We start from the raw sequence: 144,179 nt of genomic DNA, 5'->3' as shown, positions 1-144,179 counted from the left end.
ATTACATCCCATCTGGGAGCCCTTGTAGCTTAGAGATGGATTTGTGGCTACAATGCTGGACCTGGACATCAGGTAATTTAGGTATTAATTCAAGCTCTACAGCTGTCCAACACTGTAACGACAGTAACCCTCTATCCCCTTAGAGCTACTCTGTGAGCATCACCTAGTCATTAGTCCATTCCTTCTCACAGATAGGCTTTTCAATAGATGGGTCCATGTAGCAGCCCAGTCTTGTCTAGTTTTATATATATATACATATATATATAACCTCTTTGAGATAAGGATTACACGTTTGATAAGCATCTACTACAGTTGTGCCCAGATGTTTCATGTATACTCACCAACAAACCCAACTTGAATTACCTGTTCCTGGGAGGTTTCCCAGATCTGACACGCTCTGAAAGGATTACACCATTTGTGGACCAAATTGTGAATACCAAGATTTTTTTTTTGAGGAGGAGAGGAGGTTGGTGAGCTGCTTTTTATGAGGAAATACATTTATATGATGCTGAACTAGCTAAAGCGCTGCTTTCTATTTATCTTAGTTTACTTTATATCCAGGGCCTATTGTCAGACTTGACTGATACAGAAGTCTTCTATGCTTAAGACATGAAAAGAAGAAAATAGCATACCTAGTGTATTCTTCCTGCCTGATCACTACGTACGTAGATAAAATCTGGCTACAAGTGCTCGTATGAGGAGCTTCCAGGAGAGGCAGAAGTTCAGCATAAAAATAGGTAGCTAAGTACGTGAGGGAAGTTAATCTTTTGAAGAAAAGTCAATACATTATGCTTCAACTGGCTGCATACTGTGCTGAGCAGGTAAATTGTAAGAGCTTTACAGGGCACTCGTTTCTAACTAAAATAGCTTTTTGGTTTTAAAATCTGTTCCCTGTTTTCACCGGTTTTCTAAAGTTATACCCCGCCTCTCTCAGCCGGCTGGTCCCACTCTCCTCACCTTTGCTGTTTGCAAAATGAATTGCCTTTCTGGAGGCTGGCTTACCAAAATGCAGGGTCACATCTGCAGTCCTTACTCAAGCAAAACTCATATTGACTCAGCCACACTTTTATAGAAATAAGGACTGCAGAATCTGGCCTTCCCTCACAGCCAGAGTGATATGTCTGATTAAAAGGGGAATCATCGAAGGAGCAGCTCCAAAGAATAAAACAAGCCAACAGTGAGAACTTCCATCCCTGCACCCTCTGTCTTTATAGTGAGCGAAACCCTGCCCCCTTCAAAGTCAGGGACATAATTGACTTTGACTTACAGAACCAGAAATTTCACATTTTAAATAGATTTGATATGATCTCTGCAGATGCCTGGAAGAGCTGCAAGACCATCACAAATCATTTCCCTCTCCGAATATGATATATTCAGCTGACTCATGCCACTCACATTAGCTGTGTTGCTTTACAAATCCAGTCTTTCCATCTAGTCTAGTCCCTAGCATGTATATCAGACCTGAATGGGTCTGGATTTTATTTTCTGTTCCTCCTCATTTTATCCTTGCATTTAGCAATAGAAACTGATAACTCCTAGAGCAAAGGATGACTTTGCTGCAATGCTTCCATACTTAAAGTTGGTGGCTCTGATGAAGCATCATCTACATTTTTCTCAGCTAAGTTCTCCCACATAATATTTTGCTTTAATTTTAGATTTTGTGTTGGCAATGGATGGGATGCATAGCACCACAAGCTGGCTAGAGAGTCCCCTACAGAGACAAAGTGTCCTTGGAACAGCAGGTAAAGACATTCTCTCCCAAAGCCGTAGAGCCACCTGAGGCGCCAGCAAGCCCCCTACAAACTAGGGAAGAGCAAGGAAGGAAGGAGAGGTGTGGGGCAGACCAGGCAGCTCGCTGGTAGGGCACATCTGGGGTCCTGCTCTGCATGCACTGAATGGTATTTCCCTTGCATGGCATTCCTGGGTGAGGGTGATACCGGCCTCCTCCAAAGACGAATGCTCTTCTGTGGATGAATTTTACAGTCCCTGAAATAAAAGAAGACCCCTAAGTTATGTGAGACTTAAATAAGGACTAACGACTAAGTACTCTGAGACCTATATTTTAGGAATGTAGGAAATGGGACATTCTGTTCGGTAGCAAGACAGCTGCCCGGACCCTGCGTTTAACCCCCCTGTCAGCGTGCTGGTGCTGGCAGTGCATTGAGACAGCCTGCCAAGGTAAGCCTATAAAATCACTGGAGCTTGACTTTCATAGCCATTATGTTTCAGATAGTGATTTGTAGTTCCAGAATTGCTCTAAATATTCTTTATTATTGTCCTACCGCTCCAAAATCTGGAGCAATCCAAAGTATTGCGGGTAGCTGGTGCTCCCAGTTTTCTTCCTTACGATTGCACTGACCCAATGAGATGTTATTGCACCATGTGTAACAGTAATAGTGAACACTAAATCCCTTGCTACGTGCAGTCTCTGGAGTGACATTCATGCAAGACTTTCACCTAACCATTCTGAAGAGCAGACCAATTTGGGGGGGGAAAAAAAAAAGCAAATTCTTTCTCTCAGACATCCAAGAAAAGAAAAAGAGATAAAGTCCTCGAATATATTACTGGCTATAAACCGTCCCAGCCTTCATAACCATGCACAGAGACAGAGCAGAGAGGGTTAAATACAAATGATATATGTCTCTGTTTGCAGAAAACTAACCTGGGGGAGTACCAGAAAAACAACTGGGAAAAAATCCATTATGAAAATATTTTACATTCTGTCAGCTTTTGCCTTTGTCAGACAAGAAGTAAAAAGGCAGGAGAGCATGATATTAAGATGCCACTACCTAATAATTTCTTGATAATTGCCCTTCAAGAGCAAATGACAATGAAATGAGTAAGGTAGAGCTTTCACCCACTCTATCCTGATTTAGGCAGTATGCTTTGGTACACACTTCCTTTGAGTAAACAGTACCTATAGTTATACAGGATCTATTCTCCCATTGATGTACCAGGGATTTATGTAGGTGAGTCCCATTAATGCTAATGGAAGTTATGTGTGTAATTCCTCTTTTTCAGCAATGAGAGAATAGACCTTTATGTTTCTAAAGTAATTACAGCCTTAGCTCTGGCTAGGCTGTTCTCCCCACCCTCCCCCCTTTGATAACTTCTTTGCTTCCCTCCCCAGCATTGACTCTGGGAGAAAAAAAAGGGATAAATTCCTCCATTCAGAAAGGAAAATTGGAGAAATAGCTGAAAGGTGAAACAAATGTAACTAGATCCACTCATTGTGTGGAGGAAATGCAAATACAGGAAGCCAATCTACATCCGCTACCTTTGCTGTGCTTTTGGGGACAGATGTAGATTCATTTTCCTTAAATTGTGTATTCACTGGGTATTCACTGTTTTCTGGGCATGTAGGTTATTTAGAGAGAAGCAGGGGGGTTTTTTGGCACTTCATTCTTAATCCGTTTTAGAAAAACTATAGGTTTTGATACTGCCAGTCTTTTGCAGAAAAAGGCCAAGAGAAAAGTGAATGGAGATTTTGGAGAATGAATGAATTGATTCACAGAAACCACTGTTATCATCTGAGTCGGAGCTGGGCGATAGTGTACCCCATGTGAGAGCTTAAACACTCTGGAGTTTCATAACATCTCCTTTAACGGGGTTTCTTAGCCCTGGGTTCAATGCCAGCAGGTTTCGGAGGGCATGCTGTACGTAGTGTCAAGCCCCCAGGTTTTAAACATTATGTTTATGTTCTGTTCCTGATTTTGTGACAGATTCTCTCTGAAAGTCATGTGCCAGGTCTTTTATTAAGCCTCCCCATTTCTAAAACGCAGATATTAATATTTTCCTTTTAGAGTAGGATGATGGGAAATCCATCGCATTGATGTACCTGGGGTGTGCAGAGAACACCCGTATTATTTACCTCTTTGATCATTCTAGGTATTTCTGTCGATAAAATCATGGCAGTAATACTCTGCATCCTTCAGAAGAGATCAGGTTAGTTTTGCCGTGCTGCCGACTCCGTTTCGATCCCTGCCGTTGCTCTCCAGAGCTGACCCAAGGCCCCTCACGAGGGACGGGGTGCAGCGGGGGTCCCTGCCTACCTGGCCTAGGATGGAGGAGGACCCTCGAAGAGCTGCGCTTGCTGCTCCTGTGGCTGTTGGTCGTGGCGTGTCTTTCTTCCCTCCACCACAGCAGCTGGCACGGCGCACACCACGACCCCTCCTTCCCAGGCGCCTGCTTTTGCCGGTTGCTGACATATATAAAAAAGGGGCTGAGGACATTTTTTACATCCTGGAAATGTGCTGCCCTCCGCAACTCTGTGCTGTCCCTGCCTTCAGCCAGCCCCGCTGCCACAGGTGCATTCAGAGCGAGTAGCGCTCTTCGAGAGCTGATTTAAGCAGGTGTGAGCGTGGTTGCAGTTTTCACCAATGTCCCTGAAAAGCCACAAATGTAAATTCACATGCAAAAAATACAACTTTAGAAATTCCCAGAGGCCATGCTGCACGCAGCTCAGAGCTTCGTGGGGGCAACAAGAGGGGCGATGAATCCCACTGCACGCTCTGCCTCCTTTTTTTTCCCTTTCATTTAAATTCTTCACTTCATCTTTTTTTTTGCAGTTGCTGCTGAAATCAAGGGGGACAGACGGTACCCAGCAGGATCAGGCCTTCATTTAGGAATCCTTCTATTTTACTAATCTCCTGCAAAAAGGAGTTGTATACTCTTGTGGTTCTTTGCCACCTGGCAGGGATAACAGAAAATACCCAACAGTTTCTTATAGGCTCACCCAGAGTTTAATACCCCTCCTGCCACGTCAAGAGAAGAAAGGAAGAGTGGGTGGAAACTTTTTTTAAGTATCAAATCAGTCAAAATGCTGATTTATTTTCTTAAAAGCTTGGTGGAGATTAACCCCTGTGACATTTACAACACACATACATTAACTGGATTGAAATACCACTAGAGCTGTAAATGTGAGGGGGAGTGGAGGGAAATGATTGGAATGGGGAGAAAAAAAAGTTCGACATATTCACTATACACTCACCTCCCCAAAGAGGCTGGAGTGGTTTTCAGAGGCTACTTCTCTTGCTGTGATTTTTTTTCTTTTAGTGCAGCAATACTGAGCGGAAAGCACAGATTCACACACACCAGCGGCAGTCCATAAGCATGGCTTCATCTGAAAGCTCTTTCTCTGAGCAGTCCAGTGAAAAACAAGAACCATTTGGTGCTCTGGAGCAGTTACTTTTCACTCACTTTGAAAATAAATACTATTTTTGCTTTTCCTAATGATCTGCTGTGGTTCTCAGGGAAAGCCCTTGCTTTGAGGTAAACTTTGTCTTCTGCTCTGATCCTGCGCAGCTCCAGAGAAGCTTGCAGAGTTTGGGGGAGACATGGAGGGATTTGCAGCAGGATTTCTTGGGTTAGTTCGTTCAGTCTCTTCTGCTGCCTCGTGCGACGTCAGGCCTGTTTTATAATGAGCACTGTACGTGGATGGCCCTGGGACAAGCCCTGCTCACCTTACTCATGTGAAAAATCAGTTCAGTTCAGGAGACAGAGCACGATTCACCTGCAGACGACTCAGAGATCGAGGTCTAGGTCTGCAGAACTGATTCTTTTTTTTTTTTTTGGTTGAAACTCCTCTAATATGCCACTTTTTCCACCGGCAGATGCTCTGCCTTTGCTGAGCAGCTCCTCCAGCACATCACAGGGGGGGCACGTGGAAGCACCCTGACACTTACCCAAACCCTGGCTCCCCGAGTCACTTTGAATTCCTTTGTCTTGCCTTTGCTTTTATTGCTAAGAAGTAAATTGAAACAGAAATAAACCCACAAAATATCCCAAATCATTAAAATCCATCTGTATGCTTTAAAATGACAAATACATTGTGGGAAAATGAATGTTATCGGCCATTTTATCCATGCATTGAAGTTTTGACATTTCCATGAATTTAATTTTTCAGCTTCCGAGGGAATTTTTTTTTCCAGCTTGATCATCTGCTTTTCCATCCATGTCTTAAGGTGCTTTTGTGGTCCTGCCTTGTTTCTGAGATATACCTTACCTTAACATTTTTAAGCATTGACCCAGAAAGAGCCAAGCTAGAGAAAGAGTTACTTTTATCATGATGAGAGCAGTGAATCAGTCAATCATATCGAAAACGCACCTTGAGATAACTGAACAAGATTAACTCCTGGTAGCTATCCTTTCTTTATTTGACATTAAAAAAATACTCATTTTTTTAATACGAGTACAGAAAATGCTGACAATCTCATTTGCAACCCTTCCATCACCAGAAGTGCTTTAGGAGATCGACAGGAGAATGCACCACTTTGTGCTGTTCTCTCCAAACGGATACTCTGCATTTCTTTGGCATTTTGTATTCGGAGGGTTGGTTTGTTTGTTTTACGGTAATTGTGCAAGTGCCGTGTCTTTGTCCTACCTTCCATCTCTAACGATGGGTCCTTGTCCTTTGAGCAGCAAGTCTCTGCTGGTTAAGGCATCTATCGTTTTATATGCCTTATTTTTTCTTCTTGTATTGCAAACGCTCATGAAAAAGTACATCTGAGTAGTTGTTCTTTGGTGAAAGAACTGCTACTGTAGTTTCCTTTCTGCGTACATTGACGTGCTATGGAATCTTTTATTATTGGGTTTTTACATTCGACACCTTGAAATACTTCCATGAAAAGAGTCTCCTAAGTGTTTTGCCCTTGCCTAGCGCAGTGTCTAATGAAAAATATTCATTATGAGCAAACGTGGGGATGAAAATATACCAAATGTATTCTATCTAAAAACTTGCATTCAGCAAGATTATAAAAATACACACATACTTTATATCTTTCTACGTTATCAGGCTGTGGGAGGCAAACTCCTTTGACCTATGAAGTTGATCTGTGAACTGTGTCAAAAAATTCAAAACCTCACGGTTGAGGTTTGTGCATTCTATTAGCATAATTTACCACCCAAGCTGTAAATGTACACTTTGTACAATGGCGTGCTGAACAGATAGCATTTTACAACTTCCTAAGGGAGAGTGTTTATATCTAACATTTCTTGTGCACATTTGATTATAAGTTTGCCATAATAGCTGCCTTTTTTCCCTTTTTCTGTCCTTTTTTTTCCCTCCAGCTGCTCTGGAAGTGCCTAATAAAAATGTCTTCTCTACTTCAGATCCTGGATTTGTTTGTGCCACATAATGGACCAGCAGAATACGCAGGGAAACGGACTTCGGCCTGGACTTACCCACCTCCTCCCGAGAAGGACGGGAGAAGGGATGTCAGAGCCTTGGGTTGCATTTGGGTTTCTCCAGCCCTCCGAAACACAGTTGGTGCATTAGAAATAACAAAATGGAAGAAGAATCCAAACCTGAAGCTGAAACATAAGCAGCCCTCGCCTTTATTTTGTGTGTGTGGAAAGGGGTGTTTGTAGAGCTTTACTTCACGGTTACTAAAGCTTTGTACGACCGATTCAGAATCAGCAAGATGATGTGTGCCGTCCCCCCCTCCGCCGTAACCCCTCGGGCTACACCCTCCCTTCTTTTTTTTTTTTTTTTAATTCCTGAAATTAAAATGTGTTGGAATGCTCAGTGCTGCTTTTCACTCTCTTTTCAATGGGCCCTTTAGTTTTTCACACCAAGGTGTCCTTTGGGGTGCCAGGTCAGGCTACCAAAACAGCTTCTAGGAGGGGATTAGGACCAATTAACATCTTTGTACACAAAAGCCACTGGCAGCTGAACAGGCGGCCTGGTGGCCTGCTCGGGAGCTGCATTTTAAATAGGGGCCTTCTGTACTTGAGCTCAAGTGGGAAGAGGCGGAGAAAGTTTTTATTTATAATTGAAAATGCTGCTCCTGGATAAAGTCTAATGAAAGGCAGAGTGGTGTTCAAAAGTATCTAACAAATACCATTTGAATATTGGCCTTTATTGTATGATTTCCATCAAGGATAGCATAACAATATAGTCATTTCTCCTACATATTGAGATGAAGTGATTTTTCTTGTAGAGGAAAACAGCTTCATCCACACATCGCATCGGCCCTTCTGGTTTTCATTTCTTGTTTTAAATTCAGCTATATATTAAAGATGCCCGGTAGGACGGCTGCTCAGGAGTGATACACATCCATAAACCTCTTTTTGAAGGGAATTCTGCCATTCATCTACCTGATCCACCAAAGCCTACGGATAAAAAATAAGAGAGAATTTAAGTTTATGCATCAGGCTGCAGGGGGAGGGAGTCCTACAAGGGAATTGCTGTGTTTCATATGAGTAAATTTGCATTTATACCCCTTGGGTTTGAGCAAAGAGGGAAAAAACTAAAGAGCTCCAAGTCTGAAGTGTTGAATTCAGCCGAGCCAGATCCTCAGCGGAGGTAATGGCCTTAGCAGCTTGGCCCTGGGTACTTTGCCCCTGACTTAATATCTTTACTTCTGCTCTGCTTTGTTTTCAGCGCGTATCACTTCTAAATCATCACTCTTGCAATCTGATCAGGCATTAAAGCAAAGGGAAAGGGAAAGAAATATATGGTGTGCGAATTACTATTGTACGAAACCTAGCAATTTACAAAGGCTTGTAAGTGGGAGCTGTGTGAATTCGCAGCGATGCTGTGTTATAACGGTTGTAATGAAACTGATTTCTGTATTTTGAGGATGAGCCCTTTTCAAACACAATATTTGTAATCACTGCATAAGCATTCCTCCTCCCCCTTTCATAATAGTAATAACAGGGCAGTTTTGTATATTTTTATCACTCGGACTGAAAAGTCATTTCTAGAAGTTTTCTAACCACGCGTTTGATAGGGAAAAGAGTCATGATAGGAAATAATAGCACAAATGTAGTAAGTCCACCAGGCAAGCTGGTACTGACATGCTGATTGATATGATGTTAAATGAAGGAACTATAAGGTGGAAGGATGGCACACAAAAGTTTCCGAGAGGTTTGCAAGCCACTGGCTGAAAGTAAGTAAGAGGGAGATCAGAAGTTCGGTCAGTCTGTGTTGGCTTAGCTGCACCGTGAAGGCTGTGATCTGCTAGAAGAGCACTGGATGTCATCTGCTACGGTGTTTACTCATGTATTTTTGGTAAGCAACTAAAATATGGATTTCTCTCCAGGTCGAGGTGAATAGAAAAACCCTAATCATGATCATTTTCAACCTCCTGGTTTATACAAATAAGGAGAGATTCCACTTAGTGCGACGTTCTGCAGCAAACATTAATACACTCGCTATGTGTGGCTTTGCCCCTTCCTACCCCCTCTTTAGTTTCAGATACTGTATTGTATTTCTTCCGACATGTTGATTCTACCTAATGTTAAATGGTAATTGGCAGTAGTATAGGTGGGGAGAGAAACATTGTTATATTTTGTTCATTTTTCACACTTCAGCAGTTATCCCTTTCTCTCCCTGGCTGTACGCTTATTAGTGTATGAAATGCAGGTGTGTGGGAAATGGCAAGCACACATTGACAGGTTATTTTGTTGGCCACTGCCTAATTAGTAGCATAGTGGATGCACCCTGCTAAGCTTTAGTGTGGTGCAGTAGAGCTGGTCTGTTCTAATTTCCTCACAGCTTTGATATTCAGCAAGAGATTGACGGTTCGCACAAAGAGCCAAAGCGCGACGGAGGCCTGCAGAAACAATGGCCCTTCTTGCTTGTAGACACCACAGATGTGAGAGAAAGCTGACTAAAAACAATTGGCCGACACTGTCTAATTGTCTCCAATGTCAGCATCATTAATGTTTTCCCATGTAAAAAGTAAAAGGCCAAGGTTGTATCCTCCCTTTATTTTGAGTCACATGATTATGTAACTTACTGAGATTCAGATTAAGTGTTAATTGTATTTGTGCAATAAAGAAACTGAAGCTACCTTGAATTTAATGAATATGTACTTAATTAATTTTGACAGCCTTTATCTTTATTACCTATTGAATAATCACAATCAGAATTAATAACATTTATAGGCAATTAAAATTACAGCCTATTTAATGATAATATATGTTTACATCTTTTGCTGAGATACAAATTATGAATACTTATTAGCAAAGAAGTTGTTTCCCTGCCAGGAGGGTTTCTTGTCTGTGTTAACAGCAACAAACAACAATAATCAGTTCAATGTGTAATAGTGCCTTTCACATCAGACAATCTCCCAAGGCGCTGCACAAGGGCACATGAGAAAAGGCTTCACAGAATTTAAAGGTAATCACTACATGGCAAAAATTGTAGTGTGCCTGGAACAAATGCTTCAAAATTACACACGATAAGACAAGTCCGACAATATTTGAGCAGTTTCAAAGCTTTATTTTCTCGCAGAAAAAAATAATAAGAATAAAAAGGGTCCATTGAGGGTGCAACATCAAACTCCTTGCTGACCCAGTAATACCAGACCAGAGCTTCAGCAGCAACAAGCCAGAATATTTCCACTGATACCAGCATGGCTACAAGTCTTTTGGCCCCGAGACCTTATGTAGAAATCCTAATTCCCTGGTACTACGGAGGGAGAACAGCCACGGCTCTGATTCTACCAGTGCCCACAAGAGTGGACAGCTTGATGTGAAATACGGTAAATCGTACAAATAAAGATGCTTTGGAAAGGTGAATCCTCTCTGCCACCATCCAAGAGCAGTAGGGTTGTTGCAAATTAAAAGAAAAAGGACACGGGCTGTTCAAAGGAGGAAGAAGGATCAGGCCTGGGGTTTGGCAGATATAACTGAAACCATCAAACGCATCAGAGAGAACCAACGGGTGCATATGCCCACAGTGGGTGCATATGCCCGCAGCTGCTGCATACATCTGCACGCAGACACGCACTGTATTAGCCTGCACAAGTCATTTCACTCTTCGAATGTTTATTTTCTTAACATCCCTCCCATTCAGAGGATGGCAAGTCTTTGTCCCACCACACAGCCACTGTCCTCAGAGAGATGCACAACTTCCACTAAATAATGGGACTTTGCATAACCCAGTTCAGGAAAGAACTGGGTCTGATACGCGCGCGACCTATGAGAAATAACCAACTATCTCATTAGACCTGAACACGTGGCCATTTGGTAAGTCCCCCTGAAGCCAGGATTCCAAACATGCATGTCCAGACTCCCATGCTCAGCATCAGCTTTGCTTTCCCTTCCCAATCCTTCGTCCCCCCAGCGCCCTTCTTGGCTTTGCAGGGCAATGCTGCTTTCTCTCTCACTCCTGGCCCCAAATCATCAGGCACAGGCCCTTGGAAAACCCACGTCAGCAAGGGGACAGCGAGTGCCTAAAATCTCAGTGCAGGAGAGAGGCAGGGGGGCTGGGTGATAGCTGGGGGAACAGGGCCATCTTTCTTTATATATTCAAAGGTGTTTCAGGTACCCCACCACATGGCTCCTTGTGGGAATTTCCTAAATGGAGAGGTCTCCTAAAACTAATTAAAAAAGAAGAGCGGTAGGGGTGTGCAGCTCCTTCCCTCCTATTTCTAACAAGGAAGACTTTTTCCCCCCTTCTAACCATATAGTAGTATAATCATTAAAAATTGCCTGTGATGAAAGCACAATGCCAGACCCTCCGTGATGTGTGTGTTTGTCCAGTCACTGGGAGGTCAAGATGTCTCTAACGACTCAGGACGGCCACCACGGGTGAAAGAGGTATGGAAAAGGAGCTAGTGGGCTTCCAGGTGAATTTGCTGCTGCTGTGTGGACTTGGACAGCCTCACAAGGTGACGGGCAACAGAAAGCAGAGGAGATGCTCCTTGTTTGCTGAGGAGAGGGGAACTGGCATTTTTGGGTACGTCTACACAGTTAAATAAAAGAAGGGAAGGAGCAGGCTGGACACCTGGGTCTTCCATTGACCACATTGCTTAGATCACTTCCCAGCTTGCTGTCAAGGCTCTAGCTAAGTATCCAAGGTAACATTAAGGACAGGTTGTTGCAGGGATTGCTCCCATGATACCTTGTCTTGTGATACCATGCAGTTTGGCTCCTCTGGCATTATCCCAACAGGCTTTGCAGTGCCAAACATTCTCACAGACCCCCATGTCTCAACCCCAGTGCACAACACATAGTCTTGGTTTATGCTAATTAAAAAAAAAAAAAATCTAGTGAGCTGCAACACAGCCCTTGTGTTGTTTCAGGTATTTTGAAAGTTAAAAAGAAACCCTAAAAATACAATTTTTTTCTAAGGTCACAGTGTGCCTAGGAAATACTGAGAGCCACCTCCAGTGTAGTGTAAACATGGTCCATCAAGAGGAACTAGCCCTGAGCAGCAAGGATACAAGGCAGGCTGAGCCTGTTGACCTTGGGGACAGTGATTTCTCCTTGGACTTCTTTTGTTTATCAATATAGATATAGCTTTGTAACACCTTCTGAATGGGCAACCACTAGAAACCATCAACAGGTGACTAACATGGCTTAGAAAAACAGGTCACTGTATCCCAAATAATCTCATCCCTGTCCACTTTGTGAAAAGAATGGAAAAATTCTGAAAAAGGGAAAAAAGAAAAAGAGTGGGTAGTGTGAGAGAGAGAAGCTGAGGGAAAAGGCAAAGAGGGAGATCTGGAAGTGGGGCAGAGCCACGCTGCTCTCCTCTGGTTGTGTTCCTCAACTGACAAGCATCAGGCTCCTGGGCTGGGATCTGAGCTGTCCCAGCTGAGGCCACCAAGCAATTACTGGCTCCTATCTACACCTGTGGTCACCCTGCTGAGAGCCGTAACTCTATTTAAAGCAGCTCCACAGAGGGGAAGTGCTTTTGTGCAGTTCATCTCAGTTTGAGATGGTTTGTATCCTGTGTGCTTGGCTATAGGCTGCTTTCTGCCCAACCTTGCGTCACTGGTGTGTGTACGCCTTGATCTAGGTTTTGATGTTAACTATTGGGCTGGCTTGTTGCACCTTAGTTTTTTTATACTCTGTCTTATCTCAAATAAGCAGGCTTTGTCTAAAACATCCTTAGGAAATTTCTGCCATTGACTTCTGTGAATCCTTGTAGAAGTAAACTGCAGGGTACCTGGAGAGTGAGCGCTGGAAAGGATTGCTTAAATCATGAGGTTCCCCTTGGTCCTGGGTTTGGAGAATTGGAGGGACTCTCTCATCTGAGCAGAGGTCCTAAGCAAGCAGTGCGTTTCTGGAAACCAAGCATGAAGACAAAAGACGGAGCCCGTACTTCGTGCCATAGCGATCCTAATAAAACACAGGCATTTAAGTCTGAGCATTTAAGTCAAGCTTTGAGCACCTCCTGCTCAAAACTTACTAGCCATGGCAGTCACCATGCCTGTGTAGAGTTAATGGAACAAGTTGCACTTGAGTTATATTTGACTGCTAAGAAAGCAACTAATTGTGTAGTGTTATGGAGGAGGGGAGGGGGGCGAGCGAGCAAAGGGCTAGAAGCTTGGGAAATGGAGAGCCTTTGATTCAGAGAGACTAACAGAGCTTTGCTTGCTCTTCCTATCAAAATGAGCATGAAAAAGGGGAAATTATTACTCTTTACAAGTATGTAGGGAAAAGAGTCCTGAGGGAGAAAAGCTATAAGGCAAGGCTGGTGCTATGAATAGGTAGTTAGATATTCCCTAACCTCTAGTTTAGCATCTGAGTAGCCTTGCAATCAGAGTAAGTGTGAGTGGTGTCTACCTGGTCCTAAAAGGGAGCTTGATAAGTGTATGAGAGGTATTGTGTGAGATGATGCACGGGGCTGAACAGCAGGTCCTGGATGTTCTCTGAGCAGCAAAAGGTGCCAGCGGTGGCTGTGTACAAAGAGCTTTGCTGCGTGAGAAAAAGGAGCCGTCCTCCCGCCCTGACTTCAGAATCTGGATTGTAAAGGTAAACTGAGGCTTGGAGAGATAAAAACTAACTGCACTAATTCAGATCTCTGAAGAAATGTGTACTGACATTCACAAGGCTTAAGTAAAGCAGCACATTTGAGGGCCTCTTACCAACCATTTAAAAATGAGTGTTATGACTGACTTCAAGGTAAGACTCCTGCCAACTCCGCTCTTGTGCAGGGAGACAGCAAATAACCAGTTACTGCTGGGCACTGACAGAAAAAACAAACAATATATTGCTTTATAATAGCTACTGTGTATGAAATCATTATGTTAAGTTGTAAAATCAATGTCTGTATATTGTTACGCTATTCATTAAGTTGTGGAGTGCATAAAGAGCAGTTTCACAACCCTGAATGCCTGCTGCATTCTCTTTTATTCAAATGCAAGATCCACCTCTTTAATCCCATAATTCATCAACCTTCTTACACTTAAGACATTGATTTTTTTTTTTTCCATCAGGCATAAGGAAGCGAATCCCTCATCCTTTATGCAGCTATGTGCTCTTACATCAGCTTCTCTCACCTTAGAAAAGTGTACTTGGTTGTATTTAAGATAATTGAGAGCTCAAAGCCAGGTTGCTTCAACCTAGGGTTGAACATTAACCTTTTCTGCACTGCAAAGCAGGTGCAAGGAGGCTGTCCTACTTGCATACCTACTAAAAAAGTCCAAAACAGGAGCAGATGCTGCCTGTAGCAGAAAGCAACCCAGGAGTCCAGGGGTATGTCGGACTTCTGATGGAATGATGGCCAAAGCTGAGACCTTGGGGACTGTTTTGCAACTGATTATTTTCAGGGATTTTTTTCCCGTTATAAAGATGCTGGAGTTCAGTCCTAGCCAAGCAGTTAATTTTCAGTTATTGGTATGACTGCTTTCCTCTACATGTCCAACAGTGTAATGGATTGCAGGCTGAGCACGCCTGCAAACAAAAATACAATATCCAGAGGAGCTGAGACAGTGCCCTTGCATCAGTGAGTAAATGATGACACAAGACTAAATAGATACATTTCTTGTACAGGCCAGTGATGAGAGATGGAACTTGCCACATGCCAGAAATACTTGCCCATGTGGAGGGCCGTGCCTTGCTGCCTGGCCATGGGACATCCCCACCCTTGTCAGCACACCTCCCAGCACATGAAGTGTGGATTAAGCACCTGCAGCACAAATGCACTGATTCAAGCGCAGCAGTGGGAGATAGCTTATTGAGCAGAGCCACACAGCATTACTAGCCCAGGCACGACATTTGTTCTTGCTGCAGAAGACACTCCAAATATGAAAGCAAAGGATGCAGACTTAAAAATATCCTTTTCTCAGATGCTACCTATTTTGGAAGCCATTCTTCCTTTAATCATGGTTTGCATTAACAAATATGAGGTATCAGCTTGGTTTTCCTCACTTCATTTCTTGGCAAAGGGTAAACTACAGGGCTTTGCAACTTCCAGTGCATTTTCTCTTCCTTGATATGGCAGAATAAGCAATATGCTACTGAATGAGTTGTTTGAGGGGAAGTTCTGCCCTTATCAACTGCCCTTGCATTCCTCAAAGACATTCAGTGGCTGCACAACACACCCTCTTATAACCACACCTGACAACAAAACGATGGAAGGTGAGCGCTTGTCAAAAAAAACATGTGGTCATATAAAAAAAAAAATCACAGGTTTTGTCTGAAGTATGCACCTCTGGGAAAAAGCTCCTTTTTGGTGCAAGACATTTTGAAGAAGTCTTTAAGTAGCAGTGGCTTCACCATCTGCATTGGGAGGCTCTGAACTCCTAACTTTCTCTTTAAAAACAGTGGGGAGTTTTGCAATGTACAGATTACATTGCATTTCCTGCCAAATATACAGACTTTAAGCTAGGTTTCAAAAGCCAATTCTCTGCAAGTACTCTCCTTACCTTTTTTCAGTGCCTATTTTATCTTTTCTTAGTGTTCTGAGTTTTCACCTGAATGCATTTTGTTTATCTTAATAAAAGGCAGTTTAGATAAATGGTCCTGTTTCATCCATTGCTATGGTACTCATCAGGGAGATCAATAAATGAAGCAAATCTTACTAGAAATAAGGAGGCGAAGGAAAAAAATGTGAGTGAGTTTTGTAGTATCATTCACTCAGATAATGGTACTCTGCAGTAATGTAGGCAAGAGCAACAGTATCGACTTGTAATCCATTATGAACCAAGGTGTTAGCTTTGTTCCATGGTCTTGTTTTCATTTTTTAAGACTTCCCGGTGGCTTTTAGTACTTTACATCTTCATTAAGGATTTTAAAAGCAAAGATCTTTGCTTACATTTAAAATACTTTCCCAGTGCTGTCATGAAGCACAGCCACTTGCTAATGGATTTCTGAATGCCATTTTCATTATTATATTTTTATAAGACCCCTCTCTTCCTCTATTATTACATTTGCTTTTGTAAAATGGTTGAGACTGCTCTTCATGTACCACAACAGTCCTTTAAATATTGTTCCTGTTTACCATTATGGGAGAGAATTGGTGTTTTATTTATATAAGAATAAAGCCATAATCCAGTTTGCATTTGGCAGCTAAGTGCGTTTATGCAGCACCTACATTTATTCCCAGGATGGATAATAGGCCATCCTCCTTCAGTACGAATCAGTCACGCAGTTAACTTTGACCTATACACACGTAATATTGGCTGACACACTAGTCAATGCAGTCTTTATATCCGTAAGTGTCCAGGGATTCCATAATGCCATAAAAGTAAATTTGGCTGCATAGGATAAGTGGTGTTATTTAGGGGAGATGAAGTATCAACAGCTTGACCATCTCAAGCACGACTGTGTAGTCTGTCTCTGAGCAAAGGGAGGATGAAGTGCTGCAGTGTCCCTGCCCACGCAGAGACACCTGCTAAGAGATGGCTCCTGTTTGGAGCAGCCGCCGATGGCTAAGCAGCCGCTAAGACGCAGTTGTCTTAGTTAAGGCAGTTTTGGGTCACTCCCTGTCCCCAGGTGGGAAGGTCTCACACACAGACCTCCCTGCCGGTCTGGAGGCCTTGGTATAGAAACTGCCCTTTATTTAATAAATCAGACCATAGGCCTGACTTCAGTCCGGCAAGGCTCCACCAGCCCAAAAGCCTTTCCTGGGGCTGCTTTGCTCCAGCCTCTTTAGGCAGCCCTGCAGCTCACGGGACGGGGCTGAGAGCTCAAACCTCCCTGATCCACGCAACGGCCAGGAGGTGGGACCAACTCCTCCACCACTGCTGGCGACTTGGCAAGGAGATGTTTGACTTCTTCTTGGTAGCTCCTCCAAGGTGTCCACTATCCCTCTCTTCACTTGAAAATACAGCGTTAGATTCTCTCCTATCTATAGCAAAACAAAAAGTGGGAAGGCAATCGTTCTGGTTATAACACTAATATTTCAACAGCAGGCTCTCTGTCACCGCCCTCTATTGCAGTCATCTTTCTTGATTTAATTTCGTGGAAGGCAGAGCTGGCTTTTGCTCCCTGGATAGTTCTCCAAGTTTATGTCAATAGAGATGCACTTGTACCTTAAGTAAGAATGATCTAAAATGAATGTGGTTCCTGGCTGCCCAGAATACTGAGCAACCCTATGAAGAATGATTGTTGTAAATATCAGTAATGTTGAGTTAAGATACAGAGTGTTATTACAGAACTTTTGCAATGTATTTTTACTAGTGTTTTTCGGTTATTCCTGCCCTAGTATGTCAACAAGCTGACTTAGTGGCTCAGGATTTGCTCCAATGGGTAGAATTCAAGGAAAGAAAAGCAATTCTTGAGCTTGATGAGCGTTATAACCTGCCTTAATGCACCTTTTAACTGATCTGTCAGAAATATTTCAGATCTATTAATCCTGAAATTCTTCTTTCAGTTCTTCTGTATGATTTGTGCTGATAGCTCTCCTCTCTCAAAGCAATGATAACAATGCTTTATAGAATTCCTGCACAGTTAAAAGCAGATGTTACCCTTATGAGGGTGATGAATCCCACATGTTGAATGTGCCAAAGCAAGGACAAAAGGCCCAAGGGTTGCTGATAGGCAAAAGGAGACGGAAAAACAGCAACAGAGGCTGTGTAATGACAGCACTGGTAGCGCTTCCTTTCCACCAGTCTCTGTTTGCATTATCTATTGAAGCCAAATCTTTGTTTTTGGGGAAATGGAGATGGAGAGGTTTAACTGGTACACTGTCTCCAGGAGTTTTTATGGCAGCTGGGATGATGAGCACAGGGTTCAGCTAGAGCTGGTTAGGTGCCATTGCAATGCAAACAAACCAAATACAACCCCAAGAAATTCCACATGGGGAATCCCTGTCCCAGCTCCAAAGGGTGGGTGGTGGGCATCATGAGCAGAGTGAACCTGGAGCCTGAAGGGACCTGGAAAATACCTGATCAGTGCAATGTTTTCAATCTGCTGAGCAGGTGAAAGAAATGAAGAGGGCAGAAAGGCAGGGGGAGACAGAGTACGCACTAGAAGGCTGATTCTTCCGATGCTAAATATGGCCCACCTAGTTGAACTCTCATTCCTACTGTGATCTGATCTGGTCTTTTGTTTGTTTGATATTCCTCCCCCTTCCTTTCTTCATACACTTCTGTCCAACTTGTACTACTTTACCATTTGTAGAAACCTTGAACTTGATGTAGTCCCACTGAGGCAGTTGGCTTCATCCTAGACATCAGTGAACTGGAAAGCGCTGGGTGTTTTGAAGATATTTTCCTCCTGTGTTCTTGACGGGAGGATGATTTTCTGATGTTTGACAAAAGCCAGTTCGTTCTTAACCTGGAACTCAAGGCTAAGACACGTTTCAAAAGCATTACAGAGATATTAACTGTCCAGACCAGAGACAAAGACAGTAGAGCATTAGAAGCAGCAGAGCTAGAAAATTTATATTTACTGAACATGTGGCTGGCTTTTAGTAGTTCTGGATGTGCAGGAATGTGTTCTGGTGAGACAGCATAAGAGAGGAGATTGAAATTCAAACTGTTCATCTTTAGGTTGCCAGCTCAGACTGGGTCAAGATTTATTTGCTGAGGTAAATAGCTTCTAGAAAGAGACAGAAAGGTATTAGCAGCTGTCAGCACTGGTAAATTGTATAAATGAGTTGTGGGTGGAACAATTTACAGTGTTTTTTGACTGCAGTCTATTGTTCTTCAGCAGAAAGAGTAAAAATAGAGACTAAATCACCATCGGTGCATGCCAAGGACTTTATCAGACCCGGATGGGCTTGAGACTCATTACTAACTCTGATGCTTACGCCAGAGCCAGAACTGGAGGACATCTCATAGACTTGCAGTGCCAGCTCTCCCCAGACAGGCAGCGATCCTCACCTCTGCAAGCCGCCTTCATTTCCAGACTCTTCCTGCCAACGGATTTGGTTGGAGGATCTGCCCTTACTTCCATAAAATATAGCTGGTTCCTTTATAAAATGTCATTTATGCCAGGGCAGAACAGGCTGTTCAGACGAGCTGGACCGTGTCCCACACAAATACACAATTGCCTGTGTTTTTTTACTAACCACACCAGAATGCCTTCTTTACCAGTTTAATAAGCACATGCTAGTTAAACAGACATAATTCTTGAGGCACTGCAGGAAGTAAAAATGTAAAAGTATTTTTTTGCCAAGCATTTGTTCCAAGGAAATCTGCTGTTCAATAAAGACTGCCTGTTCTTGGCTCTTCTGCTGCCTCCAGACCAGCTCAGAGGTGTGCGTATGTGTTTGGTGGAGGGGAGAGCGGTTTCTTCAAAAGCCGGTGTGGCCGCAGGTCAGCTCATTCGGTGTGGGGACCCAGAGCCAGGATGGAAGTGTTGGTGTGACATTTTTGCTACAAAGCCATGCTACACCTATTTCAACAGCTAGTCTGTAAACATCTTGGAGCTGGTGATATTGCAGGAACCATAGGGATGACTCTCCTGCCTCAGTAGTCTCACGCGAGCAGTGCCATAGGCATGGGCGACCTGATTTCAGCAGAGAACGAAGCAGCTCGGTATCTTCCCCTCTCTGGAGGGGATGGAGCTGCTCAGACTTGCAGCTGTAATCCTGTTGTGAGGCAGGAATGCGTGTTACAGCAGCCTGGGCTAATAGCAGGGTTAATGCCCCCTTCGCGGCGTTCCCTTTTCCCTTCCTTCCTCCCGCACCTGCCGCTGTAAATTCCTGCTCCAGCGAAGAATTGTCAAGATTAGAGCCTTTGTTTAGAGCACTCAGACTCAAATCTTTTCTTTGCGAAGTTGAGCGCCTAACTTGCCATCCTCAAAAGGGTAGTTATTTTGTGTTTGTCTTATAATACCACCTAGAGGCCTTAGCTGACTTTGGGTTGGTAAACGCTCAGCTTTTTTCTGCAAATCGCAGTCTTTAAGGCTTTTCTTTAACTGGATGCTCCAGAAATGAAAGCCCCAGGAAGACGAGTCACACAGGAGTTGTCCTGTTTCCTTCCCGGCAGACGTCAGAGCAGTTTCACCAGTACTACTGGGCTGTGCAAACTTCTCAGAACAGGGGTTACATTTTCTGCAGGGATTGCTTTTTCTGCAGTGGCAGCTTTGCAAATGTTCCAGTCCAGAGGTGAGTTACTTCAAAAATAAGAGGGGACATGGCCATTGCACCGCTCTGGCTACCCTTCCTGTATGGTTCAGAGTCAAAGACTTTGAGAAGGCAATCTACCTGAGTATTAAGGTTGAGGGCTTCTCATGTAAGTATTGGAAAACCTAAATGGAGAATGAAAATGTGCTGAAGCAGTGGATCAAGATGTATAGAAGAGTATGGAGCACTCTTCTAGAGAGTACTCTTGCAGGGCAACCAGCAGCAGTACGTTTCCTCCCGTACCCCGGGGGACTCGCCTGCTCAGCTGAGGTCTCAGCGCTCAAATGTGGCTCTTTCACATCAGGGCATCGTGGTGCCACGCTCAGGCTCAAGCGGCTTTTGTAGACATGAGCTCCCTTCTGGTACATCTTCTTAATGTGTTAGGAAGCAGGACAGGTTTTCTGTAAGCAGCGAGGAATGGTGCTCTCTTATTCTACCTGTGATTTCTCGAGCTGGCATGCTTTGTTTTGAAAAGTGTGAGAAGAACTGTAACACCTGATTTACTCAACGGTCTTGTTTTTAATCCAACACACAACTGCTTACCACCAAGAGGAAAGAAGTTTTTACCTTGTGCCATAAACCCAGGCCTAAAATTAGACCTTAAGTCCCCGTATTCCAGAAAAAAAAATTTCTACATCTAGTGTAGAAAAATGGAATTAAATTGTTAACAAACAATATAAAGGCTCTTAGATAATACAAACAGTAATCCTAACTTTAAAAAAAATAAATACTGTCTTATCATAATGTTGCCTTAACTACCTCTAACAGGCTGTGGCGTTTAGTTGTACATCTTCCAGCTCCTGCAACAAGATGGGCAGGGCTACCATTAATAATGGCAGTGGAAGGAATAAGAGGGGTCCCACAGGGAAAACGATTATGTGACCACATACCGAAGGCTGCATCCTCCAGCGTACAGATGAGGTAAGACAAGCCAGGCTTGCTGTGGGAAGGAACTTACAAGGGCCTCACAGTTGGGTGATGCTTCATGTTATATTTCTGGATGCTATTTCCTAAATTTTAGCATATAAAAACCTAGGGGGAGGAGGGACAGGAGGCAGGTAGGAATAGTCTTGAGCTTCCCCCAAAATGCGTGATCACCAAGGATGAATTTTTCAGAATTGCTGTCTGGAAGGGTTGGTAGTCAGAGGAGGGGGCTCACGGACACCCCACCGGAGGTGATGGAGACGCTTTGCCAGTGGGCTCCATCATCAGCTGTGGGGCCAGAGAGGAATCTGATGCTTAGAAATAATGGGATCCACTCCAGCTGGGCAATGGAGCCCACTGATCCTCTTTGACCCCAGGTCACCTGTTTTCCCAGCTGCTCTCCCCTCCTCTTTCCATACTCTCCTCTGTAAGTGACTCCCAATCCCAGCCACTTCATCTCCTCCTTCTTATCACAGCCTCAGCATACACCATCTCCTCTCGCCATGTCCCCCCTCATCCTCCTGAGGCAAAAAGGCAGTCGCTGCCCACCTCCAGGTTGCTCCAGCTCAGGTGGTGCGGAGGCCACCTTCTCCAGGATGCCCCTGCCCCGTCTCTCCCAGCCTTCTGCTTTGGCAAAACCAAACTGTGCGGCCAAGAGGTCTCCTGGCCACCGCAGGGATCCCTGACTAGTTTTTTAGAGCTGCCACAAGGTGGTGAGGTGCTACAGCTTCCCAACCAAGTGGCAACAAGCTCTTTTGGTTTGTTTTTTTTTTTCCCTTAAGGTACCCAAAATCAGTGGCAGCATAACCGCTGAAACAATCCCCAAATTTGGCTTTAGCCAGAAACTTGCCACTGAATTCTTCAGTCCATATCATTATATTTTTTGCAAAGCTATAAAGAAAAGCAAACCAGTCCTTATAATGACACGTACATGACACTAGACCTGCTTTACAAATAGTCTGAAACCTTTTACAGTAGGTACAGAAGTGTTTTGATTCCCATGCATTTGTATACAAATACATAGTGCTGTATCTTTGTAGAGAGTATCCAAAAATTAGTCCATTATAGTTTTTTTTTAAATTGTTCTACGGCCTCTAATTGAGGACAGGCTTCTTTAAAGACATGTTCACATACACCACCCACCAACCAAACCTTTTTCAGTGCCTGTAGCCGTTGGCTTTACATGTGAGATCATTCACTGAATGGTTTAAAGACTGGGTTTTGTCCATTTTCAACTTAGCATCAGCACAGCCCATCGCTGTCAACACCTTGGGATTGAGGCCTTAAATGAAAACAACCAAGGAAAGAAACATTGCTTCTTCAGTTTGTTTATTTGAAGTGTAACATTTTTAAGATCATAGCTAACCATAGAATTTCAGCTCAGGAATGCAAAAGCAGGATTATTATTTTATTTTTTTAAGTATCTCAGCTGGATTCCTGCACATCTTCTTTAGGTGGCTTATACTGCAGAACAGTCTGATCTCCTGCTCCTTTTCTCTAATCTTTTGTTGAGCGCTGCTGTACGCAGCCTGGGATGATTCAGGGTTTAATAACTGGCCCTTTGCCTACGGAGGTGCGGGAGCGGTGGAAAAGGCATCCTCAGGGATCCATGGTGTCCGCAGTGCGGTGGGCAGTGCCTGCAATCCCCAGCCGTTCCGGTGGGCTGCGTGACGCCAAATGCGCAGTGACACGCACAAGGGACGTTGGTTGAACGTCTGATCCCCAGGGTGTGCTCACTCGCTCTTCCCAGAGCTGAAATAGGGGCTCAGAAATACTGCTTGGGCCACACTTTGCATATGCATTTTCCCTAAGTGTTTTCATCTTATCGAGAGATGCTTTGTATAGCCAATGCAAACTACATATCCACCTTCCTCCAGGAACAGAAGGAGAAAATAATGGAATAAGGGATTGGGTGTTTGCTTTGGCTTCCAGCGCAAAGTGTAAGTGGCTATCATAGCACTGTGAAGCAGATTTTGATATTTCCTGTTCTTTAGCAGAAAATTAACAGTGGCAAATGTTGCTGTTTCACGTAGAAGGCAGTGTGGGGAGCTGATAAAAGTAGGAAATGGAGGCATCTTCGACGATGGCAGTGGAAAGTTCCGCTGTAAACATTGAGCTACATGCTCAAAGTAGCTTCAACCTTACTTAGGTAACAGCTTTGCAGTCCCTGCAGAGCAGGGATGCAGCTCACAGGCCACAGCTGCAAGTCTGAATGAGAGAAGTCAAAAGTACCCAGCACAAATCAGATCACAAGCATCTCCTTTGGAGTTTCTCGGCTGAATGCGTTTGGGGGGGAATAACACAAGATGGCTACGCTGAAGGCTGTGGTGGCACCGCTACGTTATTCAGCTGAGCATCTTGCAGAATTTCTTGGCTCCTTTCTACCTTTTATCCTTGGGAATAGTGTTCTCGATGAACCTTTTGGTTTATTAATGCTCATCATTATCTAAATTGCTTTTTGTCTTTCAGTTACTGCTGCCTCTTCTTGTAGGCGGTGTTCATAGGAACTTCTTCCAGGGAGAGAAAAATGATGATTAACCCTTTGATTGCCTTTCTGTCTTCTCTTGATTTTAATAAGACATGAAAGGCAAAAATCTGAGACATCTGTTGTTTCTTTCAGCCATTTCCACAGAGACATTAGATAGCACTTCAAGCACTCAACTGACAAAACAACTCACCTTGTGAGAACACACTGATTTATTAGATTGTTGCATTGCACTAGTTTTGTACAATGTAGTGAATATTTTTTTCTCCGAGACTCCCTCCATTTTTTCCATTAAAGCAGTATTTCCACATATGAAAACATGAATTTCACATATGAATATTTCACACATATCATATTTGAATAAACATATATATGAGTAAACATATTTGGAACATGAAGGAAGTTAGTTAAAATGAATGCAGTTAATCCCCAAAATAATCTTCTAATCAGACCCAGAGATGTGGTTAATGCATGATTTGCCATCTACTTTAACTAACAAGCATTAACGTAGAATATAAAGTAAAAGCACTGGCAGAGTGAGAAGATGATATACATTACCTCTGGCAATAGAAATAGTATATATTCTCATCCAAGGAACAGAGCAAACTTCACTTTTCTAAAATGGGGTGAACCGAGAATAATTTTTAAGTCAAGATGGATACTGAAAACTAATCCTAGTGCGGCCAGCTGGATTTTTATCCCCAATGTTCACTCTAAGGAGTTATTATATGGCCTGTTTCGTTAGGTAGGACGCAGTGGAGTGGTCTGTTGGCTAAAACACTCCGTGGGGGGCCGGCTGGGCAATCACTGGTGGGTGTGCTGCCCCGCAAGGTCCTTCTCTGTTTTCACTGTCTGCGATTCCAGGCTTCAGACTCTAGTGGGAACTCACAACAACCTCGTGCTGTATATTTTAAATGCCTATGAAACACTGAGGATGTACAGGGCGAACCCTGGCTCCAGCCGACCCATGCAGCGAGCTCATTTGTGTGGCCGAGGGCTAGCAGGAAGGAGTTGCTCTGCGTAGGCTCCAAGAGCAGGGAGTCCTCTTAAATGTTAACAAACGCTTTGGGCCAAGTTTAGTCCCAGTAAAACTCCACTGCAAACAGTTTTTTCTCTCTCCTGAACAGCCCTTTATGAACTTCTTGGAATTTCTAGTGCAAGATTCATTACACAATTTCTTTATCTCCGTTTATAGTATGGCCAGTCACAGCGCTTGAGTGAGCTGCAGGAGCTGCCCTGTGGTACAGCAGGTCAGCAAAAGGAAGAGTGTTGCAAAGGATATATTTCTTTGGTACCTGATGATGAACAGTTGGGCAAGTGGGAGAAAGTTTGTCGGATATTTTTATGGAAGTAAATTTGCTTACCCCTTAGCTTCTGCCTTGTCAAAGGACTTGCAGAAATGCTGGTTAACCTGGTGAGAATCCTTATGGCAACTTTGAGCTTTGTCTCTGTCCCTAAATTTTTACAAAGAGCCCAATTTTCTACTGGCATGAATTGATAGAGCTCCACAGCATACAATAATGCCATGGTGATTTTTATCAGCAAAATACCTGGCATAATTATCTTAGTGCAGCAAGTGTGATCAAGTGGTGTAATGTAATCCAACACCATCTAAAGAATGCATGTGACAGCTTTGTTTTGCAAGAAGGGTGTAGAAGGGCTTGTTGGAAGGAGAGCCCAAATGCCCTTTAATTCAAGGAACTAGCATCTGACCCTAATTATGTAGTGAAAATGGAGGTAGTGCAAGCACCAGAAAATGGGCAAGTCTGCAACAGGAACAAAAGCATCAACTGCTGTTGAGCTGTATGCAAAGTGAGAGAGAGAGACAGACAGACAAAGTGGCTCCAGTTGCACATAAATACTTGACGGAAAATGTGTTGAGGAAGCAGGGCAATGGGTTATTTCTCATAAGCTGCAAAATTGCTTAATATAAGTGAAATGAATTGCCCTTCCTGTAGAAATTCATTATGAAGGCAACTTTACAGAGCAGCGTAATAAAGATGTGGGCAAAATAACAGTGGCATTGAATTCAAAAGCTATGTGTAATGAATGGTCTATTAACATGCCTATGATCAGTACCAAGAGACCTTGACTGTTGTATAGTAACATACTTAAGTTTCTAACTAATTGATTTTATTATTTAGTTTGAAATGAGGTTAGTTGTTTATCAGAGAACAAGGTCTAAAATGGCACTGTGAGCTCCAGGAATAACTTACCAAGGATTAACTTCTTGTATTCAGTGACACTTCATTAGATTTCAGTGTGCTCTCTCCCTAAGATTTCTCCCACCTGTCCACACCATGGATAATAAACATCTGTCCACACCAAAATCTGACTATGTCTGTGTTTCATTATGAGCACAGAGATACTTGATCCTACATGGCTAAGATGTATTTTTTTCACCCAATCTGATAGATCATCCCTTCCTCCTAGGAAAAAAAAAAAGGCTTCTTTGCTATAGTCATTTATCATCACGTAACACTTTGTAATTGTTTAAAGATATCGGAATAGGGATTATTGGGAGTAGAGGCTGTTAAAGTATTTGCAGATGAGCAATACACATACCAGATACCTGTTAATAGGCAATTTATGAAATTTCCATAGTGCTGGTAAGAGTGCGTGGAGTAACTTCTTTTGTAGTGGGGAACATGTGATTCTCTTCCAGCAGATACATTCATGTGCAGTCTTACCAGCTCATCTCACCTCTTTGCAGAATACCGTAGAAGAGAGAGCATCCGACCAGAGGTATCAGTGGCAGGAGAGTTTCTTTCACGGAATGGTTAAAGTTGGAAGGAAAATCTGGGGGTCATCTTGTCCAACCTCCCTGCTCAAGCAGGGCCACCTAAAGTTGGTTGCCCATGACCATGTCCAGATGGCTTCTGAATATCTCCAAGGATGGAGACTCCACAACCTCTCTGAGCAACCTGTGCCAATGCTCAGCCACCCTCGCAGTGAAAAAGTGTTTCCTGAGGTTCAGAGGGAACCTCCTGTGTTTTAGTTTGTGTCCGTTGCCTCTTGTCCTGTCACTGGGCACCACTGGAAAGAGCTTGGCTCTGTCCCATCAGGTATTTATATACATTGATGAGATCCCCCCCGAGCCTTCTCTTCTCCAGGCTGAACAGTCCCAGCTCTCTCAGCCTTCCCTCATACGTGAGGTGCTCTTAATCATCTTAGAGGTCCTTTGCTGAACACTCTTTTATATGTAAAAAAAAGACTTTAACACTTAACAATCAATATTTGGTGCAAAATTTTCCATCTGAAATCAAGGGAATTGATTTGGGAACTGTAAGAGGAACTACCAGCTCTTCGGCTGCAGAGCTGTTACTGGCAGAGCTACTGGAGAGTGAGATTGTTTTTAATGACTCAGGTCACCAGTTTAACATACACAGCAAAAAACCATGTTACAATTGCTTTAAAGAAGTGATGTGCTGCCCCAGCCGGCAGCCCATTCCTTCCCTCAAACTGGACAAAACAACTTTCAGATACTCTGAGTGAACACAGTAATGTAGTTTCTAAGGAGAAACAGGACACTTGAAAATGTTTCTTGCAAGGACATTCCCATACATACCTTCTTCTTCTCTGCTCTGGCAGCCCATTTTATCCAAAGAGCTACAGAATAAACCAGAGCAGAACCCCAGAGGAGCACGTACGAGCCACTAGAACAGCTGGTGAAGCACAGCCTCCCCAGTGTGATACTGGTGAAATGGGGTCCCCCACCTCAGGAAAGAGGTCTGGAGAGTGACTCAGTTTCTAGCTTTCCAAGAGCGTGATGTTTGTCCCTGCCAGGCTGGAAGCAAAGGAGATTTCGTATTTTGCTGGCAGGAACATAGTGAGTCACTCCTGAGCTATCTGTTACCTCTAAATATGTGTCCTTGCACGTGTTGGCGGGTGTTCATCTCAGTGGGTGAAACCCACCACCTGCCTGTGCTTGCAGACAGTTGGAATTTCAACCAAATTATATGAGGTGATCATCCACGAAGTATGGTGTGCTGCTGTGAAGGGTGGGTAGATATAATTTGCCTAGTTATATTTCATAGTTGCAAATTTAATATGCAGGGTTGTTAATTACGGTATAATTAGAGCATTTTAAAATGCCATGCTAAATACTTAATCTTCTTTTGATTTATCCTCCAATCAGTTTGTCCCTTTTTTTTGTGCAGATAGACATGTTTGCCGTCCTAGACAGGGACAACTGGCAAAGATCATGCCAGTGTCTCTAATCAAATGGTTAAGTTTTTCATATTATCTGGGTATTTTATTTTTAATCATACTTATACTCCACTTTGAATGTGTGTTGATTAGTTAGCTGTCATCTTAGGGAAACAAGAAGTGCTTATATTTACCCAGATATATTATGCTAGTCATTATTCAGTACTGATTGGGTTGATGGAAAAATATACATTACCTCAGCAGATAAGCTGCTTAGTCTTATTCATCGTGTTAATTATATACTCAAACAGCTATTGCCATTTCATTTTTTATGGAGTTTATTAACAGTTGTTTATCTGTGCAGTGATTATATAGTTTATTCTTCCTTGTCCTCCTTTCCCCCCCCTCAAAATATGTCTGCTCTGAAAGTGGTAAACATTTGGCTGTAGTCATGCCCTGAGGGTAACTTCAGCCTGTAGTCACAGTTGTTTCCACAAGGTAGCTCTGCTCAGCAGGAGGACGAATCCTCAAGAGTTAATTTAGGCTTGGCAGGGACTGACGGATGCCACTGCTTCAGAAAAGAATGTCCTTCTCTCCCAGCCAGAGTAGATCCACTGCTCCCTTCTTTGCCTTTGTTGTTGGAGATGTTGGGGATTTATTTACATATGAGAAGTAAGATTGTCTTTGTGTCCATTCAAAGGGCTGAGTAACTTTTAGCCCAAATGAGGAATAGGAGTATGCGCATTCTAGCACAGATAACAACTATATCAAATTTCTGATTGTAGTAACCATTTGATAATGTACCACACTCCTCAATTCTGCATGTACAATTATGTGCAGTGTTCTGTTAAATAGCTAATTTATGAGAAAAAAAAAATTATATTCTATAAGGATGAATAGATAAGGTTCACAATCTACTGTCTCTAGATGATTCCAGGCCAAAATCACTAATTCACAAGATAATTGTTTCCAATTCCTAGCTCTTCACTCTAAATTCTATACATTTAGGAGTTATGTGAATAATCACTAGCATTTGCTTCAGTTTGTCATTCTGTGATATTTTCAAGTTTCAGAGTCCATCTGTGTGAATACTCATCAAAGTCCTATCCAAGAGGAGAACAGCCATAAAGCATGTTCTTAACCATGAAAAAAAAATTGCAAAAATGATATGCAAGCTAATTATTAATAAGATTCTGCACAGGTACAACAGTCTGAGTTACACATGTGTTGGGAACTGTTCATTTTCATCAGCTTCAAGCATTAGAGAAAACAACAGGAGGTGTCCAACATCTCACTAAGATCGATCCCAAGGGAAGACAAAGAAAGTTAAACCTCTCAGTATTTTTCTTTATCTTCCATTTTCTATATAATTATCCTATTGTATACGGTTGTTGGCTACTGTGAAATTGAGAATACCAGCCAGATTCTCATCCATTGCAGTTACTTTGTTACTTGTTTTTCTCTTACTTTTTGATATGGCACCAACTTGCATGGTCCCCTTCATGCTGTCTGCTGTGAATGTCTTCTCTTACTCACCTCAGCATCTATTCCTGTCGGTATTACAACGGAATGTCTCCAGAGCAGAGGATACAATGAAAACAATGATTCCTTTAATTTTTGGCTATTTCAGTAGCTCCTTAAAACTATGAACATTATTCTTGTTCCACCCTGTGCACTGGTTATTTGACTACAGATAGATGTGATGTTTATAAAGATCTCTCATAAGACTGAAGCCATTTTAATACTGAATATTGATCTTAGGCAAATTCTGAATGCTTTATGTGCTTTTTTCCCCTTTAGCTTTTGTTCACCGTTATTGTGTTTGTTTGTGAGGATACTGGAAACCTCTGATCATAAAAAGTGCAGGAATGCTATATAAGTTTTAACAAGCAATATAAGCAATTAACAAGTGAACAAACATTTGTATTGTTTATCTGCACACAGCTTAAACAGACGGGCAGCAGCCCTGGTGAAAAGACATACATGTACATATATTAAATACGTCATGAGTAGGAACAAGTCAGTAAAAAGCTGCAGTCGGCAAAATGAAAATTTGGAAAAATTCTAAAAGGTGGTGAGGAAATGCCTCCTGAAATATTATAAAAAACGGATAGTAGCGGGAGGAAATGATGAGCAATGAAGGTCCCAAACTACCTTGTGATTAGGAGAGTTCATGTACGGCCACAAAAGAAACTGCCTTTCTGGGAACGGCATCATCGTTTCAAAAGTACCCAGCTCTTCGGCACTGTCTCTCCTGTTCTCTCTGGGTGCAAACATAAGACCTGTTCTTAAATCAGCAGGCTCAGGGACAGGCTTGTGACTCGTCTGTTTGCAAGAGTTTGAGGCTATCTTGCTTATCCCCTGCTCTTTCACCTGCATATTGGCACCAACTCTCCTTCTGGAAATCCTGCGGAAGAAATGACCGGCTGCCAGCAGGTGAGAGGCGGTGCACGGAGCCGGACAGGCAAACGGAAGGGCGGCAGCCATGTTTTGTTTTGAAGATAACGCCTGGAGCTGCTGCCCTCCACCACTGTTGCTCAGGGATGCTGCCCTGGACGACGCGCCTAGGTTGCGACCCTTCGTTTGTCGGTGCCTCTCTCCATTCATTCCAGGAATTGCAGAGCCGTGGCCATATCCCATTTCCAGGGTGAGCCTACACAGGCCTGTCCACGGCTCAGGGAGCAGCAGATGCAAAGAATAAATTTGTCCTGCTGCAAGGAGAATAACAACAACAAAGGGGTTTGAACAAATGTGCCAGAGTGTTATTTCCAATAAGGCTTATAAACATAATCATCTGTGAACAACAGGGAGTGGGAGCAGAGATACGGAAAGACTGAATCATCCCTCAAAACACAGGGCTCTGCAAACCCTTCCAAGTATCTGGTTTGGATTACTATGCCGAGAGATTCAGCGGGGAAGAGGTATCGCCACTCAGCTCTAGTTTTCTCTCCTATCCTTCTTAGAGCCTAGTCAGAGTCCATCACCAGCTCCTGGGTATATGTGGACCTGCCTGGAGGTATAAAATTGCCCACAAAGAGTTGGAAAGGTTGCAGGGGAGGGCTCTTGTGAAGTTAGCCTTGGTGTGCATGATGGGAACTGGAGGCCGAGAGGAGTGGCCGTGGTGCATTTGCTCTCAGTCACGTCCACCTCGACGGATTATCAGAAGGGCAGACTCTCACAGGTCACCTAGACCTGTCAGAAACTTCTGAAGATTTCACTTTCTCTCTTCTCTGTAGCCAGTGCTTCCACTGATAAAACCTTTTTTAATACCTAACCTGTCTCCCCTCTTACAGTCTAAACCCTGCGCTAATTCTCCAACGCAATGGTTACTGAAGACAGCTTATTAACAACTTTGTGATAGTCCTTAACTGATATCAAGACCATTATTCTTTCCCTGGGTTTTCTCTACAGGAAACGATCCCCCAAACACATCCTTTATTTCTTCTCGCAGGCCCAGGTTACGTTTAGACCCGATCACTCTCGTCGCAGGCTCTCTGCAGACTCTCCCCGACAGCTCTGTGTTTCTATTCGATGCGTGGTAGTAGGAGCTGGCATGCTATTCTGTCTGATGTCCTACCAGAACCAAGCACAGCAGGAAGAAACCGCAGTGTGTCCTGGTTTCGGCTGGGATAGAGTTAATTTTCTTCCTAGTAGCTGGCATAGTGCCGTGTTTTGGATTTAGTATGAGAAGAATGTTGGTAACACACTGACGTTTTAGTTGTTGCTAAGCAGTGCTTACATAGTCAAGGACTTTTCAGCTTCCCATGCTCTGCCAGGTGCACAAGAAGCTGGGAGGGAGCACAGCTGGGACAGCTGACCCAACTGGCCAACATTCCATACCATATGATGTCATGCTCAGTATATAAACTGGGGGAGGGGGCTGGGGGGCAGCGATTGCTGCTCGGGGACTGGCTGGGCATCAGTCGGCGGGTGGTGAGCATCGTGCATCACTTGCTTTGTATATTCTATTATTACTATTACTACTACTATTTTACTTTATTTTATTTCAATTATTAAACTGTCTTTATCTTAACCCATGAGTTTTCTCACTTTTACCCTCCCGATTCTCTCCCCCATCCCACTGGAAGGGGGGAGTGAGCGAGCGGCTGTGTAGTGTTCAGTTGCTGGCTTGGTGTTAAACCACAACACATACTTATTTAAACTCCAGATTTTGTCTTTTTTCACAGCCACATTTACTCAAACTTCCAGAAATGATGCACTTATTGTACTGATGCATTTTATTATCACTTTTTATGTGTAGCATAATAGAGCGTTGTGTAGAATGATACCCAGCTGAAATCACGGCTCCACTTGGGCAAGAGCTGAATTTCAGTCCCACTTTCTACAGTGCTTCTAGCCTTCCCCATGTCTGTCTTCAATTTTCCTACCAAGTATCATTTGTGATTCTCAAAACTTTGCACAGTCTGTGACAAAGCTGTCCCAGGTCTTGGAAGAACAGGCACATATGGGTGAAACCTAAAGATATGGTGAATCCATCTGAATTTTCCTCTCTAAAAGGACATGGATTATCCATGACGTGCCATCCACTGACATGGATTATCCACTAGAAAGTGACTCAGTCCTTGATTTTTTTTCCCAACACTGGTACCGACTGCATACTGGACAAGTTTTCAGACACCTTTAGTCTTAGCCTTCCCATTTAACAAAGATAAAACAGTATTCTTGACATGCTATCACTAGAAACTGGTTATGTATGTTCAAAGTACAACGTTGCTTTTCTTTGATAGAGGAAGTAATTGCCACCCAATGCCTATTTAAATATTGTGAGATCCCATGTTGGATGCTTGTATTGCCTGCTCAGGCCTTTTATGGTCTTAATGGTTTACAGCATCAGCTATCAAATCACAATGTAGACACTATATTATATAGAAATGGGCATTACAGACTAACTCTTATTTAAAATAAGGCTGAAACAATGAACTGAATTAATGATCCAGGAAAACATTTCTGGAGATGCTAAATCCTTAGAGCATAGGGGAATCCATTAGCAAATTTAGCAATGGAGTTAATTTTTCTATTGTCTGCTAACTTAGAAAAATAAAAGCAACACTTGATTAACAATTGATTAATATCTTTGAGGAACAATGTTGCAGTGGCACCCATCCAACAATTGCAACAAAAGGGTCTGCAGGAAGGACATCCTTGTTTTAACTGTTTGCTTTTCAAGGTATGGTAACTTGATGTAGGTCTAAGTGAATAATAACAATAAGAACAACGATGAAGTCACAATATAGAAAGTATGGAAGGGAATTCTTTTGACAGAGCCATAATACTTTAATTTGAATAAATAAATAAAATAATGGAAGAATCGGCTTACTGTCTCTGCAGATATCAAAGAGATTTTATGCCCTGTTCTGGCTGCGTACAACAGACAGAACATTGTTGCAAGACGAAGATGTCCGGTGTCTTGGCACGGTGCAGGGATAAGCAACCCTACAATGACTCTTTTGCAAATCCTGTTATTGCGCTGCATGAAAGAAATTCGTTTGGAAACGGAGCGGGGTGGTATCAGCAATGGGAAAAGGGGCTTGGAATGAGACCTGTGGCTGAAGGGAAGCCAACAGGCAGCCCAAGAAAGGACGCTAAAAAGTAAAACACTGACAAAACTCCCTGACTTGAAGTGGGGGCTATTCAAAACCAAGGTCAGCCCAGAACTCTAAGGACCTAAATAGGAACTCTGTGTTCCTTCAAATGGAGGCATTTATTGATGTATGACTTCATTTGTAGTTTTTACGTTCAGCTTCTGGTTACAGACACAGATTCTGGTTGACTGTTTTCCACGAGGCTGAAAAGCCCTCAAGTATTGAGGATTTTCTCCTGTGAAATTAACATAATCAAATAATTTGTTTCCTTTTTGCTCAATTAAAAAGATCAAGAGGTCTCTCATTGCAAAGCACTCTCCCCAAACCTTAGGTCATTTTTTTTCTCTTGTGCTTTCTCCATAAATGTCCCTGTACCATCTTTTGAAGAACTGGATACAGTAACTTTTTTTGGTCTTGTCAATGCCATAAAAGAAATTTTTTCCTTGCTGTCAGCGTACATCCCATTCTTTTGCTGCAGTACCTTACTGGCAGCACATATGTAATTACTTTGCCTCCCACTTCCTCTACAGAGCCTTCGTTTTCCAAGATAATTTCCCATTCTTTGCATATGACTCTACTTCTAAAAGCATGAATTTATAACTTTACATTTAGTACAGCTAAATGCGTTTTGTGCTGACTAGTTCAAAATAAGCTGAGTAGCTTATGAACTTCCCTGCGTGGCCTCCTTTGCCTTACATGAGCATACCACACTTATGAGACACCCATATAGCTCACATGGATCTCCTGGCTTTTTTCCAGGATGCTACACGTGTTATTAACTACCTCTAGGACAGATAATGCTGTAAAGCATCAATATGGAGTCTCTTCACATTTTAAAGGTTTACTAGGTCAAGATAAGAAGACTAGAGGATGTAGTCTGGGAGGAAGGAGGCAGGAGGACTGAGTAACTCTTTGTAGTGAGGTTTTCTTCCTTTCCTTCCCAGATATTTCTGATTAATGTTGCCATGTCTGTGGCAACGCTGTGTTTTCTGACCTGCCTGCCACAGCGAACGATGGGTGTTTGCCAAAGACGGAGGAGGGAGGTGTATGAATTGTACCTTTGCTCATGCAAATCTGAAAATAGTTGCCACTCAGCTGACCGCTACTGAAGCTCAGCAGAAAGCAGAGGCAGAAACAAATTCTGCAGTGCACTCAGTGTCAGCCTTGCGATAAGCCGGGTAAGGTAACCATTTCAATAGAGAGATCATCACTGGATCCTCTTCTGTTTCACACAAGAATCATCAGAGAATAGCAGAGAGAACTGCGTTCTTCTGAGATGAACACAGCGGGGTCCCTGTCAAAGCCCTCCGCCCTCATGTTGTTCCAAAGTTGCGATTAAGTGCTGGACACCAGAACTGGCACGCAGTTGTTTCCCTCGGGTCCTCACAAACAGTAATGCAACCCTCCGATTCTTTTTTTTTTTAAAAACCTTTTAGCTTTCTTCATACCACGGTACGCAAATAACCGTTTTATGTCCTCCCACCACTCCCCTGGGCACTGCACGGATCCTACATGGAAAGCTGCCCTATGCACATCGTGCGAAAAGGCTTATTAACAACGCAGGCACCCGCAGCCGTGCGGGGAGCGGTGCGGGAGGGCTTCTTGCCGGCTGACGGGGGTCCCCGTGGGAGACCCCTGCCCGGGCGGCCGGAGGGCGTTCGCGGCCTGTGCCTGCGTGAGGGCGGCTGGCGCACTGACCGCGCCAACGGGGTTACGAGGACCTACGTCTCCTCTGGCCGGTGGCCTGTTGGTGGGGGTTTTTTTTCCCTCCTACCCCCTCGTTAACAACCGGAGCTGCCCTCCGAGGCCCTGCCCGGCCCGGGGAGCGGGCGGGTGGGACAGGAGCCCTGAGCCCGCGTGTGTGCGGGCCGGGCGGGAGCCTGCCAGCCGGTGCCTGCCCGCGGGCTGAGGTGCCGCCGTGCCCGCACCCTCGCACATGCTCACTGGGGCGCCGCGGGAGTCTGGGCATGTGCAGAGCGGGCCGGGCCGCTCGCCGCGCCCGCCGCGCCCCGGGGCTCCGGCCGCCGCCGCCCGCCCGCTGCCAGGTGAAGCCGCGCTAGGTGGGGCGGAGCGGGGCAGCCGCTGGCCGGTGGCGGCGAGGCAGGATGAACAGCTCCGACGAGGAGAAGCAGCTGGAGCTCCTCGCCAGCCTGAAGGACCAAGGTAGGGGCGGGCGGTGCCGTCGCCGCCTCCGGCGCTGGAGAGAGCGGCTCCCCCTCCGCCGCCGCGGGCCTGGGCTCGGCCGGCGGGAGCGCGGCCGCCGCGGGGCGGCGTGAGGCGGCGTGAGGCGAGGGCTCCGCGCCCGGCGGCGCGGGGGGACGGGGCGCGTCAGGACGGGCGCGGCCTGCGCCGGGAGGGGCGGCTGCGGCCTGGGCGTCCCCCAGCCCCGCGATCAGATCCCCTCTCGTTCCCAGGCCCCTTTCTCTGACCACGCAGAGAGGGGAAGAAAAAAGCCATAACAAAATAAATCGGGGGAGTGAAACGTTTGGGCTGTTCCCCTTGTCGGTGCCCGTCCCCGCTGCCTCGCCTCCACACAGGTGCTCTCGGCTGAAGCTGGGTGAGCGCGGGCGTCGCGGTGGCCGACGGTGGGTTGGGGTGAGGGCCGGAGGCTGAGGTGCCGTAGCGCACGGGCTGTCACCGCTGTCAACCCGGGCCTTCCTGCCCGGCGTTGAGTCTAGCCCGCCTGCTGGTAACGGGTGCACGGCTAAGGGCTGGCGTTGATCCCCCGGCCCCGGCGGTACCGGTGAGCCCGGGTGTCTGGCTGACTCCAGGAGGTGAAAGTCCGTCTGCCTCGCTGTCTCTCTGCGGAGCTGAGCTTCCCGTGGAGTGCCTGGCTGCGCCTGACCTGGCGTCGTGTCCTGTCTCCCGCTCCGCGTTGCCGAATCCGATACTAACCCAACCCAGCAAACGCCCCCCGTCCCCTCAGTGTGCAAACTTCCCGCCAGTAGCTCAGGGCTCGCCCTGATAAGGCATAGGTTTCTGTAGAGCCTTTGTATTTGCAGTGTCAATGAAAGGAAGCACTTGTCCTGGGCTGGTCTGGTTCCCTGTGTGAGTCACTCTCGGTGCTTTTGTAGAAAAGTCCAGTACTTCAGCTCTGTAGATGTCCAGCTTCATGAGTGCGTACTTTGGCTCGGAAACTAAAACATTGTAATATTTCATCTTTTTTAAGAAGGGGCATGGAAAAGAGCTTGGATGCTCAAAAGGCAGCCCATTTTTTAACTTCCCTGGTCAGTCTGTCCCCAAACTAGGTTGGTCCAGCAAAGTTTCTGCCTTGGTTAAGTAGGTAGAAGAACCAGCATTACCAGCCGTTTGAATTGTGGACATCTGCCTCTGAGCACGCATCAAGTGATCGGTGTGCCTCCTGCCTCACAGCTTCTTGTGCAGTAGGTGCAGAGTAGCAACGCTGTAATTAGCAGCTGGTAATTCCCACAGCTGCGTTCTCCTGGTCTCCTGCGAGCCTGGGAGGAGCTGTTTGGAAAGGACCTGTTGGACAAAGTTGTGTAAAAGAGTGAAATTATGGGGGTGTGATCGGCGCCCCTTTTTCTGTCATTCATTCTGACCATAAATGTGCTCGGCCACCTTTGCTGTATAGCAGAAGCTTTTCTTAAACAAATTTCAGCTGGGTATTTATGAACTATTTATGACTTGCTTTGGCACTTCTTTTTTTGGTTGTTCCTGTACACTCAACATTGTACATTCATGATTACTAGCTGCGCTGGGTAGATTCTGACTTACGAGGATTTCAATGGGTGTAAAATTCATTATAATCTTATAGCTGTGTGTTTTGATAATACGGGTCCAAAAAATAAGGCTAAAAATCTGTTTTTTTTACTGACTGACTGCTTCCCTCCAGTACTGTTGGCTCCAGAGGAGTTGTTTGTGCCAAAAGGACAGTTGCTAAAATGACAATCATCAGTTGCAAAAAAGGCAAGTTTGGGTTATTCTTTAGAGAAATCCTAGCCTCTTGAAATTGGTTAGATTGGGGCTTCAGTTCCGATGTCTGAAAGTCTTCTGGTCCAGTAGACTGAGTATCCTTTAATGTCTAATGAAATTTTACGGGACTGCAGGAATTAGTTCAAGGGAAAGTTGCTGTAACTTGAGGACTGGCTGTCCCAGATCCACTCAAGCTGTTGAAATAGAAACTGTACTCGGCAGAACCTGTCCTGTAAGGCACTGTTCTTGGTAGATGTTTGTCCCCAAACCTAGGAGTTGTAGTATGTTGTTGTGAGGCTAACGAACGTTTTTGTAATTGTATGGCTGGTGAGAAAGTTGTTTTATATGGGCGAAAAGTTACCCAGTGGAAAACTTTTGAAAATACTCTTTTATATGCTGTTTTGCATCTAAAACAATGCCAAATTATGGTAGCACACTGTAATTAAATTAGTAGTTAAATTATGTTAACTGACAAGTCTGAGGTGCCCAAAGTGAAGAGTCTGAGTGATGAAAAGGTAATGAGATGCATAAAATTATTGTAACAGTAATGACCTAAATATTGTTACCATAGGTAAGTAAATTTGCTTCCTCTATATACCGTAAATTTGAATATATAGTTTCCCCTCCATTCTTATTGATAACAAAACAAGGCTATTTTAGATACTAACAACTTTCCGCAAGTAATTTTAGGATGCTCTGTTAAACAGAGGCAGCATGAAAAGAGGAGGAAAAAAAGTCTTTTATTTTTCCTCTCTACTGCTTCCAGGTGTAGATAACAGTATTACTTCAGAAATAAATGCAGTTGGTGGAAGGATCTGCTGTCTCTGAATATTTGGGGTGCCGGGTGTACGTACTTTTTAGGAGTCCTATCTTTATTGCATTCAAAGTGGCATATGGCCTCAGATCACTGTAACATTATGATCTGTAGTCAGGTTTCTGAAAAACACCTTTTGATTTGAAGGGGTTTCAGAGAACATTCGTTCAGTAGCCCTTGTTTGGTTTCTCTTTCAGCATGTGTTTTTCTAGTCTTGAGAAACTTGCCTGACACCAGGTAACTAAACTGTCTGAGAAGTGATGCGGCAGGTGGAGGGGCAGGCGGACAGCGGCGTACGTGGCTGATTGCTGTCACGTTTCAAGTACTGCTTACACTTTCCCTAAACAAGGTCAGTAGATTGATCCTGAGGCAGGTGTTTCGTAGCTGCCCGCTCAATTCTCAGCGGCAGCTGTGATGCTGACTGGTGTCTGGGCAAATTCACTTGGCTGTTTGGCAGAGCTCTGAACGGCAACAAAGACGCTGAAGCTGTCTGTGTGCAAGATATGCTTATCTTTCACCCGTGCTGAATTTTCCAAGTCCTGTGTGTTAGACTCAGATACCTGATACCGATCACTCTTCGGCTTGCTCCATTACCAAGTTTAAGGTGAGCATCATGAAGAAACACGATCTCTGTATTAATGATATTTAGGACTTAAAAGTATTGTTTGAGTTTTAATGCTGTGAATAGCTTTCTGAGATAGCTTGGTTAGATAAAGCAAATACGCTATGAATATTAGTATTACCTAACTGTACTCTAAGTGATATTTCCAGCAGTGCACATTTCTGTTCAACTGGCCCATGTTCCTATGGTGAGACTTAAAATTGAAACAAAAACAAATCAAGTGGGCAAAATCTTGCATTATTAATGGTTGGTTGTAGAACCTGAGGAACAGTAGCAAACTGACTAACAGCTGCATTGTAACAGCAGTTGGTTACCTGCCTGGACGGTTGCCTTGTTTGTCTTTGGTTTTATTGGCACTGCTGGTACTTTGCCCTTAAAGACAGAGTCATCTTCCTCAGTGGTCACTTTTTTGTTCGGCTGAAAACAGGAGTCAGCAACTGGACTTCTGGAGTTATAAACTAGGTAAAATTACACTTCAGCTGCCACTGTCATAGTCACACTTTTGGTCACTTTGCTAAATTACAGTGGTTAACAACTACTCTTAACTACACATATACTAAACATGTTTATGTAGCCTGGATTTTCTTCATCGGTTTTAAAGGTCTTATCTTTTTCTGTGTTTGTTTTTTCTGTGTTTGTTGGCTGGATTTAATGAAGTGTAATGATTTTCAATCTCTAGTCCCAAGCACTATGGCTCTGTATGATTTTTTTTTTTTTAAAAGATCTCTTTGATCTCTTAAAAAAAAAAAATAGTGCCAGAAACTTTGAACAAGGGAATACCGTGTATCTTCTAAAGAACAGACTGTCAGTCTGGCATAAATATCTGAGAGTAGTACTTTTTAAGTATATGCTATTGACAAGCTCTTAATGTGATTTGACAAATTTATTCTTCTTTGTGGCACAGGGGTAATTTTTATGGCCAGAGGAATTCCTTTGTTTAGGGTGGGATATCTTGTTGGCTGCTGCATTCCCCTCTGTAGTCATCTGCTCTATAGGTTATTTTTTTCCCCCATGTACCTGTGTATGGGTGTTCATACACAGCAGTCATCATTCCCCAACAAAACCCATCCTGCTTGAATGTTTTCTTCATTTATTAGAGTTTAAAAGTGTTTCCCACTTCCGTTTCTTGTGTTGAACCATACCTGTTTTTCAGAAACTTGTGAAGGCAAATCTTTTGCTGTGAGCTTAGTGGTTGGGCTTTATCAGGCAGTGGTGTGTTTAATTTCCCTGTCCAGTTTCCAGGAAGCTGTAAGATTGCAGGATGCAAATTCGGGGGCTCATTAAAAAAAATTATTTGTACACACTTTTTACAGATTTGAATGAAATCAAAGCATGTGGGAACACAGATGCAGGATCTGGCTTACAGTATTTGTACTTAACACTTACCTCTGTATACTTAGATGCATGATTTTTATTTGTTTATTTTTTTAAGAACTGTTTGGTAACTGAATCTTATAGGTATCAGCTAGTGCAACTGATACGTGACCAAAAGCTTGGTTTGGCCATGTAAGCTTTAGGCCTCATAATAGGTTTGTATGTTCTGACTCAAGATTTGGAGGGATTGTAAAGTAATGGGTATAATGCCATCACATACATTCACCTTTACACAAGCCCATATGCGCTTGTTCCTCAGCTCCAGCTCTCTTTCGTGGGGGCCCAGGAGATGTTAAAAATGCTGCCCAGGCATCACTTAGAAGTAGTTTGCACATGGCTAGTGCTGCTGATGCCACACCGTGTCCAGCTGAAACAGAGATCATCTGGCTTTAGCAGAAGAGATCTTTGAGCCTAAAACTGGGAACAAGAGAAAAATTGAGCCCTTTTGACTTTTCTTTATGCTCTTGACAGCAATTCACGGGTCATGTGCATCCTTTGCTTGTAGGGAGACCATTGCTATTTGAGAGGTGGTTTGTACAACAGGCTTGGCCCGACTCTTCCTATTCCAGGTGCGCTGGGATGAGGAGGGTGGTGGCAGCAGTCCCATTAAAGCTTTTGGTGCAGTGTTGCTGTCAGGGGTAATTCTCTCTTTAATGATATATCCAAACCTGCAAAAAGCCAGATGTTAGTTTACTGCTACCAACAAAAAATGACTTCATTAGGATAGCTTGTTTCATCTGGAGCGAAGGACTTCTTGCACTGTAAGCTCTTTCTCTTGCCTGTACCGGCAAAGACATGGTTGGTCCGTAGTCTGGAAGAATAAATACTGGAATGACACTTGCTTTCTTTGACAGGTCTACTTACTTTTTGATTAAATAAGTAGGTTTGAAATGCTGAAGTGGTATTACTTGTTGCTTTGGCATGGAAGGGCTCTCAATCTACTTGAAGGCCACCCTGGTTTGCAATGTAAATGCTAAATTATATGCATGTAGCATTTCAGGTTGTTTTTTTAATTTGTATCTTTTTAATGCACAGCTTTAGAAAAGAGGTTGATGAATTTTTTAGAGTAGGAAGAGTCTTGCCACCTGACTCTGTGTAAATGAAGATGTCTTTTCTGTTGTTCACTGGGAATTATAGTCATTACATACTTTTACCCTTATGACCTTGTTTTACTAATAAGTGCTTTTTAGCCATAATAAGTATCTAATATATAAACCACCTAATTTAGATAATACATATCTTCTGTTAGCAAATCCAGATTCAGGAGACACAGGTTCACAACTAAAAATAAAAAGACTAAGATATAATTAAAGGAGCTTCTGTATACAAAGTTACCTGCTTAATTTAATACAGATAAAATGCATTGATGCATGTTGACAGGACAGTCTCTTTTGGCCAGCTGAGCTGAGGAGTGAGTAGTTGGTGAATGAGCATGGTCATGTTATGAAGGAGCATGCTGTGTTCACTCATGTTGGCTATTTTGTGGTTTGACTCTTTTACAGTAAGAGCAGGGTGGGCTGGGAATGTATTTTGGGTGGGTTAAGAGCTATAGCCCAAAATATTCTGTTCTTTTCTCCTTTTTCCAGCCTTTTTCTTTCCTTAGTCTTGAAATTAAGTTGTAGTGTTGAGCTGTATGAAGGTAGCCTGAAGCAAAGATATGTGATTTGGATCCTGATAAATTGTTTATATAATACTGCTGTACATCAGGAATAATTCTATTAAGGACAAGCTTGAGTTAGTATCAGACAGTGACAATATCTCAGGAGGTCTCTGATACATATTTATTACAGTTCTTCAGGATTCACTGGAGGCTAATGAGTACAATGTGGGCATTTTACTATCAATATATGTGACAATATTGATTCTTTGAGAAAATTATGTTTAATTCTGGCATTCTAGTAGCATCTAGATGCTTTAGTAAAGCATCTTGTTTGTTTCATTCACCACTAATTTATTGGAAAGCGATATCTTTATTCTAGGGTAATTTATATATCGCATAATCTGATTGAGTCAGGATGAGATGTAACAAGTTTTGAGATGCTTAGGTACTGTTGTCGTGTATATTGTGTGAGAGCCTTCAGAGGTCAAGGAGAAAAAATAGTCCTGTCTCTCAGAGAAGGTTTAGGGAAGTCCTCATATAGCAGGATTTATGGCTTGTCAATCTATAGATGAGTGATCAATCTATAAATGAGTGATAATGGTACCTCCTAATATATCAAAGAGGTTTTAAGGCTCAATAATCTATATGAGATTTGGAACACGTAAATTGTTGCTTAGTGCTGCTGGTATTAATTGTTCTAGGGTAGTTCTAGAGCAGAGATAATTGTCACCTTTATGCCATTTAGTGCTTCAGTGAGGGTTATGTAGACTCTTGGGGTTTTTTGAGATGGCCTCAAAACTTCCTTGTACATAAAACACTTGAAAAACTTTGTATAAGAACTTCCCAATAACACCCCCCTCTAATGTTCAAAAAAAGAAAAAAATCCACCAGCTTTCCAGTCACACTTCATAACTTCTATGTCATTTTCTGCCTTTGCAGAGAATCTGGTATCTTCTTTTGTTTGAGAGCCCTGGAAATTTTTCAACACTTGCTGGTAACAGCAGAGCTGAGATTCTGGCTAAGAGATTTCTAGTATTCCTCAGTTTCCCTTTCCAGTTAATATAGTCTGCAGGGTCTTGCCATTTCCCCGTTGCTGGTCGGGGCACATGAGGAGCAGAGTCCTGTGTTTTGAGTTCCTAGCCCAGGAGCTAATACTGCTGTCTGTATCCAGACTTCATGTACCTCAGTCCTGCATCTCTAAAATGAAATGATCTTGGAGAAAAGAGGAATTAGGATAATTTCAGTTTTTTACATCTGAGGTACTTCTGTGCAGCTGCTGAGAGTAATGGGCATGCTGAAGGCAAGCAGAACAGTGGTGCTGTGGACCTAGCTTTCAGGAGTGAGTTGAATTAGTTTTATTTCAACAGATTTTGAAACACTGGGGAGGGGAGAGAAGAGGGACGTCACAAGAGTGTAAAGTGTAACTTGACTTGTAAAAGCTTCCTGTTTGAAACAGTTTAACTATCTAAAGCTAGAAAGGGCTAGTAGGTTTTCACGTGGCTAATCTACCAGACTTTACAGAAGAAGAAACTCCAACATCTCTGCTATCATCAGCTGAAAACTCTATATTCATACCCTTTATCCAGTTTTAATTAAGTTGGCTTGGAATAACACCTGTACACTAGTGTAGCTTCTGTTAGGTACAAGAGAAAATTTGAGGAGATACCGAGGGGCTGCAATAAGATGTAGAGTAATGTCAACAGCCCTCTCATTTTATTCTTGCAGTGTGCATCTTAAAGACTGAAAAATGTTCCTTTCTAGCAAGATTTGTTTCTCTAAGGTTTGAAGGCGTATTCAGCTTCTAGTGACAATAAAATTTCTATGGTCTTGAAGGCCAAACAGCCATATGGGACACACTGAAAGAACAATAGAATTGGGAAGTTAGGGCAACGATGGCACGTCCCTAAGGTAGTAAAATAAAAAGTTAAAAAGGGCACACAAAAATACACAGTAAACTGGAAGCCTAATTGGTAGCTGATCGATTGTTTCTGCATATTATTTACTGGTTTGAAACAATGGACCTCCAGCATCCTGGAGGTTGATCCCTTCCCTGCTGATCCCTGCAGCTGAGTTCTTGTGTGATCTTGGGCAAATCATACAATCTTTTCATGTCTCCACTGTGGAGGTTACAGAAGAAAAATCTCTCATAGGACTCTTGTTGAAAGAAAATGTTAATAAATAAATAAAGCGCTCAGCTACTCTGGAGGTACATATGTGTAACATTATTGCATTAACCGTGCTTTCTAGCATGGATCTGTAACCTGAGCCAGTGTGGGTTTAAAATGGTGACTGCAAGCCAGTACATTCACCTTGTAATTTTTGAACTCAGTCAATAAGGTTGTTTAACTCTCCATTGATCAAAAATTGATTGTTTTGGGAGCCACCATCTTTTTCAGACACTTTCCAATTACTTCAATTCTAAAAGGATATCCAGTTCATCCATAGGCTATTAATGAAGTTTACGACCCATGTTATTTAAGAAGTCTATGTAGATAGCCAGAAGAGCTTTAAAATGAATGAAATGGAGAACTAATTTGGATAAAGTAGGTGCTGCAATATTAACTTTTTTCTTTTTTTCTTTTTCCTTGTATAGCTATTGGTGAATATGAAGAGCTTAGAGCGGAGAATAAGAAAACGAAAGAGGAGGTTTGTATCTATTGATTATTTCTTTAATACTAAAATGCTAAATATCGGAACCTCTGGGAGGTTCTTGTCTGCTTTTGTGAGCTCAGCTGATTACAACACTTGTCACTCGTAAGTACTACTTGTATACCTATATGTATTAAGGAGCAATGAATGCAACTCCCAGCAGCTATTCTAGCTGTCCCACTCCAGAAATGTTGCTATAAATATACATACATATTTTAAATGATTGCTGCTATAGCCAGTTTGCATATGGTTACAATGTGAGCACAGACCAACTCAAGTGTTTAGATATTCTAAGGAAAACTTGTTTTTCTTGGGTCTAAACCTTGTTTTGTTACAACTTGATTTGCACAGTGGAACTTACAGAAGAGAAAACAGAACAACTCCTCCCCTCACCCAGCCCTTCTGAAAATTCAGAATGTAGGAATATGATTTCTGAAGGTATTTGAAGTCTTTCTGCCTGCCCCACCCCCCAAAAAAACCCCAACTTTTAATAGGAGAGCAAGATGTCTTATCTCAACTTGCAGAATGGTACTGCAGCGTAGAACAGATTTGCAGCGTATCACATATCCTTCTGTGAAATCTGTGTGCCTGTCCAACTTGAAAAGAGGCTTTGAATGTATGGGCTGAACTTCATATATTACTGCAGGCTTCATTTTTTTAATGTTCAGAGATACTGGAGTATCTTTCTAGATTGTTCATTGTAATTATGATACACTGTCTTCCTAGTAGTAAAATTAAGCACGTTTGGCAAGGTAGCTCTTCCCACCCAGGAACTCTTGTTCATTCAACACACCTGCTGTCTGCGAGGAGGCCAACAGGAGCAGAGAACTCTGAGAGGTTTGGTGGCAGTGTTGTGTTGCATAAATCCATGTCAATGTGCAAAAGTTTTTTAGCAGATACCAGCCAAAAGAAACTGTGGCCAGTAAAAGCCTCTTATCAGTTCTAGATAGTGAGGAAGGCAGAGGAGTCAGTGCTACACCGTACTGTAAACAGAAAATTCTCCTTTCTCCAGTATTAGTGAGCTGAAGATGCAAGAAACATTTTAGTTTTCAAATCCCTGTTAGCTGCCGAGGCATGTAGGTTTAATTTAGCTTTTTCTGAAGTCATTTCTGAAGGGTCACGTTTAGTTCAGTTGTTATAAACGTTGCAATTCAAGGCTGTATTGGGAAGACCTTGTCCTTAACTACTTTCTTATTATTAAAGAAAACTTGAAGCTTATCTTCACATTACACTTCAGCAATGATTATGTGTATTTCCACTGAGCTCAGCATATTGTGCTTCACTCCCTCCTACCGTGACCTTCTTGTCTTTTTTACTGTGCTTGTTACTGCATTCCTGTTCTGCTGTCCTACACCAGCGCCTCAGATACCCCAGGAAACCTGTCCTCTATTTTCGCTGTTTGGAAGACTGTGGCAATTCATCTCCTAGAGCTCAGAAGAAAAGGAGAGTGAAACTAAATTAGACTAAGAGTCCATCTAGCCCAGTATCCTGTCCCTGACAGCAACAGAGAGGGAGGAGTGCAAGAGCATGTATAACACCTCCACAGAGTACTCTTCTAGTCTCCAAACCACTTGTCTGGGGACTTCCTCAGCTGCATGTGGTTTCCGTGTGTTCTGCTCTCCACAGCGCTCTTCCTTGAATTTGTCCTGTCCCCCCACAAGCCCGTGCTGGTTGTTGGCTTCCATCACATGTGAGAAGTTCCACACCAGGACTGTCGACTGCATGAAAAACAGGCTTCCAGCTTTGCCCTGAACCCAAGCCCTGCTAGCTTTGGTGTTTCTTCCACAAAGTTTGTTTAGGTTGGGGGGCGAGTGGAATGAGGAGGCTTTCCTTGAGCTGTATTTTTATTTAGAAAATTTTTTTCTTCAAAGGCAATTCTGATGAAAAATTTTGTCACCAAAATTGAGATGAATTGAGATGTTCCGAGGTTGTTTCTTGCATTCTGCTCTTCTTCCGTCCTTGCTCCTCTCTCTCACAAGACTTCTTTCCTATAGCTGCATATCTCTACCCACTCCTGTGTGTTTTTTCTGAAGGTTGGTATGATGTTTTTCAGAATAGTTGCATAACAACTGAAAATCCTCCAACCCTGAGCACATGGGGATTACATCCCCAGTCGGGCAAATTAGTTAAGCACGTGCTCAGGGTTGGAGGATTTTCAGTTGTTATGCAAGTATTCTCCATCCAAGAACCTCCATCCTGCAAATTGGTGTGCTTGTGTAAGCAGTCCTGCTTAATTGTTTAAGTGCTTGGACTCAAGTGGTTAAGTGTGAGGCCCTAAGTGCATTTCTTTTACAAAAAAAAGAATCTACTGATACAGAGTTCATGGTTATGTTTGCTTACAGTGCCAATACTGGAAGAAACTATTCCTCCTGTTATTGCAGGGCTGGATAATCCTGAAAGCTCGTTAGCGTTTCTCTAACTTCGTATCTTAGTTTATGCTTTGCAGGATCAAAACTGATATTGGAGGAAGTATAGCACAGGCTGTCTCTGCCTGTGGGTCTGGGAGGCTGTGGGTGACTTCTGTTCCAGTTTCTGACACTGTCTGTCAGCGTGAGTGTAAGCAAATGGCTTCCTCTGTATCAATTGTGGTCACATAATTGTATCGATAGGAGGAAGAGAAGAGAGAATTATTTTTTTAGAAAAAGATTTGCAGATTATTTGTGGAAAGTACCACACAGGAGTTAGACAGCAGTCTGTATGTATGTGCTTTTGACACACTCAGTGGAATTTTTTCCTAAGTCACCAGTACACTTGTACGGCTCTGAAAGATGAGCTGTGTCATGGAGAAATGATCCTAGTTTATATTAGAAACATGGAACTTGGTGCATAATGGGCAACTAACTTAAAATAAGATGTAATTTTAATTTTTGAAAATTTATGCTCTTTGTTCCGTATTTTTTCTTAAGATTAGAAAGTAAATTGGCTTTGACGTAGGTTGCTTTGTTCAAAGCACTGTTGCTTAAAAGGATGCTAATAACCATGAAAATTCAGTAGCAAAATATAAGATCTTTGATTCGCAGTGTCTCTTCCTCATTACTTTGCTAAACTGCCAATTTGGAGACCTCTGGTGGGGTCTCTGACAAAATTGGTGCAGGCATATTTTTTATTAATATTTTAAAACACTTTCAAAAACTGGAGCAAAAATGACATTGGCAGATTACTTCTCGTAGGTCATCCTTTTAATTGAAGTAGCCGACTACACATGCATACCAGTTCCGAAAAAATAGATAACTAATGTTCAGTTGCACACAAATGGAGATAACTTAATATGCAGTTCTGACGTATTCAGAGTCAGATCATGAATAAATATTTGACTACTTGCTAATCAGACAGAAATGAGACTGAACACTGGTTTTGACAGTGTTTTGTCATGCTGCCAGTAGGGGAAAAAAAAAAACAGGCAAGACAGCTTTCCAAAACAGTAGGTGTAATACTTTATCTCTGATACATCATTCATGGTGTTTGTTCTGTTAAAGCACATGTATAGAGTGGATTATATGTTTTGTCACCAAATGGGAACGGAGAAGGTATTCTGCCTTGACGGCATGCTCATTCTTTCTGTAAGTAGAGTATAGCAAATGTCATAGGATACTTTTGAGCACTGTACCAAACTCATAATTTTAGAACAAGCATTAAATCTGCATAAATTTCACAATCTGTGTAAATGGGAAAGAATGTATCTTGTGTTGCTTAGCAATGGCTTAATAGACTATATGGCTACTACATGAACTTCTTGCATCTTAATATCTGGACTGAACAATCTCCTTCTTGTTTTTGCCCTTTGGAGGCCCTTTACTGAAGTCAGTAGGAGCGTATGTGCAAAATAGTTGGCAAAAAAGAAGCCTGTTAGAAGAGAATAGACAAGAAACCCAGGCCTCCCCGGAATTAGTGGCAAAGAGTCATTAGGCTGGTGGGAGCGGGTGTGCGGAGACCTGTGTAGCCACAGGCTTCCAGGTGGTTGTGTGCATCGACTTCCCAGCATCACGTTGTAGTGTCAGGTTCCTGTGATGGCATGGTACTATCCTGGTGTTGTGCTAACTCCGAGTACGGGCCAAGTTCATGTGCTGCCATTCACCTCGCTATATATGCAGTATTTGCGTATCAGTTCTGTGTGCTAGAAATAAAAGTATTGCCTCGTATCTTGTGTACCTAGAAGGCAAAACTCTGAAACTGAGTGGGATTGGCAAAGCTGCTGAACTTGTTTCTGCAAAGATGAAAAATCGTAAGGAGTTATTCACAGAATGAATTTTGGAAACTGGACTGTTATTTGTTTCTAAAAATACAGATGCAATGTCTTTTTATTGCCAAGAAATTATCGTTGACTCCTATAGTTAGTTCAGGACTGGAATGAGAATATTGTCTATTACCGTTGGTTTTTATTAGGATAATGGTGCTATAAACACTCGATTAAAAATATAGTAAATAAAATTGTATAAATGCTTATTTTCCTCTGCAGAGAAGCTGAAACTTAACAAAATATAAACAGAAAAATGACCAACAGGCCAGGAGTTAGCAACTTCTTTTTTTTCTTCATTTGAAGGTACTCTTGAGTACGGAGCTATCTGTTAATACTGACAAGGGGAAACCTAGTAAATACTTGAAAACCGTTTCTCCTCAACAGTTGCATGCGCTTCAATGTGAAAAGTGAACAGTAGATTTTATAGTAATGTTATGCTATTTGCCTTTTAACATTTAGGATTAGCGATATTCTTGTCAATTAACAAATCTACTGTATATGCCTGAAATTGCTTTTTTGAAAAGTGGGGTGGTTGTGAATTTTGAAGGCTTCTGCGCGGCTTTTTGAGAGCAGCTAACACTTCTAAATTTTGATATTTTAAAACTTCCCTGTTTTAAGGGTAAGGTCAATTTATTTTAAGGGGTGACAATGTTGTTTATTATGAAACTTAATTGCTTTATATGAATATTCTGTCTGCATAACTTTCCAGTTTGAAATAGTACAAGTAGTTAAAGATAATCTCAACTTTTTCTAATTCGTAGCTAAATTGGAGATAAACTAGGTTTTTTTGGTAGGACTTGTAACAGCTCTGCTTGCACGGGTTTGATTGCAAGACAAAAGGCAAAGCGCTTTCCATTGATCATTTCAGCAAGGGCAACAATCTGCCACTCTCCTTTTCTTCCTGCTCTTTCATTCTGAAGCACAGTAGCAGCAAAAGGAAAATATTCAGAAAGCTGCAACTGGGCGCAGGAATTGCTCTGCAGAGACCCAAACCTACAGACCCTGATTGTGCAGAGAGACGTGCGTAGCTATCAGGAGAATAGTCAGCTTGCCGTGGTCCAAATGGAGCTCTCTCTGCAAATAGCACTCAAGGTGAAGTGGAATAGGTCATTTTACTTCCCCTTTCGCTGCACAGGGAAAGCTGTTAGGCCTTACAGCATGTCGCTGGAGGATTTCAAAAGGAGTTTTTCCTGCCATTGGGATAGGGAGTGTACTGCATCCTCTACATCAAGGTTTCCATCAGTAGGAAAGCGTCTTGTTGACTTCCACAGGCAACAGTTTTAAGAAACGCTAATCTTCCTGTTTTTTAAACTGAGCATTAAAAGCGCTTGCTCACTTAATGTGCAGTGGGCTGAAAGCTTGCAGCATGCAGAAGAATCCGTGGGTGAAGTATGCCAGTGTGGTTACAGTGTCTCTCTTGTAAAATACGAAGAGGCAGCAGCTCACACTGATCCCCCTTTTGCAGCGGAGCTGTGCTCTGCAGGAACAATCAGAAATTCTTTCGGTGTCTTTTACTGCCTTCTGTTCTTGGACTGCACTTCTGCCAGTAAGGTAAGGCAAATTTGTGCTGAGGAAACTGAGAGGGAGGGCAGCAAGCAGCAAGATTCACGCACAGATTTCCTTTCCCCACCTCTCCTGTGCAAGATGCTTTAAACAGATTCTTTGTTAATAGGGCCAGATGAAACGGTGAGTCCTCGTCCGGCGCCGCTTGCTCAGCATGTCTTGCTCCTTCTGCAGCTCTTCCTTGCTTCACAGACTTTTGCAGCAGCTGGTGACTGACCTGTCCCCCCTTCTCAGCAGCTGTCCCTTGCCTCATCACCCCAGTGCCATGAGAGGAGAGATTGCTAGTTGAGTGCAGCTCCTTTTGCTCCCACAGATAGCCATCGACAGCTGCTTCCAAAGCCTGCGAGGAGGCTGCCCCTGAGGTGACACCAATGGCATCCTCTCCTTGCCCAAGAGCAGATCCTTCTCTGGGCCTCATCCAAGGTCCTCCGGAGCTGATAGAAGGGTTCTCTTGAATTTGGCTGCATTTGAATCGAGCTTTTCCCCTTCTTGTTACTTAACAGCAGGCTCCTTTCCCAGCTAACTCAAAGTGGGTCCTCATGTGGAAAAACTGAAAATCGAGCAAAATCATTTCAGGTTTTTTTTCCCAGTTCTGTTCCAGTGACCGGTATCCTTGTAATTGCAGTTACACTGTAAGCAACTCAGACACACAGATCTCTTCCAGAAGTTAACTCATGGTCTTGCGTTGATTTATTACTGTGAACATACACAGCCGCATGTGAGGAAGGATGTCTGGTATGCTGTATGTGTAAGACACGTTGTGTGCCGGTCATACTTCCCCCCGGGTCATGTGTTTTTCACAGTGTGGTTAATTGCTGACTGTGTCTCTTGTGAAGTTTACTAATTTCTTTGAGTTCTTTCATTTGCTTATAGAAGGGGTTTTCTTAGAGAAGCCTATTTAATGTCTATTTTATTCTTTCTCTTTGAAGAAACCTTTCCATCATAAGATCAGTGATTGCAGCCCTGTGTAGTATTAGCATTAACCCCAAAATTAATAAAACTGGAGTGATGGGAAATCCTCAAAGTATGAAAATGTGCCCTCCCCTCTTCAAGGCTGAAGCTTTGCTCATGATGTTATGAAACTGAAGAGCATGTCCCTGTTTATTGGCTTTGAGGTTTTCCTTCCACATGGTAGGTATAGAAATGTAGGCCTCTCTTGCAAGTCTATTTGTGTTAAAGAAACTAGACTTAAAGCATATTCTTGACATGCAAAGTATTGCTTTTACTGTTGTGTGGAACACGGATGACTGTTTATATCAGTTTTGCATAATGTGGCTCTGCTAAAATATTTTCAGAGTAGCTCTGAATTGGAACCTAAAATGAGGTACAACTTGCCAGTCTGCTTAGGAAATACTCTGGGTAATGAATTTTTTATGCATAGTTTCTATCTATCTTACATGACTGAGAGCAAAAAGAAATGATGCTTCGATAGGCTTCTGTATGTTATTGTGCCGGCAGTTGATCTTTGTTGATTTTGCATGTTGTGACTGAGTGGGATCAGTGTTTAATTTCAATTTTCTCTTCTCCTACAGTGTGACAAAATCAAGCAAGAACGAGATGAGGCTGTCAAAAAACTGGAGGAGTTTCAGAAAAGTAAGTTGATAATGTTAGTGGGAATTTTTTGGTATAGAGAGTTACGAACATCACTCTGCATACTCTTCTACAGCAGTGTTAAGAATGCTGAGATTCAGGTCCACTTGCTGTTTCTCCTGCAAAGCCTTGTTTTAAGGAGTTAATCCAGTGAGACTTTGACCATTGTCAGACTAACTGCTGTCAAAGCATTTATACGCTCTGACACAGGTAGCCATTCTTAAGATGCAAAGTGGTGAAAGTAAAGTGGTATACAAATGCGGCTTTAGCTCACCTGGATTCTGCAAGTGACTTTTAGAATGATATATGCTTGGATTGAGTGGGATTTGACCCACTTATGCTGAGATTGCTAATAATAATAATAATAATAATGGTAATTTTTTCGTGAAGAAGGAGTAAAATTACTTTAAGGATAGACACACCAAAAAAGGTTTTTAGGATGAGTTGCTGTCTCTTGATAATTTTTAGAGCAAGTTCTGTCTTGTCTGGGCTGTGAGAATGTCAATATTCAGTTTTACACTTTTATGGTAATGGTTCTATTCAAACTGTATGGTGCCTGGAAGCAACAAAGCACATCTAATGGGAGTGGAAGTATCCTAGTGGAATAGCTCCTTAGAAGAGACAATTACAATAGGATTGTGGTCTGTTATGTCTGGTTTGTGCCAGTATGGTGAACTGCACGAGGAAGCATCAGAAATGTGGATGAAGTTAATGCAGGAGAGGAAATCACATGGTTTATACTTTTGTGTGACTGTGTTAACAGAGGAGTTTGCTCATTTCTATTTTATAATTGTTCATGTGATACAATTATGGAAAATAATCTAAAATCAATAGGAATCATCTACTGCCTTAAATGATCTTAGATATCTGTTCTGTGAGGCAAGAATGTTCTCTAAGAAGTCTAATTCCTCTGGAAAAAATTGCAGCTTGTTTTGTTTCTATTATGATACAAGGAATACCAGAGTGTGGCAGAAAATGTCAAGTAGTTAAGACTTAAAATTTGAAGTAATATTTGATGTTGTAAAATTTTATAGGTTTCTTTTATCTTCCTTTCACATTTTTAAAGGACATACCTTGTAAACATAGTGATAAAATGCCAGGAATATTAGGATTTTAAGGCAATAATAGAGCCCATTATTTAAACGACAATATAAAAGGCAATTATATTGATGAAGAGCTACATCGGCTTTGTGTCTGTGAATAAACTTGGCCTGTACTCAGCTTCTATTTGTTCTCCTGGCATAAACACATATTGTGTGTGATTCCAGTTTAATGGGGCCCCGTTTGTATGCCAAGCAGCTGCATTTTAGGCCCTATTGCGTGATTTCATAGCTCTCTGAAAATTGGTTCTATTGAGCACAAGAGATAGAAGGTGGTGGTGGGGGGGAAAGCTTCAACACACAATCATTTCTTTTCAATTGGAGCCAGCAAGGTTGATGACAACATGACCATTGTGTTATAATGATAAGACCACTAAGGATCTGTACCTCTCATCAAGGCTTTCACACAACAGCAGATACAATTTAATTCACTGCTCTGTCAGCAGTGCTGATACCATTATGCCGTCTGTCTCCACAGTTATAATCACTGTCCTCCGAGAAATGCAGTTGAAATGATCTTGAGCAGTCAAAGAAACTCTCAATTAAGGCTGCCACTTCCAATGTGTCAGATTGTGTCTTATGCACTTGGTACAATTTTCACTTCCAATCCTGTTTATTTACAATGTCTACCAGTAATTACGCTTAACATGTCATTTAGTGAGGGTGCCCCTGCCAAGGAGATTGTTGGGTGCTGCAGTACCATTGAGTGGGAGTTTCTCGCAGTCAATGCCATCAGCGGCTTTTAGTCCCTGATGGGATGCAGTAGTAATGTTGATAATGCAAGTATCGTGCTCATCAAGTCATAATTAGATGCCACTCAAATGTGCCACTTGTAATAACAGTGTTGATTCATGTTTTCTCGGTGACTGCAACTACTAATTAGTTAAGTGGTTTTTGGTTGGCCTGCATTTGCTGCGGATTATTATTACCCCTGAAAAAAACTGTCAAGGTTAGAGATGTTTCAGGCCACTTAGTGCTGCTTTATGAATTTTAATATTGACATAATAAGAACTTTGGACAGACTTAGGAAATAATACATTTTTGTATTTAATTTGGAAAGATTTTTTTCCCCTGAGTTAATCATAATTGCAGGTTAATTAAGTTTAAATGAACCAAGAGTAATCCCTAGTTCTGCCATGTAAGCCCAATCCTTGTTTCCTAACTTTAGCCTTGCTTGAGGCCGTTAGATTCCTGTCTGTGAAATGGGAGCAGCTTTGTATTTCCACTGCTCCCTCATCCTGCCCAAAGCATTTCATTACTCCAAGTAGGTAGAATAAAAACTTAAGAGATATGGACATGTACTACCTGAAGCATTTCTCTCTCAAATTAAATGTAGCAGCTGGTACATCACGCTTGGAGCAGATAATTTCTCCAAAGCCAGAAAAAATGGAAATAAAAAGACAATAAAAGAAAGAGGTGTGGTTGCTCTGCTGTGAGAAGACTTCACGTGAATATAGTTTTTGGACCAAGATTTCCCAATACTCTGCCCTGCTCTTTTTTTTGGTTGCTCATATTTTGTAGAACTTGTTTCTTGTTGACAGCAAACTGCCGTGTATTGCTGGTTTCCTATGTTATTAATGAAAAGTTAATATTGACTAAGTATCAATAAAGCTGCATAAATAACACTTGTTAACAACCTGCTTTTTCCTATCCTAAAGTCCTGTTTTGTAGTCATTAAGATGACCTCTGGATATGACAGAGAACTTAAGTGTCTCTCCTCAGTTTTTAGGCAAAAGTTTTGGAAGCGGGCAAGCAGGACTTTCTACCCAGTGGTATGAAATCACTAGTTTTTTAAACTTGTCTTCATGAAAATGAAAGGAGATACTAGAAAAAGTCCTCCATATTAATTCCTCCAGCCTTGTTCCTGCTCCAAAGAATTGTTCAGCTGTGAATAGTCCTTTCTGCACATTGAAAGCCTGACGCTGAGCTGAAAAGGAATCTGTGCCATGAAATGACTTGCAGAATTAGGGTCCAGGCTGCTGCCTAGATTGAATAAGGGTGCCAGGAGCCAAGGAGGAGTTGCGTCAATGAGCAAGGTGCTAGCCTGAGAGATGGGAAACTATTGTTGGGTTTCCTGCTTTGCCCCAGATGCCCTGCGCAACTTGAAGCTTGTCACTTAGAAGATTACTTTCAACACTAGTTAAGTACCTATGTACTGCTGGAAGTTGACAGGAATTGCAAGCCAAAATGCATCTGTGCTTTTAAATGTCCTCTAACTCACATTGGTATCCTATGTTACAAGATAAGATGTGTTCCATAACTTTTTGGTCGCTCTAGGAATATTGCATATCTTCAATACAGTGATGTATACCCACTGCGGTAATAGGGATCCTGTAAGTGCAAAGGACAGATGTGTCTCTTGCTCTTGCAGCTGTGACATCAAATACAGTAGCACAGACATGTATGTCAGATGCCGTCAGGCAGCTCATTCTCGACCCTGGTCTCACGGAAGATTGTGTGTGTCCATGTGTGTGCGCTGGTGCCTGAATCTGTGTAGGACTGTGAAGGCTGGCTGTCAGACCTGCTTATTTTAGGGCATGCTCAAGCACAGAGAGACTTCAAATAAGAACCAGTTTGGAATTTACAGCCATATAGTAATACAGAATTTGGTTGTTCAGCTGAGGTTGTCAAAAATCGGGCAGTGCAAGCAGTGTTGAGTTTCCATCAGGATTGCTTCCATCAGGGTGTATCCCAGCTGCTGCAGCTACCGTCGAAGCTGATGGGGCAGAACCAGAAGAAGGAACTGTGCCGTGCTAATGATTTGACTTTAGTGGAGTATGTGCTGTAGGAGGCACTACAAATATGGAGGCTTTGGTCACTTAACTCCTTTCTCCATTTCCTAGTAAACGTGCCCCAGGCCTGTGCTATACGTCCATCCTGCAGCTCTTCTTGTACAGTGTGTTTAGCAAGTGTGATGATACTTAAAATAGCACGTAAACCTGAAGACCGGAAGGTGAAAATAATCTTTGTAAGACACCTGAGTTAATCGTGCTGTTTAAAAATATCGAGGTTCCAATCTTCTGAAAACGGCATCCATACCAAATTTTCAAGAGGATTATGATGGCAATCTGAAGGGACAGTCCTAGTGGTCTGACTCTGATGCCTCAAGTGTTAATGAAATGAAGATGGTGAATGACGATGGTCAGGGAGGCTCCCTCTGGCTGTCTACTTCCATAAGTTTATGCTTGGTTCTCTTCCCCTTCTAATGCTGCAGACATGGCTTGAGAGAGTTGCGTAAAGCAATGAACCAGATATTCAATGTTTGAAACAGTTCCTATCCATGGAGACTATCTAAGTACATACTTCCCTGTATTTGAAATGCTTACATAGAAAGTTAACAGAAAAAGATGTAATATTTCTGATCACGGGATGAATGTGTCAAATGCATGTGTCAAATGCAGGAAAATATTGACTAATTTTTAAACTCTTCCCCTAGTTTCTCACATGGTTATTGAGGAAGTAAACTGTATTCAGAACCATCTTGAAATTGAGAAGACGTGCCGTGAAAGTGCTGAGGCTTTGGCTTCTAAGGTGAGAAGAATTATGGTAATTCTGTTTCATCCGATTTCTTTTTTATTTTATTTTTTTTTTAACTTGAAATTGTGTACATGTGCCATATATGTTTTCGTATAATCTTGCGGATCTGTGAAATTGTTTTGAAGTGGCAAAAACTATAAGCCGTATGCGAGATGCAAAATACAATTCCTTCCTTTAAAGAAAAAAATACCCATTTTAATTTAGTTTCTATTTTGGAACAGTAAGTCATGGACCAGCATCTTGATATCTAGTTTTTATATGCATTTAGGTTAAATGGAAAACAAGTTTTAGAGCTGTCCTGTGTGAGATATAAAACAATAATGAACATTTCAGTGTCTAAATCAAATGGAAAAAGTCAACTACTGCATTACATTTCAGGTGATTGTTTATGAAAGCAAAGCGAGGGCAGGGGAAAGGTGACCTCCGCTGCTCTGTTGATTGCGTCTAGTCTGATGAATTTAGCAAGTGTGTAATTTTCTATATTCCATCTCATCAGAAGTGCATTATTATTAAAGAATGTTTTTATCTCTCTGTTATATATTTTTGGTTGTGTAAAATGCATCTGAGCCACTTCATCAGAAAATGGATTACAGCAATTTTGAACCAAATTTCATTAGCAATGCTGACTGCCTTTTTTTTCTTCTTTTTTTTTTTTTTTCCCCTCCCCATCCCCTGCCCAAAGTACATCCTTAGATATGGTAAAAATCACACCAGCAAGAAATCACTTTAATTTAATGCATTAGCAATGTACTTTCTGGAGGTATTTACGTAATTGTTTGCATAATGACACTATATTAGAATTCATAAGATAGACAATCAGCATATAAGTAAGAAAATGAACGTATTTATGCAACTTTTCTTCTTCTCTGCACTTTTCTTGTAATGCGTGTACAGGGGCAGTTCAAAGACCAGCTTAACCCCATGGGGCTGCTTTGCCAAAGCTGATTTGTTTGTTTCTGTGAGCTGACTAAATAAGGTTCCTTACACCACCCATCCCGCTCGCTCAGTTTCATTCTTTGGGAATGAGATGAAGAAGCTCTTGAGTAAATCTCCTGTAGTTGGGGGGCTGAGGAAAGGTGGGATCAAAGATGATTGCTTAGGTAAAACTTCAGGGTCAGCCTAACTGTTCAGCATACATTTTATTTCAAGGTAAATACTGAACTTCTGAAGTGCATGTTGACTTCAGAAGTTGTAGGTCATTAGTAGAAAATTGAGCCTCGTTCTTAGACCTGAATGCAGGCAATGCTTTGCTGGTGAGTGGGCAGTCACGCCAACATATGCCTGAACACCCCGAGACTGTGCTGAGCTTGCTGAGAGCTGCTGGCATGGGGTGTCCAGAGGCAGGACAGCGAAAGAAATGGTGAGAGTGAAACATCTGCAGCAATTCCTGTTGTTCAGTTTCTCCTGGCACCTTGGTCAAGACAGAGGTGCATTACAGAATCTCTTCTGTATCAGCTACCAACCAGGCATGTGTTTAAGCATCCAGCCCAGAGTGGTTTCTGACTTGTGGTTTGACCCATAAAGAATTGGTTTATGATACGGCTTTCATCTTACGTATATTGACCCTACAGTAGTAATTCCTGAGAACTGAAAATAATTCAAAAGAATTTTGAAGTAATTCTGCTGTGATTGGGAGTATAGTAGTTGTGGTGTTTGTAGTTTATAAGCAAAATAAGGGCATAGAAGGAGGTAAGAGTTTTTCTTTGACCAATTGATATAGCTGGCAAAACCAGACAAGCCTTCCGGAGCACAGGCCCTTCTTCAGGTCATTCAGTTAGGGCTCCTCTTGATACTGGTACATGCTTAAGGGTAAGGAGCTGAAGCAGCTATCGCAAAGATCGTGTAGCATTAAGTAAGCTTGATAGATGATGATTTGATTTGAACCTACCCAGGGTATTTATTAGTCAAAAGTACCAGAGAGGAAAGAAGGGCATGGATGAAGCATCATGTTGAATTCAAGCCTCCTCAGGAGAAAGAGGACAAGCTTCCCATCTTCAGCCATTTTAATGTTGAATGGAGAATTTAATCTAACATCACTTTGTCTTCTTTATTTGATAGATCTTTTTGTGATAAGGGAGAAAAAAAAATACAGTTTACTTTTTTTTTCTTGCACAGCAGCTTAAAGACAGACTAATTAGCTTCTTACTGTTTGTGCTTCTCAACTTTCAGCTGAACAAAGAAAATAAGACGTTGAAAAGAATCAGTATGCTTTATATGGCAAAACTGGGCCCAGAAATTATCACTGAAGAGATTAACATTGATGAAGATGATTCATCCACAGATACAGAAGCTAACTCTGGATCATGCAATTCTGTGCATTGTCAGCAGCAAATAAAAGGTAAGCATTGTTGCTGAGCCTACACCACCATACCAGGCAAAAGTTGTCTAAAGACTGGCAGTATTGGTTTGGACCAGAGATCCGACTGGCCCCGAGTCATGCTTCTGAGAGTGGTCATCAAAGGATTTCCAGGAAAGACTGCAAGAACATGGTAGGCTTGTAGTGGTGCTGTGTAATGTATATGGTGTATATACAGCCTGCTGAGTAAGTTACAATGCAATAGGAAAATGAGATCTACACAGCTAAGAGTGTTCAATGTTACTGAGTCAGTAAAAGAAATATTTCTTCAGATCCTTAACAAAGTAAAAGTTAAGCAGAAGGACAAGGTCACCTTGGTATTGCTTCAACTACAATGTCACTATTTCAAAGCTTGTAAGACAGGACTCTCCATTTCTGTTTCCATTGTGTACCTTTGTATGCACAAACTTCATTCATATTCCAGAGCTATTACCAAACAAGCAACCTAAAAAGGGACTGTTGTACTGGGTGAAGCAGCAAAGCTCGGGAACATGGAAATAAGAGAAATCTGTGCTTTATTAAGGAATTTCTGGTTCTTTTTTGAAAAGCAGTTCATATTTCTATAATCCCAAGATCTGCCTTCCTTTCTCATCTAACTTTGTGATGAAGTCATTGTGATTCTGTATGCATTCCAAAATGCCCACATTCTGCATTTGGTGACAGAGAGAGAGATTAAGTGGTTCACTTTTTAAAAAAAAAGCTTTCACTTTTTTCTGGTAGTAAGTTACAATAGCAAATGATGTCTAAGTACAACTGTCCTGAACTTTCAGCCTGACCTTGTTAATTGTTTTCTGTTTGAATGCAGCAGCCTCAATGAAGTGGTACAAAGTATCACTAATATAAAAGAATGAATGTTGTAAAAATGCTTTAAAAAAATCCCACCCAAGAAACAAGATGTCATAGTACCCTTCTATAATAAGCAGTTTTCCATCCTATAGATGTAGGAAAAGAGGCAGAGAACGGTGTGATCCACACCATGCAACCCATCTGAATTGGAAGTAAAACTCTGGAGTTCCTCCTGACTTCTATTGGATAAAGATGCAAGGATACATTTAAAAAGAGCAAAGACTCTGGCTGCAGATCAGAGGAGAATGTGGTTAGGAGGGTAGCAGGGTCAAATTAGAGAAATATTTCAGAAAGGCTCTGATGCATATGCTTTCTGTCTAATGAAGAATTCATTAAAGAACGAAATGTGGCATGTTGTAAAGGATTTAGAACTCCTGGCTTCTGCTCCTCTCTCTGGCCTTATTATTAAATGTTAATGACCTTACTTTTATAAGTGCTTAATATTTTTAAAACCATTGGCATCCCATTTGCTATAGGAGAAGGTATTCCATCCCTGTGCCTGGAGATGTGTGTGTATAGTAGCAGAGTGATCTGACAACATGTACCAAAAGGCAGAAATCAGGGCTGTGTCCCTAGCGTAAGCCAAGCTGCATGGCGTTTGTCTTCAGGGAAAAATCTGAAGTTACATCGTGGATTACCTGCTAAGTGAAAGACCATATGTAATGAAAGAGGTGTTTTCAAAACTCCCCTTAATCCTTTGTGGTGTTGTCCAAGGTGAAATCTGCTCTTCTGTGTGTGTTTATGATTCCAAACATTTGTGTTTTGTGTTGGCGATCTGGGAAGTCTTTTAGCCTTCTCACCATTCAACAAAATACTGAATGTTTCTTGGAATGATTCCTTCCCTCCCACCACTTCTCTGTAAGGATATACAAATAAGGTAGTACAGTCTGAGGCTCTTTGATTAATACCCTCTCATTTATTAAAGGGATAAAATTTTGTCTCTCAGTTAGCAAAAGAAGAGGAAGGTATCTCATACATTAGGGAAAGGTGATACTAAGGCTGTAGTTCCTAATGGAAGTGTAGAGTGGTCTCAGAGCAGTACCTGAAACTCATTTATAGGTTTTGAGTTTTCTTTTTAGCTGTCCTTTTAGATATAACAAGAACTGAAAACTCAGCTGTGTTGGTCAAGCAGTTCAGTGCACGCCCTGTGTCTGAAAAGAAACATTTCTTGTATGCATTTATAAAGATTTAGGTATATGGATATGCTTTCTTCTCTGGATAATGAGGTTGATACATGTATTGTAAGACCTGATTTAGACAAGTTACCATAAATTTCAGTGAGACTTTTTTCCCGATTAATTTCACGGGAAAGCACAAATCCATAAAACAGATGATTTGGTTCAAGAATCTTCTGGGAAAACAGGTCTTTTTATTTACTTTAGAATGTGTGTGCCTTTAACTTGGAGGAAAATAAATCTGAGGCTCCTGAATTGCGGGGGGAGGCAGGGGCTGGGGTAGAATCAACATTTTCAAGATGTGAGACCAAACAGAATGACATCCGGCATGTCATCGTCATCTGCAATTGATTTTTAGCAACAATTTTCTCAAATCGAGGCTGGTATTCCATGAACGGCAGTGCTATGAGATACTGGAAGCAGGTAGGGAATGAGAGCAGTTACTGAAAACTAATATATGTCAATAAACTTATATTTTTGTGGTGTTATGTTAACCTAAACCTTGATATATTATGTATGCAAACTGATCTCCTGTTAAGAAGTGATTATAATCAAATGTTTTATTCCATTGTGAATTTAATTTATTTCATATTTTTATAATTAAGGAACAAAAATTCCGAGGGGAAAATTACAAGCATTAGCTCTTCCATCAGTAAAGGTTATATTCTGACTCTGTTCACATAATGTTACAAAGACTATAAATTGGCAGTTGTTCAGGACAATTTCTTCAGTGAAAACCTCCCAGGTATTAACTGCCTGTTGTTTTGTTTATTTCCCTTGTGACGAGAACTCATGATCCAGAAAGAATGGAAGTGCATTAATTTGTTTTAAAGGACACCTATTAAAAATTGCTTTCTGCTACCTCCGTACTAGAGTCTGTGATGTGACAGTCTCCTGAGTAGGACTGAGGATACTCTGTGGTGGCAGGATTGGCCTCGCTATAGCAGGAAATGAGTCATTCAGAATGCAAATAAAGACAGAACTGAACAAGGCAGCTTACCTCAATAGAGTAAATCTGAAACGGTGGCCCAGTTATAGATCCATTACTTGACACTTATGTGAAGTTCCTAAATTATTGAGGATGTACCTTGAATACAACTGGTGCTTTGTATGCCGTTAAGGTGTTTCATATGCAATTGTACTTGCATTGCTATGACATTTCCTTTGTTGTTTTCTTCCAAGAATAAAATATATTTTTCATTTCCTTCCTCAAACTGTAGAGCTGCGAGATCAAATCATATCTGTTCATGAGGAAAAGAAGACCTTAACCATTGAACTGGAAAACCTGAGGTGCAAACTTGTAGAAGTAATTGAAGAAGTATGTATTGTACCATGGAAGGCGAGACCACGTTAGCGTGTAGTCAGTACTTTTTGTATCTAATTTTGCTAAAAACACTCAGTTGTGAGGTTAATTGAATACTATCTAATCGCAAGTCCTGCCAGTCTGTGCATATGATGGCGCACTTAAGGCATACGCCTAGAAGGGGCCTTCAACGTCAGAGTCCAGTCTGCTGCTGTTGCTGGCACGTGACTTTTCATGATCTGTTCTAATGCTCATATTATTACTCTCATCTCCCCTTCCTGGCAGCCCCTCACCCATCACAGCCTGTGGAGTTTTTTTGAATTTCCTTAAACCCGTGGATGTGCAAGAAATACTTTTGGAGAATGTCCAGTTTAATCACTGGTGCTACTTCATTGAGCATATCCTTGAGTTTAGCCATTGGCAGTGCTCTGACATGGTAATTAGACCAGCAAATTGGCTTTTTGAGCCAGCAGAGTTTCATTCCTGCTTGAAAACTGGATAAGCCATGTACTGATGCAAATCAGGACTTAGTGGCTCTTCCTGTCTATGCAACACTTGGATTCAGAAAGACACAGCTGACAGCTCTTGGACAATAAACAGAGGCCAGGGAAAAAACCAAAACAGCAGCCTGACTATATTAAAACGCGAACAGTCAAGGGCAAGCTAGTAACTTTTCAACCAAGTGCTCATCCTGAAAGGTTCCAAAGTTGTTATATTTGCAGCTGTGACTCGTACGTGCCATGCGAATGGGCCCCATGCGAAGGATTGGTTCACAGCCCTTTAATGCCATCTGTTATGGGGTCTGTTTGGGGTGAAAATGTTTTCCATCCCACTGGAAACCCTAAGATCAAGCCAAACCTAAGAAACAGAATTACTGAAAGCAAAATATTGCTTGCAATATGTCTTGCTATACGTCTTATACCACTAAAATACTCTTATTTTTTATTTGTTCTTTATGCTTTTCTAGGTGAATAAAATGAAAGAAGAAAAGGCTCTTTTGACAACAGAAGTTAATAAGCAGCAAAAACTGTTGGAGAAATGTAACAGAGGTGTGTGGTCGCAGCAGGTTCTCTGATAGTTTTCTACATCCTTTGCAGAAGCTTCAGAGCTTTTATGTTGTTGTGCAAAGAATAGGTTACAGAACAGTGACCGTGGTCCAGATCTGACACTTGGCCTCATTGCCGCAGGCACTGCATAAACACATGGGCTATTCTAGACTATCCAGGAAAATGTGACAGTGTTAAATAGCAGGTTGAATGTGAGAATAGGAAAACTTTTTGCTCTGTGGCGCAAGTGGCAAACTAGGGCAGGAAGGCAGTCCTTCCCAGAGATGGAGTTTGAACCTTAATCTCCTATTTTCCAAAATCATTACATCAGCCTTCCTTTTAGTTGGGACACAGCTAATGATTTTGAATATCTGAAGACTTAGGAGCAACTTGTTTTATGTTCAGAGGGTAACGTGAAAAAGGCAAGAGTGCTGGGAATGAGGTAAATAGGATTTCCAAGTTATGGAAGAAAAGCAGGGACTTTCCTTTGCTGGAAAGAGATGAGAGGTAAAACCAGGGCAGGGAAAGTCTAAAAAGAGATACGGCTCAGAAAAGGAAAGCTTTTGCTTAATGGAGGCGAATGCTTCCACATGAGAAATAGTTGACCCAAAAGAAGTTTAGAGGGAAGGGGAAAGATTTTAGTGCCTTGGATTACTGTGCCCTTTTCTCTTGTTGCTTATTTAGCCTTGTAAAATTAAAAATTGTTTGATTAAAAGTCTCATTGGCTGTTTCACATTTTCCTGAAGTGGAAGGCAACGGGCCTGGCCAAGATATAGTAGGGCATGTCCTGTAAGCTTCCACCAAGTGTTCATCCCTTACCTCTTCCATGTGTCTGCATTGCTTAAGTCTATGACAGGCAGTACTTGAAGACTCCTAAAAAAACAAACTTCAGATAGGTTGATTAGACAGATCAGCTGGAAGAAGCTTTTGATGGGATAGTGTGGCAGATGAAAGGTTTCTGAAATGTTTTCTTTTTTCTGAGCATGATCAAAAGAACAACCCCTTGTTTCACATTTGCCTGTTTTCCAGGAAGGAAGACTTATACCAGGCTAGGTCCTAATGCACATAAAGCAAGATTCTTTTTTTTGTATGCTTGAAATGAGCTAGATACAAAAGTATCTATTCAGTACCTACTATATTCTGTGTCTATGCGGCACTGGCTTTCACTGAAATGTATTGATTACACAGCTCAAGAGTTGTTGAATTTGTCTTAAATCTTTCTAAATGTGTGAGTTGTTTGTTGAGGTTTTTTTGTGGGTTTTTGTGGGTTTTTTCTTTTTTTTTAAGTTAACATTGAGAGTCAGGTGGGCTGGGATGTGTATCCCACTGTCTAAAGTACTACTTAGTGTATTGTAGCTTTAAAAACTCTTACGCTTGTCTCCAAAAAACCAGGGAACTCCAGTGTCATCACCCTGCAAACTAGTCTTCAGCCAGTAAGAGCTAAAGCTTATCAAGAGAATGCAAGTGGTCACTGAGATACCTTAAGAATAAATGATACTTGAGTACTTAAAAATGATGCTTGCTGTCCTAGATTGAGGCCCGTTCATGGCCCGTTCATGGTTTGGGGAAGCGTGCCCCATGGTTCGCTTTGGCCACCCATACGAGCCTCGCTTTTGTGAGCACAGTTTAAATACAAACAACAAACAACAATACAAACAACAAAACTGCACTTCTTTCTTCTTGAGGCTCCTTTAAATCTCTGTTGTAATCACTGTCGTGGTTTAACCCCAGCCAGCAACTAAACACCACACAGCCACTTGCTCTCTCCCCCGCCTCTGGGGATGAGGGAGAGAATCGGGAGAGTAAGTGAGAAAACTTGCGGGTTGAGATAAAGACAGTTTAATAATTGAAATAAAATAAAGTAAAATAGTATTAATAATAATAGAATATACAAAGCAAGTGATGCACGATGCAGTTGCTCACCACCTGCTGACCGATGCCCAGCCAGTCCCCGAGCAGCGAACCCTGCCCCCTGGCCAATTCCCCCCAGTTTATATACTGAGCATGACATCATATGGTATGGAATACCCCATTGGCCAGTTGGGTCAGTGTCCTGGCTGTGCCCCCTCCCAGCTTCTTGTGCACCTGGCAGAGCATGGGAAGCTGAAAAGTCCTTGACTATGTAAGCACTGCTTAGCAACAACTAAAACGTCAGTGTGTTACCAACATTCTTCTCATACTAAATCCAAAACACAGCACTATGCCAGCTACTAGGAAGAAAATTAACTCTATCCCAGCCAAAACCAGGACACTCACTCAAATCAGGTAGGCAAATACAGGTGCCTTCAAAATAACGTAGTAATCTTTGATAGATTCAGCAAGGCTCTCTTGAGGCTTTGGTTGCTTACACCCAAAGAGGCAAAATACGGTCTGTGCTACATGATGCCTGTTACTGGAGATTTTGAGTCTGGGCAGGAGGAGTATTAGTCTATTCAGAAGATCAATAATTGTGCATATATATAGTGAAGTTTAGAGCAAACAAGACAGTGCAAAGCAGACTGTATATGGAAATGTAAAACTAGGTTATACCTTCCTTCAAGGATTCATGGTACTGGGGAATAGTGGTTTTATGGGTAAATCAATCGGTACTTTCTTCTTATTTTGATCCATTCCACTTCTACGTCTGATCTTGTTTTATTTGTATAAACAGTGTCTGTGCTGGCAGTAGAGGAATATGAAGAGCTTCATGTAAACTTTGAACTGGAAAAGAACCTGCGGAAGAAAGCAGAGTCGTTTGCACAAGAGGTGAGTAATCAAGAAAAAGGGATCTTGTAAAATGAAGACATTGCAACTGGGCAAAAGCTACCAGCTTAGATGACTTGATTTCAATTCCCAGCTCACGTACAACAGATGTCTTTGAATCTCCACATACTACTTAACTAACATCTGTACTTTATCCGTAAAATGGGTTTACTATTTCGACTGCATTTATAAAGCACTTCAGAATTATCCGTGCAGTCTTACCTCTTTTGCCGTTTAAAGGGAGGCTTTAAATTTATAATGGGCTTAGTCAGCCACAACATTTCAATGTGGTATATGTAGTGATTGGATCTGGGAAGGATTAGCTGCCTTTGTAGTGATACAATTTGAAGCACTGTGTTTTTCCTGAAAAATATGTGCATTCACAAAAAAAGTGTTGTAAAATACAATCTTAGTTGAGGTTTGTGCAAGTTTGGCTGCTATTTAACATATGCCTTTTGAATAATGTACTGCAGGGAGCAGTCAAGCTGAAAAAAATAGTTTCCATTTTCTAGAAAAGGTATAAACGCCTAGAGAGAAAATGAGTTACTGGCTAGCATTATGGAGTGGCTGGTGGTTGCTCTGATGGCTTGTGACTGGCAATGTTTGCCTTACAAAATGCTGACAAACTCTTTCATTCTGTTGGTAAACCAAAGCCCTATAAAATAATGAGTTTATTTTTGTTTTGTTTTTTCTCTCATGTGCTTTTTCCGCTTGCACTCTGGATTTTGAGAACTCTGCACTTGGGTTATATTTTTAAACTTTTCTATCCCAAGCCACGCCTCAATATTTTCTTTGATAAAAGTTGGGCTTCCTAAGTAATCATTTTTCAGGGAGGTCAGCTTTAAAGAAAACCATTATATATCAAAATTACATGAGTCATCAGTATTTAAATATTGTAAATAAGGGAAACATCTGATACGAAGTAGATTTTAAGATTTTGAAACCATGGCTGCCAGCATGCAGATAGGAAGTCAGCTTTGTCTGAATAAGAGAGCTCTTTTGCTTTTTGTCTTTGCTGCTGCTGTTTCTCTCTCTCTCTCTCTCTCAAAAAAAGTATGTCATAACTCCTGTGCATCTAACTGCATTCAGTCAGTGATTGTAAGCAAAGACATATATACATTTTGAACCTGTATAGAAAACAGTGAATATGCTTACTGTGTTCTGTTAATCTTGTGGGGTTTTGCTGGGTAATTGAGTGTTTTGGATATGAACAGAATCATATAGCAACATTTTAAATGAAACTGTTTTTTGGGAGGTTGAGATAAACTGTAAACAAATTTGAAAATCTGGAAGCTAGGGGTGAGGAAGTAGACCCAGATGTTGCTTGCACTTACTCCCTGGTGCCTGAGAGCTCGCTCTCTCAGTGCCATGTACAAAGGTTGGAGAACTTCAGGGCACCTGGGCGAAGGATACTCGTTCTCTTTCTCCTCATTCCACCTTTCGCCACTCTTCCTTGTTCTTTCCTTTGCAAGGTCACCCTGTTGACCCTTTGAAGCAGCTAACTTGGCAGAAACCTAATAACTTTTAGGTACAGATCAATTTCTCTTTCTGTTATTAGGAAAATTTGCATTTAGGTAACAGGGTTGGGTGCTCACCCTAAAGGAGAAAGGTATTTGCAAATTCAAGTGTATTAAGCTTTGTCAGATTCTCTTTCATTCATACAGATATATGGTGTAACCTGGTTTTAGATAAACTACTGCTTATCAGTTCCACTACTGAAGCTTTAATCATTCGATGAGTCAACTTGTAATTGAAATAAATTTAAATTTAAATAGCTTGTATATATACACATATCTGCAGTCTCCTGCCTATTGTATCTCTGCCATGTGTTGAAAATCTAACTGTACTTCAGGCAAAGCTAAAGCAGCTGACACATTTTCAGGATGCTGTTAGAGTCAAGAGATGTGGGAGAGAAGTCACTCAAGAGGAGTGATTTCTGAAATCAAAGAGACTGCGCTTGCAGCCTCCTCCAAACCCCAGTTTTACAGAGCTTTGTGGGATGGAGCCCAAATTCCTCTGCTGAGCAGAACTGGACACCTCCCTTTGCCATGGCTTCAGTGCCATTGGGCCATTTACATTTTGATCAAGGCTCACTGTGGTTTTTCAGAAATAAAAATGAGATCTGCAAATTCCATTCACATTTATTAAAGATGGAGGCATTTATTAGTGACCAAAAGCTGTTAAACGAAATATTGCCTCTGTTTATTAAGTATTCATTTGGATTTTTTCAAGACTGTTACCAGTACGTGCTATAAAATGTTACCTTCTTGCAACTATTTTTAAATTTTAGGATACCTAGATTTGTTCTTACCCATACTTTTATGATAGCTCTATTTATAATGCACTTTTTTTTTACAAGCTCCTGAGACAGTGCAGGCATTATTGTTTTATTCGCAGTGTTTGTTGACTGTAATATCTGCAGCACTGTTTTTTTCAGAAAACAAATTTCTAAGAATGTTAAGCATGTTCATTTAGCATGCATTATTAAAGTATCTATATTGCATCTCATACTGTTGCTTTGCCTTATCTTCTGAAGTACAGAACAATTATGTGCTTCTGTTCATTAACTGACAACAGAGGATTGTACGTAAAGGTCTTACATCTTTCAGAAATGAGTAATTTATAAATGCGTAGTTAAGCTGGTTTTCAGATCATAAAAGAGTATAATGTGATACTCGGCCCAGAATGTGGCTTCTGTTTAGATTCATAATTGTAATATTCAGACAGCTATACATTTTGAAAGAGGATATTTAAAGTACTTTTTGTATTTGAATAACAAACTGACAGGCAAGCTGCTAAGTACAGTGCCAAAGAATTGCTGATTATTTGCAAACAAGTACTTCTTGCTTGTTTTTTGTCATTATATTATGTTGTCTCTTCTGAAAATATGGGCCCCTGTTGTTACAGATTGACAACGTAGCTCTTCAGTTGAGGCTTTTCATTCCATGAAGTTCTGCAGTCCAAAATGGAGTCATCACAACAGTGAGCTCCAGGCCTGCGTTAGTCTTTCCTTTGTGTACCTACTTCTCTTCCTTTCGTATCATGCTATTCAGAAAGATTCAGAAATTTTTTTAAAATACAGGAGCGTGTGACAACAAAGGCATTGCTCATTTGTGTTTGGGGAACTAGTAGCATTTCAAATCACTTTTAAAATCTGTTATCATTGGTCTGGTTTCACACTGATGGTGTCCCTTGAGTGACCCGAGACATTAGAGACACAGGCTCTGGCCCACAACTGCATCCACAGCAGCAAAGCTTTATGCTCGGGTGAGGTTGTATGAGCATCCTCTCGCGTACATCATGCCGCGAGGTTGCAGCTGTGTTTTGGGAGCTGAGGTTTCTAGGATGTGCTTACAGGAGCTGTTTGGATTACCCTAAGGATGTGCAGGGATTTGCTGCTTTCTCTTTCTTTCATCAACCACATGTTTTCTCTGTCCCTATAAAATATTTCTTGAAAAAACAAAAATCTTGCTGGATTTTTGCTTGAGTTTTGCAGAAGCCACAATGGTTGGTTGTGATAAGCTGTGCAGTGTTGAGAGAAGGAATATGTTTGAGTAAAGGGCAACACCATAGGTTCAGTGCTTTGTGCTTGACTTGTTTGGAGCCCTTTGAGAAAGGAAATGGGCTCCAAGTGGCATGGGTGTCACCGCAGCACCACGGCGTAGAATTTAAAATGGCACGTCTTAGTGTTTCGTATTACTGTTGGTGACATCTCAAACAGCCCAGATGTGTCTTTTAGCACACTGAAGTATGGGCTTACTGCCTGTGGAGGGGCTTGTTTGGTGGTAGGCATGTTGTCTTTCTAAGGAGCTGAGGTATCTGAAGCTTGCCTTGACTGGGGCAGTTGGCCCATGTATTCGGATGAACCCCTTTCTCCACAGCATGGCTTCCTCTTTTGGCTTTGCCCTGCTGGGGTTGCATTGCAGCTGCGATGGGAGGACACCAGATGAGCGACTGGCGCGGGCTGCTTTTCGAAGGGATGCCCTTTGCGTCCTGCCCTTCTGACAAGCGAGGAGGATTTGCCACAGAACGTGAGCAATTGGGAGTGCAGGTGTGAGAGATAATGGGTGGGTGAGCGTGTGTGCAGAAGCGAACAACAGATGGGGGGAGAGGAAAGACAAGGAGCGAGAGAGGGAGGGAGCAAGCGCATATAGGAGTGAGCGAACACTTGAAAATCAGAGCTTTTGATTAAAAAAAAAATTCAATACAGCTTTAATTATAGTCATGCTGCTGGCACCACCATAATATATATTTAATTAATCAAAAATGATCCAACTTCAAACATTAGAATTCATGCTCTTTAGAGGTTCTACAGAAACTGAGTAAATATTGTCAGCCATGGTGTGGAGAGGGGGAAGGAAGAAGAAAGAGGGTTTGAAGTGAGTCACAATCCATTGTGAAAGGTACAGGAATCTGCATAAAAGAACTAAATAAATAGAGTGTGTAAGGGGCGGTGGCATGGAAAAATCTGTACCTACCTGAATAAAACAGGGTTGTTAACACAGGAATCTTGGCAAGCTTAACCAGAATTCTAGTGTCATGTTTTAAGAGACACTAAGATCTCTCAGCTCTTTGTGGAGCAGTTTATAAGAAAACAAAGGAAGGCAGAGAGTATCTTGAAGGCCATCGCAATAATATAGAGGCTAGCCCTGAAAAGCACTCTTCCACAAAGATGAGCAAAACACAACACATACAGCCAAAGCAAGCCAAAAGGGGAGGAACACAGTGAGAGATGTAAATTGAAAGTCTTAGCGATGTAAAAATCCCAGGAGTTTAATAAAATAATCTGGCATAAATGGTTTATTAAGCATACATCCTGCCTTGCAACAATATTTTGTAAAGTGAACAGTTTATTACTGTCGTGTGTGCTGGCATGGAGACAACCCCTGCACCTAAAGTTACTCTGGAAACCTCTCGGAGAAGAGGCAAGTGTGCTCTCAAAGTTAGCATTGAGCTGTTGTTTTCTGTCCTCTGTGTCTTGGATAAATAGAAATGAAGTGTCAAACTGCTGAGCAGGTTTGTTGGGGTTCCTCTCACTTCTGAGGCTAGCGTAGGCTTTTTCTCAAAACACAGCTGGAAAAAAATGAAGGGTTTCTCAAATGTTTATGGTTATCTGTAAAATAGTTTGCAGTTTGAGAGGTCGAAAGGCTGCGTTCAAAGGAACTGTGATCCAGATGGATTAAAAAAATAAAGTGAATCTGTAATGTGCGCCATTCATCTTTTCCTTGACTTTCCCCTCCAATTCTCAATATTTATGGATGCATTAAGACAGCATACTATACCTTTGTCTGTGTTTCTAAGTAACTATTACACAACAACATGTTTGCATTTAACTTGTTTACCTCAAAATGCCACCATCCCGTACCTGGGCCAGTGCACAGCTGTCATTACTTAATCTGGGACTGAATCTTCCCTTATTGAAAGATAAAAGGTGGCTATCGTTTTATAAGACTTAGGAAAAATTATTGTCATTCTTAACAGATGTCTGCACTACTCATGAGGTTGTGTGCAATGGATTTGGTTATCTTGATGACAGGAGCTCCCAAAGAACTCTTCCTCAGATGCATTTGTGACCTTTTGGGTTAATTTGTGAGGACTTTTGCATTAACGTGCTAGATCTGTGAGTGGATACTGCAAAACCAGCACTCACAGAGCAACTCTGTGCTTACAGGCACCACACTTTGTGCATTACCAAGGACAGTTCAACAGAAACTGGTATCTGAAGATAATTAATTTGCAGTCCAGCTGACTGAACTGGAAATAATAATTAAAGAGACATGATAAGTGGTTAGTACTTGGATTCTCCTGAACTTGAATGTTACCACTTTTGAAGCATGATGCAACACTAATATGTTTCATCAAGCTTTTTCCCAATAACAGGCTTGTGAAATGGTAACAGATGTATGCTCTAGGAAACCATCTCTTTGGTCTCTCTCTCTTTGTTTCTGCCCCCCTTCTCTTTTTTTTTCAGGCAATTAATCTCTTGGGGGGAAAAAAGTGAAGAGGTTTCCTCCTTTTTCATGTGGTATATGATCTATTTCTGAATATATTAGATGGTGTCTAAATGCTGTAAGACTGTGAGCATTATAGAATGTATCACTATACTTCTACCATGACAAAAAGAAAACCATTAACTGCAGGAAACGAAGAAATAAGTAGCAATAGAGATTTCCCCCCCCCCCCCCCCCTTTATTTTGGGCCTTGAAGCGTTATGCCTTATAAACGAAGAATGAGTGCTGTAGTTTGACAAACCCTTTTGTATACAGAACAGGCTGTTAAAATAAATAATACTCTGGTTTTAAGGAAGGCACAATGCTGATGGGGATTCAGTTTTCTCACACTCAAAATACATGCTCCAGGCACCTCTGTGGTGAGAAGCAAATGATGGACAAGAAATAGGGTTAACTCACCTACTCCAGTTCCCCCATTCTGGGTAAATTAGACCTCTTGAGCCACAAAACTGGCTAATGCTACATCTTGCAGCTCTTTCGAAATACTCCCTTCAGAAGTTGTCTGGCAATTAGCCAAATAACTAAAGCAACTGTATTGTATCTTTATTAGTCTAAAATTGATGCAGATCTTAACAAAAACTATTAACCATCAAATATTATGAATCATTTGGAGAGTGGGGAGTGACTGTTGGCTGCCCATTACTATGCATATGTCCTTTTTCATGATTGTGTTGCTCAGTTTTCTGTGGCAGTCTGAAAATCCAGCTAGGGTTAGTCTTTGGCTCCTCTGAAAGAGGAGGTCTGTGAAGGTCACAACACATTGCCAGAAATGCATCACTCTGGTTTTCCATACTTAACGTTGTGTGGGTGGTTGTTGTTTTTTTTTTTTTATTAAAAGAGAGTCTTGTCCTGTGCTCTCCATGCCCTTGATACTAGCTGTTTGGGTAATTTTCTGTCTGATATCCCGTGACAGTTACTTTCCACAGAGGCGGCTCCCAGGTGGGGAAGAATATAAGCACCAGATACAAAATTTTCAGATCAGAATAATGCCACATGCACTTAAAATTAAGCTTGTGCTGAAGTAAGTTTTCTGGATTGTGTTCTAACTGCAGATCCCATTTATTTGTTGTAGCTTTTTTCCTGAGTAGCACTTCAGACACCTGTGAACCCGCTAAACCACGAGGGATTTGTGACTCTTACGAGGCTGATACCATTGCTCGATGTGCAGCATTGCGCCTGAGTGTAAAGAGAGCATTTCTAGGTCAATGTCCAAACTATGGGTGTGTTTCTTAATGTGTTTTAAAAAAATGTGTTCATCAACTCTTCTATCAAAAAAACCCACTAGCCATTGTTTCCTGCTGTAATATTTATATGCGGTGAAGCTCACAAGCCCAGGTGTCCTTGATAATACAGTACAGTTAAGCAGTTACACAGTTAAGCATATATATATATTTTTTTTTCCCCGATTAGCCTTTGAACTAAAACCCACACCTGGATTTATATTTTAAACTGAGGACCTCCTGAATTTAGAGCCACTTAGTGCCCTGTCAAGCCGTAATCAGACAAGATCACTCTGTCCCCCCCTCACATAAAACAGCCTGTTCTTTTGGGGAGATACAAGTACCTTGACTCTGCCTCTCTTGGGACTTAATTCAGGTCTGAACACAAGACTATAAGGCTTCAGGGTACACAAAATGCAAAAGACATCAGCTCCTGTTAACTATAACAAATGTAAATGAGTGGTTTGCCACTCCATAAGTATGACTTATTGATTTCTCACTAGGATGTGGAGTGGATGGAGCAGTGCTGCCGAGGATTCAGGGCCAATTGGTCAGTTGACTGATCATCTTCTCTTTTCTGTTTGAGACTTCTGAAGTTTGACTCTGCCTTGCTATGTACCTTTTGTTATTCTATTCATAATGGGTAGCGTTTGCCACTGATTTTTATTTTACTTTATGCAACTAATGCTTACCTTATTATAACAGCGGTGCGGTATTGAGACATTCTTCTCCCTCCAAACTGTAGCTAAGACAAAAAAGTTAATCCACATAGTGAGCACCCAAACGAGGTATAGATGGAAATGTAGCAACATATGGATATTAAAGCATTTCCTTTGGCCTCATTTTGCTCCTGGGAGAGGAGTTAGTTGGAAAGCATCCAGTTATACCCTGAACGCTACTTGAATGAGGATCGAAGTTCCCAGGGACTTGACACTAACAGAGTTGCTTTCTAACTTTTTTAATGAGGAAGAATTCCTTTTTCAGCTCTGGTGTAAACAAAAAACAGCTGCAGCGAACGCTCTGTAGGGTAATGGTTAGAGCAAGGGTCTGAGAATGAGGTGTGGCCCCATTAAGGTCAAGGGAAAGACTTCTGTTATTTTCAGGATTTTACCCCCTTCTCTTTTCCCCTCCCCAATTCTTGTGCAAACTCTGCTGATGGAAAGTGGCCAAGTCCCAGATTTCCTACACTTTGGAGCTTCTGTTTGTAAAGTCAGGGAGAAAGATACGTAGCTGGTTTGCACAACACTTGGAGATTTTTAAAATTAAAATGATAGGTGTAAACAAACTATTGTGCTTTGTGATCTGCCTTTAGTTGCAGTCGTGGTTTCAGTAGATTCCTCCAACATCGACTTATGTTTCTAGCATTGATTGGGGTACTCTGCAGATAATTGTCTAGCAGGTGGCAAAGTCGGAACTAATCCATCAATTGGTTAAATTCCACCTAGTCCAAATAATCCTGTTAGTAGCTGTTTTGCCCTTTCAGCAGTCACTTTAATTAATATTCAGGCTTGTGCAGGCAGTCAGGTTTCTGCCCTGCTGAAGCAGGACTTGATTGTTTTAATTTTAAACTAGAATTAATTTCTAAGGGCCTTTTTTGTCCCATGTCAAACACATAGAGCAACCTCTCAAAAACTTGCAATCAGTTCATCACCAGCTCTCTTTCTGCTTTATCTGCCACGACCATCGTGTCTAGTTTTGTCTCTTCCATTTGGAATATGCCAGTACTTCAAGGACATGTGTGTAAGTAACTTCTGAAATGCATGGGGCTCCCCATGAGAAATTGATTTCCATGTATCTGATTGCAGCATATAGTGTAAGCAGGAACGTATTTGCAATGTCATGAAAGCAATTTATAGAGTTAATTGAAAATATAGGACTTCATGTGAGAAATTCTGAATGAAAAGGTTTTCACCCAGTTCTTCAAGAGGATTTTTTTTTTTATTTTGTTGCAGAGGAGCATAAAAGAAAGTGAATATGAATTTTCTACATTTGGTGAAGTATCTGCTCAAGTTGAAGAAATTAAGTTGCTCTACTTGATTTCTTCTTGTTTTGGCAGCTTTCTGCTCCCCCAGGCTGGAACAACTCTGTTCTGTTGGTTTTAGTGGCAGAAGCTCAGGGAACAAAGATCTGGAATTACCACCTCAAACTATTTTTCAGTTTCAAAAAAAATGAAACCCAAGTTTTCACTTTGCTTTGGAAGTTCACAGTAGGTAAACAACGATGTTTGCTAAAGGTGGCTTCTAGAGAGATGTTTCTGTCAGGGTTAAATAACTTTTGACTGACTTAACAGGAAAGCAGGAGGCTTTGAGACAGTATTGAGTTCTTTAGCAGGGATTTAGAGGCATTTCTAAAGTATGATGTTTGAAAGATGCTGTTTCTTTTAAGAAGATAAAATGTTAATCAAATAGATGAGTTGCGATACAAAGGCAAACCTTTACAGGTTGGGGTGGGTAGCTTTGATTCTGAACTTCTCTTGCCTTTGAATTGTTTTTGCCACAGCCCTACTAGTGTAAGGTAATGCAAGCATAATTGGTTTGACTGGCAGAATTTTGGGACAGGGAGCTGATGCCCAGTGCACATTTGCACCACGCCACAGTGGCCTGTGTATTGTCGTAAATTTGTTTTTGTTTGTTTTATAATGAAGTATAGTACTAGAGCCTGTATTTGTCGTTTCCTCTTCATCGAATACTTCCAGTCCTTTATTGCCTACCCCCATGGCACAGCTTTGCCCAATGAAGTGTTCATTGTAGGTTTTATTAGTGTTAAGGCCGCATCAATTGACTCTTCTTGGCACGCAGAGTCAAGCAGGCTGCATTGTGAGTTAAAAGTTCAGCACAGTCAGCAGCTTCTCGGTCTGTATGTACAGCTAGAGAGAGAGTTGCTTGCTAAGAAGACTCCGTTGAAGCGTCTGTGCAGAGCTCTGGGTGGAATGCTTGCCACGAATCTGCATCAGCTGATATTTCTTTAAAATCCAATTGTATTAAAAAAAAAAAAAATCACATAGCATTGCAGTAGCACCAGATGGGAAGAAACCATATGTTGTATCTGTAATTTTGGTTTGTGAATAAATAGTATGGGAATCTGAAAAGATTTCATGGAACTTTTGTATTTCTAATACTTTATTCCTAAAATATCTTCTTGCTTTTGCTGTGCTATACAACAGTGTTTTTACTGTCTGAGGGAGTGTCTGCATTCTCAGGCTGTTCTCTGTTCTCCTGCCATAAGTGGCATGCTTTGCTGACCTGTGCACACTCATCTGAAACCTCAGCATGACCCAATCCCTATTTCTTCTGAAAGAATAGGCACAGCTGAGTTTGTCAAGAGTGGAAGCCCCTGTTGGCTGGGGGGCAACCGTCTACCTGAAAGAGATGTCAAGATGCAGAATAAATTGACTAGGAATCTTTTTTGGCGAGAGGCAATCTTTTTTTTTTCCTGGGTTCCTAAACACCCTGGGAGGAGCAGATCTCTCTTATGGAAACTGCATTGTGCTGGCAGCCTCCGCACCTCTTAGGTAAAGCCTAGAGAAATATGTGGTATTTTTATCAGTGTCAAGTCTCTAGACTATTTGATTTTTTTTTTTCCCTATAATGTATCCATTCCCCACATGATAAATGGGGAAGAGGAAAGAACACAAGGATCAGAACTAAAAGGCTGAAATTGCCCTGAAATGCCTTTTCTGGGGGCAAGTGCATACAGGATTACACAAACATGGACTGAAATTCATTTTCCGAAGACTCTCCATCATTCACATATCCAGGTAACCCTCAGATAAGTGGGCTTTACGTCAAGGCTTGCAGATGTGTTTGAGGAGGTAGCCTATGAATTCATAGAAATTTTTTTCTCCACCTAGAGTTCTTTTAATCTCTCCAGAGCTCCCAGAATAGGGATCAGATTGTTCCATTTCCAGGAAACAAAATTCAGAGATGCGTTTAAATTCTGAATGCTGCCAACCTGTGGGTAATTGAGGTGTAGCAGGGGGTAGTTCTCTCAGCAAACACCTGGTTCCTTTCAGTGTGAGCTTAGCTCTTGTAAATTTTACTCTCAAACTTCCTTTCCCCTTCCTTCTCACCTTCTTCCTCACTATACCTACCACATTAACATGATATTAATTTCTTCATTTTCTTTCCAATTGCCATTTTTCCCAGGATAGCATTAGACTGTGCTTAACTACTGTTTTTGTTGGGGTGGGTTTTGTTTTGGCAGATGTTTATTGAACAAAACAAGATGAAAAGGCAAAGTCAGTTGCTTCTGCAAAATTCTGCTCCTGATCAACAGCTTTTGAAGGCTTTGGATGACAATGCTAAGCTAACCCACATATTAGAAGAAGAGAGGCTTCAACACCAACAAAAGGTAAAACAGGATTACTTTTCATCTCATGCAGAAGTCTTTGAAAGCCTCCTGAATTTAAGGAGTGTCATCTATTTGTTATGTTCAGAATTATTTGAGATCTTGTCCCCCATAAGAGTTTACAATCTAAAAACTAAACTTCAGAGAAGATTGTGATTCCCTTCTTCTGGGTCACTGGTAAGACACGAGTACAAAACCTGAAGCTTTTCCAGCCTGAAGGCTCTGGTTTAGATAAGTATTTTATTCTGGATGCCAGTAAAGTGCTATTACGAGCCTTAAATCAAGTTCCATTAAGTGAAGAAAAGATGACAGGAGAATATTTTGGAATATATTGAGTAATATAAAGGGTATTTTGGGGGGAAAAGCTAAGACGACCAGGAGATGAGAGGTAGGCAGTTCACATTAGTAGTCTGGTCACTTGCTAAAGAAATGCGTGGGGAAGAGCCAGACATACTGGAGCAGGGAAATGTTAGGTGTGCTTTGCAGCAGGCAGTGCTGCAAAGTGGTGTGATAGGATCTAAAGTGCTAGGATCTAAACAAATATATTCTTTGAAACTGGACTAGATCAATCTCTAACTGGGAGAAGTCACCATTGCTTCACTTAAAAGCCTGAAAACGAGTTTTCCCTTAGCTGTGAGGCCTGTTCTTAAAACTCTGGTAATAGAGTAATTCTAGGAACAGGTAGACAGTTCCTGTGCTTTCATCAATGCAGCAATGCTAAGACTATGTGTAATCTCACAGGCTTCTGAATGAGTATTTTGGAAGAATAATTGCCAGTTCATAGAAAATCTCTGCATCTTTGGCTCCTTGAAGTCTAGAGCAAAATATATATATTTAGGGAGTTGGGAAGTGATTGCTACTCTGCACCTGAATGCTGCCTCTAAATCTGATGTTCCATAATTCACCCACTGGCATCTGCGTGAGTTGAGACAAGGGAGTTTAAGTAACCAACCTGTCGGTGGAAGCAGTCGGTAAGAGAACAAAAATATTGATGTTCTCATGCTTCAAATGAAGAAATGTTCTGAAATTAAATTCCAATTATGTGATAAAAACTCTATAAAAAGAAAAAGGGAACACCTTATAGCTTAAGTGCTTTGGAGCTAAAGACGTATTCTAAAGAAGAGATAAAACAAGTTAGGATCATAATAGAAAACTCTGACATCTCTCAGAAAAATCTGTCCAGCTCTCATTCAAAAATTGTCCTCTTTCTGGGACTTGTAGTTCACTCCTATACTATAACATCGTGTTTTCAGGAATAACTGTGCCTAGTGGGTTATTTGTCAAAAGGAAGGACAGAAAATACCTTTTATTGTAATGAATGCTATTGTTTGCCAACTGCAGATCAAAGAATTGGAAGAGCAGCTAGAGAATCAAGCACTGCATAAGGAGATTAGTCGTCTTAAACAGCAACTAGAACTTTTGGAAGAAGACAAAAAGGAGCTAGAGCTTAGGTGCCAGAACTCAGAAGAAAAAGCTAGAGACCTAAAGCATTCAGGTAAAATCATGTAATAACTTTCATTTTAGAGGTACGGTTGGGGGGGTGTGAGTGGTGCATGTCTAATAGAATTATACGTGTTATGTTTGAGACCCCAGAAGCAATAGCTTTTGTGTAGCTGAGATCCAGACCTGTGCTTCGCAAGACAAAGTACAGCAACTGCCTTCAACCGCAGAATAGTTGGGTCCAGAATGTGTGTGAAAAAATAACCTTGTAAAACTTGTGTAAGGTATAAAAATACTGTTGTTAGATTGCCCTGAGTCTTACAGATGGATATATACATGTGAATGGGTTTCTGTGTGAAAGACACAATCCTTCGTATTCAGTCAAAATGTATCCTCTTACCTAGTTTTAAAAATAAATAAAATGGGATAACTCTGCTCTTTTTTTTGTTGTTGTTGCAAAGATGCACAGTGATTTATCAGACTATATTGTGGAGTCTATATTGTATGAATTGTACAAAAACATCCCATAATTATCAAGCTACCCCACCATTTTATAGTCTCGCAGTAGAAGACACCAGTGAAAATAAAGACATGATTTAGCCCTTCATATTGACATGTGAGAAAACAATTTCTGCTGATGTGAGAGAATCTGAGGGGGGTGGGTGTGTGCGCATGTGTTGTGTGGTTTGTTTGTTTTTTTTTTTTTAGACAGATATTTAAAAGGTAAGTACTGCCTTCAGAGCCTTACAAAGGGAGTTAGCCAAACAAATCTGGTGGGCTTTTATGGCCCATATCCATGAGAATTATACGTCTAAATCTCTTACTTGTAGTCAAATATTTTTGTCAAGTGACTGAAAGGAAAGAAACAGCCTCGCTAGCTACTGTGTGTGTCTGTCTCTAAGATTTAAACTAACGCCCAAAGAATACGGGCAGAAAAGATTCACAGAATATTTAGGAGGGAACAGCTGTTGCAGTGCAGATGTTCATACGGTTATTGTTATCAGGATGGTGCCTGGCTTGTCTGCAGCATCCTATCTATTGAATGAGGAAATTTCTGACCTAATGCTCCTTATTTAAAAGTGCTTTTAAAACGGGCCCCTGGTGTGTGTGGCCTTGCTATAGGGAATGTGGGGCCAGTTAAGTATTTGCATGTGCCTTTGCTTTCAGTCCTTGTTCAGCTCAAGGCATAAGCAGGTGCTAGTTTTAAGTATGACACCTGGTCAGAGAAGCATTTGAGCCCCTGTCAGAGAAGGCCAAAGTGCTTATCCTTAGTTAAGACTCCACGTATAGCCACGCTTTTCTGAAACGTATCCTTAAGAGCAGGATTATCTTTAAGTTTGTTAGCAGTCTTGCTTGGAAGAACTGCTTTGTGTTAGAGTTTTACATTACCCAGCCTTAAAAATATGCCTAGGCAGCATATGAGTTCTTAGCTGCCTTGGAAAAGATCTAACCTTCACAGCAGATTCTTTCTTTCCAGGCTTGTTTGTCCTTCAGAAGGAATTATCAGCATAAAGATTATACCTGGAATTTAAAGTCACTCAGTTGATGTTTTTTTTTCCTTTTTAAATTTAAAAGTAAATGTTAAAGATTGTAATTTTAATTTGAATCCATCATTACGAGAACAAAGAATCATATTCACTTTGGAAATCATATTCTGTACTTCTGCCATAATTCCTACTGTATTCAGAACAATTGCTAAGAATTTTAGTAACGAAAAGAAATTTAAGACTTTTTTTCCCTCTGTTTCTGCCTTTCCCCAGTTAATTGCATTTGACAACATTTCAAGTGCAGAAAAGGAATTTCCACATTTTAGATCTGACATGAAAACAGGAGAGAAAGAATCCATTCTGCCCACTGCCCAGTTTTGACCATTTTTGTGGGGAAAACCCACACCATCAGCAAGACAGAGATAAGTCTGGAAGCTGAAATTGTTCATTTTTTTTATCTCATGGTAGTTCATTCTCAAATGCAACCTCCAATAGACCGTCGCAGGAATGAGATGAACTTTTCCCTGCTCTATCATTTTATATGAAGAATTCTGTATGAGGGAGAGTGTCATTTTAGTTTCAAAAGCAACTCGGTTGGAGGTAACTGGTTTAATGAGAATCCTGTGCATCTAGGACATTGTTCTTGGTAGAAAATGTTGCCAAAAATAGGACTTCCTAGCAGTTGTGTGGTTTAGTCTTGTTGTTTGTTCTTTAGTTAATGAGTAGCTTTTTTCTTAAACCATCAGACTTGTTTTTTAGAGCAGATTTGAGAAACCAAGAACTCACTCTAGTTTGTTTTATTGATCTTGCACAGTTGATGAACTTCAAAAACGAATACAGCAGTCTGAAAACCCTCCACCACCTCCTCCACCGCCACCTCCTCCTCCTCTTCCTCCTCCCCCTCCTCCTAACCCTATACGGTAAGTGCTTAAACCAAGGGTCACAGCATTAATGCATTGCTGAAGCAGAATACATTACATGAGCTTGCATCCAAGCAGGAAGAGTGTCTTTAAAGAAAAAAAAGGCTTTCTCCATCTGTCTTGGGCTCTTTACCAGCAGGACACGCTCTGTGCCCCACCTGCCAACAGACTAACGCCCTGACCAATTTTGAACAGTGTCTGCCTTGCCAAGCCTAACAAATTGTCTAGACTGTGACTTTGGAGGAGGAGGGATACCTGTCTCCTCTAAATTTAGGAGATTATTTTTTTCTATTCACCTGATAGCTGTAATTACAGACTTGTGAAATGCTTCTCTGAATCTACTACTAAGAAAACCCCTTTGAACCAAAGGATATGTTGGATTACTGTGTGTCCCTTCCTGTCGGATACTGGTGATGAAAATGCAGACTCCATTGAATTCCCACAATTGCTTTCATAAGTTAAAAAGAAAAAAAAAAATAGAAAATCACCACCCCATCATCAAGCAATTTTGGGTGAAATTGTCAAAATTAAGGCTGATTTTTGCAAAGGACTGTAAAAGAGGCTGACCAATATATGATGTATCGGGCATTAGACCCAAATTAATTAATTAAGCCCTAAAGTGTGCTTAGTTAATTTTAGGAACTCAGCTAATCTTCACGTTGTCTGCTTGATTCTAAAAATAAATGGACTTCGATGACACTTTCTAACTTTCTGTAATAGAAATTACATGCAGGAGTCTTGATAACTATTGTGTTAAATATATGAATAGAGATGATTAGTAGGGAGAATTCATCCCTTTGTGCCTCTTGCTTTGTTTTTAGAAATCTAAACTAAACATGTTCTGAACAATTGTGTTTGGTCTTTTGCTCCTTTTACGTCTGGTAACTCCTTTGGCTTGCTTGCTTCTTTCTCACTAATGTGTAGCATGAATTAACTGTGTGGGGGTGTTGTGGGTTTTTTTTGTTTTGTTTTATTTAAGTTTGTGCCCTTTACTATTCGGAATAGATAACGCTATTCATTTTAAGCCCTGTAGTAGCTAAATCAGAGTATTCCCTTCATGCACTGTGACTTTTATGTGCGTAGAGGTTGTTTCAGAGCCTAGGCACGGGATGCTGCTTTTTTCTGGGACGGAGTTTTGACCCTTTATATCAGGGAGGTCCCTGTACAGTGTTCAGTAGGGAGTGACAGGCCTCACTGACACATCAGATGTCCATGGGAGCTTATACTTGGGCTTTAAGATGAATCATTTCTTTGCCTGGACTTTTACGTTTTGACTATAGTGAAGGGATAATTATTTGACACTGTAAGAAGACTACAAACTTGGAGTTGGTGAGGAGATACTGATCACCATATTTAAGTGTCCTCTGGAGAGTAATACTTCACTTCAATATCTACAGCTCTTCCTTCCTTTTATTATGCCAGAGCAGCTTCAATTTGTCATGTGTCACAATGAGATGTCTTTTAATATTCAAATCTTGGAGTGTTTTGATTTGTGCTTAATGTCTGTTAAAAAGAAATAAATTTCTCTGGTGCATATTGATGGGAGGCATTGTGGGGGGTAATTCAGTACATACATCTGCATTCAAGAACTGTTAAATGAGTCTTTTGTAAGTAGCTGTATAATCAGGTACAAGCAAACTGTTTGTGTGTCATGTTCAAGTTCATTCTAACAGTGTATAATACAGGACAGAATGACAATTTGCAGTTTCATTTTCCCCAAAGGTCTCTCATGTCAATGATTCGCAAGAGATCTCACTCCAACACCAACGTAAGCAAGAAGGAGAAACCTCCTCAGCAGGAGTCAGGTATGGCTCATCCTTTCTCAAGTCAGCGGATTATTCACTAAGTACTGCAGATAAAGGTAGTGAAAATGAACTGTGGGTACAGATAGTGATGCAAATGCTTCTAATTGTCAACGTTAACAACTGCTATCCATGTCCCAGCATATTCATCTACCTTCAGTCCAGAAATGTGATTGCAGCCCAGTCATACGTGCTCTGAGATAGGAAGTGGTATCTTTGGCATTGTGGCTTTGGTACTGCAAGCTTCCTCGAGATCCCTAGCAAATTTGCATAGCCCTGGTAGCCGTGTATGCCCCCACAACTGAGCTGGTGGTCAGCATCCAATTTATTTTTTCCAAATGGATTTTAGTATAAACAATCTTTGAGGCTGCAGATTAAAAACCTTAAGGAAAGACCTGACACTTGCTGTAACTGAAAAAAAGTTCTTATCCTCCTACTTTTGGCTCTTGTGCTTATCAGATATGTCACTGAGCTGATTTCATTCACTGATGTGGCAGAAAAAATTATGTTGTTTTTTTTTTTCCTTTGGGGAGAGGGTGGTCATGTTTATTATAGACTCACAGAAGGACCTGACAAGATAAGCTGAGTATGGTGATGCGCTGGGTGAGGTGGATGGGAAGAACAGAATGGTTTAATTTAGGCCCTATGTTGTTATACTGACTCTGTCTAGCTTGTCGAGTTGCACCCTGGCAGTTTGGAACTGCCTGTAGTAATTGCACTACAGCGGCATTGAGAGGCTCAACCTGTGCCTCTGCATGTAGCATGTAGCTGCATGTAGCTGCAGCATGTCCTGCCTGCATGTAGCTGCAGCTGCAGTATGTCCAGGACTTTGCTCTTCCCCAGAACAAACCCAACAAGCGTTAAGCTGAGAACAGGTTATATACAGGATAATACAGGGAAGTTTCCAACTTCCAAATGGCTCCTTCTTTGTGATTTCTTCCATCCAGAGCCTCTCCACAGAGCTAGTTTGTTAAATGCTTCAGTTTTCATCCCTCAATTCATATCTTATGAAATTACCACTCAGAGTTGACTGTTAATGCTAATCCTTTAATAATACTGAAAACCTAAACCAAAACAGAATCTTGCACTAAGGTGGCTCTGCATGCAAAGTAACAGCTGAAATTGCATTTTATTGTTGTTAATGGAAGCTGGAAACTTAGTAGGTTGAGAAGAGGAGTTAAGTACAGATTTACAAATGATCATGAGTGCTTGAAGAGTCAGAGCTAGTTAGGCAAGTGTTGCCAGTTAAATAACCAAGGTTTTCCTCGCTGTTTCTCTCTTCTTTCTGAAACAGCAGGAGTTTGTTTGCAGTGAATTGCTTAACTCGGTTGCTGCCACTTAAACCAAGAAGGGGGCTGTAGAAGGGAACCTGCTTGAAATTATAGTTATAGGATATAACTGTTAAAGAAAAAATCGCTGTTAGCAGACTGTAATGGTATGTAAGCATGGCTGGATTGTTGGATGGAACCAACAGGCAGAAAGTGGGGGAAAGGAAGTATCATCCCTCCCATTTTTCAGGTGAGGAACTGACGAATGGGGTGACCTGGGCAGGTCTGTGGGGGGATCTTTGGGAGCTGACTACCAGTCTGAGAGAAATAAGGTTATTGGTCTCGGTAGAACCTTGTACCAAGATCTCTGATGAAGAGCCAAGCTTACCTTTCAGTAAAAGCTCAACTATGTTGCCTTCATTTATCAAGTTTCCTTACCTTGAAGGGTCCTAGATGTTTTGATTACACCTTTTTGTTGAGACTGTTAGAAACAGTGATTGCAGGAAATACTATGAAATTCACTATAAGTTCTCTATACTTTCATTATTTATTAGCAAACTTTAACAGTTCTGACCTTTCTTCAATCACATATAAACTGCTTTGTCTCTTAATAGTTGAGCTGTTCTTAAAATAAAAATAAAAAAGGGGGAAAGTTCTTTCTTGATCTAGTTATTATATCCAACTTGAGGCTTGTTTTGACCCTTGTTAAGGACTTGGAATGAGTGGTTTCTATCCCATACCACGAATTAAGCTTTTATATTTGAAAGAACCTGTTTGTGAAATTAAAGCCTGACATTAAATCAGCTTACAATACAGAAACTGCATTTCTATGAATCATCAATAGTACCCTGACAGGTGAGAGAGCGAAACTCTATTTAAAATTCCGGTTATATAAGGTACAACATTGCAGCTTTGAATAGCGTCAACCATATTTCTCCATGTATTTGCTTTAAGTAGTCCTTTTTTTCCCCTTTTTGGTATGGCACGTTAAGTTACATTATCCAGAACACTGATAAGTTAACAGGTATTGTTTAGGTTCATCACACAGCTTCCCATTTCATCTGAATATTTTGCGGTTCTGATACGGAACCTCTTGAAAATCATCAGGTTCCTTTCATGGTATTTAAGTTTTGCCCTTTAACTCGGTACAGTATTCTTTAATGGTGTGTTTTTAGTTCGGTCTGAGATGTTGGTGTATCATTCCAGCAAGGTTCTTAAAACCACGTGAAATACGAGACATGTTTGGTAGTCCCGTAATGGGCTGCATAGAGGCCTCGCCATGGGGCATTATCAACTTGTCCTGTGTCAATGAAGCTGTGGAAATTTCTGCTGAGCCACAGTGAAGAGATACAGTGGAAGTGGGGCCGTATTCTTCAGCCTATAGCACTGAGCTTGTGCAATTCCCAAACAGGAGCTTTGCGTTTTTCAGGATCTGGGCCCTGCTTCTATCCAAACTTCTGCAGGCACTGTGGTTTGGCATTTGCAAAGTCCATGGCTGGATCCTCAATGTGTGTAGGTTGGCATTTTATCCTTGAAGAGCTTGTGACAGCTTAGCTGATAGCAAAGATCGCTAATAGTGCTGAATCCAGAAACTAGAATTCCTGATAACTAGAGATGAGGTTGCTGGTTTCTGCTACCACGTAGAAGGTGGAAACACGTTTTAGATGTACGTAGTGTAAGGTAAAGTGCCTCTTTGTGGTGGGGAAAATTAAGAGTAAGATAGTGGTCCTGTAGGAAAGACCCTGTGAACAGCCCACTTATGAGGAGAAAAATAAGCCTATGTATTTATGCTTATCATTTACATTTTTAATAAAACTGAGAAAAAGCATGGATTTAGATCGTACGTGAGCAATATGCATCACGCGTACAGGCAGGAAGAACTACTGCAGGGAGTATAGCTAAGTACATTGTATATGCAATGCCATTTTATCATTAAAACTAATTTATGCTTATGGTAACTGGCTATATATGGCAAGCAAGCTGTTCAGGAGGCTGTTTAATACGTTTTTCTCTTCTATTTCTCTGTAGTTCATATCTGGAATGTGATATGCTTTTTGATTTTTGGAACAGGTGAAGAAGTTACGGATCTGAAGAGACAAGCTGTTGAAGAAATGATGGACAGAATTAAAAAGGGAGTTCATCTGAGACCAGTCAACCAGTCAAGCAGACCTAAAACAAAGGTTTGGAATAAATAGCAGAGCAATAATATTAGCTGAATACAGTAATTTACACTGAAAACAAATCAGGCTTTCTGTGAAACATTCAGAAGAATACATTTGCCTCACTCACCTCATTTGCTTTGCTTGATTTTGAATAAAATGAATTAGAGCAGCATATACACGAAAAACAGAAAAAGAAGTGAAGCCAACAGTAAGTAAATAGAAGCCTGGTTTCTTTGACACAGAAGGGAACTGAAAACAAGCATCTTGTAAAGAAACAGCTACTGAGAAACTAAAAGCACAGAGGGAATAATTGAACTGGGTAAAGGAGGTGATCAAGAAGTAGACTGTATTTAGCAGTATTTCTTCCTTTTATGCAACACTTAGCCCTAACACATGAATGTGGCTACTATAAAATATTGCTTCCCATCTTCACAAAAGCGTAATCTTTCTTTATGTGTAGGCTGTGATTCACTGTGTTACGAGCTGAGACTCTTCCCTTCATCTATATAAGAAAATAGATTGAATGTTAGCCGTGTGCCCATGAGAGGAGAGAGCAGAGGAGCACAATACAAGTGCATCCTTGTGCGACGTCTGTCTTCAAGTTCAAAGTCTGTCATGGTCCCTTTCACGTGTTTTTAACATGCATGTGTTGTCTTTGTTTACAGCCAGAAACACCAAAGCCCTCTGAAAGTGCAATGAAAGAATTAAAAGGGATTCTGGTAAGAAAACTTGTAGTTTATATTTCAGTTTTTTCTTCTCATTGAGCTGACAGGGCCTTCTGTGCAAAGTAGCTGAGTATTCGAAAGTTCTGCATTAGTGCTTTGGTTTGAAGCTGTAGAGCAGTTTTGGAGTGAATCCCTCAATTCCACTTTTGACTTTGGTCTGACTGAAAGATTAGTTTTGGTCTTGCTAACAGAATTTATTTTGGAGAAAACTAGCCTGTTAACTCCGCTCCGGATTTGTATGTTCCTGCCACTAGAGGGGATGTTATGGTTTGCACCTGCCATAGATCCTTTGGAAACTTTCCAAGTACTCACAGTGGGGATGCTTAGGGAGGGAGAGGCAGCTGAATAAATCTAGTCCAAAGTAAAGCCCTGAACTGCACGTACAGTAGAGGTAGGGTTCTCATGATCAACTGCTCTGAACTCCTTCTCTTTCCTGAGGCACCAAATTTCTTGTTAGCACAGACATAGTCTAAAGAGAGCAAGAGGTTTCTAGTCTGTCTACATTTATATGTAGAAAAATTGATTCTGAATAGCTGTCTGCATACCCATTTATCACTAAATAAAAACATCAGGTTTGGGTTTGGTCCTGCTCAGAGCAATGTGCTCTTTGCTGCTGGTCTGTCCTTTACTCGTATATTGCGTTGCTTATTTAACTGGTTGTTTCTTTTGCGCAAGTGCTAAAATTGTATCAAACAGTCAGAAGGAGCTGTAGTTCTTGCTCCCTGACTTCTGTGACCCTGAAGCTTTTAAAGCTGAAGTGCAACTTTGGCACATTAAGTGAAATTTTGCCTTTGTAAGGTGAAATACAGTGAAATTCTGCCCATATCGAAGCAAAATGCTTCACATCCACTCCACAGAAGGTAAGGCTAATCATTCTAATCATCCCTAATGGCACCTGAACAGCCCTTATAAAAATAACTTCAGTATTGTGTTGGGTGACAGTACAGCAAAGAGTGTAGCCACAGCCTGTGCTGTGATTTAAAATCACGAGTGTGGCACCAATGACATGTTAAACTTACTGTTCTCCAGTCACGTGAAAGCAGGGGAAGAAGGGAAGAAATGATCCTAGAGAGCCCCCAGACCTTAATGTCGAGCTCTAATGAGAGGGACACATAATTAAATGTGGAGGTAAATAGAAAAGGAATAAAATGCAACATGGAGATTATGTTTTAAATGGAACTCCGTAAGCATATGAATAGTTTGATATGGTGTGCTGTTCGGACCAGTGGGGGTTGGACTCAACGATCCTGCCGAAGGTCCTTTCGTTTTCTAATAGCTGTTTTGTTTCTGTATCACTGACATCAGGGGAGACTTGATTATGTACTTCAAAGGGAGCAGAAAGCAACCTACAGTCACTGTACTTCTGTATCTGGCTTGTTGCTTTTGAGCCCGTCAGGATATTTGCAGTATAAGACAAACTATATAAAATTCAATTCCAGTCTGTTCTTGAGACCAATCATTACGCACAGTCAGACAACAAACATGGAGGTGGGATGTGATGGAGTAAACATTTGTTGTTACTATGCTAATTATGCATTTCATGTAGACCTCCATATAATTGTTACAAACAAAACACATTTATGTTCTGTAAATTGCAGAGTTTGAGTGACTCCGTTGTGCAAGTTGCTTTCGTATGTGTACGTTTGTACAGATCTGGAGCATACTACTCATTAATAATGTATCTGCTCAGTTAAATTTCAAATAGTTGCCAAAGAAAATATTTTAACTTTTGGGCGGGGGTGAAGAATTAGTATCTGAAAATAGTATAGCTTTTCCAACTTGCAATGCCATTTCTTTCTGTCATTCGCTATTTCTGCTCGGAAGTTATGTGCTTGTCAACAAAAGATGTTAAGAATATGTTATTTATGCTCTGGATAGGTGCTATGCGACATGTTTTGGAAGGCTGAATAAATGGGATTCCTGGGGATTCCTAAAGATGGCAAGACTCAGAGGGAGAATGAAATAGCACATGGGTCCCAAATTTTCAGTTGCATTATAAACATTTTGGGGAAATTTTACAGTTAACTAGTTGCTGATCTAGTAACTGACTTTTGTCAGTTGGGAAATGCATGCAGTATACACTCTGTGCATGTTAAAATGTGGGCAATTTGGGGAAGTTTCAGGCTTCGATCAAAGACTTTTTTTTATTTCCTTAAGGTCAGTGCTACTGGATTTGCAGCTTAGCTGATACAAAATGCTAACCTTGGCATAAGGCAGTAATAGCATGGATTTCTATTCTGTATGTATAAAAAAAACGTTTAAACTTGAGGTCTAATCCCGTGTGTAAGAGAAACCATGAAGTATGTGGACATAGGCTCAGGTTTATGCCAGATCAGCTAGATTATATATAATAACATGCTGCAGTTGCAGCTAGTACATACTGACTTGTGCAGATATGTGTACACACCAGGATGCACCAACAGAGGACCGTGCTAAAATATAAAATATGCTGGAGCAGTAAAATATGGATCTTCGGCTTTTTGCTAAGAGAGGTTAATTATGGGCATGATACGCTCTAGCAGTTTTTTAAGATCCTTTAAATATTAAGATGGAGGAAGTTGGCAGTTCCCTGCACACATCAGAGTTTGTTCATTAGTGATCCAGAGCATCTTTCTTAATCCTGATACCAACCCTCTGAGGTGTAGGTAAGTATGGTTAATCCCTACATCAGGAAATCAAGGGGAGGAGCGGTGAGCCAAGCCCCAGATGCTCTCTGTTGTACCAAAGAGAGAGCTTCGCACGCTGGTCTAGAACTGCAGTTGCTTTTCTGCTGTTTAAAAGGTTCTCACATTGTGCCTATGGGATGTTTGGCAAGGCATAATATATCCTTAGAGAGCTTTTCATGCCTGTTTCTTGCGGTAGGAGACATTGAACAAATCCACTAGTTCCCGAAGCTTGAAGTCCCTTGAAACAGACAGCAGCGAAACAGAGCTGGAACGAGTTCTGCGACGCCGGAAAGTGACCACTGACCAGGACAGTGGCAGTAAGTGGCCGGACTCCTTCGTAGCCCTCTTCCTCTCCCTACATTAAGTGACTCTTGAAGCTCTACTTTCTCTTCCAGACCATTGCCATTTCAGCCATTATGGAGAACTCTGCTTGCTTCTACAGTGGCTCACTTCCCCATCGCACCTGTCGCTTTTCGCCCCCATTTTCTCCAAGAGATGCCTCTGTCAGGATTTTCTGCGCACACAGCCATATATACACAGGTTCCTCTGTCCCGCCTGGAGCTTAGACATCGTTACTGGCGTTAATAGCCTGAGCCTACTGTGAAAATACTCTTGAAAGTAATGGTAACCAGAGAAATGGGGACTCATGTTTTGAATTAACCTCTTCTGCAGAGCAAGGGTCTGCAGTTTTTAAGCTATGCTTTACTATCATCATCTGTAAGAAACTGTTGATGTTCTGCCTGGTTAGAACCACAGTCTGTGCAAGCGTAAGTCCATGCCATAGTTGATGCAGATGTGGCTGGTTTTAATGTCACTGTATGGTTTTAGCTTGGACTTTAGGTAGACGGTTCACTGACTGCTCATTAGTATGAGAACAGGCTTTTTTGTCCGTGGGCTGGCTCTCGCTCCAGCTGCACTTCAGGCTGGGAGAGCACTGGCAAGTCGTGACTTGGTAGAGCTGTGCGGGCAGCAGGACTTCCATCCCAGAAGGCAAGGGGACTGAGCGCACGACTGTGTCAATATAGCAAGCCCTGCTTGTGGTACAAGAGGGGGTTAATCTTGGCGGGGAGAGCAGAAGCTGCAAATACGGTATTTTGATACTTTCCATGCACTGGACACTGTTTGTTAAAATTCCATTTTGATTTCTGCAGATAGCTTGAATTCTGCTGTGCTTATGTGTTGTTTCTAGACCAGTCAATCCAGATAATAGAAGCATTAAACTTTGTTTGGGTTTTAGGTCCCACTGGAATCTTGGCCACATCAGAATCAAAATCTCTGCCTGTGCTAGGTTCGGGAGCCAGTGCCGCGCAAACAGCGTTGAACAAGAAAGACCTGGAGCCAGAATTCAGTTCCAAAGTACCTGACTCGGGTCCTGTCTCTAACCAGCTTAAGGGTGTCACAGACTCCAAACCTACATTACAGTAAGTAGAATATGGATTTCTAGATATATTTTAGTACTAGATTCATTTAGTTTTGAAAGTGATTTAATACCAATTTTGGTTAACAGGATAGTTAACCAAACAGTCTGCAGCTGTTTACCACTGACTCCTCAAATAATTTGCAGTCTCATGTGGAGGTAGAAATGGAATTCTCTGTAATAAAGTTCTTTTCTTGTAAAATCTGTGAACATTCTTCAAAAAAAAGTTCATCTCTCTGCCAAAAAAAGAACTCAAGAGTTCTCGAGGAATAGCAAGGTTGAGGTTTTTTTCCATATCCTGAAGAGAAGAGGGATGATAGTTACATAGTTAACTCTTGATTTAAAAAAAAAAAGGTAGTTCTAGCACAATATTTTAAAAGATAGAATCATGTAAGTCATGTTGGTCTGTATGCAGGTGTGCAGGGCAGTTTCTGTTGGACCAAAACAAGTCCTAACTATTACTTTTAAATGTTTGTTAAAAAAAAAAATTCAGTTAGTGCTGCATTTGCACACATGATTGTCACAACAGATTGAAGACCCAAGGTGCCAGTTAAGCATTAAAGAGTTAAACCTGCTTCAGATATATTTATTTCAGACCGATCTGGTGGAGGATTGGTTTGTTTTATGACAATACCAAGCTCTTTTTGAAATTAGGCTGTGCACTTGCTTATGTTCCCTTGCCAGGTCGTTTGTCAGTTTGTCACTTCAAGAAAAGGAAATAGATGAGACAAATCAGATCAGGAGAATATTGTAATCATGGCTAATTAAACCTCTGATTTCCTGCTCTATCAGTTAAAAAAATACCAGCAGTACCAATTCTAGCAAGTCTTCATTGCTTGGTTCAAAGGAGTAAGTCACGACAAATGAGCTGGAAATTCAGTTCGCATCTATTTTTATGAACTGATACTTACTTCACTCTCCTACAGGTACTTTTGTAATTTATTTTTGAATGGATAAAGAGCCCAATTTCCTTTTGTGCTCTACAGTTTTATTTAATTCGCACCGAGTTTTAAAAGCAGAATGCCTTTTCCAATCATACATATTTTCCCCTTTTATTTCATTTAAGTATCCTTAGAAGAAAGATAATCTTCATTTTAATTTAATCAGAAAGATGAAGATTTGTTCAACAGCTAATTTGACACGAATGATGCCATTGCATTTTCTTGAACTGCTACTCAGACATAAAGGTGAGGTTGTTCCTGAAAAATACTGTGTTTGTAGTTTGTGGATTTTTACAATTTTGAACAGATAACCTTAATCAGAAAATACAGCAACTCCTACCACCTTTTGTCTACCTTTATTCCACCAAAGTAAGTGGAAATTGCATTTACAAGTAAGGAAATGAAATAATTGCAGGCCCCAAGGTCTCGCAGAATGCGTGGTGAATTGACAGTGAAAAGGATCTTGTGTTGACAGTCACAGTTGTTATGTGTTATAAAAGCATATGTGAAGCTCAATTTATTTCTCAGCTTGCCTATTCAGTGACATCCTAAAAGACGCATTTCACTTTAATGTATCTGTTTAAAGCATTAAAACAAATGTAGTGGGCCAGATTCCTTAGCGCTGCAGGGCTTCTTTGCACCGAGTCACTGGTGTAAACCTGCTTAATTGGAAAGGCTCATCGTTGAGGATGGTTTTCCAGCGAGAGAGAAGGTGCTGGGGCTCTCATACTCTTCTGCCGCTGGGCTGGCAGGGAGGAGCAGAAATAGCCTAGGTGCTTCGTACCACGTTGAAGTGCACTTATTTTCTTTTTTCTCCCGGGTGCTGTTTGCAGCAAAGGTTAGTCGAAGCAGCCTCCAGGCTCCAAGGTGTGTAAGCACTGTTCTGAAACAGGGCTCATTTGAAGAAGCCATCAGAAGGAAGTTCATTTGTCTAACATGCCTGACAAGTTGGCTCTGTAATTAGGCAGTTTTCTGGGCTTCCCTGGGTACAGCTGTACTAGCCGTTTAGTTGGGATCAGCAGAGCACTTCTGAAGCAAATCTCTTTGTCCCATTCTGAAGCAAATCTGTTGTCCCCATTTGCTATGCTTTGATTTGTATCCTGGAGTGGTCTTAGTGCAGAAACCGAATCTCTGGATTCCTTGGATGGGTGAAACTAAACCAGAAGACGTGATCCAGCCTTAAACAGCTGGCCCCGGGGGAGAGCTCGTTCAGTGAATAACCCCCCTGAAATGTGTGGGATGAGGACACCGGTCTGAAGGACAGGCTGGTTCCCTCTACGCGTCCACTCCTGTTGCACCACACTATTTCCTAAAGTAGACCGGGTTAACTAAACAAACAGTACGCTGCTTTGACCAGGTACCCTAAATGACAAAGGCATACAAAAGATTTATTGTGGCTCTTCTTCTCCTTATTCATACCCGAGATAAAAGGATGCAGCTGTCTCATCATTTGCAATTCCTTGAAATCTGACGAAGGTGTGACCTGCTTCAACTCTTTGCAGCAGCCACGCAAACCTTTTATAGCACAGTGGAGGATTGCATGTCTTGTAATTACCAGGTGTCTCTTGCAGTGCAGTGTTTATTCTTTTTTCTTCACCTAGATTTTAATGTCCAGTTTCCTACAGAAAACCTAGGGAGTAGTTGTGCATGAGATATTTCTCTTTGCTGCACCATCCATTTCCTAAGGTTTGTAATCTGAAGGAGGAGGGAATGCTTACAGACATTTAAATGCGAACAGCCCTATTCATCATTCTTTATTCATGTTGAGGAACAGTTGAGCACTCCTGCTCTCATGGAGAAAGAAGGTCAGGCCTTTGAAAAAGACCCAGTTTTGAAAATGTGTCTGTGACAGAAGTCAGCTCTTTGAGTAAAATCCTGGATCCTCCCCGCCCCCAAGTCAGTGACAATCTAACCTAGACACGCACGGGCAAGGAATTTCAGTCTTTGGTTGAAGTCGGACTCATAGCGTGGTTCCTCCTCTGGTTAGGTGTTACCAAAGCACTGGCCGCCAGCTGAATCAGCTGGGCCACTCGTGTGAGTTGCCAAAGGAGGGATGTGGAAAAGGGCTGTAACATCAGCAAGTACAGGTTGATTCTGAAATTTCCCTGTCATCAAACTAAGTGATGATAGGTCAAAGGAATTAATGCAGAAGAAAAATTTGGGTTTCGAACCACTAGGCGAGGTGTCATTTCAGTGCAGGAGATTGTTAGAAGGGTCTGAAGCCATTGAGCAGATGGTTTGGAATGTGTGATGTTTCGCTGAGGTGGTGCTGGGGGGGAAGACATCAATAATGTGCATCCTATAGAGAAATTGAGGCCTTACCTCTGTATTCAGGTAACTTCCTCTGCAAATCTCTTCCCAGATGTTTAACCCAGTGTGAGTGTAATTCTGTGACAATTGCTTAGAAGAGAATAGGTGACAATTTAGTTCCCTTGGGAGCAAAGAGAGTTCCCGCGACTCCCTGCAGTGCCTAGACACAGAAGGGAAAGGTGTGTCTGGCGCTGCCCCTGGGTTTGGGGGGATTTTTTTTCCAGCACTTTGTAAACATTTTGTTTCTGGGCAGCAGAGTTCTCCGCTAAGAGAGTGAACCACAGAGAGGGTTAGTCTTAATCTGATGATTTTATACAATTAAAGGATTTGTCCTCCTTCTCCTGGCTGTAATCTTAGTACTCCTGAATCATCTACCAGCTCTGCGGGAAGCAGCTCAGCCTCAGCTAGACAGAACTGCAAAGGTTTTCCAGTGCAGCTTGAACATGGGCAATTTAGTTTGAACAACAAATGAAGAAAACAATGGGATGTTCTGGAAGTTTGAGGTCTTCTCAATTTTAACTGTCACAGATTTTTCTTAGACTGTACTTTGTGCGCTTTCTCAGTGCAGGTAGAAGCTCTCCAAGATTCTTCATTTAAATGAATGTGCCAATCTTTTTGAGCATTTTCAAAAAAGCACCTAAAAAAGGGAACAATTTCCATACGAAAGATTGTCTGCAGTTCCGTTCTGCTTGCTGCTATGTTGACCACCTTTCTACTCAGCTAGATTTAGCAGGGGCATTCCTGAAATGGAGAAGGTCTCTTGCATGGGGTCCTTGAGAGAAGATCCTGGAGAAGGATCTTCTTCACAGATGTCTGGTGTACGGATAGTACTGGTACTATCAGAGGACGGAACCAGCAGACTAATTCACTAGCATCACTGTTTGTATACCCTGTAATTTTCTTTTGTGTGATGGAATTTTTGTTCAGTGAAGACTTTCAAGACTTGGAATTGGTGTATTTTTTACTATTGTTCGGTATTTGCTTTTGGTCCTCTCTGTTGTATTCCCCTGCCCTGTTAAGAATTCTGAAATATTTAATAAACACATCTGTGGTTTTGCTTTTATTCTCAGTAAAACTTTTTGACTGAGGATAAAATTGACTCGCCTCTTGTGGTCTGGCAGGCAACAGACGGAGCACAGTGGCACTTGCCGCGCTGAGACCCGCTCTCCTGTACCGGCCGACGCCATGGGCGGGTTAGTCCGGGTCAGAGGCAGCACAGCTGAGCTGCTGTTATTTGGCAAATCCTCCGAGTGTGGTGGTTTGGAAAGGACATAGTGATTGCAGTATGAGCTTTGTCGCACGAGTGATGTTTGTCCTCAGTTGTGGGGATTTTGTAGGAAAATGGGAATGCTGGGGTCAGGGTGGGCGGTAGTTGGGCAAATAGCAAGCGTGACATGCAGGCATGGTTTTTAAGTGTTATAAAGAAGCAACTGGTGGTGAGCAATGGTCAAATTAGCTTAATGCTTCAAATCTCATCTTTTGGGGAGTAAGGAATAGCACCGGTGGAGTTTTTTGGTTTTGAAAGCAATTTTGCTTTGAAGAGAGGCGACAGCTATTTCAGCGTCCTAGATGAGGGAGCTCACTGAAAGACAAAGTATACTGATTTGATGCCGTGTTATTGTCGGCTTTTGTAGCAGAAATGACTTCATTCATACCAGCTCAGATTCCAGGCAGAGTATCTACACGGAGTCTCCCATGCTTATACTATGTACTTGCAAAACCAGTCTTCGCTGGAGTAGATTTTTGCCAATATTTTCTAAATGTGCTGTAAAAAACATGGATTTTCCTACAGCGTTTTCCTTGAATGGTTTCCTTTACCTTCTGCTTTTACATATTGTTAGGAAATCGGATGGGACTTCATCCAATAAAATTTTCCATGATATTTACATAAAATTCTGGTTTCTAATGGAAACATATTACAATGATTTCATGAATAGAGCACTGAGCAAGGTTAAATAATACCACGGTTATAATATTAACCAGAGGAAACAAAGAAAATGCAAGTCTCAGTTGACAATCCGATCCTTAGTTTGTCCTTTTGTACTCCTACTTAAATTATTTACAAAGGGCACCGCAGTACTAGTTCACAGACGGCCCGTCAGGCGTAACTCTTTATTTTTACATCTTCTGTAGCTTCTGTAGTTATATAAATGGAATATATTGCTTTTGATACTCCTATATCACAAGCATTCCTCAGTACTGCATGGGACTTTGCATATCCCATACAATCAATCTAAAATGCATTTATCAGCTAAATCTGGATTTCAAAGTACGGATTTTATGTGTTTAGTCATAAAAATATATGCAGACTTATGAACAATTATGTATGAATGAGTACAACAGAACTAGGTTCTCAATTTCTGGCTTACATACATAGTTGGACAAATAACAAGAATACTGATAACACCATTAACAATCTTAATGAGCTTTGCATAGAACTAAATGCAAATACCTTGGCTGGACAAATTCGTAATTGTTCAAAACTGTGGCTAACTGTATCTGTACTAATTGCTTTTCCCAGCTTTATTTGTAGCAGTAAAAACTGGTTTTTGAAAGGGAGCACCAAAATTATGCTCATTCTTGCACTGAAACTTTATTATGCCTGCATTCTGCTCTTGACAAACTATTGAAAATGAGCTATGAATACCTGATAAACAGGGTTAATAATTTTTAACAATACCTCAGCTGTAACAGCAGCACTGTCAGGCTCGTGCTGCAGCAGTGTAAAGGATTTGAAGAAGGGAACGCTAGTACAACGAAGTCTGAAGAGTAATTCTTATTTTTATGCTTGAAACGCTGATTTAATCACTGGTTTTCTCCATTAAACTACTTTATATCGACATCTTTCATTTTTCTGTCCTTTGAAGGTGGTAAATATGATTGTCGTTTTATCCATTTTTGTTATAAATGAAACAGACTTCAGAGCATTTGGCTGTGCATCAGTTGTTGGAATGCTGCCATACACTAATGCAGACTCCCCACTGTGAGCCCAGTGAAGAATTATACTTTGATTCACCAGATTGTATTAAATAGTCCAGCTGTTGGGATTTGAAAGATAGTTACCTCCAAAGTGAAATAAAAATGAACTTGGCATTTATGGCTTTGACCATTTTTATAGTGTTGGGCAATCAGCTTTTCAGAGGTAGCACTTTTTAAAATAACCCTCTTCTGGTTACGCTGCTTTAAAAAGTTTAATTTGCTGTAACATTCAAAATACCCCACCTTGTATTTTCTGGAATGACTGGCAACTTCTGCATAAAATAAGCATTATTTTCCTTATGAAATCACTAGCTTCTGATGATAATCAAATGAGTCAGAAACTGTCTCTATTAGCACCAATTTCTGCATTAATTAACTTACACCGAAGTTCTAATGTTAGAGACAATTAAAGCTTGAACATGGAATTTCATTCGCTATATCCAGTGCTTCAGCAGCAAGCCGAGTAAATTCTTTCTGAGATGGAAAATGCAACAACTGTTGTTTCTGTGATTATTTATTTGTTTTTAACCTGTACATTTGCTCTCTCCCCGTCAGGTGGGAGCCAGTACATTCTCCGCCCCGTGCTCTAATTGTTGCGTGGGGTGACCTCTTTTTTCTTTGTCATTTTCTCTAGGACAAAGACTGTCACAATAAAGGGCAGTTCATAGCAGATGGATCCAGTAGCTGAATTTCTTTCTCTAGCCTCCAGTTGATTCTACTTTTTCCTTTCAAGGGTGTTATCTTAGCAGTATGGAAGGCCATTCCTTATAAGTAAGCATGAAAAATTAAAAGAAAAAGAAAAGAAAAGGAAAGAAAAAGGCTCTGGGCTAGTAAATGCAGTTGCATTCAGCAGCTCTACCGTTAGGCTTCCCGGGAGAGCGCAGCCGCACGCCCACTGGTGCACGTAGGACCTTCCTGCACTCAGGATTTTTGCACCTCTCTGGTTTGGTGGTTGTAGCTGTATCGGTGTGGACATCTGTACGGCGCTCATACCGTGGTGTAAGGCCCTGCCCAAAGGTGGGACTGCGCTCCCTGGGCGCGCCTGGTTACCTGCCCTCAGGCGCGCGGGGCCAGCGGGCCCTGGAAGCACGGTGGAGGTGTAAGCCCACGCTCGCCAGCTGCCTGCCTGCCCGTGCGGCAGCGCTGGGGTGGCGTAGGAAGCACCCCCATCTGCGCCTTGATCAGGCCCTGCTTTCCCGGCGTTCGCCTTGTTCTCTGCTGGCGCATCCTAGCTAACCTAAGGATTTGCCTGCGCGTTTTCGACGCTAGTACAAAGCTGCTGAATATAGACAAGTGCTTTTAGTGTTTATAGCACGATGCCAGCCTCGACAAATAACCCTGGTGTCTCTGACCTTTCCTTCCTCTCTCCCCGCGCGGAGGGCTTTTCATCTGCAAGAATCCCTGCGCTGCAAGCAATCAAGCCGTAACCCCATTTCTGCAGTGCAGAATGTAGGTCTAACGCCCTCTGTATTTCAGCAAACCCAGGAGGTGAATGTTCAGAAATCGTTTGCACTCGCTCCCAGTGAGACCGCCAGCAGCCTGTTGGTGCCGAGCCGCAGCGGAAAATCTGGTTACGCTGCCTCGACCTCCCTGTCATACGGCAGAGCGTAGTACAGCGACAGCCCTGCGCGAGCCGCTCTGGGATGCGGGTGTGGAGAAGCAGCCATGTCCCCCCCTCAGGCTGCAGGACCGTTAGCCCACAGGCTGCAGGAACTGGTGGCGTTTTCTCTGGGTGCAACTGCCCTGTTGGATATGGGGAACCTAAATCCAGCTCCGAGATGAGCAGAGAGAAAATAAATTCTCGAGGCTTTAAACTGATTCTTTTCTAGTCTAAGGATTTTTTCAGTGCTTCCTAAGTTTGGTTTTCCTGTTCAATATCTTCCGTGGCTAGCTTAACAAATGATTCAGGAGGGATAATGTGACTGTTGCATTTTGTGCACTACTATCTGTATGTAACAGCTGTTAAATCTATAAATCTATTTACTAGTTTAGTAGATCTGTCCTGGTCGTATGTGCTACTAATAATAGAAATGCTTTTCTGTATATTTATATTCTTTCTCCTAAATATGTGAACTGTTATCTGTATTCAAATATTTATTCTTTTTCCTTTAGATCAACTAGTCATACCGAATTCACAAGAAAAGCTTCTAGCAGTGAAAAAGAGACAGAATCCATTGTAGTTTTAGATCCTGGTTCCACCAACGGGGATCAGATGTCTGAAAACACGCTGAATCAGAACAAAATGAAAGAGGAAAAAAGCAAGCCGCTGCATAAAGAAACTAATGCTGAGAAAAGAAAAGAAACAGACAGTTCTAACTGTTAATTGTTATTCTGAAAGGGTGTAACTTTGGGGAATCATCATCTGGACACGTAAATTGCTTAGGTGTGTTTCTAGGGGCTATGGTCTGTACTCCGAACCGTTTTCAATAACATAGGTTGAAATGGTCTTTTGTATGCAGTTCTGTTACATGCATTAAAGTGTTAAGTAACTATGTATCACTCAAAATCCCGTTCCCATTTTAATTTTGCAGGTATGGTTAATAGTTTCTTAGATAGTGTCAGTTACCTTTTCTTTAAAACTGTATTTGAAAAGGCTTTTTTAATTATTCTTTTGTTGAGAAGATACCTTGTTAAAGGTCCATTCTAAAGCTTGCCAGAAGCCCCTTGCATCCCTCTTGAACTGGTCAGGGTTGGGTTAGACCCTATGAAGGTGATTACACACACACCAGCTTTAGTATGGGGGGTATTACTAATAATTAAAAAATAGGGTTTTAGACACATTGCTTTAAAAATATTCCGATATCTACTTAAACCAAGATCTTGTAAATCTCCTTACTGCTGTCTCCACACACGCTCTTTTGAGGAAATTAAAAGCACAAGCGTAACACTTCTGTTTCAGATTCCCCAGTGGACAGCTAGCCCAAAGACTGAAAAGCAGAGGCAGTGCAGCATGTCGTTTTGGCACCAAGACTTTTGTTAACGTTAGCCAAAGTCAGAAGTTTGTGGGTTGAGATTGGTGCTCTCATTTGGACGAAAAGCTTTCCAAAGGAGGCCTTACCTCCTAGTTCTCGTTTCAGTGTTACACAGCGAAGTTTGGAACTGCTGCAACTGCAGCCTGTATTTGCTGCTGCGAAAAGTAAGTTCTCCTAGGCTCCCCTGAGCGTGGAGTACACGTGGGATTCAGTCGTTCTAGGATTGCACGTTGTTTGGAATCAACAATTTGAGAACTCCCAGCTGAAACCTCGCAGCACTAACAAAAGAGGCTTTGCTTTGAACCTGGTACACACTGGTGGCATTAATTTCTTTATTAGGTAACACTTCAGATGTCTGATGACACAAATCCCAGTGTCCCTCAGCCCTTACTTCCTATGAAGACAGGGAGATAGGTACATAATTGATTTGCTCCGCTGCCAATTCACATTCCGTTGTAGTCTCTTTTTAAATTCAACACAGTATCTCATTCTTTTATGATGAACGAACAAATGTAAATCAGGGATTTACCTAAAGATCGGCATAACTGAAATTGGGCGGTCAAGTACTTGAATGCACTTGGATTATTTTTTATTTAATGATTTGAAACAGCGATAGTATTGAAGGATGAATGTTCTGAGTTTGTTGGCTTGGCTCTGCATGCAACTGTCCGGTGCTTTTCCTAAAAATAAAATGATAGTAACGAGTGTGGTAGTTTCACATCTTTTTTGGTGTTTTTTGCATGTTTGCTAAGAAAATCTTGGACTTGATCGAATTACTGAACTACATATAATTCCTAAACTTGGGGAAATTTGTCGCTCATTGATATCTTCATTTCTGGGGGGCGGTTGGTTCTGATGGTTAATTTTTCACTTAGGTATCTGTTACACTGAATTTAAAATGCAACATTTTATATATGTATTTTTTCTCAAATTATTGCTGCTGTATATGTTCAAATTTTCGAATGATACAAAACCCAGAAGTTTTTTAAGACGTATTTCTTTTACTTAAACTGTTTGTTACCTAGGACATAAATTATTTATTTATCTTTTCACTGTTGCTTATTAAAAAGACTCCTGACAAGTTTCCCAGACCTTGTGAAATTGACTGGTTATTCCCTGCCTCCGACTGAAGCAAGCGTCCTAGTGATGCCAGTTACGGCTTTGTGCCCTACATTTGGGGTTTGCAGTGCACTTGTATTGATAGCTAGCTACAACCGGAGCAAAATTTCCCTTGTAGGCTAGATCTAAGAGCAGCATTGAGGGTGCGTGGGGGGATGGAGCAGCGTAACAGTCAAGGCCTTTGTTTTTTGTAAAATGTGTTTTGTTTTTTTTTTACTGTTTGTCAATAGCTTGTTCTTTGTGTGGAGAGAGATTTCGACTTCCCCAAAACAAACATTTAGTTTTGGACTTAACACAGAGGTATTTGTTTTGTCAATTTGTAAATACAGCACAGAATTTTGTGGTATTTTCAAACTACAGCCACTGCTCAGTTAACTTGGTTAAAAGCTAAAAGCAATGGTCTGGGAAAAGAAAAGCTAGTATCTGAATGCTTTTAAAAATGTTTAACTAAAGTGCTTGAAAATAAATGGATTAAGGAATAGTTAATATATGAGTTTCTTACTAGAATGTTTCTTTTTTAATAAATTTGTCCAAAAGTTAATGTTGACAACCTAGGTCAGTGTGCTGTTCTCTGGGAGCTGAGCAGGCGGGCTGTGAACCTGCAGGGCTGGCTGAGAGAGCTGTGGAGGCAACGGAGGAGGAAAAACAACATCAGAAAGTTGTTTTTCTGGCTGTGATTCTTCAGCAAAAGCAATAAATTCAAGATTTGCTTCACCTGAAATAGAAGAGAAAAAAGAAACTCATGTTTGCTGTAATCCAGTTTCTTGTAATGTTCTCTGGTGCACTCAGGTTTGTTAAAAATATGATGCTTACAAGAGTCTCTGAACACCTGTAAAAGTCTGGTCCTTAGAAACGAAGGAGCAGCAGCCCTGCACTGTGATGGGATTAGGGCATGGTGCACAGCAGCTTGAGCTGGGGTATTTATTGCATTCCCCTCTTCACTAACCATCTCACCTTGCTGCCCTTTTTCCGAACACCCGTCTTCCTCTGCGCTGGTGCTCTTCCAAAAGTTCCCATCAGCCTCTTCTCTACCCCGGCCTTTAACAACTTTCTGCAAGCCCACGTTCAGGTGTTGCTCCTGTAACTAACACTTCACCGCTCTTCTCACTGCTATTTTTCCCAGTCCTGTGGCACTCCTCCTTCCCTAACCTCACCACCCAATTCCCTGTTTTGCTACATACAGAATGCCCACCCCATCACTGAACGCGTCTGAGCTATATGTTACTTCTTGGTAAAGGGGTGGCCAGTCTGATTCAGCTTGCAAGCAGTTCACGTGCGCCTTCCAGGTGAATCCGGTGGCCGAAACACAGCATGGGCCCTGGGGCAAAGCCGTCTGCCCAACCCACATCGCTCGTAGCGAGAGCGGGCAAGGAGAGCCGAGGGTGCCGGTTGTTTCGGTGCTCCTGGGCCCAGCTGCGTGCCCCGGTCGGTCACTGCTGGGGGGGGTCCTGATGGGTCAGTGCCGCCCCCCACCTACGAGCCGCTTACAGAGTCCTCAGCTCTCCGGTGTATTCCGCAGCTCGCCGCCCAGCCAAATGAAGAGTTTGGTATGCAGCTCAGACATGCTGTCTCAGTATTTCCCTGCTGTTGATTTAGTTACTGGATTTTATTTCTGCCAAACGATTAATGGCTTCGGGAATTGTTGCTATTTCATTTTATGAGACATAGGTTTAAATATTTGTCAAACTCGAGCTCTTTGTTTAGACTAGACCATTTGAATAGGGAATATATTAATATTGCTGAGGCAGTTAAAGTTCATAGCTCTTTATAATTATCTGTCTTGTTTTTGAAAAATGCATTCCGTGAAACTACTGTCCTAGCAAAAAAGAATTTCTGTCTATGTTTCTATTTTTTACAATGATTATATATGAGTAAGGGGGAGATTTCGAAAATTCAGAATATTTTCAATAAAAATTTTTTTAAAAGAAACTTTGTTCCATAGTGTGCATGTCACGTGCTGCTATCCTATGTATAGAAGATTGAAAATGGTTAGACACAAGCGGGTAAAATGACTTAATTCTCCTTCATTTTTCTTCTTCTTAGGCATAATAAATTCTTGCAAACCCTTTCCTTCCTTTCTTCCTCTCCTTGTCTCTCTGCCTCCCCTTCAGACTCTATGCCTTTATTCTGTCTTGATTGATACCTGAACAAGTGAGAAGTGGTTCTAATGAACTGTTAAGCATTTAACAGTGTAAAGCATGGTGTAAAGAGAAGATGCAGATCCTGAAATGGAGGCAGATGCATACAAGTGGCTAAGGCTGAATGTGCGTAGCCAACTTCGGTTTTCCTTGGGTTTTATTTAGTGCTTACCCATGCAACCGTAGCTTTCCAAACACATTTTGCTGGAAATGCAACGCACAAAAGGGGGTTGTGAAATGAAGTTTTGTTAGCAATATATGTTTAGGGGCTTGAGGGAGGTGGGTGGGGTATTTGGCCTAAAATTCCGTTTTGGCAGCTTTTCGGTGTGTTACATGCATGGTTTTTGTTTTGTTCCTTTTGCACTGTGGGCTTCAAGACTCCAACCAATTAATTCTGGAAAAAAGCTTAATGTAGGCTACTCCTCAAGAAGGGGTCTATTTTAACATTCAGTAAACAGATAATCCATTAGGACAACAATATACATTGTGGCAAGTGCTATCCTAGGTTTTTTTTGTCAGCGCTTATTTATAGTCTTTTGATTTCGTCTCCCTCCTGTGGTGCAGTTTCAATCATTCTCCCTCCAATCTTTGTTCTCGTATTCATTGCATGCTGAAAACAAAGTAAGAAAGAAGCTCATACGTAGCGTTCTATTCTTGGCGAGTTCTTCCTCTATAGCAAGAAGGCGGTTGTATTTGGTCACCCTTTCTCCGCGGGAAAGACCTCCCAACTTGATAAACCTGGCACCCAGTCCAACAGCCTTAAACGAGAAAGTGCGTATTTTAAAACTACACGGTTTGGGAAGTTAAGTCATACTTAATATAAAACATGGTATCCTACTTCTAATTTAACACTCTTATCTTTCTACAGATAAAAACCCTCCTTTAAATAGAAATAAAATCTCTTAGTGAAAGATTTGTTGGATGCAAACAATAATTTTCACTGGCATATAAAATGAAATTTTATTTGCAAACGTAGCTTTAATACAAAAAGACTAAATATATTAGTGTTAAGAATTTTTGCCTAATATATTATTACTACTCAGAAATGTTTTAAGTAACTCTTTTTTTTTTTATAAACTAATGCAACCAAATAGATCATATACACTTTTGAATATACTCCCTGCTTTGGCAAATTTCCTGTGTGTTCTCTTTAAATTCAAAGATTAACTCTCTATGGGGAAAAAAAACCAACTCTCTAGAAAAAGCCCATTTTGTAAAACGTTTCTTTCTCAAGCAGAAACAGGCTTTCTCCTTAAAAAATAGTTCATGTTAAAAGCAGCGTTCTGGCAATTCTGCAATTGAACAGCTTTCAATACTTACCAGATCCACAAGGCTATCATCAGAAGATTCTCCATCTGGACTTCCTAATATGGTAATATGTCTTTGACCTATATATAACGGGAGTGTAAAACCTTCATTAGTGCATATTTTATATATTGGACACAGAAATTGTTTGGACTTTTCATTCTTTTTTACCTTTGGGCTATCTAAGCTTAAATATAAACAGGAGTAAAACCAATGAAATCCATCTCATAAAGATGTAAACTATATTAGTTTGCTACATTAACATTACATTTTATTTTCAGCATGGTTAAGGGAATATCTAACATCCTATCCTAATTTCTGTCTCTAGCTGATCTGTCTGGTAATCTATTCTACAGGCTACGAGGCTGTTCTATTTATTTTAAATGTGCTCTTTAGTAATGATTTTTCTTCACTACAAAAAAGAGTTTACCATCATGACTGAATGAAATCTTTAAGTTGCTATTTACTCGCTTTGATATAGTGATTCTGGGCTTTTTGAAGGAATAAGGAAGGAACTTAGATATATTAAATTTGTCCATCTATTCTTCGGGTATAAAAATGAATAAAGAAAAATTGATACAAAGAGAAATCTTACATATGAAACTACACAAATTCTTAGTACTGTTATCACAAAGGCTCAATAATATGCAGTCAATAATCTATATAAACTGCAATTTTAAACATTTTTGACTTGTTTGGATTTCTTAATTATTAATGCTAGTATTAGTCAAAATTCAGATTACACAACTACATCTTTTTAAATTTTGTTTAATTCTGATTAACTGTATGACACTGAGCTGCAGTGTCAAAGGGCACTCACATTCAAAGCATCCACAGTGTATTAATTTACTATAGTTGAAACCTTGAATGCTGTTTTAAGCTCCTGAACAGAGATTTGTGAATCAAAACATGAATTTTAGTTTCTTCTAACAAGCGCTTTCTAAATCAGAAGTGGCAATAATTAAATAAAAAGATGTAATATTTACAGGTGTAGCAACACTATTTATTGACTTGTAGGTTTGAAAGTCAGCCTTTTCCCCCCTCTACTCACCATCTAGGAGTCCAGTAAGTTCTATGAGGTCTGATACCGTGGTTTGGTTAATATATTTTAGGACGACACCACTGCACGTTGGTATGTTTATGTTTTGGTCAATTTTAAGTTTGGAAATATATGTGGCAGCGTCTTCAGCAATCAGGTAACATTTGGAACCAAGAGCACAACATATATTATTCCATTGTTGCCTGTCCTGCATAAACAATAAAGTAAATAACTAGAGTTTAAAAACCTAAACTGAATGAAAACCCTAATTGAGGAGGTAAAAATTAAAAAAAAAACCAAAAAAATAAATTTGGATTTAATCTAAAGATACCCTTCATATAAACATATCATATTCTATACTGTATTTTAAATCTGTCTACCTAAGAAAAACATACCACCAGAATTTTGCTTGGATTTTAAGATTTTGCTAGAAAACATAAATTCTAATCTGGAATTAATCAAAGCTAGTTGCACACAAATATAGTTTAAAATATTTCAAATTAAATTTACTATAGGAGTTGGCTACTTTGATTTCCTTCCTGAGACTTACTTCATTTTACTGGAATATAAAATAATTTTCTATTGTTTTCTTCAAAGGACTCATTCTTGTGTTAATATTTTAAGTGTCACAATATTTGTTTGTATATAAAATAATGAAACAGGAGGCAGTCATAGACTCAATGACACGTATCAAGACAGGATGTTCAGAACTGTAAGACGGACCCATAAGGAACAGCAGAATACAACGCTCTCTTTCCAGCAAAGCTCCATTTTTTTAGGGTCTTTGTTTCCTGATTTTAATGCATTGTCCACATGGTACTGAGATTTAAGGATAAATAAAGGACAAGAATATATAAATAATTTGAAAGAAGAAATTTACGAATTAATTTCCTTTCTTTGTGTCCACAGAATACAAAGTTTTCACATTAAAAACATTACTTTTCTAGTTAATAATTCTGCCAGTAATAATCCTTGGTCTGCAGATCACACAAGCTTTTGTACCTATATAGTTGCAGTCTGTATAAGGGTCCATTCCTATAAGGATTTCATGCCCACCTGTAAGTAAAAATGAAGTTTTTCACACCTGAACAAATGTTTAAACTTAAGCACTAAGGCAGGCTGCTGTCTGGCAATGAATTGATGAATTGGTACCGGAGCTAATCCTCAAGGACCTAACTATCTGTGGCAAAGATGTGGCATGGGTACACTTTGTAAATTTGCGAGGGGGGAGGAGGAGGAGAGGCATGTCCCTTAACAGTATTCTAATTCAAACTGTACCTCACTATCTGTTGTAATCCTCCTGCAAATATGTTTCTTCACAAGAATTCTCAAGGAAGTTTGCAGCCCTGGCAGGAGTGGGAAATAATCTGGTGTTTTGGAACATGGGTAATTCAGAGAGTCAGACTGAAACAGTGCAGGGAGCCAAGGCTAACTAGAGTGAGGTAACAGAAAACACAGATATTTGAAAAATGAACTTTTAAAGTTCCAGATAAGAACAAAATCAGATGGATTTTGCAGTTCATCTGTTTTAGAATTATTGATTCAGGCACTGGGCAGATTCACAAAGACAACATCACTTTGCTTCCCCCTTCAATTATGGTCTTTATGTTTTGTTCATGAAAATAAGCCCCATATATTTATTTTAAAGAAGATAAAGTGTGCAATTCAACAGCAAGAGCAAATTTTTATTAAGTTGCAGAATCTAGGTCTAAAATTGTAGGTTCTGCTACAATTTAATTTTATCTTTTTTATAATACATAGAAACTTAATCTTATGTATAAATGCTAATATTTAATCTGTTTCTTTCATCCATTTATAACTTGATAACGTGCTTAATAATATTCTACTTCATTGTTGTAATCTATTGGCCACACTAAATTAACTCCTCTAACTTTGATCACAGTGGTAAATACATGATATTTTACTACCACTTTAAGAATTCTGCCGAGCAATGCTGCCAGTGACAGGTTTGTTCTGGCTTTGGGTATAAATTTCAATCACAAAGAATAGCAGCAATGATTTTTTTTGAGTGATTCTAAGGAATATACAACTATGTCCAAATTTTTAGCTTCTCCCATATAATATTATAGAATATCATTTACATATCACTTGAATTTTAGAATTAGATTATATAATTTGAATTATTTGTTTACATCAGAAGGAAAATGTAATAAAAATGACAGTGGTTTAGCAACTGGAATCAGAAAAAAAACCATTTAGTCGTAATTCTTTAAAATCTTCTACTGACCGTATTCTGTTCATGCCAGGATTATTTTCTGTACGGAATTATGTCAAAAGTATAGAAAAATTTAGAGTTATTGTCAATTACAGATATGCAAATGAATTGTTACATACATTTTTATAGTGATATTTTTGTGCCTAAAGACTCTGAAAACAGAAGCTTCATATTTTATGTTTTGTAAAAATGTGAAAAGTTCAGTGATATGCCACTTAACAGTATTACCAATTTTTCAAGGACTGCACTGTGGTATCTTACCTCTTTTCTTAAGGGATCTATTAATGCAATAATAAAAGGAAATTTATTGATCAGTTCCACATAGATGTCAACCATTTCATCAGGACTTTTGAACGTTCCAGTGAGTATTTCATATTTTCCTTTAACCTAGAAAGTAAAGTAAAAAGCATAAAAGATAAGGAAGGTAATACTTTAAAAACCAGAGTACTAATGTAAGCATACAGATCTTGTGACAGTAGTATCTCTATTAAGTCACTGGATTGTGCGTTCTTCAGTAAGGACACATTCACTTGTCTACTTTATGTCTAAGTGGTCAGCATATTGTTATAGAAAACTCTGCCTAAAGTAACAGTGGGTTCCAGTGGGCTCATGCCAAAGTCTCTGAAAGTTGCCAATCCCAAAACAAGGGAGATCTATTTCAGCATTTTCTAGGCAACACTGGCAGTTTTACACAACTTTATGATAAAGTTAGCGATGTTTGACATTTTTATTAAATCTTGCATGAAAAATCTCACTTTTCACTTCCAAAAAAAGTTAATTTTTTGTCCTCATTTTCATAAAGAAAATATTGCTAGGGGAAAGGAGTGCACCCTCAGTGTTCAGAAACAAGATATTGCCTTTCCTTGCCTCTTTCCCCTTTCAAAAAAAAGACTAGTTTAAAACTAGTCTCATCACTATGGGAAGCACAAACTGCAGTGTACGAGGATTATTAAGGGCACACTGTCAAACTGTGCCAGAATACCCACTGCTTTAGTGACTTTAACAGTTCAATAACAGAAAGTGACAGAATTACTGATAATTCATTGGTTAAGATTTTGCTCATTCTGGTATAGGATGCAGATATCACAAATTGTTAGGAAAGCAACTGCTTTCACAGGAGGTATTAATAACGGAAGGTTTGTCACTATAGTACACCCAAGTACACAAAATCTCATGAGATATTAAACAGAATAGGAAGTTTCTTTTTCTGCTTTGAGAGAAACCTGATTGGTCTTGGAACAAGGGGCAAGAGCTTTAAGACTTCAGCTGGAGATAAACAAACTTTGTCAAATAAAAATCTTGAAAAATAAGAATTAAAAAATGAATGTTCATACACGATGAGATGAATGTTAGTGGGCATACACACATACCATAGTAAAAATACACCAAAAGTTCAAGGTAGTTTGAAGAAAACAACAGATGTAGTGTACAATAAAATGGAGAAATAAGCATCTAGTGGAGTGAAGGAATTACAGAAGTACACTTGTGTAAATAATTTCTTGTTCTTTATCCTTGAAAGCAAGGTGGATAGAAGATAATTGTTTCATTTATACCTTGTGGTGAAATGAAAAAAAAACACCAGGATTTGCCGCTTAATACTTTAATTCAAAATTGTCGGAGATGTAATGTGAAATGAAGATGGTTTGTTAAATAGAGGACGTAGTAGGTGTTTTCCCATTAAAACAGTTTGCTATATTTGACACAGACTGATCTGAAAAATCTTATTACATAAATAAACAGAAAAAAGGAATAAACCTGGCTGATGCAGGCAGGCTTATACATTTGAATGATTAAAGTTAAATCATGAAAGTAACACATTCCTGTAGGCAGGACAAAGCTATAATGGGGGTCTGCCTTGGTCCAGTGAGCCTTATTCCATGCAAGGTGCACCACCAGTATGCTGGTACAGCTGCGGGGGAGGAGTACATGCATTCTCACTGCTCCCACTGCATCAAGCTACCAGAAGGATGTCTGCATGTCTCGTCCCCTTGCGCTCACAATCCAATAACATATCTGCTACACTTGTGGGACCGATTCAACCGTAATTTATAAATGCAGAGACAATTCTTTTGGTTTGCTTGGTTGCTACCTTAAAAAATGGAGTTAGAAGCTTCTAGGTGAGTTTGCAATGTAATAATAAATAATGTTAACAAATAGCTACACTCCTTTTGAAAACCAACAAAATAGATATTGAAAATAACTTACGTAATCCATTAATTCATGAGCAGCACAATTTATTGCTAAGTACATGTCTGTTCCTAGCTCCAGACCTATATTGTTGCAAGCTGTTTGCATTAGGAGTAGCGGTTGTTCTAGATTATCGCATCCTGTTATTAGGCAACCTAAGTGTGATATTCTTTTTAAGGCTCGTGGCTGAAAGTAAAACAAAAATAATCACTTTATTTACACACATGTATATATATAATACATATATATTTTCACTGTCATTTCAATCTGCATTCAGTCATGAAAATATAAATCTGTTCTCAGAAATCGCATTAGCAACTTTAAGGACAATTCTCTATGAATGAGGGGTAACCAAGTGCTAATGAGTAGAGAGCTAATTGTCCTTGGAAATACATCTAGTCATGTAGTTCTCGCTCTTATATGGCCAATACTGGTTTACAAAAAGATTTTAAAGACACTCTTGAAAACCACTGAGTTGTCACAGATGCAAAATAAGTTTCAGGTGGACTATCCCTTTGCCACAAAAACATATTCTCCACTTTTAAACAGGTTTTACTCATTTATCCTCAACTACAACTTTGATATTGCCTCTGTGGAGTGTTCAAAAAACACTAGAATCTTCCAAGACTTCTAGAAGGAACAAATTCCATAGAGGGGTAACACCTCTAGCACAGCTGCATGGAGTTGTCTGCCTCAGGAACAGTGTTCCTGAGCCACAAGCTCAGTTGCATTGAGCCACAAGCACAGTTGCATTGAGCAAATATTTCACGTGTCCTTCTGTTGTCAGGTTTTTTCTAGGTTTTTCAAACACTGATTTTTAACTTTAAAGTATGTGAATTTTGGATTATAAAGAATGACACTAAGTTGCCCAGAAAGTAGCAGGATATAATCTGGGGTTAGACTGGAGAAGTAAATTGGAAGGCATTGGTTTTGACAAGAGTTAGAGAACTAACTACAGCGAAAGAACAGACACCTAGCTACAGTGCCAGAACAGAGGCCTAGCTACAGCGGATATATGAATGTTCCTTTACATAAAAAATTAGGAAGTAAACACAGGTCAAATTGTTATGTGATTATTTTGTAGCACTCTGCAAGGAGAGACAATCTATTTGACTTGTTGCTTTTGGAGCACTAAGCTGCAGCAGCTATAGACAGGAAGAAATGCTGCAGTCTTCGTGCATTTAATCTGAGATAGAGGTTAAATCTGCATTTTCATGTGATTTTCAAGGCACCCATATGGTGTGCCTTGTTACATTCTATTAAAAGCATTGTTTATCTTTACAAAAACATTTATTTCTGTCTAGTCTTCTATAACCTAAACAAGTTCTTCTCCTGCTTCTTCACTGCCTACTTTGTCATTTTTCCTTTTTTCCCCCCTCAAAAAGTTCAAACTCACATGGTGCTTTTATCAGTTTAAAATTTAGTCCCACTACTACATCCTTTAGTTTTCTCCTTTTGAAATAAATGGAATTTTTCAGAGAATCTAATGCATTGCTGCCTTGTGCATATCTTAAGGAATTATTTTAACTTGTGACTGCTGTACATATTGTGATAAGGATATAGAAATTACCCACCAGAAAAACACTGGCCAGCTGATTAATAATGATGAACTTCGTGTTGTTTAAGCAACAAAAAAAAAAGGAAAACGTCCATTCATCCTCTCTTTTGTATACTCCACAACAGCAACAATTCTCACCTGATAATATTTTAATTGTCTCAGAATGGAGAGCAAAACCGGCATGGCATTTCCATCCCACTATTTGGAAAACTCATCTGTAAACTACAGGTTTTGAAGTGATAAAAAAAGATCATTTGAGTCATATAAAATAATGTCCTGTGCACTATTGTGAGTGCTGCCCTTTAGCTTCTCTTTCGTGTCTGCCATTATCTATAACCTCAAACAGGAACTGGGAACTTAAAGCAGCATGATTAAGAGGGGAGTTATGCTCACAGAGTTAGGAAACAGTACAATATGCAAGTCTTGCAGGTAATAGTTTTATGGCCTACAAGATCAAAAGGGCATGTTCTCTGCTGGTGCTAAAGGCCTCCAAAAATGCTCATTTGGATAATTTACCAGGATTTCTACATGAGAAAAATGACCAAATTCCAGAAGAATTTCCCCTTTCTGTTATTGTTCCACAGGATAGGAAAATATAGTCAGAAGAATCCAAATTATTATGTAAAATATGAGCATTTGGAATATTTAAAAGTCTTGCCTCGACCTTTCCAAAATGGTAATGTAGATTAATGTTTCATTTCTTAAGAACATTTTGGTTCCCTGCTGTTGTTAATACCTTGCTGAAGGCTTAAAATGAAAATCTCTTTTCTTACCGGAGCTTTCTTCCCTGTATTATGATGTGCTCTGCCTTTCTTACTGTCTGCTAGTTGAGGACTGGGCTGTTAGGAGTGAAAGAAGAAAGAAATCAATTTCATGGAAAAGTCCAAAAATGACAGAGAGACCCCAGAATTTTAAAAAAAAAAAAAAAACTTGACTGAATTTTGGTCTAAAGAGATTGCAAATATTTAAGTTAGGAAATAGCTTCTGTTTTGTCTTGAATACTATCAGCAACTACCCAGTTTCATTTTGTGGTGGTAACTCATTTCAAATGTTTATTTCTATATGGGCATCACCCAACCATCATTTGTTTTTCAAAGATACCCAGCTAGCCTATCAAAAATACAGGGGATCTTAGAAATGAGAATCTAGACTCTCTACTTGGAGAAACCCAACAACCTCGCTTTGCAAAAAGCATATGCACATACTGAGATTGATATACTACTACAGTAATAGTACCTTGAATAATACGTTGCATGTGTGTGAGACTTGGCAAGATCAGAACCATATTTATATATTTGCTGTGATACCATTCATTCCCAGTGTACTACTTCAGGTAAACAGGAAGTCTTACTATGCTTAGAACAATGTTTTATTCCATCTTCTTTAATTTAATATTACTAAATGGCCAATGTTTTATTCATCTGTCAGAGAAGAACATCTTCTATTCTGTGCCACAAGACTAAACCTAATAACAGCCTAAATGTTCCACGTTTAAGCTTAAAAAGACAACAGTAGTAAAAAGACCAAATGTACCATTTTGTCTGGAGGCTCTAACAGTCTCATCATTTCTTTCTGAATATCCAGAACTCTTTCTATGCCCTGAAATTAAACAACAGTAATCTTCAAAAGAAAGATAAATTATTTCATTTTAGCAGCTTATATCAGAAGAGAGAGAACACTTATTCTAAACGCAATCTTAATATAACATCTTAACACAATCCCCAATCCACAAAATGCAGTCAAGTGTCCAATGATAAAGGGTTAGTAGCAGTGGAATGAACAGGAATATTTGATTATGCTGCTGAACAGGATGGCAAGAAAAGTAGTCTCTTCTTCCCCAAAAGGAACCCTTCCCAAATCTAACAAGTAACCAATATCCAGGTCTGCGTAATATCTGAGAAGTGGGAAGATGATAATCACTGTTCACAATTGTGACTCTGTCTAAGACTTCCTGACTGGAAACTCTGACAAAATTGAATGTATTTACCTTTAGAACATTTCCAGGAAGCAGGGAAAAAATCGCTGTTTTCATTTTAAACATTGCGGAATGGAGGAACACTCCAATTAAATGAGTCCATTGCTTTTAACACAAGACTCTCTTTCCTTTTCAGCTGAGTTAGTAAAAGTTTAATGCTAACTTCATAAATCACATTTCAGACTTTCTTAAACTGTGCCAATAAGGGAATACTGAAGGGGGCAGAAGTCAGTCACAGCTGACAACACATCAACACAGGATGAATGGCTACGTTTTTTGCACTGCAGCAAACAGCTTGCTACTCTCCCATGAGCACTAGGAGGCATTATGTCTTTGAAAGGTACAGAATTAGCAACCTTATTAAGAGCTCTTGGTGATAATTCTAAAAAGTTAAAGGACAAGGAAAAAGAAAGCGAATCGAGCTCAGCTCTTTGTTCAGGTCACCAGCATACAAAGTAGAAATCACAGCCCTAATGTAGGCATCTTGTGCAGATACATTCTTTAATGCAACACATGGCTAAACAAAAAGAGAGGGTTGATCCCGTCTGTCTCATCCATCCTTCTTGCCCCTTGAATAGATTTTGTTCTGCTTTGTATTCCCTTCTATCTTCATAATTTCATTTTTAAAGCAATTTATTCCAAAAGATTTTATGCTTTCCTGTGAATCTGTTACGAGTTTTGTTGTTTTGATGCTCTATCAATCAACTGATACTATTTATAATCTGCTAATGTAAAACCATATTCTAAATAAAATGAAAATATCTTATTGTTGTGTAACACAATTCCCCTACATCATCTTCAATGCCCTGACTTTTTTTCTCTATACTAACACATATATTTTTAACTTGAAATCTTCATGTATCTTTATTTTAAATCTTCATCTATTTACTTCTTTTAATGTTCCCGGTGCTAACTAACTCTGCACTAACATTTGTTAAAACTTTGGCCTTGCAAGTAAACAAAAAATGAAAAATACAGTTTGTAAGGACTATATTGAAAAGATCTATATACTTATGTACATATATAGTTTACATGAAGTCTATAGAACAAAAATGAAACAGTACCTGTTTGAGCGATAACTGAACTGGTGGTATAAGCACAACTTCTTTCACTAACTTCAATTTTGCAGGTGACATTTTTTCACAGTTCAACAGAGTAACCATTGGGAGCGGCAGAGAAATTTCTTTAGGTGAATCCTGTAATTGGGAGTACCATGTGAAAATAAAAATGTTAAAAATCAGAATAGTTTCTTATATATTTTAATTATGGCACAGGGTTCAAAGACTGCTACAGACACTGGTCTTAAGGGTGTATTCTATGAGGTGTATTTAATACCACTGTCACCAGGGACTACTGGCTTCAGAATTCTAGAATAATTCTGATAACTGCGATAAAATAAACAAAATGACAACAGTCACATGTACCTGATTACATTTCAGCAGTGCAATATGTAAGTACAAGGGGATACGGCTAAGGGTGGCACCAGCCTTAGCTACAGCAAGTGATGTTCCCCCAATGGCTAAGCTGCCACAAAGCACTGATTCAACGGGTTCTGCAGGTGGGATCGTTCTCTCTGCAACTGACACCTTCTTCCCTGCAAGACAGAAGGCAGTAGCTAAACATTTTCTTGGTTTAAAATGTGTGCTTATGTATCACAATTATATGAGTAAATATGATATTGTCATTTCAGTATGTACTCAATGTATTACAAAAGAATCGGTTCTTTTTTTTTAAACTTAATCTTGTCATTTTTTCTGTATGAAATGACCTTACAAGTAAGCAAAGTATCTGTCCTCACTCTGGTGTCAAATGTATTTCAAATCGATTTCTTTTAGATATCTTTCAGCCACTGAAATCTGTAGTTTTATTTATCTATGTTTATATCCAGTAATGTCATATCATTTTTCAGGTTCCTTTCATAAGCTTGATTTCAATATTCTTTATTGTCCTCCTTATAAGCTCAGCTTTTGCATAAACAACTTGGAAGATTACATTATAAGCTGATTGGAAGTATGCATACTTGATTTCTTCTAATAACGAGTGTGAAAAAAATGTAGGCCTATTACAGTTGCATTTTCCAATGAGAAAACAGGCCTTTTAAATATTCCACATGCATAGTCTTGTTAAATTTTCAAAAGGACTTATTACCTTTTCAGATACAGTAGAGTAACTTTTGTCAAAATGCTTGAAACCCAGCAGTTCCCACTATCATATTTATTGCCTACAGTGCTTACATGCACTGGTACAGTAAGCACCCATGTGAAACTGAAATAAGCGGTCTGATTCTCAAGAATCATATGCATTGGGGACTTTTTTGTCAATCTGTCCAATTACTTTGGTTCCCAATAGGAATGCTGTACAAGTTTTGAATTCAATAAAATATAAATACTACAGGATACAACTGATATTTTATGATAAAATGTTCTTAATAGGACCTTAAGTGGATATGCAGATTAGATTATACATCATTTGCATACTATACACAGATTCTATACCTCTTACATTGAGGATGAAGAGCTACGCATATAGACACTAGTAATCAAGAACTGAGCAACTCTGATAAACTGCAGTGTTTCGCAGAGGTTCTTTCCACTACACTACTTTGTAACCTGCATAAATTACAACATAGATGCTACCTCCGGAAGTACCTGCTACTGGAAGTCAGCATCTGTTACTGGACTCCTGTAACAACAAGTAGCTTTATAATCATTGGCTCCTAATAGATAGGTGTTGATTCTAATACTACTACTACAGTCAATGTCACAATCAAATACAAAGAAAACACAACTAGTGAAAACAAGTAATATATGTATCAGCAGAAGCTTGACTAAAAGTATAATATACAACATGGTGATATCTGGAAAGACCTAACAACTGCAGATGTTACATTTCAGGTCAAAGGTGAATTTACTGTGCACACATCTAACATATTAATTGGGAGGTTTTACTGATAGTATACGACAGTTGAAACTGATAAGAAAATAATAATTTGCCAAAATTTTCTGTACTTCCAATAAATGATTACAAACCTTTTTTTTTCTGCGGGTAATGCATATATGAAAGTAACATGGTGCTTTTTTCCTTTGGGTTTTTTTTAATTTTGGCCATGCATGCTTACCCTGTTTCTCTACTCTCACACAATTTTTTCCTTTAGTAGCATTGTTTGCTTACTTCTTTTACTCTGTACTACTCATCATTCCCATCTCATCCCCTTCCTTCCTTCTCTTTTGCTTTTCACCTTATTTCCTCCATTTCTCAGTGTTAGCAAGAAACTTCCCTTCCTCCCTCTTTCCATTCTTTTCAACTTCTATCTTAATTCTATTTCCATTTTCCTGTTCAGTTCTGTGATTCCCTTTTCTTTCCTTATAATTTTCATTTTTATTCTTCATTTGCATCCTCCTCCATTCTTATTCCTCACTCTGAAGAGTAATAACCTCCTGTCTAAGCCAACTGTAAAACAAAGGCAGAAACTCTGTTCAATCAATGCATGTGAATGATGAGAAAACTCTGTATTCTTCTCTCTCTCATTTCTGCAGTAGAAACTGCTGTGATCAGAAAAAAGATTTAGGACAGAGTAACCAAAACCTTTAAACATGAGACACTGTGTTCTGAAGTATTCCATGCCCAGGAATACTTCAAAAAGTACTTTAGCACCTTTATCAATATTTGTATTGCAGAAAATATTAAAATCAAATAAACTAAAACCTGGTTTTGCTGCTTTTTTTCCCCCAGGTAGTGCTGTTGCTGATGGAGTGCATGAAGTAAGGGCAAGAGTGGCTTCTGCTTCTTCTTCTTCTTGCTTTTGAATTTCTTTTTTTTCTGCTACCTTTTTTGTAAAGTATTCACTGAGGGAAAAGGCATAAAGATTAGTGGCTCAATATATTGTTAGACATGTGACAAGCAGACACAGGATACAGGCTAACGAACATGCTAAGAGATGGATTAAGGACATCTGAGCTTCTGTCATAGACTCGTGTCAATAAATGATATTATTTTTTGGTAGTCATCTGCAGTGTTGGTTAAACAAACAGAACCACAAGCAAGTATTATAAACCTTAACACATGCTTTTCAAATCACACAGGTTTGAAAATCAGCTCTGTGCAGACAATCTTAGCGTGAAGGATATATTTGCTTTGCATGGGTAGTAACGGATCCTGTCATAACTTCATGACATACAACAGCTTGGCCTAGGTTGCTAATCCAATAGGTCAGTTGTACACTGGTTATCTAAGTGGCTGCAAGCTCAGAAGTGGCTGAATTTCAATTACATGCACAAAGTGGAAACTGCATACACAGGTCACAGTCACCCAATTCAGGCAAACTGAGTATGTAAGATATACAAAGTAGTGTAAACAATGCATTAAAATCTTATTTAGACTCACTTTAGTTGGAAGAATTTTCTTCTTTCCAATTGAGTCCTTATTCCCTTCATCAAGGTTTCCCCAAAGCTAAGCCATGAGGAAGACAATTAGGTCTGTTTGCTATAGTCTGTGTTAAGTGTGGCCGCCCAACCGCTACCCCTACAGCAAAGTGTCATTCCCCTCAGTGATGTAGCTGAAAGAAAAACTTCCAGCTACAGAAGAGGATGACAGGCCGTATTACTGCTTCCACAGCGAAGAAAGCCATAATGTTGCCAGGTAGCTCCTCTAATGTTACCGTAAGAATATATTCAGATACATCTGTGATGCTTTTACCTTACGTCTTTTTTTCTTATAAAAACCAGATATATTTCTTTGAATGGAAAAATATGGCCATTCTTTTTTACTTTGGGATGCTCCCAGGAAGAAATATTTGTATGAGAAAATAAACATGGATGTTTACTGAAGAAACCATGTTTCCAAAGAAACTAATTGCCCAAGTAAGAAGCTTTTGGAGTAGCTTGCTCAGAAAGAAGACTCCACCAGAACCTGAAAACTATATGTTTTCTGTGGATTAGCTCAATGCAGAAGACACACACACAGGCCTTTCGTACCACTTTTGTTCTGCGGTGCAATGAACAGAAGAAGTGGAGTCACAGTCTGGAAAAACATCCCCACTGAATTAAACTGGCACGGAAGGAGTTTCTTAAATGGAGCCTTTGACTCAGGAATGTATTCAGGCATTTTTTTCTTAGAGGCCCTTATTTTTGCATCCCATGTATGAAACCTTGTAAAAACCGGCATGATTTTCATACTGTAATTATGAAAAAAAGCAGGAAATAGTATAGTGCAATGTATCTGAGATAGATATCACATCCTAAATATATAAGAAAAATAATACTAGAAAACACTGAATATTCTGTATGTTTTTTCATTTACAATATGAATTAACGGTGTATATTTCAAATAATTTGCATAATATGCAAGACCCACCCAAGCATCTTATCAACTTTACACTGGTCAGTAGGCTTCAAGTCTCTTAACATTACGTTCAGTGATTCATTCACCCATTCCACAGCAGTGTTAACAAAGTCCTTTCTTTCTTTCTCATCAGCTTCAGTTGTTTCAGGTAAAGCATTTTCAGGTATTTGAGAATGAGAAGACATTACAGTGGAACAAATCCTCTGCAAAAAAATATAAAAAGGTGTAAAACACTATTTAATTTCTAACTCAGAAATGTCATTTGAAAGACTAAGAAGTATATGTCCTTACCAACTCTACAAGTACCTATCTCCAAATCTACTGTTTGCTCCACTTACTTATCTTTTTTCATCCAGCACCTTCTTCCTAGTCTCTTATGCTTTGGTAATCACAGATGTTATTCAAGTTTCTTAATCTAAATTATAACTACTTAGGCAAAAACCTCCTGACAGATCTGCTTTATACACATATTTTGTTATCAGAATAGAATGGAGTTATTTTAAAGACCATACAGTCACTATGACATCTTTTATTGCAGCTGTTGGTAGCCTGTTGCACCACGATTCATCAGCATTCATGCTTAATGCCATCCCTCATGATCAGTTACATTTTGTCTTACCTAGGTAATTTAAACATATCTTTCTGTATTGCTGAAGGATAAATGATTCTTAAGAAAATTCACTTAATGAAGACATCATTTACAAATATCACAGACTTGCCTGCATTAATAGTATTAACTTTACATACTGTCAATATCTATGAAATTATATTTAATTAAAAAATGAAGTGAACCGTAGTTTAACTGAGGGAAAGTATAAATAATTACTCTACAAGAGCTAGAGTTGCAAAGACAGTATCTTGAATATATCAGGTTAGAGAAGAGATGGCAATGTACCACCAATTTTGCATTGCAGATGCTAGATGGATATGTTTGACTTAATTAGCACCCAAATCAGCCTATTAGCTCAGTGTAAAAAAGTGCCTTCACCTATGCTGTGTTTTTCACCTGTACTGTATTTTTCTGAAACACTGTCATACAAATAGAAATAGAAGGATCTGAAAATAAAAAAAAAGAAAAATGTAAAAGGAAAATGAACTTACAGGGCTAGATATGGGGTGTAAGGAAAAGCTACATGATTATCACACAGACAAAAATTTAGTATACAAAGATGCACTGTCACATCCCACTCATCAGATAAAGATAAGTATTGTCTAATTCATGGAAAATAAAGTTTTTATAGTTGCTGCCACTGTCTAACTTTTCGTGACAGTTTTTTTTAATAAGTTACAACACTATTTACTCAACTGTTGAGTCACAGGGATTCATATCCTTTTATTAAAGATGGAAAATAAAATATTCCTTACGATGTGAATTGAATAGTACCTCTCCCTGATACTGTCTAATTAAAATAAATAAAACAGGAAGAAGCAGCTCATACCTTCTCATAGTTTTTAACTGTACAGTATATTTCCACTTCTAATGTTGGCTGACCAACTCCATCAAGAACTTTTCTTCCAACTACTTTGCATATTACTGGAGCTTTTGAAAATTTAGAAAAGTAGTTAGCCTTAAATGAAAGAGAAAGAACTTCATTAAAAGTCAATTTCTATGCAAAGAGGTTTTTATGCCATTAAATATATTTAAATCAAATCCACCATTGAGCAAATCCATTTACACGTCCCAGTATTCAAAATACTTCTGTTACACTGGACATTTACTTCTATATTATCTGCTTAAGAATGAGATTCCAGGGAACAGATCCAACTCATATCTAAGCATGGAAGTCCAAAGCCACATCCAGGTTAGATGAACATGTGTTTTATTTGGCAAAGTTAGTGATGCGTATTAAAGCTCCCTAATCTTCCAAGAAAATAGGCATTTGTCCAAAGCTTACTTGGCTTTACACTGAATAACAAAAATAGTCATCGTGCTACTCGTGCTACTCATGAAACTCATTTCTATTAGAATTCTCAGAGCCTCCACCTCCCCTGTGCAGTGAGCTGCTATAAAATAATGATCTTGTCTGTGGATAAGATCTTGAAAAAATACATGTCTCTTCTCCTAAAGAGAGAAAAAAGATCCTGGAAAAACTCTTAGAAATGCATACAGACCTCTACTAGACCCTAATGCTATATTAAAATTCCTACAGCATGCTTTTATTAACAAGTAGTTATTAAGCTTTGAAATAATATTGTAAATTTTTTTCCCTAAAAAAAATACTAGAAACAATCTTTAACCAAATTCTCCTGCTCAGAAAAAGTTCTCATGTGAAATGCTACACATAAAATTTTGTATGTGCCGCAGACAGGGAAAAACGAGAAGTATTTTCAGAATATACTTCTTGCTTATACAAAGTACTTAATGTCCTAGATATCTAATAATGTTTCAAGGTTGCTTCATCAAAGACATATGTACAGTGGCTCATGTGTCTCAACACTCAACCAATGCAATATTAAAGATCTTCATCATGGAAGATTTAATCTGGAAGGAGGAAAAGCTTGTCAGCAAGCTCCTCAATAACGATAACTGCTCCTTTTGTAGACTCCTCTCTTACAGAACATACTTGGTGTAAGGTTATTTAATACAGTGATCAAACTCTCCTAATTAGGAGTGGTTTTTGGTTGGACAGAACTTGAGCTAACAAGGGTGGCACAATTTTAAGTTGTGGGTATGTCACACCTAGTAACAGGACACAAGGCAACTGATGTAGTTAAGGGTCACTACTCCACAGGAAATCTGGGATTTTAGGTTAGCAAGCTTTGAGCCCTGTGAGAAAGGTTGAAAATCTAGACTTCTGGCAGGCACAGTTCTCTTACTTCTTCCAACATGATCTTTAATAGGCCTGTTGAACTGTCATCATCCAACTATGAAAATATATTTGAGGCTCTGTCCATATTTAATGAACATCGATGTTGCTTTAAAAAAAGATTTCAAGTATGGAGTTTACTACCTACTTCCTTACCAGTTTCATTCTTCAGTCTGGTATCGGTATCAGTCACCAAACCGTGACTTACCAAATGGGAAAACTAGGAAACACTTACAGCTACATAGAAAAGGAACACGCCAAACACCAAGCAAAGCAAGAACAGGTGTTACCAGTTCTAGTCCCTTCCACTGGTGATGCCAGAACACTTGGAGACAGGAGATGGTGTAATATGTAATGAAATGTTTCCATTTTCACATCAAAGAACATACTAGAAACTATTTTTTTCAAGAGTTGCTCACTATTGTAGTGTTGGCAATTCCAGTATCACCACTAATAGAGGTTTCATTAGGACTACTGTCTACAGTATTTTGCCAACTGGGAACAGATAAAATTGGTCTGATTCTTGACACTTCCACTGAGGCCTATTTGCTTTTCAGGAACAGCTGCAGTGTGAATAGTACCCAGTGTCTTGTTGCCACTGGCCCGAGACATCACCATGCTGAGCAGCAGTTGTATTAGGGACATCCATCTGTGCCCTCCCAAGGCAACATACTTTGGTTTTGTGTTGAGACAAGCAACCAGCACAGGACAAGAAGCCCCGCTGCTGCGGAAATGTATTTGGCCCAGCGTCAGAGTGCCACTGGTCACAAACACCAAACCATCGCAGACCTTGCCCGAGCCAGCAGGAAATTATTTAAGCTTAGTTTTAATCACAGAGACGTCGAGCTCCTCACATCAACCTGTCGGTTTAGCAAACCCTTGGGGCGAGCAAGCAGCACTAGGGCGGACAGCACTGCCCTTGCCTGAGGGCAAGCACGGAGCCCGGCGCCCACGCCGGGTAGTGGGCGCGGGCTACGGGAAAGCCCGGTATGGCGGGCACCCACAGGTGCCTCGGGGAGCGCCACGCCGTGCCTTGCTCCTGAAGCAGGGCCAGGAAGGCCCTGCTCGCCGAGGACAGCGCCCTCCAGCCCCGCTCACCCCGCCGGGGGGCGGCGGCCCCTCAGCCCGCCGCGGCCCGCGGCGCTGCAGGGTCTCCCTCAGGAGGAGCCGGGGCGGGCGGCGGGCGCCTGCGCACTGCTTCCCCTCCCCGCGCTACCAGCTCCCCGTAGAGGTCCGCGGGGCGCTGGGGGAAGAGGGCGTTGAGTGCTTCCTCCACCCGCTGCGGCACTCGGTGGCGTCGGTAGTACTCCGCCGCTTGCTGCCGCGGCCCCCGGAGCCTCTGCTGCTGCTCCTGCCGCCGCCCGCCGGGCTCCATCGCGGGGCTGTGGCGGCTACAGGCCTGGCCGGCTGCTAGGCGACGGCGCTCTCGCGAGAGCCGCGCGCCCGGCGGGGCGCAGAGCCCTCCGCCCCGCCCCGCCCCGCCCCGCCCCGCCGCGCCCGGCCGGTATCCCTGAGCTGTCCCCTCAGGGTGCTGCCGCCCGCCCGGGCTGTGGGGCCCTCCGCAAACGGCGCTTTCTTCCCGTGGAGCCGCTAATGAGCATCCTGCCCCTGGTGCGTCGCTGGGGCAGGCTTGGTTGGAGAACCGGGGGGTGGTTTGGTTTGGTTTTCTTAATGCCGTGCCGTGTTTGCGCTTCCCTCAGAGGCTGTTTATGGTCTCCAAGTCAGAATGCCTCGAGCAGGTACGCTTTAGTTTTAAAAGTTTCTGAACAACAAAATTGTGTAAGATTATTGTCCTGAAAGAGAGACAGATTATGGTTTGTGAAACGTCTATGAGGATAACGCTGCAAAATGCCCCAGTAACTCCACTTCTGCATTTAAAAGCCCTTTACTTTCAATGAAAAGAAACGTTTCACAACCTAAATGATCATTTTTAGCCAGCAATTTCCTACAAAAACTTTCACTTTGTTACACTGTTCATTGGTAATTTTGTTGAAGTAACTGAAAATGGAGATACTTAAAAAGCTGTTAGCTGCACACTTCCTCAGCTCTAAAATCAATATGTGTAGACCTTTGCTCATTGTATGTTCACTTCTCTAGGTTGGGTGATAATGAAGAAAAATCCCTACTGAATCGTTTTCTTTTCCTTTCACATCCTTCAGAAATAGTATGGTACCTCTCCAGAGAGTTAAACCCTCTTTTTTTAAGCTGTTTCTGTGGAAGAAGTTTCTAAACTGACACTACCCGTTCCTTGAGGAGAGCGGGCAGCGAATACCTCGTTAGATTTTCCTCATTCAGAACAGGTTAGTGCGGTGGGCGGCTGCTCCTTTGGGTACATTACTGCTCAGAAGGGGCTTGTTTGATCGGTGGGCCAGGTGGCAGTAGTGGAGAAGTCCCAAATTCTTGTCGCATGCATGTGCTTAGCCCAGAAAGCTCCAGTTTAATTAAATATTCCTGGAAGAACAGACTTCTGGAGGTAATGGTGCTGGTGTGGTGCTCTAAGAGCATCATCATGTGCTAGATAACACAACCCAATGCAAGAGCTGTACCTTCTGATACATTTCAAGTGCCTCTGGATCAGTCTCCCACCTTCTGCCTTTTAAAGGGCTCTAAATACAATGCATCGTGGAGAAACAGCTTCATGTATTGCTCTATGGGTATTGATCAACCATCTGGGAAAAGAAACTTGTCAGCTTTGCCTTTAGGAAGGCAATGATCTGCAGCTGATTGATACTCAGTTTAATTAATAACCTTGTGCTCTTTTTTTAATAAACCGTTGGAAATACTAGTAAGGATTCCCCTCAAGTATTTATCGTTTTTGGTTCATAATCAAGTGAACGTCACATGAATTATCTGTATGGCCATATAATTTCCATTAACAGTAATAGTAATTGTAAGCATATAGAAAGAGGATGGCTTATCCTATGATCCTATCTATTATGAAGTAGTTAACTGATTAAGGTTAGGATACTGCAAGCCACTTCATACTATGAACTCTCTGCAACCCCATTATCTTCATTAGGCTTGTGTGGGTGTAATTAATTGGTATTTAGTTAACAGTTGTGTTGAATGAAAAGAATTTAGTTCTATTTCTCTTAGTTTTATTGGCCCCATGGTGCTAACAGGCTAAAGTGTAATTAAAAACTCTCTAATCAAAGTATATGTAGCAAGCCTCAAGGAACAAACCCAGTGAGGAAAAGCCTGTGATTGGTGTGACTCTGGCCTTTGAGAAATGACCAGGTACAAATGACGCTCTATAGTAGTTCTTTTTTGTTTTTAAACAATGAAGATGCTTAACTTATATCAACATGTATATTTAAGATGTACAAAACCAGCTGTATAAGCTTGCAATTATCACTTTCCTAGGGGTGTCCAGTAACACCATATTTTGATGTCTTCTCAACAGATTTTCTCCCAAAATCTTTTAGATCATATAGTATTTTGAGTGGATAAAGAAATGGGTCTAGTGTTTCTTTCAAGAGCAGCTGTACATAATTTTTTATTACCTCTTGCCTTTACTATAACTCTTGTGGCAGGAGATAAATTTTGATCAGCTACTCCTCATTTATGATATAGTATTGTGTGCATTCCTTGCTTCGCAAGATGCCTTGTATCTCACTCGAGTATTTATATGTGGTGCTACTCTGGGGCACTCTAAAACCAAGTATAATACAGCATGCTTAAGTGTTGCATAAAGGATTTGCTTTTCGCTGTTCTAAAATGTTGCTTTAAAGATATATAAACTTGCCCCTTAAATCAATTAAGATCATAGTCTCACTGCCATCTGTGTTCTTGTAGGATTTCACAGAAGAGTAATGTGCGCTCATTCCACTGACAGTGTCGTCTTTGAAGTCAAGTCTGAGTACATAAAAACTGCATGACATTTCCAATAAAATTGGGATTGCCTTTTTAGCTTGGCGATACAAATACTCTTGTACAAGTACATTGCTGTTTTTGAGGCATTTTAATTTCTTAAATAAAAAAGGCTTTAAATTTTTTTTTTCTTTTTACACCTAAAATGCTTCTGTAGTGTTTCTTTTAGTTCTTAATATTCTGTATTCTATAAAGGATAAACTCCAGTAACAAAGCTATATATATAACTTTATGTACAAGCGTAAACAAAAACTTTGGTCCTAGGATGTGACTGAACATAACATTTAGATTGGGCTTTGAGTCTAGATAAAAAAATTCCAAGAACTTGAGAAATATATATACTGGATATTTGGAAACTTCTAATAATTATTTAGGTCTTTTTTTTTCCCCCCCTTCTAGCATTATTATTTTAATTTCCAGAGTACTCATATAAGAGTTCATTTGCCTTGAGTAAGCATTCTCCGCTTCAATGGTTACTTCAAGTTGAGTGGGTTTTAGTACTAATTTCTTTCTAACCTTTGAGGATTCTTCCTGTGGGTCTGTTGAGCTCCTGCTGTGCGAGGGTGAGCCTAGCCTTCTCCAAAGGAGCCTGCTGAACTGAAGTGTGAGAGCTGATAGGTTTTCATTTATCAATCTAATTCTAAAGGTGATTTGGAATGCACAGTGTTTAAAGACAAGGTTTTGAGCTGATTTTTGGGTTTGCAGAAGGTTGTCCTCAAATTTCTGTGATATAACTGGGTTTTGTAGTGTGTAGACTTTTTTAGTTATGTACAGGTTATTGATGAATGCTAGGTTTAGTCTTGGATATCAGGAGTTTACTACATGATTCCTTGTGCGTGCATTTTGAAGTAACTGTTATGAGCTTTAAGGCATTATTGAAGCCTACCTAGTTCAGGGACCCTGACATGATGGATTATAGGGATTTTTGTCAGTATATTGTCAATATCATACCCTGGAATGTTCCTACGCTTACAAATATATACAGATTTGGAATGTTATCAGGCTTTGTGAATTTCATATTAAATATTTTCTATGACATGAAAATATAAATGTGTGCTCGTACATCAGTTACTGCATATGATGTATTGATATAATTTCAAAGATGATGTGGCAACGTGGCCATAATACATTTGCAATTTATACAAACCAGCAATCAAAGTCAGAGATGAACAGAGAATTAGAAAAGCAGGAACATGTACTTAAGTTTTCTAGTTCTGAGCCTGGGTAATTACTGCTAAAGAAAAACTTACTTTTACATAAATCATGTAATAATAAATCGGAATTTATTCTTGTTCACCATCTCTTTTTTTAATGGTCAGAATGGTTTTCTTGATATTCTAGTTTGAACCTGCAGTTCAAACAGCAGACAGAAAAAGTAATGTATTAGTTAGAAGGGAATTACTCTTTTCTACACTTTTCTGACCTGTTTGTTGAAATGAGATAAATTTCTGAAAAGAATGATTTGATATCTTTTTAAAGGTTCTGGTACTAAAGCACCTTTTTTTTTGGTAAATTGTTCCATTCATTACTCTCACTATAAAGAATTTTGCAGAAGATTTTTTTTTAACCTAAATTTTTTTAGCTTCACCCTTCAGGCTCTGCGTTCTCCTCTTTCCTTTTATATTGGATTAGAAACCCCCTAAATTTGCTCAACTATTTGAGAAGCAGTACTTGCAGTTCCAAATATAGAAACTTTTGGACTGGTTGAAAGCAATCTGTAGGTTATCTGTTACTGGTCAGCAGATCAAAGGCTTACATGACTGAGAAGTGAAACCTGACTAGTGCAGATGAACTGGTTATCTGTGGGATAGCTGAAAAATAAAGTTTGAAATCCAAGTTACTTGCAAGTATGTAACAGTTGAAGTGAATATCGCAATGAGTGAGAAATAGTGTTAATTGTGCTCTCGAGTCCTGTATCTTGCTGGCAGATTTTAAGAGAAGCCTTTCTGATTCTTTCCAGGAAAAGTGAAGCTGGTGGCAGAGGGGTTTAAGGAGTTCAAATAAAAAGGTAATTTTTGCATGACTATTGAGAATTGGGGCTTTCCTGCATCTTGTGATTTTTTTGCTTAACCACATTTTTTGGGACAAACTGAGTATGGAAGAAAAGGAAGAATGGCATTTTTTTTCCCCATGGTATATCTCCTGATTTTTACAACCTTAATCACTTGGGGCATGTCTTGAACTTTTAACCTTCTTTCCCCAGCACTGATGCTGTGAATAATGGACTCTCCTGCGTGACACATAACTAGATTGCAGTTCAAAGTGGATGTCACAAACACTATTGCACCATCTGGAGCAAAAGCTTGACTATCATTTCGGGATAAGCCCATAAGATCACATGAATTTATAACTGACTTCATTTTTTCCATTGCACTAATTTAGGTTTCTTTAATTCAAAAATATGTTATTTTTTTAAAAAACTTGCCTCCTGTTGCTGGTATTTTTTGCACAAACCCCCAAAATTTTCAGTTCTCGTATGAAAGTCATATTACATTTATAACCGTTTTGATCCTACTTTTTGCTACAAACAAGATTTAAATAGTTCCCCTGAGACTAGGGAAATGCTGTGTGAATTGTGGAGATAAAATTCGCTATTTTCCCCTATTTCCATTGTTATCTTTAAGAGTTTTCTTCAGTTCAAGACTCAGTTAAAAAAAAAAAAAAGGGAAAAGGAAACATTGCTCCTACATTCTTAAAAAAACATGCACATTTTTAAAGCTGGATGTGATTGTAAACTGAAAAGCTTTTCAGAGCATGACTTCTGAAGAATACATAATATTCACAGTTCCATATAAGATATTCAGCCATACGTTTGAATAATATCCAGCTGATGCAATAAAATATACCTTATTTTGAAGGAAAATAATCTATCGACTGGCATTACTTCTTGGGGGGTGTATTCATCCACAAAATACTGGTTTTATAAATTCTGTGTACTGATAGAATTTTATTAAAAGCTAGTTGTGTGTCGTGTCTCAAAGCAGCAGATTTTGTGTGAGCTTGAACACCTTTGGCGTTCACTGAAAGTTGATAAGACTTGTGAATCCATAGCATTTCTTACAGAATGGCTTGAAATTAAAGAGATCTGTGAACGTGAGGTCAGTTTGGTGGGTTTGCAGTGTTTTGGAAAAGGTGTGACTATTGGAGAAAAGTCAGGCATGGTGCATTTGTACAGGGGGTATTAGTTCAGATTTCAAATATCCCTGTTTTCTAAAATGAAGCAGTGGCTGATGCAGACATAGAGATATTGACTGTTTCTAATACAAAATCTCCCTTTATTTTTTTCTTTAAACATTGATAAACAGGTTTCAAGAATCAAATACATGTGGGCAAATGTAGAAATAGTCTATTTCTGAATGTGACTTGTTTTTGGAAAATATTTTTGATTCTACATAATGATTGAGAAATATACCAAATAAGTAAGGTAATTAACATGATGACATTTAGAAGAAAATGCTGTTCAATATCAATATTTCAGATTCCTAGAGCACAAGGATACAGCACTCAAACGAGTTTTCACAAAACTTAGTCTTCTTTTTGAAGCTATACTGTGATGTAAATTACAGAATCACAATCATTTAGGTTGGAAGCAACCTCTTGAGATCATCTACTCCATCTCCCCTGCTCAGGCAGGATCACCTAGAGCAGGTTGCCCAGGACCATGTCCAGTCAGGTTTTTAATATGTCCCCAGAGGGAGACTCCGTAACCTCTCTGGGCAACCTGTTCCAGTGTTTGATCATGCTTACAGCAAAAAACATATTCTTGTCTTACATTGAATATGTTATTTTTTAATTTATGCCCATTGCCTCTTGTTTTGCCAGTGGGCACTACTGAGAGGAGTCTGGCTTTCTCCTCTTCATTCCCTCCCATCAGGTATTTCTACACATTGATGAGAGCCCCCTGAGCCCGGGCTGAAGAGTTCCAGATGTCGCAGCTTCTCCTGTAATGAAAGACACTCCAGTCCCTTAATCATCTTTGTGCCCTGTGCAGGACTCGCTCCAGTAAGTCCATATCTTTCTTGCATTAATTGCACTGATGGAAATTGCATAGCCATGTTTGGTTACGGTGTATTGACATGGTGTATTTGATTATATTAGTGTAAGAAAGATTATGGTTTGATGCAGCATAACTGGAATTGTGCTTAAGAATCGAACTCAGTGTCAGACACAATTTCTGTCAGGGCTTGTATATTTATTATAAAACATGCATGTTATCCATTGAAAATATTGCCTACTCGCTGTATATTGCACTGATAGGAATGTACCTTTAACTGTGATACAGGACTGCTGCTTTCTAGTCTCCGTTTTTTAGAAATAGCTACTGAAAGCAACATGAGGGGAGGAATTGATAGAATTTTTTGACAGAAAACCCTCTAGAACTGGAGGAAGATAGTGCATTTGCAATTGTATGTTTTGTGAAATGTACCTAAAGCAATGAGAAGACAGTATGTAAAATTCATCAGCCTTCAGACAGAAAGCAATCAGTACACCTAATGTGTCCAAACATCTATCATGAAAATCACCACTTTCCTCAGTAAAGAAAGAGGATATATTTATTGTCAACTGCTGATGTCTAGTAATCAAGCGAAGAGTAGTACCAAATGTAGACAGCTGTGTTTGTCAGAGTGTAAAACCTTCACGTTTTTTGACTGTGCCAGTTTATTAATACTCAGTTACTGGCTCCATTCATGGGGAGGGAAGCAGGCCATCACACACAACCTAGAAAATTTTGGCAGCGCAAGCTGTGTGTAAGTAAATAACACAACGAATTTATTTTGAGAAGTGCTTACTATTGCTCTATTTTAAACTTAAATGGTATCCTAGCACTTACAAGCTTAAAAGACTGTTGGATCTCTTGACCTCCTGTGTATACCAAGCACTGCATTGTTTTTTGCATATGATCTATAAGTTGGAAGGTTTTTAGGCTTTAATTTGAGATGAATTGCTGCCTGCTTGCAGCAAAATATCTTAATAAACAGCATAGATCTTAATTAGCAATTTTGTGTTTTAATTCTGCCCATATTCTGTGAGCATTGACTATCGCAAGCAAGAAAAAGAGCACAGGAACATCTTAAAGTCCCTGGCTACTTGTCAGAAGATAGTAGAGCTTTTCTTTTGTGTTTCCTACTTATAAATGGTCATTTTTTCAGGACTACCATGAGGTGTTTGCGAAGCTACTGCACTAGTCTGCCCTGTAATGGGAGTTCATTCAAAGGCCATGTTGTTTCAGGACAAGCATCAGTAGCAATTACCACTTCCAGCTTTTCTCCAGAAGTGTGAGTTTTTGTCAAGGGCTCCAGAGTCAGACTGCTAGCCTAAGCTTCAGACACAAAGAGACATCAGTTTCCTATGTCACAGTTCTTGATGTTGAAGTTTTAGATAGATTTTCCACTCTATTTTTGACAATTTGTGGGACTGTATATTTGAAAAAATCGAGCCTATTGCAATTATTGAGTTTTCCAACTATACTTGTGAAAAGAGTAAGAGGAAATGGTATTTCACACATCTGCTGAATCCTTTTACTTCACTGCTGTAAAACGTTGTATCATCTAGCGAAAGCTTTAAAGTAATTCTGAATAAGTTATATAATGGACTTTAAAAATCACTGCTTACTTTAATTGGATACCTATACTATAATTCATTCAGCTTATCAGGGAGCAAGCCCTATTGCATGTAGCTCTGTATAACAAAACATAACCACGAAATCAGTTCTAATATAGTAGTTCAGTTTCTGAAATATTCAATGTATAAACAACCTGTGCATCTGGTTCTCTACTTAATGTAATTAAACTAGTGTAAGTCTAGTTCAATTATATTGCAAGATTGGAGCCTGGATCTCTCCAGATATCTTATCAGTCACACTGATTTGGGTGCCTGTAATCTTGTGATACTACCTAAAACAGCCACCATGTAGTTGCCTATGTTGGTGTTCCTTACCAAAGAATAAGGAATTTCCCTATGGTGGTTCCTCAGCAACTTAGCATATGAATAGCCTATAGCGATCCAGCTGCTGATCCAGCTCTCCATCCTTTTCACAAAACTCTAAGAAGCTTCCAAAAGCTATTTAGTCATTATGGAATTTATGGTAAAAAGATTTGATGGTTATGACTTTGTGATAGTGTGTTATTGGTGACAGTGCATATGTAGCATAGAAAAAATGTGATTTGGAAAATGATAAAGGATAGGTTTTGTGCAGTTTTTCTGACTTTTCTCTGAGTAAATTTTTACAAGTGTGGACTTTTTCTTGCTTGTTTGTACCGTCAGTCAAATAAATGGAGATCTTGATTTCATAGCTCTAGAGCCTACACGCTTTAGTGATAAAAAGCATGATGTCTTTGGGTGCGCTCTTGAATTGTTCATCAGTGCGTAACATCACGTGTTTTTTAGATTGACAGCGTGTGTTTCAGATGAAGAAATTAATTAAATACTGGCCCAACTATTTCTGTTATTTTAGTTGTACTTAGATTCAGAGTGTGGTATTTACATGATCTTTTCTTGGTATAGCATTTTTCTATCAGCTGTCACTTTGTAGAGCTACAGAGCACAAAACATGATCTTGTTTGAATATTTGGCAAGTAACTGTTGCTAGCAAGTGACTAAATCAGAAGGGCATTAAACTCACAACACTATTCAGTAACTCCACCCACTTCTTCAAGCCATTCCAGGCTTTCCCTCAGCATCTTCTGTATACAGGCAACATTTTAAGATTAAAAAGAAATTGCATTAATTTGGTTTCTAAGAAATGGAATAAGAATTGGTGAAAATGCAAAAGAGGTGATTATATAATGTTGTCTTCCAAAGCTGAAGTAAATTACATACAAATCCAAAGTAAATGAGAGAAATACTTCCTTATGTGAATTGGGGTGTGTGTTTATGTTGTTTAGCTTCTTAAAAAAAGTAATGAAAATATAAAATATGCTGATAATGGTGCTTATAAAGCAAGATCATCCAGGACAGCTGGGCACTGCAAACTTGCTATATATACACAGATACATCCATATATAGGAGCTGCTTTTTTGCTTCCTTGTTCTTGAACTTCACTAAGAGCTTTCAATTGCTCTGACATTTTCAGCCAAGGAAGTAATAGTTGTTGCTGAGCAGTATTCTACAGGCAATTATCTTATCTGATCGTTGGAGCAATCCCCAGTAGAAAGGAACAAATACGATCAAGTTAAATCATTACAGAAAGGCAAGAGAAACAGAGGGAGGAAAAATAGAGGGAAAAGGGGCTCATCTCATTAACGGGTGCCTGTGCTGCGGGGTTCAGAACAGCAGACAATGACGTTAGCCTATAAGACAAAGCTGTGGAGTTGCCTCCTGTAGCTGTTGACAGGTCTGAATCCTCTCTTCCAGAGCCTATTGTGGCTATAGTGCGAGGCACCTGCAGAAAATGTGCCAAAACTAGGCAGGGAGCACGAGCTTTTCAATAGGCTGTCACCTCTCTCTCCCTTCACCCACCCCTCTAGTTCCCAGCAGGAGAGGAGAACCCATACTGAAGAACTAGACTGGAAAATAGTCATGTGATGGGAAAAGGGGTCAGATGTAGACACCTTACTGTTACCAACTTTCTAAGCCTTGTATGATTCAGCTTTTTGGGCAATTCCTAAAGAGCATATATTCTTTTTGCTAATGCTGCTTTTTGCTATTACTGCTAATGACCTCTAAAAAACTGCATCATTATGATTATTGTCAGCAAATACATTTTTTTAATATTTATCTCTTCCTATTTCTGCTCTAGAAAGAAAGATATGGATTTTGTTTTTGTTAATTCACTGGTGAACAATGATTTGAATACTGCCAAAATTAGCTGCTCACTTGCTCTCACAGGTGAGTCAAAAGATCAAGCCAGGCTTCCTACATGAATTTCTAGACTTGGCATTGTGCTTTAAAAATCTATATTTAAAAGTCCATGTTGTTTTAATGTTTCTAGAGTGTCCTTGAAGGCTACGCATACTTGTTTAAAAAGAGAATGAAAGCACTTGTTTGTGTATACATACACACACAAAGAGAGTAAGAACTTACATGACATAATCCATAGATCCCAAAGCATTTACAAAGGAGAGGGTTTTACCCATCCTGTGAACAGACAGTCCTTGTGTGTGTGAGCATATTCATGAGAACCATGTACGTGTGTAACATTCTTTTTGTTTTCTCTGTGTGTACAAATCTTGTTATTGTGTATGCATGTTATTATTAGCGCAGAGGTCTGTCCCAAGCAGACCATTTTATACTAGGCATAGCACAAACACAAGATAGAAGTTTTCTGAGAAGAAACTGAGCAGGTTAACAATGGTCGCATCTGCACTGTGGGGTAGAGGTGTGTTCTGGTGTAGCCTTATTCTGGCTTTTTGGATACAAACTTTGCTGTATCTCAGTCACAGAACGGGAGATTTGTGAGGCATCTGATGTAGTCTGAAGGTATGGTCATCTGGTTTTCCGTGTCAGGTGATGTATAGAAGTGCAGTGCTTCTCCCTTTGTACTGAGGTCACGGTTGAGCGGGAGGGTTAGCTTATTTAACAAACTGAACAAACAGGGATAAAGTGCATAGCCAAGTTTTTTTTTTCCCCTGATACGACATTCACGTGGCTTGGAAACAGTCAGGGACCAGAACCTCTGGGTATGCCAATGTGGGAGAAAATGACAATGCTGTTATTTCAGTTTCTAATACGTGGATCTGAGAAAGAGGATAACTTTCCATTGGCTGCAGAGCAAGTGTGATGAGTTGGGTTTTGAACCAGCATCTTCAGCACCTTCATCCAAAATACCTTACATGGAAGGTCTATTTTAATCTCTTATGACTTTTGTACTTTATTTTAGAAGGCATAAGTGATAGTCCGTGCAGCTACCAATGTAATAGAATGATCTAACAAATGAAAAAATCTTTTCTTTGGTGGAACAGAAGTGTTGCTGGTAACATATGGCTGTTATAGATCAGGGGAGCAAATTCCAAAACCTAAGGTAATATAGTCTTTATCTGGCCTAAGGAACCAGCCCCAGTGCTATATTTTGTAACTTCCATTGGAGGAAGAAGGAGCTAATGGGTTCAAAGGAAATAAAAGGAGCATGGATTGGGGCATGTTCATGGGAGGTAGGCATAAAGTATCTGAGGACTGGACACCCTTCCCAGTCCTGTCCAGTTCTTTATTAAAAAGTATGTTTGTAATTATTTCATTTTCTTGTTGTCTCTTGGCTCCAAAAAACTGTGCCAAAGTTTTGGTCAAGTATTGATAAATTACGGACACTCTTCAGTTAAAGAACCTGCAGAAAAAAATGAGTACTAGTAAACTGTCTCAAGGCTGCATACTCTTCTATATGAATAAATAACTTTTCACACATAAATTGCTGCCAATGGAGACTTAATTAAGGTAGGTTGTTAATATGCCTGAGTGGTATTTTTTGATAATCTTCTGTCAAAGGTAATGTGCAATGATTAAAGAAATTATAAGGAAAGAGGAGGACAGTATATTCTTAATGTTCATCCTTTTACATTGCTGTAGCATTTGATAGCTCCGGCAAAGAGTTGCAGGCTTACTGGATTAGGTACCTATTCTTGGATGTAACAGAAAAGAACAAAAATACAATGAATACACTTAGAACAATCAGATGAATATGTGATTGTGTATCTCTCTGTTCCAGCGTGGGTTATGCATACTTTCCCCTTCAGATGTTCCCTTAGGCATGTTGCAGGTAAGACTGCATTTAGTTGTTTGTTCACTCACCAACACGCTCCCCAAAAGGCAAGAGTTTGTGTCTGATTGTTTAAGAGCTTGCTTTTGCTTTGAACATGTCTAGTTCCCTTGGAAAAACATTCCCTACATCCCCATCCCCCTTTAGAGAAAACAAGTGAACTATTCATGCAAAAAAGTGTGTGTGTGGTTAGGAGAGTGGGGGGGCATGCAATGCCACCGACAAACCCTATTGAAATGCACTGGCTGTTCATTTACATTCACACTTTTTTTAATAAAAGTGTTAACTAATGATGTTAAATGCTTTGCCAAAGGTCCTGGCGGGTCAGTTGCCGAAGTGCCATTTCTGCCTAATTAGGGCTCTTGTGGCAGCCCAGGGGCCTCCTGATGCAGTGGGTGACAAGCCGGGAGCTGACAGCTTCAATCGGCTCCAACAGGAAGGTTGGGCTGGTCTTGTTTTCTAACTCAGCCAGGTGTTAGTTGAATGTAGGGGGGGTCTTGGCCAGACCTGAGCATTCGTTTGATCTTCCTTTCTTTCACTTGCTCTATTTTGAGCTCTTCCCTTTGCCTGTCCCGTCTTGTGTCAAGGTCAAGAATGAGCTTGACTAAATCAGCAATTTCATTTATCTCTGGGAGATCATTAGCAGTCCTTCTCCCTCCCCTCCCTAAGTAAACCTTAGGCACTGGTGCAGAAACAGCACTGGTTCCAGAAACCAGGCACTGGGCAGTCCAGATATGGAAAGGAGAAGGAATAAATGCAGGTCCTTCCATAAATAAAATCTTTTCTACTTGTTTGTTGCAAACCTGTTCCTTATTAATGTATATTAAATATCTCCATCAAAACACCCTGAGTAACCCTCAAAAACATAAAATGCTTCCACAATCACCAAAAAAAGCCTAGAACATGTTTAAAATTTTATTTCATCACTACTGTAGTAGAAGTGTTTTCTTAAAAACAACAAGAAAAACAGAATAAATGAAGTTTTCCTTGGACCTCACCTGTTTCTTAGTAGCACACTGACCATATTCATATGTGGCCACATGCTTTTGATAGTTGGCCAGTTTTAGGTGTCTTGACAGCTGACGACTGTAAAATTGCATCATCAACGTAATGGGGAATTGGCTTTTTTAAATAGATATCTTCCCTTGTTTAATCAATAGCACTTTGACTTCAGCTGAGTTATGCTAGTTTATGTTAACTGAGAAAATAGGCCTTAAAACATAAAAACATTGCTGACCAATGTATAAATAACTCAGGATTTCGAAATGCTTTACCAAGAAATGGCACAAAGCATTAGACTGGTTAAGGTTGAAATAATTTACTAGATTTCTTTAATCTGAGATGAATCTAATTTTCAGAAGATGTTCTGGTTTTCAGATCTTACAGCTAGATTTCAGACTTCTCAGTTTAAGTTGATGAATTTAACTGTTCCCTATTTCTATAAAAGTCACTATGTGCAGGAATTGCTTTGGCCTCTATGGAGTGAAACCACTGCTGAAGTAAAAGGTAGCAGCTGGATAATAACAGACAACTGGTTAATAATGCACAATAATATTAAGGACAGGAAACAATAAAGGAAATTATATCACTCGATAGCTGTAGTCATAAAGTAATGATAGGGTGTGTTGTTTTTTTTTTTAAATAGGAAGACTGTAATAGGAAACAGTTGCATCCTTTCTTATTAATGGTGTTAAACACTTTTGTAGAATTTTTTTTTGTTAATTTTCCCTTATCTCTGATCCAAAAGACAATATACTTTATGAGAGCAAGAACAATTGAAGTGTAATTCCATTCCACTATTTTAATAAAAATTAATTTTCAGTGAGGACAACTATTACAGCAGCAACACATTCCAAATAGGGAGACCTAGAAGTTGTGTAACATAGTTTATTAAGACAATATTCCTATCTTTCAAAAAAGATTAATATTGAAATAGGAGGGTAATGGTCGGACATGCATTTCTTTCAGAAGAAAATTTAACTAGAAAATATAATGAATCACATTAGTCAATATCTTGCCTGGGTCTGTAGTGTACATCCGACTGTCATTACATTGTCATAAAAAGAACTTGGCATGCAGGACAGTTGCTGGCTAGGTGGCAAGCCCAGAGAGTAATTTCCAGAGGGGATGTTTTTTTCTTTTGATATGATTTTTTTGAAGAAGTAGTTTTCCTTGTATTATGAACGTAGAGCTATTTTGTTGATACTTGGAGTCAAAGAGCATGAAGCAGAATGCTTGCTGTTTCTGTATTACTAATCTCCTGCAGTCTAAAAGAATTTTAGCCGCCTTTTAGTAATGTTGAGTGTTTTGGGAAAGTTAGTGACAATGCCAGTACACAGACTTTTTGCCAGATAGTTCCAATGGAGCATTATGATTATGCAAATGTGCACTGGTAATACCAAAAATACCAATTATCAATTTGATAATAACAAATCATAATTTTCTGCATTCTGTCCTCTGTCTTCATATGTAGTTTGACTTGGTGTCTACTGTCATAAAATATGCAGATTCTCAGCAGGTTTCAGAAATGCATGTATGTCTGAAAGTGTAGGTAATTGCTTTCTGTTGCACGCTGAAAATTTTATTTGCTGTTCATGTTATAACATACAAATCAGTTGTTGAAAAAATGTACACATCAAACATGTGTGTTTAACATCTTAAAGTGCAGTTCCTGGAAAGGTGAAGCTGCAATAAGAAGTTATTCAAATGTTGAAAACGGTTATAAAATGCAGAACACCGTGAAGGTAATGCTGTTTTTTTTGAAGACAGTTACTGAAATCTGTCTTTGTCTCCCTATTTTACTATATCCACATATTGTAGCATATCAAATAGCCTAAAATGTATAATTCATGAATCTTAAGGTGGGTATGTGGGGAGGACAAGGCTGCTCTACATGCAAATTTCCTCTGCTCTGTACCGTTCTGGGAATATGCCCAGAAACTCATGCTGCTGTAGCTTACTCCAAACTATGTAGGGCTATATTAACTTGCAGCATACATCAACCCAAGCATCTGCCTTGCAGTTTATCTTCATAAAGCAGACAAAGTGAATTGAACCAAGGACAGAGAATCAGGTTTTGCTCTGAATTTCCTCTCCATTTATAAGATTCAGAAATGTTTCTTCACCAGTTTACTCCTTAAGCATAAAATGCATGCCCAAGCTGAATATTCCTGTTGCAAAAGTTTAGTTGCTTCCTTTCTTTGTGACTAGCTAGTTCATGTGTGTATTGTTCTGAGAAGTTCTTTCATTATTTCTTACTGATTGTTGTAATTTTTCCAGGTTGGGGTTTTTTTTTTTTTTCATGGAGGAAGAATAAACCTCCTTATTGGAGTGTTTTGTATGTGAAGCTGCAAGAAAGTTATGGTTGATTTACTCAGTCTGACCAACAACAGGAAGAAAAGGCATGCACAGATAGGAAGAATTCTGCTCTTCTGCAGAAAACTGCACTGCTCAGAGCAATTGCGTTTGATCCCACAGGGTAGATCTGAGTGTTGCTCAGAACTGGTACTTATTTTAGACTATAGCTGTCTGTTAGGAGTAGTCATGACCTTGGAGATACAGCATATGTTAGCAGTCCTTCCTACTCTCACTGACTTGCGTGTTAGAGGAAGGTAGTACCAGTCACCTTCTTCATAGAGTCTTCTTAATTCTTTTGCAGTTTAGGGCAGGAACAAACTGTGAGGCCTGATCAATGACCCATGAATCCAGTGAAGATTCACCCACTGACCTGCAGTTAGCAATGATTCAAGGCTTTAATGATTCTATATTTTTCCACTCTTTTCATGTTTTCAATCTTTTATTTCTATCTTCATATCAGATCAGTAGGATCCATCTGTTAAAGCTAAATACAGTGACATGAGGTCTGAAAAGGTCAGGAGCAGAACAGATTTCTTTCTTCCAGATGGAAGCTTTAAAACAACAGGGAATAATTACATATAAATGCAAGAATGGTCAGGTAACTGATTGGATTTTATCTGCCTGATCCTTGCATGATGCGAATAGAAGATCGACCTGTCCCTGAACTCTCTTGGCAGCTTCATGGAATGACTTAAACGAGATCAGCTAAAACGATTATACTAGATGGGTTTTAATGACAAGTCAAACCAATTTATCAGCTTGTTTCTCATTGGTACTTTCATTCCACCACAATACACAGGCTGACTTTACAGACTGGCTGCATCTTGTTGACAAAACAGTTTAAAATTTTGGAGGTACAGCTTTTGAGTTTAATTGATAAATTGTTTCATAAAATACCTATGCATGTGACATGCATGCTGTGATATATCAGCAGTAGGCAGTCATTGAGTTAAGCTGCTGGAGTTCTTCTTGACTTCTTAAGAATGATTTTTTGGCAACGTTAGGTTAAAATGTTAGAACACTAACACTGAAACAGGCTGAAGCCTTCCAAGCTCACAAAAACATCCATTGTAGTAAAGACAGAATTAAGTAGGGAAAATCTGTAATAACATCAATCTAAATATTCCCACTCTGATCTTGACTATCTGGAAAGATGAGAATGAAAAACCCGGAGGGCTTTATTGTGTTCATCTAAACTTTAGGGGGTCTGTTGAGGAAAGAGGATATTCCAGCTGAACATAATAGAGCAAATTCCAGAATGATTAGAGACTGTGATGTCTAATTAATTAGCTTTTGTGGTAGTTAATTAAGTGGTCAAGAGTAGTATATGAGGCAATAAAGTCTGCTTCTAGCATTTAGCAGTGCCAAAGGTTATTTATAGGGTACTGATAGCGATGTAATTCTATTATACTGTTCATTAATACAGTTTAAGATTTGTAATGTTTTTAAACGTGAGTGTGCTGGTTTTGGCTGATTAATAACAGTTAAGCCCATGGAAAAATCTTGTAGTGAATACTTGGGCAAAATTACCATGTTCTAAATTACTTCACAGATATCCATCCCTGGGATTTAGAATTCTACTTCCCATCAGTAAAATGAGCAGGACTTAGCCCAAAAGCAGAAAAAACTTTTGCCTCATAGGGAACAAAGATGTGAATTTTCTGCTATTTTTAGTAGCTTTCATGTTATATATAAAAATAATAATTAAAAAAAGTGAACCGGCTTATGTCTAGGATTGCTTCTTACATTTTTGAATCTAAACTTGCGGGTTTTTTTAGTGATGCCCTCATGTTTAAAGTTGCAAAGGCAATAAAACTTGTCAACATAAACCAACATAGTATCTCTAGAACTTTTGTAAGATTACTTGGGATATCACTGTAAAATCCTTGACATAAGTTTTAAACTTCTTGCATGTATTCAGTAAGCTGAAAACACTGAATATTACTGATAGCAATTTAGATGTCACTGTTGACTATTCACTGTTCATTAGCTATATTTCAGTTTTTATTTTTGTGGGATCATAGCATGAAAACTGCATAACTTCCTGCAAGTGCCATGTTATTTGACAGCAGGATTGGGTACAGGTGAACAGTCCTGGCATCCAAGTTCAGTCTCCTTATGAATAAACGGAAAGAGGGAGATTCTGACTTAGGTGTTCTTCACCCTTAATCTTCCTGAGGACAGCCGGATACCTAAGGTACCCTCCTGTCTCCAGAAGGGTCGCTTGCATGTAGAACAACAGATTGCACCCGTGTTTAGTGTCTTCACGTTTGAACCTGTATGAAGTGTGCAGCCATCGTGTTGCTAGGACCCAATCGTGAGCGGGCTGAGTACACACACTTTGCCAGCCCACGTATGATGCTATAATGCTAGCTTGCTTAATAGGGTTGCACATCAGATGGCACACCTGGGTCCTGCAGGGACAGAAGGCAGAGGTCTACAGGGAGGAAAAAGAGGAAGAAATGAAGTGGGTGGAAAGAGCAAATCAGGTGTCCGTCACCCTACAATGACTTGTATGGAATGGGTAAGTGCTAATAGGTGATACCAATCCTGTACCTTTTCCATACAAACACTTTCCCAAATATATGTGGTTTTTCCATTTCTCTGTCCAATACAGAAACTGCATGATGTTCCCTTTTCACTTATCTGTCTTTTTATTGAGATCTTCTTCAGCTTGTGGTAATACATTTCTTTTCTTCCTTCTTTTTCTATTATTCAGAGTTAAAGACTTGTACTGTATCTCCAAACCTTTCTGATAGATTCCATAGAGAAGAAAATGATTCAGGGGAAAAATCTTTGAATGCATTTTTTGAAAAATATTACGACTAAAGCTACCTTAAAACTCCCTGCAGGTTTAATGAGAGCGCCTGTTAAATTTTCCGGGTATAGAAGAATAATTTGCTAAACAAAATCCCTGCAATCGTACCTTGGTTGCCTATCTTTTTTTTCTTTTAAACTTCAGAATAAATGAAAAATTGATCCGTATGGTCACTGAAACATTAAATTGTCTTATCTGTCACTTGTTCAACATTGGCTTCTTAAAAGGGAAAACAACAATCACAATCAGCAGTTCCTCAGTGCCTGGAAGAAAATAGAAGCTATAAATGGACAGATGAATTATGTGCTTCCAGTGGTTTTCAAGGGAAGCATTTACTGAGGGAGAAAATTGTTTTAATCTTATAACAACTAAGGAGTGTAGAGTTTGTAAAAACATGGAACACCTACACATAAACTTAATTTTTGTTGCATAGGAACATATACAAAGTAGCTTTCAGTGAAAATGGTTGGGGAAACAAGCTCTTGCATTGTTTGGTATGCTATTTTATATCTTTAACAAATCTTTGTGAAGCACCCGGGGAAACCTAAACACAGTGGGTTAGTTGAGTGTTCAGCCTTTACAGTATTCAAAAAATTAGGAGTGAATCTTCTTTTAAAATGGAAATAAGTATAAACTTGGGTAATGTGGTGTGTATCTTTTCTTTCCTTATTTTGAAAAAGTGGAGGAAAAGAATGGGAGGAAGCTAGAATCAAACCCAGACAAAGAACAGCCTCTGCATTCTTGTTTTTCATTTCCGTGTCCTCTGTCTATTTCTAGATTTTGCTAAGGATCCACTGAAGGATACAGAGTTGCAAACCTGCCAGTAGGAGGCATGGATATCCTCTTTCTTTGATTAATTAATCCTGGCCATTAGGGCACCCTCTCCCTCCTTTTTTTTTTCTCTTGTCCAGCTGTTTGATGTTCAATAGCAGAATAAAACCAAATAAATTTTGGGGAGGGAAAAAATCAGAAAGCTTTCAAGATGAAATTTTTCATTCTCTCTTGGAGAAACTAAGTAAATAAAGTACTGGACATCCAAAATAACATAGATTATCAGTTAGTAAAGACAGAAATGTAGTATCTGAATCCTTTGTTATGATGGAAAGGTAATAAGAATCGTAATCTGATCCTTAAAATTAAGCTGTTTTTTGACTGCAAATCTAGAAGCCAGGTAAGGCTAAACAAGAGTTACCCCTTTTATCACCATTGTAATATACTACGCAGTGTAATAATGAGATTTTCTTATGGCTGCCCTCTGTGCTGTATGGGAGAACTGCTTAACCTACTGGACACCCTGGGGGGAGAGGAGAGGAAGAGGACAGAAGATTGTTGAGGACTGGGAAGTGAGGGTGTTCCTTTTGGTTTTAGTTCCAATGTGTGCAGAGCAGGGGACACAAAGGCAACCTGATATATAAAACATTGATTTTTGCCCAAGATGGCTTATCTGCCAAACATTTCCAATAACATTTTCCCTCCTAAGTGGAAGCATGTGGATGCAGTACTCAAAAGTGGACTGGAAATGTAGGTCCCATTCCTTCTTCCACTGGTGTTAAAGTAGATGTGTAAGATCAACTATTGGTAGAGCTGTGAGCAAAACCTAAGAAAGGAGAAGTGAACAGCTGGGAACGTTTTCAGAAGGGGAGTTTTGTTCTGCAGACTCATTAAGGTTTCCTAAGTCCTTCTTGTGTGCAGGGTACAACTTTACATACAGCCAAAATGCCAAGCTAGTTCCCAGCTGTTTTGTTTTGGTGAAGCCACATTGTGGGAGGTTGGTACAGCCTGAGACTCCACTAGTACAATCACTGAGTTCAGTTCCTTAAGGGTTAGTGAAATAACTGTAGCAAAAGCTGCTTGTAGTTGGTGGTAGCACATGTGAAAGTATTTGCATTGTACCAAAGGCAGAGAATGGAATATTATGGGTGAAATGTAGAAAATAAAATCAAGGAGTTACGGGAACAGGAAAGCTCAAGTTCTTGGGTGGAAACTGATAACTAGGGGTTCAGACCTCGTGTGGAATTTTGATAGCTGTTTTTCCTCATGAATGCCTGGGTTCATTTGACCATAGGAAAAAAGAAAGAGTGAACAATATCTGCAGGGGATAATTTTTATTTCACTTCAATCAGAAATAGCATTCAACAACAGTAGCTGAAAATACTGTAACTAGAGAGGA

At 40.3% G+C, this 144,179-nt stretch overlaps 2 protein-coding genes across 3 annotated transcripts; one reads left to right on the top strand and one right to left on the bottom strand.

The window, feature by feature from the left end:
* Positions 1-35,363: 35,363 nt before the first annotated feature.
* Positions 35,364-101,663, top strand: SHTN1 (shootin 1). Of its 2 annotated transcripts, none has more exons than XM_075155140.1 (17): positions 35,364-35,581; positions 44,355-44,407; positions 51,743-51,803; positions 56,337-56,431; positions 58,607-58,775; positions 62,035-62,132; positions 63,085-63,166; positions 65,814-65,908; positions 77,340-77,486; positions 78,825-78,978; positions 81,225-81,330; positions 83,053-83,135; positions 86,471-86,580; positions 87,228-87,281; positions 90,150-90,270; positions 91,191-91,374; positions 99,713-101,663. In XM_075155140.1, exons 1-17 carry the CDS (start codon positions 35,524-35,526, stop codon positions 99,921-99,923), a joined length of 1,881 nt encoding a protein of 626 aa, XP_075011241.1. In that variant the 5' UTR covers positions 35,364-35,523; the 3' UTR covers positions 99,924-101,663. The 2 variants fall into 2 exon arrangements, with proteins under 2 accessions (XP_075011241.1, XP_075011242.1); XM_075155141.1 differs by having other exon boundaries at positions 35,392-35,581; positions 91,242-91,374; positions 99,713-101,277.
* A 243-nt stretch (positions 101,664-101,906) lies between these two features.
* On the bottom strand, positions 101,907-119,663 carry ENO4 (enolase 4). The gene is made up of 12 exons (XM_075155142.1): positions 119,482-119,663; positions 117,835-117,974; positions 115,554-115,723; positions 115,194-115,325; positions 113,688-113,753; positions 112,928-112,993; positions 110,615-110,782; positions 108,671-108,796; positions 106,186-106,381; positions 105,150-105,217; positions 104,470-104,587; positions 101,907-102,406 (listed from the first exon to the last, which is right to left on the bottom strand). Exons 1-12 carry the CDS (start codon positions 119,652-119,654, stop codon positions 102,243-102,245), a joined length of 1,587 nt encoding a protein of 528 aa, XP_075011243.1. The 5' UTR covers positions 119,655-119,663; the 3' UTR covers positions 101,907-102,242.
* Positions 119,664-144,179: the final 24,516 nt, after the last annotated feature.

The sequence above is a fragment of the Calonectris borealis genome, chromosome 7, assembly GCF_964195595.1.
Source record: "Calonectris borealis chromosome 7, bCalBor7.hap1.2, whole genome shotgun sequence".
Lineage (NCBI taxonomy): Eukaryota > Metazoa > Chordata > Aves > Procellariiformes > Procellariidae > Calonectris > Calonectris borealis.
Note: the sequence above shows the minus strand (reverse complement) of the source record. Positions and strands in the feature narration are given on the sequence as shown.

Coding starts and splice junctions, on each gene's coding strand:
- SHTN1 (XM_075155140.1), top strand. CDS start 35,524: ATGAACAGCTCCGACGAGGAGAAGCAGCTGGAGCTCCTCGCCAGCCTG. Junction 35,582..44,354: donor CGCCAGCCTGAAGGACCAAG/GTAGGGGCGGGC, acceptor TTCCTTGTATAG/CTATTGGTGAATATGAAGAG. Junction 90,271..91,190: donor CACTGACCAGGACAGTGGCA/GTAAGTGGCCGG, acceptor TTTGGGTTTTAG/GTCCCACTGGAATCTTGGCC.
- ENO4 (XM_075155142.1), bottom strand. CDS start 119,654: ATGTCTTCTCATTCTCAAATACCTGAAAATGCTTTACCTGAAACAACT. Junction 117,975..119,481: donor AAAGTTGATAAGATGCTTGG/GTGGGTCTTGCA, acceptor CTTTTCCCTCAG/TGAATACTTTACAAAAAAGG. Junction 115,724..117,834: donor AAAAAAAGCAGCAAAACCAG/GTTTTAGTTTAT, acceptor TCTGTCTTGCAG/GGAAGAAGGTGTCAGTTGCA.